The 130,391-nt window shown below is 36.8% G+C and overlaps 4 protein-coding genes and 1 non-coding gene across 5 annotated transcripts; 1 reads left to right on the plus strand and 4 right to left on the minus strand.

The window, feature by feature from the left end:
• The first annotated feature begins 3,088 nt into the window (after nt 1-3,088).
• On the plus strand, nt 3,089-6,935 carry LOC145780621 (uncharacterized). The gene is made up of 2 exons (XM_082592249.1): nt 3,089-3,865; nt 4,946-6,935. Exons 1-2 carry the CDS (start codon nt 3,144-3,146, stop codon nt 5,997-5,999), a joined length of 1,776 nt encoding a protein of 591 aa, XP_082448375.1. The 5' UTR covers nt 3,089-3,143; the 3' UTR covers nt 6,000-6,935.
• A 26,175-nt stretch (nt 6,936-33,110) lies between these two features.
• Nucleotides 33,111-33,184, minus strand: Trnan-guu (transfer RNA asparagine (anticodon GUU)). The gene has a single exon. It is a non-coding gene; the product is annotated as a tRNA-Asn (tRNA).
• A 13,556-nt stretch (nt 33,185-46,740) lies between these two features.
• On the minus strand, nt 46,741-50,877 carry LOC145778330 (uncharacterized). The gene is made up of 2 exons (XM_082589802.1): nt 50,820-50,877; nt 46,741-49,193 (listed from the first exon to the last, which is right to left on the minus strand). Exon 2 carries the CDS (start codon nt 49,178-49,180, stop codon nt 48,683-48,685), a length of 498 nt encoding a protein of 165 aa, XP_082445928.1. The 5' UTR covers nt 49,181-49,193; nt 50,820-50,877; the 3' UTR covers nt 46,741-48,682.
• Nucleotides 50,878-54,763: 3,886 nt separating this feature from the next.
• Nucleotides 54,764-91,264, minus strand: LOC145769926 (electroneutral sodium bicarbonate exchanger 1-like). The gene is made up of 27 exons (XM_082581478.1): nt 91,189-91,264; nt 89,086-89,158; nt 87,436-87,552; nt 86,704-86,872; nt 86,318-86,478; nt 85,730-85,918; nt 84,965-85,098; nt 84,332-84,455; nt 83,774-83,892; nt 82,768-82,917; nt 81,333-81,439; nt 80,764-80,938; nt 79,807-79,940; nt 79,445-79,518; nt 75,991-76,091; nt 73,899-73,969; nt 73,198-73,325; nt 72,423-72,529; nt 70,743-70,895; nt 67,976-68,089; nt 67,542-67,703; nt 66,774-67,086; nt 65,690-65,874; nt 63,612-63,767; nt 61,037-61,122; nt 60,069-60,167; nt 54,764-59,920 (listed from the first exon to the last, which is right to left on the minus strand). The coding sequence occupies exons 1-27, from the start codon at nt 91,219-91,221 to the stop codon at nt 59,842-59,844; spliced, it is 3,513 nt and encodes a 1,170-aa protein (XP_082437604.1). The 5' UTR covers nt 91,222-91,264; the 3' UTR covers nt 54,764-59,841.
• A 16,273-nt stretch (nt 91,265-107,537) lies between these two features.
• LOC145775875 (adhesion G-protein coupled receptor D1-like) lies at nt 107,538-120,565 on the minus strand. The gene is made up of 11 exons (XM_082587302.1): nt 120,479-120,565; nt 119,296-119,508; nt 118,731-118,900; nt 118,204-118,474; nt 117,185-117,349; nt 115,879-115,998; nt 113,645-113,731; nt 112,416-112,554; nt 111,515-111,660; nt 109,607-109,819; nt 107,538-108,017 (listed from the first exon to the last, which is right to left on the minus strand). Exons 1-11 carry the CDS (start codon nt 120,563-120,565, stop codon nt 107,820-107,822), a joined length of 1,809 nt encoding a protein of 602 aa, XP_082443428.1. The 3' UTR covers nt 107,538-107,819.
• Between the last annotated feature and the right edge of the window lie 9,826 nt (nt 120,566-130,391).

Here is a 130,391-nt window from a genome sequence, read left to right on the forward strand (position 1 = left end):
CAATATTTTTCTGGCATTCGGTGCAGTGCTTATTCAACGAATTTGAAAGTAAAAGCCGAAAAACAATTAGGTAATTAATTTTTATTTCTTTACTCTTGCCCGTAAAACTTATTGCATAAACACAAACAGCCTAAAAGCAATACAGCTTAAAAGCATTAGAAAAAGGGTCGGCAGGAAAAGACCTTTTAGTGGCCGTACATTATACTTTGATCGAAATATAATTCCATAAAACAAGAACGGTGTGCAAAACATTTTGTTATTTATTCTTCTTGAACTGAAGCACCTTGTAAAGTGTTATCAATCAGCATAGTGAGATAAATATTAGGCTACTTCATTCAGGTTTCAATTTGTCTTCAAAAGTTAGTACTCAGGTTATGGATCTTCATCAGCATGTTTCAGTGTATATTATGTAGAGAGCTTTATTTTTACTTTTTATGGTGTTTATGCGTCGGCTGCATTGTCAAGTGGTGAAAGCCCTTGGAACGATACTCGAAAGGACGCCGGTTCGATACCGCTCAAGATCATGTGGCTCTGTCTTTGGCAGGACAATCAAAGGCATGCCTGAAGGTGGACACGAAGATTGGCTTCTTTGCATTCCCGTCCACTTAATCTAAATCTTCAATCACCAGGTGTAAGCCTGGATAAGACTAACTATGGTTTTTATAAAAGAAAAGTCTCGTCTGTAGGCATCCAAACTTTTAAAAAGGCTGTTTGTCAAAAGATTTGCGAGATCATGTTAATGTTACGAAATCGATCAGTTTTTTGAGTGTAACCTGAGGACTGCTTAGTGCTTGTACTATAATTAAGTTCGAGCTGAAAATCCTCTGGTGGGTTCTTGTATCAAATTCACATGAGAAATGATGAGATGCCAGAATTTATTGAAACTTTTTGAAGTTCTACAATTTTGTTGAGTATGTTTTCTGAATACTTCCTTGTTCACTAAAAATGTTGTGATAGGCCATCAATGTCCTGCACGTGGCAATGTCATGCTCTTGATATTCAAAACTGACTGACTTGAGTTACGCTTCTGCCGGAAATGGGTAACTGTAACCTTAAATGCAATCACAGAGCTAGAATTCGTGTGACAGGTTGATGAGCTGATACGAGTAAGCTGGTAAATAATTTAGGAAAAGTAGACATAGACTTATGGCCATGCATTTTTCTAAGCTGTGCATTCTTGATATACTCCGTTTCCACTTTCTTTCATAAGTTGTATAGTTTGCGATGCGGAGAAAGTGTATGAGATAATTTACAGTACGTGTAAATACGTTGATTTATTTTATAGCATGAAGAATGCATGAGTCAATGCACGTCACACAGTAGGCTTCATGCCAATACTGAAAATTTACATTTTATTCTGCAGCATAGCATGCAGTCAGCATTGCAAATAATTTAATGTTGACATTCAACTGAAAGTGACTTACTATTGAATTATTATATTATGGCATGTTTGAATGAAGATGTTCTGCCAGTCGCAGACTACGTTTACCAGACAGCAAAACAACCATTTTTTGTTTTTTATGCAACGTCTGCAGACGTTGAATCAATGTAAAAAAATGACTGATTTGCTGTCTGATAAATGTAGTGTGTAGTTCGGAAAATAGTTCACTAATAGTGAAGACGTGAAAGGTTCAGTTTTCAAAAGTACAGCAGGCTACTTTACTCAGGAGATATTGAAATAAGACTTTGCAGGTGTTAAATACTTCCACAATGTTACAAGTGAACTTAATTATTTCAGGAAGGAACATATCAAATGCAAAACTATCAAATCGTCCAGAACAAACTCAGCCTTTTCATTTAATGAAGTCTTGCTGCAAATGAGTAAATGACATCACCCTATATCTCGGGCAAGGGCTATCAAACACAGACGTAAACTCATGCAAGTTTTAGCCTCGAGGCTAAGCAATGATGCATATCATTTATGACTTTTTCAAATGTTGTTTTTTGATAGAGCTTTGATCTTGTTGTTGTTGTTGTTGTGATAGAGACATCTTGTCCTTATATGACCACCACCGTTAACGAGCAAGGTGGAACGCTCTGTTACGAAATGCAGAGACAGGATATTAAAAAAGCAAAAAAAAAAAATATCAAAACTTTATTCTAGCAATCAACAACAAAGGACGACCAGAAAATACGTTAATAAACATGAAAATTTTTCGATCATTCCAGAAGTAAATAGTTCAGACATTAAACACGCAATTAATTAGATAAAGCAACCGGCGAAGACAATTTCACCCATGATATAATTGAAGATGCAAAAGAAATAATTTCACCACCTTATGCCCGCTTGTTCACTGAATGCAAACAAGTTAAATTCCTTCCAGCTGACAAAATGCTGTCATCATACGTCTACACTCTACTTCTACATAGAAGAGATTAGAACCACTTAGAAAATTATCGTCCAATTAGCCGATAGTCTAAAAACGCTTGATTAACATCCGGGTAAGTTTATAAACTGCACGTTGAGTGCAGTTGAGTTTATACAGCATCACTCAGCATGACGTAACAGCTTATTTCAAGTAGAAACAATTCACTCAATAGGAACTTGACATAAAGTAGGCCAATTTGTCTAATCATACCTTTTTTCAGTGTTCGAAAAATGAGAAAAGTTGTCTATGTGCAACATAAATATTTTAAACTATTTCCTTCATGTGATAGTTTGTGTGCGCTGGCACATGGTCAGAGACAGAGAGCGTAAATTGGCTCACGAAACATTGGCTCTTCTTATTCTTCCTCTTCTTCTTCTTCTTTCTTGTTTTTTTTTCTTTTTTCTTCTTCTTTTTTCTTCTTCTTTTTCTTTCTTTCTTTCTTCTGCTTTTTTTTTTCTTTTTCTTTCACATTGATTCAACGTCTGCAGACGTTGAAGCAATGTAAAAATTACGTGTTTTGCTGTCTGGCAATTGGGCTGCTGGTAAAGACGCGCGTTAAACAAGAAGTGACTTGGAGGTTGTAGTTGAATTGTCCAGCGCAGCTGGGCATGAGCTAGGTCTACGTGACTAGAATAGCACTTAACAAAGCTGAGATGAACATAGCTTGTAAAATATTACATACAGGAAGCACTGAGCTATCGAGCATACTGTATACCAGTGCTGCAGTTTTCACATGTTTTACATATTTTCTTTCTTCTACAGGCAATTTATAAAATGTCAGATTTAACATTAATGTTTTTGTTATGTTCGCTGTTGATCATTTCTGAAGTAGCAACAATCAGCAGCAATGAAACAGCATTTTTGAATTCAAGTGAAGAAAACTCTACCAGAAAGCCACTGAGTTGTTTATATAGGCCAGGCTTGACTGTTGGTGACAAAGCACATGAATTAAGATGCTGTGGTTTACTTCAAAGCCGTTATGAATTTGCTTGGTCGATATTTAGCAGACCGCTAAGTCGATATTTGGAAACACTGAAAAGTTGGGATTGTCCTCAATTTGAAAACGAATGTGAAAGAAGATTATTTGCAACCACTCCGTTCACAAGTTTGCTGTATGATTACTTCTGCAACTACACCACGTTTGTGAGCCAATGTTATGAAACTCTAAACAAAACCATTGGGGTTGTTCATGAGCGACACAATATGCTTTTCATAATGAACAACGCATCCAATGAAGAAGTTTCAAGTAATTCTAGCTTCCTTACAACTGAATGGCGAAGCTTGCTATTTCTCATCAACACATCTCAGCTGACGATCGAAGAACTGTTGCGACCTTGTTTGCAAGTAGCCCAATATGATATGGAAGAAATGCATCGTGGGGATTTTCAAGAGTTGAATAGTATAGAAGTCCCTTCATGCGAACAAGTGTGGTGTGGATTTAGTGGAGACGTCTTGAGTGAACGAGAAATTTCTTTATGGACTTGCATGTCATCCAGGTAACACACTGAAACTTGGTTCTAGTTTTTATTGTTGCTCAAAACAACTTTTAACCGTTGAGAAAAACTTTTCTCGAATCAACTTCTGATTAAAACTTACCTGTTATTTACATGTTGATTTCCTTGCCTACACTATGTGACACAGTAGTTTAGGACTTCAAAATTTAGAAAAGCAAAAAGAAAAAAAGAGCAAGTAAAAATATATAATTAGGCTATATGAAGTATAAAATTAAATAATTAATAAATTATATAGTTACATAATTATAGAAATTTATGTCGCGTTAAGCAAATTTTAACCCTAAAAATACCAATGACGGTCAAAAGTATGGCTACAGTATAGCCTCCCCTTGAAGACTTTAACCGCTTTCTCAGTGTTAAAACCATTCTCAATAAATTCTTCTACATCAAATTTTTTTATTTAGTCCTAATTCTAATCGCATGATCACGCAGTGCTGGTTCGACTTCCTGAGTGTGCGCTTGATGAACGCATTTTAAAGACAATTCTTCATTGAGTGGCACCGAGTAGATGAAATAAATGACAGCCAACAACAATCGAAAACTTCACTCTGTCAAAACCGGTGACCGGGCCTGAGTCAATGGTTCAAAGCCTCTATATTACAAGTAGGCCTTTGCAAAACTACCTGGAATAACCTATCAAAAGCTTTCCTAGTCCGAAGATAAAGATTCAAACACAACCAACCGGTGTTGCCAGACGTCCACATGTGAATGTTCTTAGCACACTTCTAAGCCTCCCGCAAAGGATTGCCAATTACCTGAACCAAAGCTGCCTATCACTACGTCTACAAAAAAATTTTTTCAGAGAGGTAAATTAACGTTCTTCTCCCTGTTTCACAAATAAAAATTACCAAATTGTGCATAGAAAGTTATTAATCACTAAAATCTGCAACACAGGACTTCTCCCAGTGCCACCAAAAATTATTGGTTGTAATTAATTACTGCAAAGTACTTTAATTTTTCAAACTCTAAAATCGTAAATTTCTCTTCCGGTAACTCTGTTTACTTGATCAAAAACAATTTCGTTTGACAAGACTACACAACAACGACTGGTTTATTTTTCAGCTGTCAAGCCAAAATTATTACGATGATGGCTGTTTGTGGAATAATGGCAGTTATAATCACCATTGCCAATGTAATCGTCATCATCATCATGGCAACAGAACCGAAATTCAAACACAGTCAGTCGATTTACAAAATAGCCTTGGCTGGAGCGGATTTGTTGGTGGGGGTTATTGTACTTCCTACATGTATTTGCAATTTAGCTACACTCGTTTGGACCAGACATGTCCAAGAAGGTCTTGTTGACATTCAAGGATACGAAAAACTGAATGGTAGTTTAACTGAAAATGTCACTTCTGTCAGTGTTCGATTGTTATCTGGAAGATTCTTGACACAATTTCCACTCAGTTACCGCAACTCCATTGGACTTCTCACATCTATTACCATTTTTTACTCTGTTTATATTTTAGCCGGGGCAGGTTTTGACAGATTGATGGCTATTATGAAGCCTCTGGTGTATCGCAGATACAATATGAAGAAAATAGCCAAATGGGTTTGTGGAGTAGCTATGATATTAGCTGTATTATTTTCTAGTTTACCTTTTTTTATCAACACTTTGTCGTACAGCTTAATTCTTTCCATTTTGATAACTATTGCAGGCCAAAATGGAGTGTATTTGTATTTAGTTGGATTTTTGATTCCTCTTGTATCAGTTTGGATAGCTAACATATTGCTTTATTTCGCAACAAAGAGACATTCCAAGTTTAGACAGAAAAATGCCATTGAAGCACAAATTAAATCACAACAAGAAAGCACGCTTGCTCGTACTTTAGGCATTATGGTGGGTGTGTTTACTATTAACACTTTGCCAATGATTATTTTGCTGATTTGTGCTATTTTTATTCCAACTCTTCTCCCACAGCGACCTGTCAGATTGAATTTAACAGCGCATTATTATTTTATAACTCATCAATATGTTGCTACGATGCTTTTGCTAAGTAACAGTTTTTGGAATTTTCTCATTTACAACTTTAGGAATGCTGATTTTCGTCAGTCTGTAAAGAAGCAATTTCGAAGATCGTTGAAAAGCGTTAGTACAGTGTCTCGCCGATCGTAATTGCGGGGAAACGTTTCAAAGACTAGACATTAAAACAGAGATGGATCTAAAGACAAAATTACCAATTTAAGCGCACTGCAATTTTTTGTAAGAAAAAAATTAAAAAAAATGATTTTTTGATAAAAACGAGATTCTTCCGAAAGAAGATAATTCAAAGCTAAGCGAAGACAACTGCTTTTGTTTTGAAACGAAAGAAAATGTATAGATTTGATAATGCTACACACCGGCAAGTTTGAACGCTTGGAAAACCACACGGTTTTGAACTTACATCAAAATTGGTGTTTTATAAACAAAACCAAATCAAAAGGCTTTGTGTTCTAAATTTACATTGATTTATTTGCCAAACAGCCCAACTCGACCATGGGCAGGTTAAACGAAATGAAGTTTCCTACCAAAATGTAAAACAAAATAATTAATTTGATTTATTTCTTGTGAATTATAATCGTTTATTACACCAGCGATGAACTTTACAGCAGAGCCAAATTTCTTGCATGAAAAGTAACTCAAGCTCTTATAATGCGTTACTACAGCGCACACCCCGAGCGTCGAACCAGCCCCGCTTGATTTTGAAACTGCTTTGTCCACGAAGTCACACGCTAACCAACTGAGCTATCGGAGCGGATGTTATGAATGTTCACTGCTGAACCTTTCTTGTCTATTCTTTTCTTGTTATTTTATGATCTTGGTATTTATGTTGTTGTAGCCTACTCTTTTTATTTACGCTTCAATTTTCCGACATGATCAAAAACTGTTGTTGTTTTCTTTGTTATATATTTACCCCAACTGTTCTTTTATTTGTACATCGCATGCTATTTTATGAAAAGTCTTGCCTTTGACTCAGCAACTCGCATTTTTAAATGCTTCTGTTTTTGAAAGATGCGTAACAATGAATTTCACCTAGAACGTGTTTGCTGTAACGATTTCGAAATGGAAGTAAACGAGTGAAATCATTCGGTGTCAAACTCATTTTGACGTCACAAAGTGCTTCTCTGTGTCAGTTTCAGTTAAGAAGTAGCGGTAGCGTGTAGCGCGCTGCTTTTGAAGTAGCTGATGCCCACCTCTGGCTACCCGACCATGGCGCCTACAACGCCCGTACTATTGTGAGATTGACTGGAAACTATTTCAATTGTTTGATTATGTTTGAAGTCATCTTTATGCTTCGTCACACGAACACTATGGCAAATCAAGTGTTGGACTTTATGGTCCAAAGTGGCGGATCCAGAAGGGGGTGATTGAGGCAATTGCCCCCTTCCTAAATTACAAAAAAGTAATCGTAATTCACGGTGTGTTTGCAAGGTTCGATTAATGCAGACCTAGCCTTCACAACATTCTCTTTGTTGAAATCCCCCCTTTAAGGCCATCCAATAGACCCGCTCCTGATTGCAAGGGATAGTGTAACTAAACTAATTAGTTGATCAAACAAACTTTTTAAGGATAGGCTATGTTTTGACCATTAGACTGTAGGCTTAGAGTTTTAGAATTAACTTAAAACGTCAACATTACGACAAGTAGTTCTTAAACTCAAGTATTCAGTTACTATACTTACTGTAAACTACAAAAACAATTAAAAGTAGTTTCTCCCTATTCATCTCTAACTATAAGCTAAAACATATACAACCAAGCAACCACACGGCATTAAACATAATCCATTAAAGTTGAACATAAACTATAAGCTACAAACGTTTTCGGCCATACACACGTTAGCCCTTATCAAGTAACAAATAATAAGGGCTAACGTGTGTATGGCCGAAAACTTTTGTATAGCTTATAGTTTATGTTCAATTTTAATGGATTATGTTAAATGCCGTGTGGTTGCTTGGTTGTATATGTCTGTGGTTGAAGAAAGTGACCTCTTTACCAAAATTGTATTACAAGCTGAAAGTAGCCTAGTACCTCACGTACTTTTGTAGGCCCTTGGGCTGCAAAGCCGAGTGGTGAGAGCCTTGGAACCGCAATCGAAAATGCGCCGGTTCGACACCGCTCAAGAGCATGCGGTTGTGCCTATGGCAGGACTCTTAAAAGCACGCCTTAAGGTGGACACAAAGACTGACTTCCTTGCCTTCCCGTCCACCTAATCTAAATCTTCAGCCACCAGGTGTATGCCTGAATACGACAAACAAAAACATGTAGGCTAATCTAAACCAGCACAGCCATGAAATCTATCCCTCTCTTTTTGAGGTAAACAACGTTTCATTATACTGTCATCTGACTCATTAATCCTTCATGAGGCGCTCTGTTAGATGATACACTTTGGACTATCAAAAGTAGGCTAGAACTAAAATACGATTATACATAGAAATAAATGCTTTGCTTTGAGCTTTTTCTAAAGCAATGTTTTGTTCAACCAAAACATATCGCCTATTGACTAAAATTTGCGTTTGTGTTTTTATATTACAGTGCCGGTAGGCAGGCGCGAATCTAAGAGTTTTTTTCGGGGGGGGCCAGAAAATTTAAAAATCAATTAAAAAGAAAGAAAAAGCTAAACAGATATGAACAATGATACTACGACTCTACGACATATGCGATATGCTAGAAAATAGACATTAAAACAACCATTTTCATCAATTGTGATGCCGAGGGACTAATATCAGCTGTTTAGAAGCATATCAAACCATTTAATGCGGAAACATACAATTTTTCACAAAATTTCGGGGGGGCCCGGGCCCCCTGGGCCCCCCCCATAAATCCGCGCCTGCCGGTAGGCTAAATATGCCCGTGCGAGAAGAGAAATATTTGATGAGGAATTTTGCAGCTCAAGTTGATGCAATTGTTTAGTTTATTGAGTCATTGAGTCGCATAATTCTACCAATCTTTCACTATCTCATTGCTGAATAGCCTGTGCCTATACCATACTTTGCGTTAATTCTACCAAACCTAAGTCCTGCCCAAACTTGTTCCATTAAATTTCGTAAGTTTAACTGGGAAAAGATTGTCAAAAAATAACAACAACAGTTGCAAGCGTTTGATACTTACAAAGTTAATCAAAACTGGTTGCAAGGCGAGCCTGCACGGTACTAAAATCAACCCCGTCGGTTTAGGAACGGATCCAGCAAATAACAATCGGAATGGATCCAACAAATAACAATTGGAACGGATCCAGCAAATAACAATCGGAACGGATCCAGCAAATAACAATCGGAACGGATCCAGCAAATAACAATCGGAACGGATCCAGCAAATAACAATCGGAACGGATCCAGCAAATAACAATCGGAACGGATCCAGCAAATAACAATCGGAACAGATCCAGCAAATAACAATCGGAACGTATCCAACAAATAACAATCAGAACGGATCCAACAAATAACAATCGGAACGGATCCAGCAAATAACATTTTTTGAGGGAGAGGTAGCGTTCGTTCCAATTGCCTTCCTCCCACTTCTTGAATCTGCCACTGCGTCGGTTCCATTGCATTTGCCAGAGCAGGAAAATAATTTCTCGTGTCGTGGCTTAGACTCCGCCCGATGCTTGATGAATATTAGATTCAGCAGACCAGAAGGCAAGGAAGCTTTGTGTTCTTCTTGAAGTATGCCAGTAGCCTAAGTATTCTACAAAAGAGACAGCCGAATGTTTTGATCGGAGTTGAACCATTAATTCACTAAAAAAAATTTTTAAAGGTGCTCACCCACTCAATGTAACTTTTCAACTTCGAAGGAATTGTGACCATCAACCATATATTAATCTACTGGCCTTAGTCTACTCATTACGTCCATGCTATTTCATTTAAAATTGGCAGATTTTTGCACAAACATAATGATTAACGATTTGTGGGATGGTTGTTTGGTTTTGAATCTTTATCCTCAGACTGACAAAGCCTTGATAGGTTATTCTTGGTCATTTTGCATACTTGTAGACTGTAGAGGCTCTTGACGCAGGGCCGCTTACCGAGATTGACAGAGTGAACTTTCCGATTGTCGAAGTGTTGTTTCTGGAAAATTATTCCATTCACCAGGTACCGCTGAATGGAGAGCACTCCTGAAATGCCTTGCTCAAGCGCACACCCCCGGGAGTCGAACTTGCGCCGCGTGACCTTGAGCTAGGCGCGGAACCACTGAGCTAATGGGACGGATGATGGAATATTAGCTTAATAGGCAAGCAGTGAGATATAACCAGGGTCCAAGGAGACATCTGTATCCAGTAGCTTATCAGGAAACCGAACTCAGTGTTACAAAAATTCAAATTTTTAGTTGGTTAATGCTTTCTATGGTTCACATGCGTCACCAGGAGAAAGAAAAGCTGATACTCAAGGTAGGCAACAACAGATTTCTTTCACAGATAGGCCACAAATTTTGGTTTTAAGCAGTTCAGTTTTATATGTTATACTTCGTGGTCGTCTACGTTAGACCTACCAACTTCTGGCGCAAAGGCCTGTATAGCGCATCCGCTTCGCTCCCCCACCTGACACTATGCCGGAACTTTTCCCTACTATTTAATCGCATCCAGGCAAGACTTCGCTCAGTCCTGCTGATACTGACAGCTTGCCTGATCTAGATGTGCTGTTTCTTCCTCGTCTGTCTTCGGCCGGAACTGGGTCGGAAAGTCTTCCGACTCGTCTGACTCGTCGAACAGCAAATCTCTTTCTTCTTCCTCCACTTCTTCGCCTGATAGCCCAACCACGGACGGTTACGGCCCTACTGTCAGTGCGAATTATTTTCTGTATGTACTTCTGCGCAAGCCGACCTCCACCGGAGCCGTGGCAGTGAACTCGCTCGGTTTATCCAAGCCGGCTTCGCGCCTCTGCCTCTGACGGCTAACACCGGAGCTGAAGCTGAGGACTCGATCAACTCTTCCAAGCCGCCCATGCAGACCCCTTCTTCCAAGTTTTCTCAACGCTATCCATCTCACTCCTCTCTACCCTTTAATCCTGTTTTCATCTGTCCCATACAACTTTGTATCTCTACGCTTGCTGTCTGCTGAAGCCCAACCCTTTATACCACCTACCCAAACCACCCACTCGGAATTTCTGTCGACCATATCTTCCCAAACCTTGAATCGACCCAGAAACAACATCATGGCATGCAATCAAGCCATGCATGACTCCGGACTCCTGATGGTGGCTTTAAATTGGCCTCGGGGAGCTTCACAATCACTCCTCCCCTAAGAAAAAAAGTGGTGCCGACCCTCCATCAACACAATGACTTGTGGTGGAGGAGACAGTGGGGATCCAAACCTGACCAAGGCAAGACAGTCAGTGCCCACTTCCTGTCCGGATTCTCAAATTCCTGGACCGGCGTCCGGAGCTTCTGGATCACGCAAACCGCGTATTTGCTTACAAAGCCAGATTGAACCTCTTACCGCTGAAATCTAAACCAAGCCATGACCGCCCTTACCTACCTGCCATGTGTCGTGCGTGTGGGAAAGTGGAATAGACTCTCCCCCACAAATTTACCCTCCGGGTGCATCGCCACCCCTAAATCACGTCGCTTCCCTCGCCGCCGCGGAGTGTGGCAGGCTGGTTTTTTAAAGTCTTCGACCTAGCTATGTTTATTGTGTTCTTCTCGCCGTGTCAATTATTTTGTACTCGTGCGCTGTTGATCAAAATAAAACAGTTCATCATCATTGTTGATTCAAATGCCAAGTTCAAACTGTAGGCTACAATTATGTACAAAAATTTCCCTTAAAAAAAATCCCCTGTAGAATTTTGATCAAGCCGGAAAATGACTGGAAAAACGTCACATCCTGCTCTCTAGCGGTGTTTAGGGTTCTCGCAATCCTCTCCCACTCTTTATGTGTTTGCCTTTAGAGGAAAGTAGAGGGAAAGTTCGTATTGCCCAGTGCAAAACCTATCAGCAGGCTTATTAATTGCCAACTAGACCATGAAAAAATGTTTTGCAACAGTCAAGAAAAACGATTTCTCCCTCAGAGTCCGTTTTGCCCTATCTTCCCCTAAAGGTTCTTGTAATCAAACAATTATTTGTTTGTACAGTTCTGAAACCTGTATGAAGAAATAAAGCGTCATTTCAAATAAAAAGAATAGTTTAAATGATTTGCTACTCACGAAATGTCAAATTTGAAATTGTCCTGTTTCACCCTTTACTCAGGACAGAGGAAATTACTGTTTACAGCAATCGGAAATTACTGTCGTGGTTTAAAAAAGCTGAGCAAAAAACTAAAATAGCTTCTGTTCCTGCTATGAAGCAATGTTTAACTTCAGTACTGTTTGAAAAATGATGCAAATACATGCAATGACTCAAGCCCGATACTCGTTAAAAAAAAACAAAAAACGATTGAGACACAATACTTATCCAGAAAACGTCATGTCATAAACCCCACGTCAGATCAGTTCAACAAAAATATGGCTTTTAACGGTACGCTCATCTACGCATTGTGGCAGTTGTATTGGTGGGTGTTGGAAAGAAAGTAGTTTGCGGTGGCTTTGGGAGGAGAGATGATAGCCTCCAACAGTCTTGAATAACTACAATAGGCTACTTTATTTTTAGCTTTTTTAAATTAGATTGCAATTTTAATTTAAGCTATACAGGTTCTCACAAATTAGATTAAAATTTTAACTAGATTAAAATTATGGCAAAACGTAGTTGTCACATATCTTGTTTTACAGTATTTCAATAACACATTAGGGCTGAGCTATTACCCGAGCTATTACCCTAGCACATAATCATGTAAATTGGCATGAAAGGGGAAGGCTTACGCTCTGCAGTGGGCTCTCACAGGCTGAAAATGATGATTACCCAAGGCATTCTTACACAGATCTACAGTGTCCTTTAGCGATGACTGAATTAGGACTTCAAGAAAAATAATCTCAAACATTCATAGCCAGCCAATTGCTCAACGCAGGCCTACTAAAAACAACGCCAAACCAGAATTTTTGGCAAAACCGGAAATTAAAACTACAATTAAAGTGAGCAAGCTTTTTCAAAATTAGATTAGAATCAAAATCAGGCTACCGACATTTCGCTCTAATTCATCAAATAAGACAATTAGTTGTCCAAGTCTGGCCTACAGTAGCACTTATTGTTCATTGAAAATCAATTAGTTCCAACACTGTATTTTTATTAATTTAAGTAGCCTACAGTGTCAAGCAAAAAATAAATATAGCCTAGTATAGCTGCTGTTGTGTAGCCTACTCCAGCAGCAGGTGATTTTGCATGCTGACGTATAAGTTTTAATGTTTGATTGCTGAAAGCTTGATAACTTACGTTTCTTTTCACCAGTGTCGTAGAAACCATGTGTTCAAAGTGTTCAATGAACATTTGCAGAAATAAAGTTAATAATTATTTTTCTCATTTACTTCATGATTGCTTGACTTACACTTTTAATTTTATTAAACCAGGGGTTCTCAACCTGGGGGCTATGGCCCCCTAGTGGGCCATGAGCCTTTTTCATTGGGGCCATGAAAAATATTGAAATATAATAATTTTTTTAATTTATCCTTTCTAAGTCCACTCCAACACTATACCGTATAACAAAAAAATAAATTAAAATTTAATAAAAAATGTACTATTGTGCGCGAAACGGTCTAATTGTTCACTTTTCTTTCTTCGGTCTCAGTTTTCAACGACTTGCAAAATGAAGAGAAACAATAATTGTGCACTTTTGTTTTATTAATTCAGTTTCTTCTCTCTCGTGATAAGCAAAAAAAATGAATAACCGTCCTGTAACTCAACCAACTTAAAACTGATGCATTTTTCTCAACCTAGTCAAAAAATGAAACGTGTAACTTACAAAAAAATGTGAGATCATCTGAAGGCAAGCGCGAGACTAATTTAGTTTCTCGCGCGGGCTTGCGGTGATCGAAGCCAAACGTCACACCAGCCCTCCCCCAGATGAACCATGTGATGTTCCAAACAAAAATGGTGAATCGACAAAACATATGTGATGTACACAAAAAAATAATGCAATATATAAGAAATCGACAATAACATAACTGAGGATCACCTAAACGATGTTTAAAGTTGGATTTTGTATTGAGAAGAAACAGCTTCTTATTCTACATGGCTGAAGAAAAAAAATCAACTGTTAAGTTTTTCTATTAAGCAAAAAGTAACAGAGTATGCAAAACAAGACAACGAAATAATATACAGAAAAAAATCACGATAAAACATTACAAGTTTGATTAAAAAGCTTAAAGAGAATTCGCAAGAACTGGTGCCAGCAATCGGAGGTCGAAATCAAATCCAACATAGTGCGAAAGCGTGCAGGGGTGGATCCAGCAAGTAGTTTCAGGAGAGGAGGCGATTTCGACAAGACGCAGTGATGGGTTACGTCTAGATCAAGGGTTCTTAACCAGGGGTGCACGCACCTACGGGTCCCTCGGATGCTTTTATTTGTCAGCGCAGATCTCATCGGCCACAAATCCATTCTTTCTGGATGTGCCACAGCGATCTCGAATTATAAATCTGACTGGAACGTCGGGATCACCAATGTGGGCGACGGGCTTGTTCTTCTCTCTTTTCTTTCTTCTAAGTTTTGACGCTATGCAACTAAAAAGAAACTATCGTGCAACTTTTGTTTTATTTCTTCCTTATTTTTGAACTTTTGTGACAAACAAAGAAAACGACCAACTTTATCTCGACCAAACTAAAAACTGATGCATTTTTCTCAACCTAGTCAAAAAATGAAACGTGTAACTTACAAAAAAATGTGAGATCATCTGAAGGCAAGCGCGAGACTAATTTAGTTTCTCGCGCGGGCTTGCGGTGATCGAAGCCAAACGTCACACTATCATGTATATTGTGTGTTGTATTTATATCATTTTATCATTCTAACTACCGGTTACTGATTAAACAAGTTTTTTAATTATAATGACGTTTCTTAATTTTTTCAAAAGGGTGAAAAAAATAGGGGGGCCATTGATTTTTCAAAATTTTCAAAGGAGGTCACAGTGTAAAAAAGGTTAAGAACCCCTATGTTAAACTAATGCAACTTTTATCTTCGGTACAGTAAATGTCAAATGTCATTGCATAGGCGCTCAATATTTTTGATTTGACAGCGCTCAGTAGCTTTCATTCCGTGGAACTTCAATTTTATCAGACAATTTGAACATCTTAGCGTCTTTACCGCCATTTTATGTGTGAAATCTAGCTACAGCTGGTTTGCCATCTATTCCGGGACAAATAAGTGCGTGACTTCAGCAACGAAGAAGCTTCAAGATCAAGCGGTGGTTCGACTCTCGAGGTGTGCGCCTGAGCAACAGCCTGAGAGCTCAACACCTTGCTCTCCTGAGCGAAATCTAAGCGGGCTTTTGCCTGAGGATGGGTTTCTTTTATGTCCGGTTTTCATTCTCCGTCTTATTATTATTATGATGACTGCTCATCCACATCAATATTGGAGCTGGCATATTCAATTCACAACACTTTTCATTAGGCTGTCATTTATTACTACATGTGTGCTTCTCTTTGCTTTTGTTTTATTTTAGCTGTTTGTTTTTTGGGTTTTGTAGCCGTGCTAACTACAGACATATAGCCTTCTATATGATCCTACTATTCAGGTACGTTTTAAACCTTTCAAGGTTTTGCCACCTTTTCCCGTTCATTGACGTGCTGGTGGGCCTATATCGATCATTGCACGTAGTATAGTATCAGTATCTTTTTTGTTCCGGACGCGTTAATGTCGAAAAATAAGATGATATGATATGAACAAAAATGTCTTTGTTTTTAGCACATCACGTTTTTGAGATATTTACATTTTTTGTTTTTAAAGCTTGATCTATATAAGCTTGGGTTAGGATTGAGGTTAGGCCTACACCAAATCTCTTCTTGGGCTCTTCCAAAAGAAGCCTCAAACTTGTTCTTTTCTACAATGCTTATATAAAATTTATTAACTTATTAAGCTAGGTAATGACTGAAAATAATTCATTGAGCAGTTTAGGCATTTATAAATTTGAGAGCCGTCTACAAACACGCTTAACTTTTCGCTTCTTTCATATTCATGCAGCCTAAAAGCATAAGTAGGTTGTTGAAATTTCTAAAAATTCCTCTTTTCATTGAAAAGGATATCAAATGCTGTCAAAGCTGCTGTTTTCTCTAGTAGTATGCCTGCTGTTGAGAAATGTTGAATTGAACACTACTGATAAACCTATAAGCACCCGAGCACCATTTCAAACAGAGACAACTTCAAATACAAGTTTGACTGAAGAATACTTCACAACAAATCCACAGAATTGTCAGTACGCACCAGGCCTGCATGTTGGTGATAGACAACATGAATTAAGATGTTGTGGTTTACTTCAAAGCCGTTATGAATTTGCTTGGTCGATATTTAGCAGACCGCTAAGTCAATATTTGGAAACACTGAAAAGCTGGGATTGTCCTCAATTTCAAGACGAATGTGAAAGAAGATTATTTGCGACCACTCCGTTCACAAGTTTGCTGTATGATTACTTCTGCAACTACACCACGTTTGTGAGCCAATGTTATGAAACTCTAAACAAAACCATTGGGGTTGTTCATGAGCGACACAATATGCTTTTCATAATGAACAACACATCCACTGAAGAAGTTTCAAGTAATTCTAGCTTCCTTACAACTGAATGGCGAAGCTTGCTATTCCTCATCAACACATCTCAGCTGACAATTGAAGAACTGTTACAGCCTTGCTTGCAAGTAGCCCAATATGATATGGAAGATATACACCGGGGGGATTTTCAAGAGTTGAATAGTATAGAAGTCCCTTCATGCGAACAAGTGTGGTGTGGATTTAGTGGAGACGTCTTGAATGAACGAGAAATTTCTTTATGGACTTGCATGTCATCCAGGTAATACACTGAAAATTGGTTCTAGTTTTTATTGTTACTCAAAACAACTTTTGACCGTTGTGGGAGAGCTTTTCTCAAGTCAACTTCTGATTGAAGCTTACATCGGTATTCTGTGTATAATTTCTAAAAGTTTTGATATTACGTCATCAGACTTTTGGAACCCAATCAACTTCAGAAAGCTGAAAATATTCAATGGAACCTGAATTTTAATATAGGCCTAAGATATATATTGAAGTGAAAACATGTTCAGGCTACTGGTTGTTCAACCAGCATGTTAAACATACAGCCTTGTGTTAAAACACTTAGATTGCTGCTTGCTTTTTCATTTTAAAACTTCTTTGTTTATGCTGTGCTATCACTAGTGAATTAACAGAATACTCAGATAAAGACGTAATATGAGACAAAAATGTTAAAGTTGAGATAAAGAAATTCACTTTGAAATGAAAGCTTATAAGAACACCCCACGTCAGTCAACAATAAGAAACAACTTTGTTGAAGATTTTGAAAAACGCAACAAAAGCTAGCCTAAAAAGCTAGACAAGAGATCGTAAAATAAAACGAAATATTGCCCCGGTTTTTCCCAGTATTTGGTAAACAAGGAATATAAGTTATAGGCTATTTAGAATATACTGTAGATTACTGCTAAACGTATATTAACAATACTTTGCTTGTTTTTCAGTTGTCATACCAAAATTATCATAATCATGGCTGTTTGTGGAATAATGGCAGTTATAATCACCATTGCCAATGTAATCGTCATCATCATCATGGCAACAGAACCGAAATTCAAACACAGTCAGTCGATTTACAAAATAGCCTTGGCTGGAGCGGATTTGTTGGTGGGGGTTATTGTACTTCCTACATGTATTTGCAATTTAGCTACACTAGTTTGGACCAGACATGTCCAAGAAGGTCTTGTTGACATTCAAGGATACGAAAAACTGAATGGAAGTTTAACTGAAAATGTCACTTCTGTCAGTGTTCGATTGTTATCTGGAAGATTCTCGGCACAATTTCCAGCCAGTTACCGCAACTCTATTGGGTTTTTCACATCCATGACCATTTTTTACTCTGTTTATATTTTAGCCGGGGCAGGTTTTGACAGGTTGTTAGCTGTTGCTCAACCACTGCAATATCGTAGACATGAAGTCAAGAAAATAGCCAAATGGGTTTGTGGTGTCGCTATGGTATTAGCTGTACTTTTTTCTAGTTTTCCATTTTTCATAAACACTTTGTCGTATAGCCTCATCCTTTCCATTTTAATAACTATTGCAGGTCAAAATGGAGTGTATTTATATTTAGCTGGATTTATTATTCCCTTTGTTTTAGTTTGGATAGCAAACATACTTTTGTATAAAGCCAGTAGACAGCTTTCAAAATTCAGACAAGACCACACTACTGAAGCTAACAGAAAGACTCAAGAGCGAGAAAACCGACTTGCTCGAACCTTAAGCATTATGATTGGTGTTTTTACTGTTAACACATTGCCAATGATTATTTTACTCATTTGTGCTATTTTTGTTCCCGGTCTTCTTCCACAAAGACCTCTCCGTTTAAACTTAGAAGCGTTTTATTATTTTCTTGCGTTTCAGTACGTTGCCACTATGTTGTTGCTGGGAAACAGCCTTTGGAATTTTTTCATTTACAGCTTTAGAAATGCCGATTTTCGCAATTCTGTCAAACAACTTTTTGGAAACGCGTTAGAGAAAATAGGCTTCAATACGTCTTGGAGCTCTTCGGTACAAAAATTGTATGGAAAGTCAACCTATGACGTCACACGTGCCTCCACCCGTCACAATGCATCAAAACACGGTAGAAACAAACAAAAAAGGCGGCTTTCATCTATGGCAACGAGACCTACAACTTGTGGTGCCGTCTTTAACTTCGAAAATCAAAAAACCAGTGACACTTCTGAAATCCTACATTCCGCTTCTGACCCAGGCAAAAATGCCAAACCTGTTTCAGCCGACAAAATGGAATGTCAGAGCGTCTGAGACTTTTCTTTCTACTGTGTAACCCTAACCCTGGCTTCAACGTGAATCAAATAATATATTATGCTTTTTAGTATTGTAGCCTACATTGAAATGAATATGGCGCTGGAATGGAAATAAATTTTATTGATTGATTGTCCACTATATCATTAGTCCAAATTCTTGGTGGTCTGCCCATATTTCGTTTGTCGTCCATTTTTCCTTCTAGTAGCTGTCTTTGATTGATTGATTGACATTTATTTTGTTGCGAGTATAAATACACATATTCAGCAAAGTCAGATAAAACAAACGATAACGTAGAATGTATGGATACTGCAACGGGTGGCTGCGAAGTGACCTGAAAGGTCTTCTAGTCGAGCAGCCACCTCAACAAAAGAAAAGGTAACAAATTAAACATAAAAGAAGCAGACAAATTTGAATAGAATTATTGCGAATCATGTGGGCAAAATATTTCAATTTTCTTGATTTAATTGTTTGTAGAATTTCCATGTTGGTTTGTATTCTAGATAGTACATCTTTGTTTGTGATTTTATCCTTCCATGACATTTTAAGCATTCTTCTATAAATCCACATTTCAAATGCCTCAAGTCGTTTAACCATTTGTGATAGCCTAATAGTGTCCATGTTTCTGCATTGTAAAGTAACGTAGTCCATATAGCATTTCATAATTCGTTTTCGAGTGTTGATGTTAATTTTGCGTGTTGTTCATGTCTTTTCCATTTTTACGAAGTTGTTTCTTGCTATTTCTATTCGTCTCAATATTTTCGTATCGCTTCTGCCATTTTCAATTATTGTGTGTCCCAGATAGGTAAAGCTTGTGAGTTGCTCATTGACTAACCATTCTAAGGTGGGTAAAAAATTAAAAAAAACTTTACGTATTCTTTAGACATAGTGCGTTTTCTTGGTAGTGTATTGATTTGGGACCTAAAGATCTCCTTGGTAGGTCTACTGAGTACTGAGCCCACATTATCCTCTCAACGTACCTGATATAGCGTATAGCATGTACGAAATGCTTCATTTCTTTAGGGGTGCAAAATGGTAACATCAAGACGTGAGGTAAAAACACAAATATAGCACTCCGAGACTGTTTTTGTACTTGTTGAAACGCCATTTAAAAAATCGTTTTAACCAATTACATGATTACACACTGCCTAACAAGCTCACACAAAGAACGGTAGCCTGGATCAGTGCTCTTCAACAGTTGTTCGTAGTACATGTAGTGGAATTTCGTGAGTTTTAAAAGGTTTTCTGAAGGTTTCTTGTTGTTTAGGGGAATTGAATTCTTGCTTCAGTATAATTATTGAAGTCACATTCTGAATTTTTAGATTATCGTGCCGCGTTCACACTCTAAGTAGGCCAGTTAAAACAAGAGGTTGCGTGCTGTCAATAATCGAAAAAGAAACATTGATGATTGTTGCGTCACTTGATCATTGTTATGTTATCAAGAACGTAATTGCTTTAATCTAAATATTTGTTGGGAGAAGTGTCCATGACAAGCGCGAAAGTAAATCAGGGATTTCGCGATGACAAAAAGGTTAACAGCCTGCTAGATGGTTTTCCACAGCCTTTGAAAATCGCTTGCTGATATTTTTTTAGCTTGCGATCATCGTAAATGCATTAGTGCCGGCACTGTGCCCTAAATAGACGATCGAACAAATATCATATGCGGTCAGTTCTTCCCCTCATTTAATTTTTTCTTATCATCCTGACGAGGCCAAATATGCTATGACGTTTTTTTTTTCAGCATAAGTGACATAACCCCTATTTGGGGAAATTCCATCCCAATTTTTGATACTTTAACACTTGTATTTAGCCTGCTTGTATTGTTTACAGTTATTTGCTTGTGATTGTCGATTTATTCTTATCCGCTAGACCAGTTTTTGACATGTTTTTTTAGAATTATGTCAAAGCGTGAGTGAGCATCACTGCATGCTTTGCTTATAAATTTCTGCTGGTTGTTATTCATAAAATATCTGACCTGGTTCAAAATGTCAAAACAGTTTTTCCCAACCTTTTTCGAGCTGTTACTCTGGTCAACGTAGGGGTATGACGTATTACTCTTACCATTTTACTTCATAAAAGTGCCCAACTATTATACATATTATTAAAAGTTTCTCATTGACATGACTGAGGGTCATGTCGACTCAAAGACCGTCATGGTCTTTTCGCAGCTTCCTGTTGTAGTTTACTTGAAGCATTTGCTTGATTGAACGATGCAGTGTACATTTGCTATTTTCTGTTGTTAGTGATGACCGTTATGCTGTGTCATTCAATGTTTAGCTGTTTTGATATTGCACAAGAAAATAAACCAATCAATCTATTTGAAGACATAAAAAACGAATACAGTACGAAAAATAGCTTGCGGCACGCCAGAGTAGCCTATTGTAAAGGCACCCCGGATGGAAACCGCTGGTAGCTTGTAGGCAGACCAACAGAGGTGTTCATAATATCATTGTAAATTAGCAAGATCAGGCCTGGATTTTGATTTTCGCAGAAAAGCAGAATCATGACAAGATTTAAAAGTTTTGTAGTAGTTTTTGCAGCTTATGCAAGAACTACTACAAAGAGTAGTGTAACTGACAACCACTTAAGTAGCCTACCTACCTTACAACACATTAAACTGCAAAGTTGAATAACAACATTGAAATAAATGTCAAATAAAGTGCAACCTCGCCCCCCAAACTATTCAATTAATCACAAATTTGGCAAAATTTGAGCAAGAACTTTCAGCATGTTTCAATAATTTCATTAAGATTGAACTTATTTTTGATTAAATAATCAAATTTATGCCGCACTATTGGGAGCAGTGTAGAATTTTTAATTAGGCCTAGGACCTAGGTGGTCTATCAATCAATCAAGCAATCAATGGTTTATTTGCCAGAAAAAGGAACAGTAGGCTACATGGTCAAAACATGCAAGTTGTATAGCCAGTACACTGTAAAAGTGGCACAAAGTTCCCATACTTACAGAGAAAACGAAACGACCATACGGTCTACTAGTCAATTGCCACCTTACAGAAATGATAATTTTGTTTCTTCAGATACAAAAAAGATGTAACAAAAAATACAATGTTCCCGCGCTTTAAAATACACACCAAAAGGAAAACAAACAGTCATTTATTTTAGATAAACTTTACACAAAATTACAAGAAAAAGCAAAGATTAGACTTCCATGACATAGGTTACAATTTACGATTCTCCATAGCGTTGTAAAATTAGGGCTTTCATCTCTTTTTTAAAACAATGAAATGATAAGTTTTTCAAAAAAAGCATCTAAATAAGTTTTAATTTGTGCTCAAATTATAATTAGCCTACACTGTTTACACATATGCGATGTTTTACATTCTCTGGCAGGAAGTTTCTGTCAATCAAACACTTTACTGTAGTTTAGCTGTTGCAGGGAAAACAAGTGGTTAAATATAGTTAACACAATTTGTTTCATCGAAAAAATTGCTTTACGAGTTTTCGGGAATACACGCGATACGAACAAGCATGGGCTCGTGCCAGGCGCGGATCTAGGAGTTTTTTTCAGGAGGGGGGGGGGCCAGAAAATTTGAAAATCAATTAAAAAGAAAGAAAAGGATAAAACAGATATGAACAATGATATTACGACATACACGATATGCTATAAAATAGACATTAAAACAGTCATTTTCATCAATTGTGAATGTTTAAAAAATAAATTTTGCTTGAATAAAAATTGCTAAGCATGCAAAGTAAACTTGAAATCTGGTTTAAAACCCTGTATGCAGTGTCCATGACCAATTGGATATTTTTTATGTTTGTAGGCATATACGGTAATTGATTGAAATTATAATGAGGACTAAAAACTATAAAACAGCCATTCAAGGTTTCAGATTGTTTCAACTGACGTCATTTGGTTCAGCGTTGGTTTCAGCTGAGTCAGCTCCAACAAACATTACTATTGAAATGTATTTGAAGTTGTATGAAAGAAAACAACGGTGTCTGAGATCGATGGATAATTTGAAAAACCTACTGACCCACTGTGTCATCTGGGGAAAACAGTAAAGAGAGCGTAAAAACATAATTTTTAGAAAAATTTATTTAAACATTCGCTCAAAGTTGGCAAAATCTGGAAATTTCTGCAAAATGTGACAAATCAGGCCGTAGGCTATCTTAAGGTAGCCATGGTGGGACTAATACCAGCTGTTTAGAACCACTTAGTATCAAACCATTTGATGCGGAAACAATACAATTTTAACAATTCCTCACAGACTTTCGGGGGGGCCCGGGCTCCCTGGGCCCCCCATAAATCCGCGCCTGGCTCGTGCAAACCTAAAATCCGTAGCCTACCATAGTAAAAGATATATTAAAATTAAAACTCTTCGCATTACGCATAAAATGTAAATTCATCTCTCCAGTAGCAATGAAAGATAAATACATAGGGGAATTAGGCAAAAAAATGATCTAACAAATAAAAAGTAGCCTAACCTAAAAACACAAAAAGTGATTTTTGGTAACTTTATAACTTCTTAACCTTTTGCGGTCCAAGTAGATCCCTGGGATGCAAAATAAAATTATGTGATATTGTGGTAATATTTATATAGGCCTATTTTATTTAAGGTCTAATGTTTGTTCATATTTGAATTAATATTAAGGCTGTCTGACTACCTGATAAATATTCTATCTAACTTATCTAATTTAGCTATCTGACTCCATTAACTATTTCCACACAATTGTTACTCGAATTATAATTTTTAGTTATCAGAAGGTGTTCATATAATATTGTATGTTAATAGCAAACATGAATTTAAACATTGTAGAATGACGAAACAAAGGTTACAAATTTTCACATTTTAACTGTCGTCTAAATTGTTACATACCACACAATCGATTTAATCTTTTCGGAACTGAGCTCAGCTTGAGCTGGTCTGATTGAGCTGAATAGATCTGAGCTCTCGCAAAATGCGAACAATTCATTTTATTTTCTATTCCCTTCTTTCTATTTAGGGGAAGGTCGGGTTAGTTGAGCCACTTTTTGCATTTTCGCAATTTTTTTTATATGAGTTGCTTTTATTTCTTCATTCACAGTGCTCTACCTTCTGCGTATATTAAACAATATTTGTAGGAAGTACAAGCCTTATCGAAGGACGACAACGGGTCCACAGGTGTTTAAAAACTAGTACTCAAATGGCTCAACTAACACCGCGATAAGGGTTAGTTGAGCCACAGACTGGGGTTAGTTGAGCTTGAGCCTCATTTATTATTTTTGAAAACACAAATTTAACCAAGTTACTTTTCCAAGCCTTAGTTTATATTTAAAGTAATAATATCAATATATGAAAACAGGTTAAAAATTGTTCCAAGAGTCGCTCGTAACTCAATGTACACGTAAAATAATGAAGGAATTGCTACGGCATCCAAATAACACCACTTCATTAAAGCTTGACCAAGTTTATGTGCCTTTGTTGAGTTTTATGTAGTTCAAAGAGATTTATTGGACCGTAAACAGACCCAACGGCTGCAATCTATGTAAGGTGGGTGGAGGTATCGTAAGCATTATAATGCTAGTCCTGTAGAATTTGGTCTAAAAATGGGTCAACCTAGAAAAAATTCTTATAAAGACGTATGACATACTGTTGGAAAGATAATTTTATCAGCTTTTCAATGATTGGTTTTGTCATTTTTTTTAACTTGGGGAAAAAAGTTACGACCAAAAACGTGCCGGGTGGGTAAAAATTGAAATTAGGAAAAAAAATTTAACATAAGAATATTTATTTTCTTATCCTTCCTGTATAATGGGTAAACAAAAGGTTAGAAACTAATAAATTGTCAACATAAAAGCAGGATATAGATGCAAAAGGTATAAATGAAAATAGAAATAGAATTATTATATCTGCTTCAGGGGTAAAAGTGAGCAAGACGGGGGGCACCCGTAAAGCTGTCGTTGTTCATTATAACTTTATTATGTTATAGTTTACTTACTACGGTTAGTGTGATACATTGCAGATAGATTCCAGTCAAGAAGAAACAGCAATTTGTGTTTCAAGTGTAGACAGGCTATAGGACTGGTGATTCACTGTGACATGTTAGAGCTTATTTCTGCGAGAGTGATAGTACCACACACTCTTTGGACACTATTTATTATTAGTATTTATTTACGTCAGACAAAGTTGTCCATATCCAAAACAAAAACAACGAAATAATATGGTTGGTCATGCTTTGAAAATGAATTGTGAAACGCTGGTCGCAACTCTGCAGAAAAATTGAGAAAATGGACATATTACGTAGCCTACATCCATGCATCATGCCGTAATTTCTTGAGAAACCAGATCCAAGAAACGTCCAGCCTCAAGCAATGAACAATCCTGTAACAAGACAGTATCGACCAGGTCAGATCAACAGTCGTTCGAGTTTAAAAAGCAGTGGTTTTACTGTGGATATACAGTAGTTGTATGTTTGATGAACGGCACCCTGATCCAAATAAATTTGAGGAGGTGCGGACAAAATCGTCAGGAATATATTACGTAACACTTGCCTAATGCCAAAGTAGAGACGATGAACTTGCTAAAACTGTTAAGAAACGACTGCTTAGTGCACACGATCTGGTGGTTGCTCAAGCCAGATACCATGTAGGCCTACCATGCAGAACAAGGTTTGAAAATCCTGCTCAGTATTCAAGACCTGGTCGTCCAACATCCACTGAAAAAATGACATTGTTTAATAGTGCATGTAAAAAAATGTAAGATAATATGGACTTGTAGGCTACACCGTTGTCAGTATAGGATTGGAATCATGGTTTGATTACAGAATGCCACACAAACCGTATTGTTTTTCATATTTACTTTCATGAGGACCTTCACAATCACTTTATTGATCTTCTCAGGAGCGCATCCTACATCTTCAAGAAGTCACCACCCAGTTGGTCTGGATACATGAGTGCTAAAACAACCAGGCCCGGAATTAGGGGGGGGGGGGCAGAGGGGGCAGTTGCCCCGGGCCCCCGACTTTTGAAGGGCCCCCTTATGTGGAAAAAAATGTGATGTTTTTCTTTTTGGCCGTTAAAGTTTCTGCATAATGCTGTGCAGTACTGGACTAATGCTACTGTAGACGTAGAGATGGTTTTTCGCATGGGTGCCCCCCGATCTAAAAGTGCCCCGGGCCCCCCATCAGCTAAATCTGGCCCTGAAAACAACATCGCAATCTAAGCCAAAGTCTGTTGTTACCATGTCGCCGGTGATCGACATACACGCCACAGATTTAACAGCTTAACACTCGTTTCTATCGTTTGTGGCATAACAGTGCCAAAAACTGAATGTCCGAATGGCACGTAAGCCTAACCTTCGACCAACAGCTTCATATAAAAGCATACGACATAGAATTATCAAAGAACATGAGCGTATTTGTTCGATTGGGCGGCTTTCACCAGCTTATGAGTTTTCTGGGATCAATTGGTTCCTTTATGGAAGGAAGTAGCTTGAGAAGTGCTCTTGAGACAGCATACGCTCCTGTAACTGTAGGGCACATGTTTAGTGGGAAGGCAGTTTCCCGCGCTGTTCGAGGGCATCTGTTATGCGCAACAGCTATTCTGTCCCTTATGTTGGAAGAATTTTGGAGTGAGTTGACGCCCGGAGAGCAGAGTGCCTTGGAGAAATTGTATGACTCAGACAGTCCTTCTGATCATAATAATGATAACATTGGGCATAAGATGATGGAATTTTTCACCGATGAAAAGGAGCAGCTCACATGAGAACCACGTACATCAGCTCTGTGGTTGAGCTATGTTAATTACGTTTCGGTTGTGCAGGAGTTTATTCGAGCAAAGAGAACAAACAAACGACTGGTTACTACACATTTCTGCATCAAAAAGCATGCTGAAGCTATTTGCTGCCACAGGTCACAACAATTATGCAAAAACATGTCGCCTGTATCTTTAAACAGTTGCAAAATTGGAAACAATTCGCCCAGATGTCTACCAGCAATTTATGTACGGTAATCACACCGTCTGGCGTTCTAACAAACAATGGGTAGAATTCTGAACTGATTTGTCTATTGAACAGATTCTCATGAACTCTTTAAAAGGAAAAGGCGGAGTCATCGGCAGGGCACTACCGATAATGTATTAAGGGTGTGGACTAAAACCATGCACATGTGTGCAGAAGCGACAGTTGCACTCAGTACAGTCTCATCATTGTCAAATTCTGATGATAAACACAAAGAGGCATTTGCTGGAAGAATCAAACGTGATAATGATGATTTAAAAAAAAGTACAAACCTGGTTTAGTTCACTTAATCCATTTGAAGTTGGAGTTCAGCTTATGGCTCTAGATTCAGGGTTGATTGATGACAACAACAATGTGACTTGTGACCAATCTGAGGAGATAGGGGGGTTTATCCAAACTGAACGTGATGATAAAACCTTTACTAATTGTTCCTTCAAGAGGAAGAAGCAAATAAGCGCTATACAGAGCCTTTATGCCAGTCTAAAAATTGGTCATGATACTATCACCATTGATCCATTAATACACTTTTTGAGATTGGTTGTTGTCATAGAGAGAAAGCCAGAAAACGAAATTGCAGACTACCGGTAGGCTACTTCTTCTACGAGTTATCACCGTATCCAATGTCACTGTTCAAAGATGGAGTTTTACGAACTGCGCAAAAATCAAAACTGAAGTCATACATCTTGCACAAAGTTGAAATGACAAAAGACCCTGGACTCCATTAAAATTAGATGGCGGTGCCTTGTTGTGACTGAAAGAAGAATGAGAAGTTCCATGATTTCTTCAAAAAGTAGGCCTACATCAGTTTTCTTCAGCACTTGCGCGCCAACGTTATTGTTTTTGATGGCTACAGGGTTGGTTTTGAATCTTTATCCTCGGACTGACAAAGCCTTGATAGGTTATTCCTGATAGTTTCGCATACTTGTAGACGTAGAGGCTTTTGACGCAGAACCGGTTACCGAGATTAACAGAGTGAAGTTTCCGATTGTTGAAATGTTATTGCCTGGAAATTATTCCAACCATTAGGTCCCGCTGAATGGTGAGCAGTCCTTAGAATGCGTTGCTCAAGCGCACACCCCGAGAGTCGAACCAGCGCAGCTTGATGAAGCTTCTTCGTTCACGAAGTCACGCTCTAACCAACTAAGCTATCGGGGTGAACTCACATGGGAAACGACCACAGAAGTGCGAGGAAATGGTCATGTCTAATCGTTCTTAAGTTGATCCGGCTCTCCTTCCACCATCACCACGAGCTGCATACCATCACGGCCTCAGAGTATATCACCAGCTGAAAGTTTGGAGAACTTCAAGCAACTCAGATTTGAAACCATTGTCATGGGGTCGGCAGAAGAAAGATGACATGTTTTCTCTAGTCATGACGGATGTAGCTGCTGCACCAGAAGATGTCTTGAAAATCTTTCGATGTAGCTGCAAGGGATCATGTGACAGACGCTGCTCTTGTCCGAAAGCGGGCTTAACATGCACATCGTCATGCAAGGAATCGCACGGTGTCAACCAAAGATTCGACCCATCAAAAACGCTCTGGTACGACGTCTCAAACTGTTCAATTGAATGCTCAAAATTCTTGCCCAACTGAAAGGAACATCTTTTTCTCAAATTATACAAACAAACAAAGATTTGTGGTGGCTTTAACGAAACAACTGGAGTTGAATGATTTCAAAGTTCATTTGTGCCCTAGTGTTGCAGATACAACTATCGTTCAAGTTGCTTTGATTCGGTAGGTAGGACACCTGTAACTGTGTACTCCGACGATGCTGGTGTCCTTTGCTTACTAGTGCATCATCATGCTATCATCCGTGACCGTGACAGCATCATGCTATGTACCGTGACTATTCTGATATCTTCTTGCCAAACATTAGGCTACAAGAGGGAAAAACTACCAGCAAAGACAGTACTACAGAGTTAGAGATGTTATTGCGAAGGTAGACGTTCTTGTTTTGGAGTGGCTGCGATACAACTTCAGCAGTTCATAAATTCGGCAAGATGTCTATTTGAGAAGTTGAAATCAAGCAGTTTGCGAAATGTTGCCGCTGTTTTCTACGAAGACGACGTGTCTCCACACCAAGTTGACAGGGCTTCGATACGGTTCTTCGAACTTTTAAACTCGTCTACATATACTTTACCACAAATCACTAAACAGAAGTACGAGGAAATGGTCATGTCTAATCGTTCTTACGTTGATCCGGTTCTCCTTCCACCATCACTTCGAGCTGCATACTACCACGGCCTCAGAGTATATCACCAGACATGCACAAATATTGCAGTCGTGTTTGATCTTGATGACGAATTGGGAGAAGAGAGACATTTTATGGATGCGTTTGCATCACTTTGATTGAAATGTGTATACATTTTATTAGAACTTGAAACTGTAAATGTCGTTTTTACATCTTTACAGCTGGTTTAACCCTAGAAAGACCGGGCTTTTTTGGCACTCCAGGACTAGGGGGACACAGTGTTTTTGTAACAAAATATCCTATGAATAGCATTTTAACTAAAAACTTCTTCACTACGTCTTAGATAGCTTTTACGTTACATATCCTTGCTTATAAAAGAAAAATCTTTTATTTCAGTGAAATCTCTCCTATTATCTCCATTTCGGTCAACTTTTACCTCCTTAAACGTGTGATAAATACCTCCTAATTAGATTATGTTTTATATTTTTGCTTTCCGATTGTTAGTTTGCTTTGCTGACAGTAATATTCCAATTTATGGTGTTGTATTATGTTACAAAGGTAACGTATTTTAGCTTATAATTGTATTATAATATTGGGCAAATTAGTGTTTTACCCACCCGGCACGTTTTTGGTCGTAACTTTTTTTCCCCAAGGTAAAAAAATGACAAAACCCATCATTGAAAAGCTGATAAAATTATCTTTCCAACGGTATATAATTCGTCTTTATAAGAATTTTTTCTAGGTTGACCAAAAATTCTACAGGACTATGCCCTTTTTACACTGGCTCAACTGACACCGAAGGCAGTGGCTCAACTAACACCTTAACTATACCGCCATGAAAATGTTAAAACTACAGCAAAACTTCATGGCACACTATACCGCTTTTTATTCACAACGTAGCTTGTTTGGTAAGCTACCAAACAAACTAAATGAAACTGTCTCAGTAACCAAGATATAAGAAAACATTATTGGACATACCTCTATTTTCAAAATCTACTTTCCATGGTCAAAACACAACATTTTAGCATTCAACATTCAGCACCACATGTAAAATCAATCGCCAACTCAAACCAGACGCGAGACCACGTGATGAGAAACTTTAAGATCACGTGGTGATATAATGTGGTTTCCTCACCACATTTAAGAATTAAAAGGGGTGGATCAACTAACCCAGTGACTCAACTCACCCAGTGACTCAACTAACCCGACCTTCCCCTACTTCGGGAGCAGTTTACATCAGGGTTGTTGGTATTTTATCCGACCCAAAAAAACCCGGGTGGGTTTTTTCAATAAAACCCACTTAAAAAACCCCAAAAAAACCATAAAAAAACCCAGAGCATCATATTTGTCCAGTTTTTATAAGAAAATTAAAAAAATGAACAAAAACACTACAAAGCACTTAAAACAAACTTTAAATTAGGACTTAAGGATGTGATTGTGAAGTAAATTTCCAAGAATAAACTGAAAACGCAGTGGATATTGTACAGTACACAAAAATCAAGTAATGTCACTTTGTGTATACTACACTAAAACTCAGCACAATGGTGTGATTAAGGGAAAACAAACATGACTATGACATCATAAAGGAGTATTGAACCTCTTCAGCGAAAATAAAAAAAACATCAAAATGTTTCTATCTTTCACTACATTTAAATGTGATTTGGGCTAAAAGTTGGGACTTTAGCACTACACTGCCTTTGCCAAACTTTTCATAAATCTTTCCTCTACCCAATTAATTTTTTTTTAAATTTACGCATCATGGTTTTATTGGTGCGTAACGACAAGAGGTTAATTTCTTATTATCTCAAAAGTAGTATCCAAAACTTGTTTTAATGTTCATAAACAGATAGCCCACCCCAGAAAACATGGGGGTAGAGCTAAAAATTATCTAAATATGTTGAGCGGTTCTTGATATATTGCCGTTTTTCTATTGCTCCTTATCTATAAAGCCACCTAGTGGCTAAGGTTATTTCACATATAACTCGAGAACCGCTTGTGTGATTTTCATCAAGTTTGCACCAAATACACATCAACTGGAACAATTTTTTGACGTTGTACTGGAAAAGGTGTGGTGTGCTGCTGAAAAGGGCCTTTGTGAAGTAGAGAAACAGGACCCTGACCACCTGGTCCTAACGTAACATGCCCATTAACCAAAATCCCAGGTGGCTTCAAAACTGTACACGAGTGTGGTACTGCATTTAACAACTGGCTGGATCAAATTACAGACAATACTTAAGATGTGCCAACCATGGAACACTGTTACTTACTATTTAAGACGATGAGAAATCTTTATGGCTCGTGTGTTGAGACTTGAGAGACATATTGTCTCATTTGAAATAAGTTATACGAGTTATGAGACTGTTTTTTTGTTGAAAGAGACGCTATTGCAATGAGTTTACCCTAATTGCTGCATATTGTGACATTTAATGTCAAAATAGGTAAAAAAAACAAAAAAACAAAAAAAACGAATAAAAAACAAAAAAAACGATAAAAAACAAAAAAAACGAGCTCGTTTTTTTTAAAAACAAAAAAAAACGTTTATTTACATCTCTAGTTGCAATAGTATCTCAGCAACCTTTTGAACAGAGTTTGCGGTTTTTCCACTTACAACATCGCTGAGCAAAGTAAGTTCCGTTTTTAGGTGATATTTTCTGATGGCATTGGGTAAGCTGATCTCAGTATCAGATCTTTCCTCACCGTTTGCACAGATCAAAAGGACCTTCTCTCTGTTGGCTGTAAGCAGATCCGCCTGGTCGAATCTTCGATCAAGCTCAGCTTGAACCAAATCAAGGGCTTCGATGTATTGCCGTTTCTACGCTCCTTCTCCCGCAGACGACAAAGCATCCGATTCCTCTGTGTTTCGAAGTCTTGCTGGAGTTTTTCTCACTCGGGGATCCTTTGGCGTCTTTAGGTTATTGACAGACGCAAAGACGTTCGCTACTTCTATAAGCTTGGAAACGGATTCATCTTTTCTGAGATTTTTGATCCGTTCGCGGAGAGTGGTGATTGATTCCAAAGCTGAAGAAGCAAAGATCTTGTTTTGGAGCTGTCTTGCAACGGCTTCTGCAGGCTGAAAAACTTCCCCGCTGCAGGTAATCGCAAAATAAAGCCGCATCGTGCGTGCTTGTTTTACCAAGCCGAATATGTTTGCACGTGCGTCTCCTCTCATTGCACTACGGTATCTTCTGTCATGTCGGTCAGACTTGACAAAGCAATATCATGTATTATTGTAATGTTCAGAAGTAGCCTACGCATGAAATGTAAATATTACAAAACGATGTCCAATAAACGATGTACCGCCGTGTTAGTAGGGAAGGTGGCTAGCACCGCCACTGAGAGGTAGCCTATAGCTCCCTGTGATTGACGACTCTTTATAGCAAATGATGAGCGCGACACGTAACAGGAACTCCATTCATCATAGCAATTAGTGTTCGAAAAAATTTCTGAAATTATGTTATGTAGGCCTACCTTAAATTGTCAGAATTTTCTAGGGGGGGGGCTCAAGCAATTATTAAAAATTCCAGGGAGTCTGCATTTTTTCTAGGGGGGGCTGCAGCCCCTTGAGCACCCCTACTTCCCGCGCCCTTGACGCTAAGTGATCATTTTACCATTGTTGCAAGTTTAATTCCATTTACTTGTGCTATCGTTACTTTTATTTTGGCCTCCAAGCACGCAGATTTGGCCGCCGAGAAGGAACTCCCGGTAGGCCACGATGGCTGCCGAAAAAAAAAAAAAGTTTTAAGGCCTGTAGCCTACTATGTTGCAAAATTTTGTGCCGTAAATATTATTTTAAGGCAAAAATAAAAGATTATAATTAGGTTAAAAGCAAATAGCAGAAACTGTTATATTACAAAATGTGCAGTAGCTTACATGACTTTAAAAGGGCACCATTGCCCTCCATGCCCCTCCATCTGCAGAAAAATTGAGGGCAGGGGGGGCATCCACCCCCCAGCCCCCCGATTCCGGCGCCCCTGGCCCTATCTATATGTTGGCCAATGACGAATATTACTAGTTTTAATAAAATAACCTAATGTCAATGTTGTCATAATTCCATCAGATTTTTTATACGTCTATGGGATGGCTAGGCCTATCCGAGTAGGCTATTTTCATGACAAAGTTAATACTTTATTTGTCCAAATAAAATAATAGTGTATTGAAATATAAAAATTGGTTTCCCTCCACAAAAATAAATGTTGCAGGAATGTTGAAACATTTACGGCTACGCATTATTAAAAAAGATGAAAATAGCACGTCCCTGGGTGGGCTCGAACCACCAACCTTTCGGTTAACAGCCGAACGCGCTAACCGATTGCGCCACAGAGACACGGAAGTACTGTCGCCAAAACAGCGTACAGATTCATACAGACGTGACTAAAACTGGTGTTTGTCAGAGAGAATTGCTTTTTATAGCATCTTCAGCTTATTCAATAGACAGAGAAAAGACTTTTTTTCGTTTGTTTCGAGAAAGTACGGTACAATTATACACAATACGAATAAAATAGCACCATTCGACTGTCGCCATTTTACTACGATGCTAAACAAAAAGTCAGAAAGTTTTTTTTAGTTTGCAAAAACGTTAGCGTTCGTACCGTACACAAACGACATAACGCTCCAGTCCACCAGGCCTCGAAAAAAGTGCGAAGTTATTGAGCGATGCCCCCTTTTGGCGTTCTTGAAGGGTACATACAGAATCAGCTACAAAAACTGGCACATATGAATGTATAATGTAACAAGAAACATACCCAGATCACTGGCGTAACCAGATCAATTTTATATGAGGGCAAAGAAGGGGCAAGGTTTTTTTCCCTGGAGGGCAACATTATCAGTGACGTCATAAACGAAGGCGATATATAGCCTACAATACCTACATTGCTTTAAAATTGAGGTTAACGTTATATTTTACTTGACGATGAAAGCTTAACTTTGGAAAGCCTTTTTGGACTGGTAATGCTCAGGTTAACTAGCAGAGAGTCTAATTGTGAGGAGCAAATTAGTAGCCACAAGGGGGGTCTAGTGAGGTCCTCAAGAACTTTAAAATAATCGTATACCTTAAAATTGCACATTTTGAGAGTATTTTTATTCTGAATCAATAGAAAACTGTGTCAAATGAAGCCGTAACAGAGGGTGAAATATTTATTCAAGTTACATAATTAGTCACTATAGGCTAGCAGTGATTCTCAAACTGTGTGCCGCGGCACACTAGTGTGCCGCCACAGATTCTCAAGTGTGCCGCGAATCTTTTTGAAATTTTGGAAAAAAACTGTATAAATATTTAAAATAAGCCATTCAGATAAGCATGCGAGTTAAAAGCGCTTTAACTCCTTCAATAGATGATAAATAAGCACATGTGACGATGAAACCAATTATGGCATTGCCGATACAGCAGGGTAATTGCCACGTCACTATTGGGCTGCTATGTTAGCTATTGCTAACATTACTTCCCACCATTTGGAAGCAATGAATCAAGCAATCTTTCTGCAGAAGAAGAACAGCTCATTGATTTACGAAACGATCCATTTTTTCAAACGCTGTTTCCACAAAAAAACTTGGATGCGTTTTGGCTGTCTGCTTCCAAATTCTATTTCATGATCAGTGCAAAAGCAATCAAAATTATATTGCCATTTGCATCTTCATGGCTACTGTATGTGAACATGGCTTTTCTGTTTTGACTGAAATTAAAAGCTGTAAACGAGAGAGACGGCTTGGAATTGACGATGAAATTCGGGTAGGCCTATATGTTTGTCAACAGTGCAACCTCGTTTCAGTCGAAGCTTATATTGGTATAAACAAGCACATCCATCGCATTGACACGTGAAAATAATTTTTTTTAAAGTGCAACTTTTCTTCTTTGGTAAGTGTGCCGCGTGCGTTTTATATTTTTTCTAATGTGCCACAAGCTGAAAAAGTTTGAGAACCACTGGGCTAGAGCCTACCTGTAGTCACTACCTGTCTGTAGCCTATAGCCCCGGCCTATAGCCTAGTTAAATTCAATAAAATTTAATTTGACTACAGTAAGTTAATAATTTATAATTAATCAGTAATTAAATTAAGTTTTATCAAAGAAATGCATCTTCTTAAACTAACATTTCTACAGCTTTTCAATAGCTTACAAACTTGTTGGTCGGTTGCAGATGCATATAGGCTACAGCCCTACAGGTGTGGTAAAAAAACTATCCTTACACGTAAAATACTATTTAGCCTACCGCACAGGCTACAAAAATATTTAGGAAGAGCAATGTCAATTATCCACTACGCCACTGATTGTAGGTATTGCGCTTGCACATTCTGGTTTGGTTATAAAAACGACATAAATGACAGTTTCTAAACAACGAACATGCTGGATTAAGATAACACGTCATCAATTGTGACATATATAGCCTAGACTAGAGATGTACCGATACCAATATTTTGGCCGATACCGATCCCGATACCGATATCACTTTTTTAGGCCGATACCGATACTGATACCGATATTTTGGCCGATACTTTGGTGTTACAAAAAGAAGCAATTTTGGTATTTGCAAGGAATTATATCAAATGCTAAGTTTTACCTTACTTGCATAAAACTATTAAAAAAAGCTTTCAATTGGCATAATTCATTAAAGATTTAAGAATCCAATCTCAACCGCATTGTTGTGTCATAATAGTAGGTTTTAGTAATGAAAGGCCACCATAATTGAGGATTGGGGTATAAGGGAAGAAACATTACATCATAATTGGGGTTTCTGAAAAAAAAGTGTTTGCGCAAACTCTCCAAATAGGCTAATCATAATTGATAATAAGATGTAAAATGTAAACCAAGTGATTTGTGTAGTCGTACAAAAACTATTCGACAAGTAATGTGCAACTTAAGGGCTCTTGTCGTTTGGTTGAAAAACTTTTGCCAGGCCAAGACTACCCAGGTAGCAAAAACACACAATTCTGCATCGCTCTCACCCCGCCAAACACTCAAAAAACCCGTGCAACTCGGCTGCCCCTAGCAAGCCGGCTCCACCAGTCGGCGATTCAACTTCCACCCTTAGCCGCAACAAACTCACCAGCCCAAACAATGTCGTGGCAGAATAAGTAGGCCCAAAAAGAAAACAATGGGACCACAAATCTTTTAGGCGGAGCAAGTCTTTTAGGCGCAGACAGTTAGGCGCCGGTCAAATAGGTGCGCACACTGTGGCATCTAGATATTTAGGTGCGGAGCACTGTGGCGCCCGTTCATTTAGGTGCTATTCCTAGTAAAGTCTGCAGATTGTATCAGCTTGGCAGGTAAGGCAATGCTTTTCACACAAAATGTTACCACAGAGTGCGCGCCTATCTGCCCGGCGCCTAACTGTCTGCACCTAAAAGACGTGGACCCAAGATAACAACCTCATTGCGAAGAAAGGAGCGTCCCCCCGGCCACCAGCACAAGGCTGAGCAGTGAGCACTCACCAGCACAGCGAGCTGCCGCGACCCGCCAACCACAACGGTGCAGCTTCCACACTAGCCATTTCAATTCTTGTCGATGTCAATTATTGCTACAAAACGGCTGCCGAGAAACATATAGTTGATTGGATGGTCTAAATGGCTAGCATGGAAGCTACACCGTTATGGCCAGCGAATCGCAACAGCCCGTCGCACCAGTGAGCGCCCAGCCCTGTGCCGACAGCGGGGAAGGACACTCCCCCCCACAATGAGGCCGCCATCCCAGGCGCAACAAGACCACTTATTGATTAGATCAGTGAAGATTCGCAGTCCCACCGACCCCACCCACTCCGCCACGACATTGTTCAAGCCTGGTGAGTCCACCACAACGAAAGGCGGAAACCAAACCATAAACTGACAGAACCAGCCCACCAAAACAACCAAGCCACACTGGTCCATCAAACGTCCAGCAACGCAAAAACGATGCAAAACTACACATCCCGCCACCTGGGTAGTCTTGGCCTGGTTTTATCCTCTGCTGAAAGTAAAAAAGAAACACAAATGATAAATATTGGAGAAATCGAGTCTCCTTCACAACTTAAGAATCAAACAACGCAAAACTGCTGAAGCAAAACGTTTTGTTTGAATGAAAGAATCACTGTAAGCAAACAATGCTTGAAGTCATGGGAGTGTGAGGTATCAAAAATTTGAACAGGTTGTTATTTTTCTACTTCAATGTGACGTTAGTTACTACTTTAAAAAATCTATTATATATCTTTGCTTCTGCAGAAAATCCGCAGCAAACGCCTTTTTTTTACATGTTTAGTATCGGCCACAGTATCGGCCAAATTTTGCCGATACCGATGCCGATACCGATACTCAAAAAATGGCCGATATCACCGATACCGATGCCGATACCGATATATCGGTACATCTCTAGCCTAGACCATAGACCAGTGCTTCTCAACCTTTATTTGTGGCGATCCAAAAATTAAGGTTAAATTAATAGCGAAGATTTGGCGACCCTATTTCCAAAACTACGTTTCGCATAGCGTTTTGTAAGTATGAAAAAATGAGCCACACCAGGCCCGCAACCAACAAATATTTTCGGGGGGGGCATTTAATTTTTATCAAAGAACAAACATTAAAATGATGCATTGTGACATTTTTATGTTAATGTCCACGCCCATTGATAAGGGACAAGAGTGTGTGATACCAGTGGCATAGCCAGAAAAAAAATTTGGAGGGGCCAAATATTTGATGAATTGAAGAGAACAACAAAGTGTTTGATTTAAAACATTGTCACCTGATGTGCAGTGACGTATCCTGGTGGGGCAAGGGAAGCAATAAAGCTGGTGAGGGGTTAGAGCGTGCCGAAGGCATGCTTATTCTATGGGGGTCCGGGGGCATGCTCCCGCGGAAAATTTTTGCAAAATTACACTCAAATAATGGATTATAGCGCTTTCTGGAAACACTTTCAGGGTAATATTTGTATCCAATTTATTAGCAGATAAACAGCTATTAATTTATTAAAGGTAGCTGTTACACACGAACGGGCAAAAACTGCGGCTAAAATTAGAGAACACAAAAAACTCAGCTACACAAAAACCCAACAGAGTAGCCTAAGCGATTCTGAAATTGCTTCAACAGATTAGTTAAAAGAAGCGTAAATCGCGTAAATTTTGCGCGATTTACGATTTACAAAATTTATTAGTGTCTTTCTGTGTGCCTAAAACAAGTCCTGGGGAGTGTTAATAGCCAGATGTCTTGAAAAACGATATAAATTTCTACAAATTATATTATATATTTCAACAAAGGGTTCAACTTCGAAACTTAAACTTTGAAAATTGGGGGGGGGGGCATGGCTCCTTTCGCTCCCCCCCCCCCGGCTACGCCTATGTGTGACACTACCATGTTACGGTTCAATGGTCATAACTTATGTCAATCACGTTTTTGTTTAGTACAGCATTAAAGGAAACTAGCCTTTGTAACCTTTTCTCATTTAGCTATGACTACCCGAGGAAGAAAATTACGATAATACAGTAATGTGTTCAGTCGATTACAAATAAAATACAACATCTGTAGGCTACGAACTGCATTGGCACGACTGGAGTCATAAATTAATCAATAACATATATTTACATCAACATAAACAAACAGATACATATGAATAAACTCAACACGGTAATTCCAAATTACAATCCTGAAACATTTTGTTGGCTCAACAAGTTTTTATGTTTGTAGGCCCAAAGAAGTTGACTTTGCAAATGCAAAATGACATTTTAATTTAGAGCATAATGTCTAACTTTCTACTTGATTTGGCAATTTTGTTTAACACCAATTCCGCGCTTGGAATTTGAGTAACAGATAATGAGGATGCCAGCTTAGTTTATCGAACAAAATCGTTAGCATGGCTTCCAACCAGCGTAGCCTACTTTCGGTTTCGATAGTATGGCTTTACGTGTACGACGTACTATTCATAGTACATTTCATACTGCATAGAACGCTTAAAATTTTTTCAAAAAATTTCGGGGGGGGGCAAATGCCCCCAATGCCCCCCCCTGGTTGCGGGCCTGAGCCACACCCTGGCCTACTAGAAAACACGGCCGGATATTGTGCCGCAAAGAGAAAAAAATAGAGGGGCAACTTTTCTGCACAAAGTAGCATATAGTAACAGCTTTACAATGGTTAGCAGATAAAATATTTTACATCACTGAACAATTTATGGACATACTGATGCGTTAATAGGCATTCAACCTAAAATTGTAATCATACGTTGATACGCTTGGTTCAATTGCCGATCTGGTCAGCCAAAAACTTGAAAATTCGATGTGGCAAAGCATCACAGCTACCCGGCCTTTGGATAATATTAGAGAAGGACTATAAGTTCGTTTGCTGTGCTGTTGTTAACGGAACACCTCTATCTTAAAGTGGCATGTAGGTTGTAGGTGGTAGGCCTGGAAATCTACGTCATCGTAACCCAGTCTGACGAGAGATTGGAAACAGAATTTACGTGGGTTTAGAATAATGGTAAAAAGATAAAACATAAAGATCCTGCCATAAGTTGTACGAGGCTTTCAATAAAGTTTTGATTGCTAAAATTCGCTCTGACATAGCGACCTCACGAAGTCTAACAAGAAATCGTCTCCAACTCATTTGACGATATTTGGAAAAACGAAGTTGGAGTGGGTCAGTTTGCAGTCATGTGCTGAGTTGTAGGAGACTCGTTCACAATAGCCTACGGTAGGCTTACACTATAGGCTACTTTAAAAAGAATTGAAATTTCTAAATATTTTTGAAACATTTTTATTTTGCAGTTTCGAAAAAACTTTGTTTCATTTCTTTTTGCCTCCAACTTATTTGTCTTGATTTCGTATCGAATTAATTTTTTTATGAACACCTCTAATCTTAATATCATTTGGATGGTACTTTTTTGCTAAATTCTACGTAATGAAACAAATAGCAATGACTCCTGGCCTCTTCAGAGGTTATTCGGACGTCGGAATTTCCAGATTTCCATTCCATATTTTTCTTTTCGCTCATTCTTATCGGAACTTAACAAATTCCCTGGTTACAATTTTTTCCCAACGAGTAAGCGCTGGTGAAATAAGATAATTTTTAAGCGGCAGTGGGAAGTTCATTTCGCAACCCTAGCTGATGCAAATAGTAAACGTTGTCATGTAGGGCTTAAAACTAAATTTGTTGTCATTATAATTATATAACAAAACTTTTTATGCAGAAATGTTTTTCTTTTGCTGAAATGTTTTTCTCAAATATTATTTCCTCAGATAATATACCTCCGATGTTCTGACAATATGTGCACTAACATTAAAACCTTTTATTTCTGAGAAAATAAATTCACTATGAAGAATGGCAAAAGTAACATTAAAAAACAGTAAAAATGCCATTCACCTATCGTCCTTGTCACCAGCACAGTATATCAATGACGCGTTAAAAGAAATAAAAGTGATAATCACATCAGAAAACTGGTTAATGATTGTTCACTGTAAAATGCAGTCATTATTTACCCAGCCTAGTTTCTTGCATCGACTAAACTTGTGTAGACGTTGCATTAATGGAAAAAAAGGCCTGATTTGCTGCCCGAGTGTGTGCCTTTATTTATTTGCAAAAATGCCGAAAATTTTGAAGGGAAATTCCCTACCAAGAAACAACAGATCCGCTAGCAGTTGGTATGTTGGTGAAACTGAAAGTTAGCTTCGTGACCAGGCCATACAAACAGACAAACATTTTGAAAGATTAAAGCTATTTGAAAGTAGTTAGACATGTTATGTAAACACATGTCACTTCAATTACGTAATTACAGTTGCCATGTTGGGCATAAATATGGCATGCAAACATTAATTTTTAAACATTAACCCAGCGCTCCCTGGTGCGCCATGGAACGTCGCCAGGTGCGCCGCAGGGAAATCGAAAAAAATATTTCAAACAAATCTGTACTATTTCGAGTAATAGAAACTATGTGTTCTCTGAATCTGAGACAATGAAATGGGTAGTTCAGTTTAATGAAATGGTGCGGCCAGAGTCATTTTTTTCAACCAAATCTTGTTCTGTGTTTTTTCATAATTTGAAATTTTCACAGTGTATTTAAAGCAGTGGTTCCCAACCTTTTTTGGTGTCGGAGCCGAATTTGAAACTTCAGAGTACATATGGAGCCGCATGAAAACATTCAAGTAATTATAACGAAAATTTTAAAGCATGAAAGCTACCAACGAATAGCAACAATAACAAGAAAAATAACACAAATCAATTTAATGTCCAACTTGGGTTTGAGCCAAGTTTGTCAAAGCGAGGCGCAAATGCAGAGGATGCAGTAGCTGCTTGAGGTGGTCATCGGTCAACCGATTGCGATATTTATTTTTGATTCTGATCATTTTCCTGAAAAGTGCTTCACATACGTAAGTTGATGCAAATACAGAGGCGTTTTTCTGGGCATTGGTTTTCAAGTTGGGATACTTTCCCTCTGGAACTCGATCGACTCCAAAATGCAAGTACGTCTTCACTTTGAAATAATTGTTTGAGCTCGATATCTGACTGCATGTCCAGCAACTCCAATTGAAAATTATCAGAAGCAGTGGCCACATTAACTACAATAGGATTTGCAAACATGTTCACCATTGGCAAAAATAAATTCATTCCGTTAATGCGGCGGTTGAACTCATCAATCAAGTTACTGGTAAGTCTGCTGTAGCCTGTATGCTTCAAATGATCCATTGGTTCGATGGTCAGATAGCGTTGGGAAATGTGTTGTAACACCACCTGCAAGCTGCGTTTTCTTTCAGATTTATTACTAACCTTGAACATATTTGTTTGCTTATTCCGTGCCGACTTAAGAGATTCCAACTTTCTTTTCCTTGATTCTCCTTGGTATCAATCATATTTTGTAGAATGAGTTTTGTATTGCCTCTCAATGTTAAAAGATTTTACACTACTTATCACCACAGGACATAGAAGGCAATGCGCTTTGTTGTCTACCTCAATTTGAAAATACTTTTCTTCCCAAGCGCTTTGAAGGAGCCGATTCTCCTGCTGAAGAGTAGGCTACGTGCTTTTTTTGAAGACTGATCTGACATAATTTTTGGTTGAATATACTAAAACTTAAGCGAATTGCTGATTATCCTACCACAGTTTTATAGCGGCAATAACTTACTGCTTTTCTCAGTCTGTTTTAAAGGACCTACCAGAAATTTTACACGTTTTGAGGTGTGTTGAGCACATCAACCTAATTATTTCACTTAATGGTTTATGATTCACAATAAGCCGACAATGGGCCATTCACAACAGTAGGCCTATAAAGTAGGCTACAAGGTGTAAGATGAAAAGTTCACTGACAGTGCAGCCTCTACGACACCACGACAATGCAGTTTGTTAACAATTTTGACTTAGTAAATAATTTTGACAAATCAAAAAGTAATCGCCCTAATTATTACAATTAGATTTTTTATATTTTTTGTGGGATTTTCAGGGGTCAATGAGAGCCGCAAGAAGGCTAGCTTGGAGCCGCATGCGGCTCTAAGAGCCGCGGTTGGGAATCACTGATTTAAAGGCTTTATCTCTTATATTTTTTTTGCTTTCTCTTTCGGCTTATCTCATTGAAGACACAGTACTATGTCCAAAAACATCTCACCCTTGCTTCGGTACGCCGCCATATTTTAAAAGGTCTGCAGGTGCACCTTGAAGTGAAAAATGTTAAAAAGCACTAACCTAACGTTCCTAACGTAAAATATAGAAAAAACAATGGTGATGCTGTAGACGCGGTAATATTTATGCTGTTAATAAGTTATTTTCAGCAAAACTATCATCCTGTAAAAAGTGAAAAGATTTTTGTCGAAACATTTTAGGGAAATTTGCTGGTACTAATTGGAAAAAAAGTAGAATCGATGTTGGGAAAATTTTCGTTTGTTGTCTGACAATGTTTTGTAGATTGAAAGTTAAAGCCCTTGTGTATTGTTTTTCTTTTCCGATACAAGGGTCGAATTGAAGACCTGAGTCAAAAAACTACTTATAGTCTAAAATAATATCTTTTGAGGAAAAGCAAGTTAAAGTTTTTTCAAACTTGTTAAATCGATTATTTCTATACAAACACTAGCGTGTTACAGCAAAATTTAAGTCGCTTTTAAAATCAAACTTTTTGCGGAGACAGATATATTGACCAATACACAACATTTTTTGGTGACAACTCAACTTCCACATTAAGTAGTTTTTAAACTCAGGTCTTCAATTATGAGCAGGGGCGCCGGAACGATTTTTGACTGGGGAGGCAGGATTATGAAAAAAGGGCACTTTTTTTAAGTTTTAAGATAAGATATAGCGATAATGCTGGGCAGTTCGTTGATTGTTTTTCCCCCATTAGCCATATAAATAGAAATGTGAGACAGATGAAGATAAATCAATAAAACATATTGAAATAGGTTGAACAAGAAGAAACGAAAGATAAATTTCTCGTTCACAATCTGCTGCAAAGTATAAAATGTGTCCACGGGATATTTTGTGTAGACAAATATCAAACCAATCCAAAGTACATTTTACGCGCGCCTGTGCTCGAATGAACTCATTTGCAACAGCATCTAAGTCAATGGTGTCCATCACCTGTTTGTGAATAGTCGCAAACAGTCGGTTGTTTAAACTTTTGTCTGTCATTGTGGTACGAAGCCACATTTTTACACGCCTCATGGCTCTAAAACTGCCTTCAGGATTCACCTTTTCTAATTTGACGCTATATCATAACGGCTTACTTACACTTTTCCTTCTAAAAATTTTCAACTTCCAGGTTCTCACACTCTTTGCTATGCCAAGACCATAGGTTACCATTCCTTAACTTTCCTACTATTCTATATCACTCAGATCTTTTTTCTAACTAAAACCCAGACCACGAGGAATATTTTTTTCTCATAAGTCAGCCACCAACAATATCCGGCCATCCAGCCCTATACCTTTGGTCCTATGCAATGCAAAACGGTCCTTAGTGGTGCCTCGAATCATTGGCGTTTGAATTTTACAGCTGGTGGTAGCACCAAACATAGTTGTGACAAAACCGTCTTTGAAGAAGCATAAGAGTGGTAGAATTGCAATAAATTATGTTTGTGACCTACACAATAGATCATTATCGAGTATGATACAAGAACTACATACCGGTGTACAAAGACCAATGGCACGGAAGGGCATCATGTTACTGTGATACAGAATTTTGTGTGTGAATATTATTTTGAGGCAAAAATGAAAGATTGTAATTTGGCTAAAAGCGAATAACAGAAATTGTTATTATCGAAACATGTGCAGTAGCTCACATAACCTTAAAAGCGCACCATTGCCCCCCCATCCAGAAAAAATTTTAGAGCAGGGGGCGATCGCCCCCCTGCCCCCCGCTTCCGGCGCCCCTGATTATGAGCAGCGAGCATCACCTTTATCAGCAGCATTTACTCCAAGTTATAGTCTTTTTCTAACTACTGTAGATGATCCAGTAAATGCTTTTACCATTCGCAAATGCGCAGCATATTAAGCGCATATTATGCGCAGTGCTCAAGTTGTTTAGGGCTAACCTTGTTGAAAGAACCTTGGCTAAAGAAACCATAGTGAAGCAATAGGTCTTCTTCTTTCGTGTTGTCGCTTTATATCAGGGCACCAGTCGGTTAGCCACTGCCTGGTGGCATCGTCATAGGAAACTAGTCTTTTCATACCATGAGGTGGTTTGTACAGCCGGCAATCCTTGATTATGTGGACTGCCGTCTGCCTTTCACCACACTCACAAGTAGCAGTCTCTGCCAAGTCCCAACGCAGCATGTCCAGGGATGGAGGAACCATTTTAAAAGTAGGTGGGCCCAAAGGCGTAGCATTCAAAGTTAATCAAACTTCTGGGGGGCTTCGCCCTCCAGACCCCCCATAACATTGCTGCATTTCTAATAATTCAATTCGTTTATACATTGTCTTTTCATGATTGCCTTTTGTGCCATCCAGCAAAAAATTTCCGTTTTTATGCCCGATTTGGCCAAACAAATTACAAAATTGTTAAATTGCTCTATAGCGCTGTACAAAATATGGCGATGTACACACAAATAAAAAGGCAAAATACACACACAGTTATAATACCAACCTGGGAGAAACAATCTGCAGCATTATACAGTAGGCCTACATGCATGCACTGCATGCTATGTAATGTTATTAGTGTTTTAACCTTAGAGAACAATTAGATTGATTGATAGATTACTCCACCAATCACACGCAACCACACCCACATGTGCTGCCCATCAACAGTTGGGGTCAACAGAAAAGTTTAAAGATTAAATTTCATCATTCACAGGCCAACAAAATTTTTTTTTTAGAAGGCACGGCATGTGAGAGTCATTTTAGGGTATTTCGAGGCCCCTGATTCCGAAAATGCACTTACTTTTTTCTAATTGGCTTTAGTTTTTGAGATAGCTTACAGCAAAAACATTTTTTTTGCAATTTTGAGCCCCTATAGATTTAACGTCGTGTCGTTTATTACATAGACAAAACTGAAAGTAATCTCAGGCGCATTTCTGAGTTTTATAAACGCTATTTGGAACCAATCACGTTGATTACAACCCAAACAAACGGCTATTTAACGTTTACTGGCCTAGTAACAATCAAAATACGACGTGAAGCAAGCCTTAGGATACAATTAAGATGTAGAATATATAACTTGTGCTTTGCGTTAATATATTTGTTGACTTCAACAGTATCAGACTTATTAACTAAGCTACCAAGTACAAACAACAAAATGCATACATTGTTTTGCTTAACAAACTAGACGAATAAGCAAAACAAAGCCATCGATGAACAAACGCAATTCTTTATTATGGTAGGCCTTTTATACTGAGCAACACCCATCAAGGTACGAAGGCCATTTATATAATTATAGAATACAAAGTTGTGTTCTTCAATGAAGTAGCTGCTTAAAATTTTATCCTTGTTACGGAAGAACGTAATCTTGGTTCGAAATTCAATTCTTGGTAGCTTCGAAAATTCGAAAAAACTAAGTGCATGTTTGGAATCAGGGGCCCTAAAATACTCTACATTGACTCTCACCATTTGTGCCAAAATTTGTTGTTGGCCTGTGTAATCAAACTAGTGTGTATCAAATGAGTGAAGAGCTTTTTTTTGGAACTCCTTCTCTAATTTGCCGTTTTCGCTACCTTTTCAAAGAAATTTGGCTTTTAAAAGTGGGTGGGCCAGGCCCACCCAGAAAATAAAGTAGGTGGGCCCAGGCCCACGAGGCTCACGTGTTTCCTCCATCCCTGAACATGTCTGCACCATAACGTCTAACACCAGTAAGCAAACAGTTATAGGCAAAGCAATAGGTAATAAAAACACAAGTAACAAATTTTAGCATATTTTGTTAAAACTACAGCATAAGTAATTTTCTAATCTTCATGAATGTAAAGTTTCTGTTTTACCACTGTGTGAAATTTTAGACTAAACTTGCATTAGCCTACTTCGCTTGAAACCAGCTCAATTAACTTCAAAATGATGTTGACTTTCTTGACAGCAGTATCATGCGTAAACAAGGCCTGTCTCTTAGTGGTATATGAATTAAACTGCGACGCCATCTTTGAAAAATCTAGCAAGAAAGCAGCTGCGTTGAAGATAAGCTGAAGTAGGTTACGGAACTAAGTTGTTTTGAGTAGGCTAATGTCCACCACCTTCCAACGTAACCTCACCCGCCCCGACAGCTCATCCGATTGATGAAAGCCAAGATCACGAAACGGCGTTTCATCTCTTGAGGTGAGAACTTGAGCAGCACCTTTTATTGACTGCCATCCATTCTGCTGTACCTAGTGAATGGAATAATTCACAGACAACTATACTTCATTAAGTGGAAATTTGACTCCGTCAATCTCGGTGACCGGCACTGCGCCAGCGGTTCAAAGCCCCTACAAATATGCAAAACTGACAGTGGTAAGCTTTCACAGACGATTTCTATGTTCGATGATATAAACCCCAATAACCATAATTAGACGAGTTTATTCTCTTGTAAAATGTATAAATATCGTGTGGGCTTTTACTACTGTAAAATAGGCCTATTGAAAATATGATACTCGATGCCTGCCTAAGTTACTTTGGTCTCGAATAGAACACATTAATGATTTAAAATTACATGTACTGCAATTACAATAAAGCAAAAATATTTTCGTTTCAAATGCGCCATAGAACAATAATTCTTGAAAGCAAAGATAACAGGGTCTTTTACTGTTTCATTCATGCACTTCTCCGTAAATATATTGAAAAGAGAAGAGTTATGAAGAAGAACAATCAGCAGAAAATAAATATTGTATGGAAAAATACTAACTTCACATCGCAATACGCTGAAACTACGCAAAAATACAAAAAGTGTTATTGCATAAGACAAAAGTAAGCCTACCATTACATACTGTAAGTATTGCAATTTGCAATGAGCTACAGAAAATCCAATAAATATAATGAACCAATATTGCATGACAACCGTACACTATGGTGGGAATAGTTTTATAGATCTCTGGGTAAGAAATAAAACTAGTGGTTGAAAATCTTCTGTTGTGAAGAAGGGAGCGTTCTTGCTGGCTATACTCACTAATACAGCGAGCAATTGCGATTTGAAATTGCTAATTGTGTGATACTGATGAGCCCAGCCTCATGGGCGAAACACGGTGTCTATCGTTGTCAATTTTTGCTACAATCGGCTGCTGAGAAACATATAGTTTCTTCTGTATTGCGTTAAATTTCTTGGAAAACTCTAAACTTGTTAAAACGATACAAAATCTGTTCTCAATACATTACTACAGCGGTTTGCCTACAAAACAAGGTTTGCAACTAAAACAAGTCCTCTCGTTGATGAAGGAAGCTTGAATTTTACATTTTCCTCATCACAGAAAACAACAAACAACAGAATAAAATATTATAACTTTTAAATATAACATCTTTAACACTATATCGTAAATGGCAAATAAATTAATCTGATCTATTTGCATTAAATGATCTACTTGAACAAATTAAACCGGACATATCCCTAGAAGCTAGAATCGTCAGGCAGAAACTTTCATATTTTGGCCACATAATGAGAAGCAAATCAATGGAAAAAGACATCATGCTTGGTTTGGTCAGCGGAGGAAGAGGAAGGGGGCGCCAAAAAACAAGATGGCTTGGCACAATCGTAAATGACAGTGGTATGGGAGTGCATGAATTGAAGGAGGCTGGGTGGGATCGAGAGATGTGGAGAAAGATGACATATAGAGTGACCGAGAATCGTAAACAACTGAACGGATGAAGAAGAAGAAGACTTGCATTAAATATTCAAATAAGTCTAGGAGATCAAAAGTAAAATTTGCATAAACAAAAAGTATAAAATATTGCTCAACCGTAGAAAAATGATGTTTGGTATGTTGACTACTGAATGTGGACAACCAAAAGAAAAATCAGAAAATTTAGAATATTTTTCCTAGCTGGATTGGATTCGGCATGGAAAAGGTTTTCAACTGGCAATGCCTGGTGACGTGAAAACAATGTTGAAATAGAAAAAACAAATTTTCAATTGGAGTGTTATATTGACAATATTGTGTAGTTGGTCGGAAAATAAATCAATAAATACTTTTTTTTAAATAATTTTCTACAAATTCTTTTATAATAGCATTCACAATACAATACATATATACTTTATAAGTTTAAATTTTGAAAACTTTCTTTCATCAGATTCGTCATCAAGCCGAAGGTTCAAAGTTCAACGACCGAAGACTTGCATCCACCTGCTTTGGGCGTATGTCTTTTCTTTGATGACCGTTTGACGAAATCAATATCGAAGCGTAACTTTTTGTGTGGGGAAAACAAGCGATTGGTGTGTGAGTAAGCGTGCAATGTGAGACGCAAAGATGGCACATAATCCACAGAGCATCAAGTTACTTTCATAAACTGTATATAGTCAGATAATTTTCCAAGCGTCTAATAGTCCTTCGTCTTTGTGGCATGCAATTACTTCGTTAGTTTGTGCATTCAATTTGGCATAAAGATTTGTGTTACATTTTGGAACTAAGTAGAATGCACCGTCGTGTGGTTCTAAGTAAAAGAGCCTGTTGTCTATGGAGTTCTCGTCGATTTCAGTGAGACGTGTTTTTGCCGCAACAAACTGAAAAGGTTCTCCTTCCTTTTGAAACGTCACATATTTTGTAACTTCTTCTTTTTCATCGTAAACCCCAAACACGTGACATTCCTTTGGCTGGAAGGGCAAGCGCCAATATCTCATGGTGAAGTTTCCTTTCTCGGCTGTTAAATTGTACCTTGAAATCTCGTTCGTCCATTGATAATCATTGATTGAGTGAGCAATTGTCTTGCTTGTTGAGATATCAAATGGATCAACATTTAAAAATTTTGTCTGAACAGGTGAAAGCGGTTCTCTTCTATTTTGCCTTCTTGGTTCCATATTCTTTAGTTCACTGCAAATAACAGGATATTAGTTTAGGCCAGCTGATGTAAAAACAAAATAGGGTATTTCATTCGATGTCGTTTCATTTCGAAAAAAGTGCTCGTGTGTATAATATAGTTTAGCTTCGAAAAGAAACAATTATCCAATTATTTAGGTATACGAGAGTTCTACACAAAAACAATGCCTTTTCACTTTGATAAAAAACTTCACATTTTGCTTTTTTGTGAATGATTTTTGTTTGTGGAGGACTTCATTTCGCTTCGGCCAAAACGATCCGTTCCTTGTATTGACTTTACCATTCCGACTGTGATCTCATCTCGTGATTTTATTACGTCATGTTTTATCAGGCTACCACATTTTCGATACACTGATGGCAATTAAACCGTGTTGCTACCATTGCAACAAAGTCATGAATTGTCGTTTGAACTTTTATTGCGAAAGCTTTTGACTAGTTAAAGATTAAATAGAAAAAAATTAAGAACAACAGTTGGATGTAGAAGCATGGCTTCAACAAACTTTGACATGTTCATGCTTGCATGTTACAATTTGCAAACTACAGTAGGCTATGTCTAGATTTTGAAATGTAAAGCTAACGAAAATGTACATGAGGAAGACATCTGCATAGTCTTTAACATTGCTTTTTGATTATTTTTAGTGCAGTATCTTTTCTATGATAAAGCTTTGGTAGAGAGTTTGCTTTTTTGAATCATAGACAAGCAAAACAAAGTAACCTTAGCGGGTTTTACATTATGTATTACACACAAAACAAAATATATGTTATGTTCAAAAATATATGATCTGTTTCCCACCGCATAGTTTACTCGTAATCATTCTTGTATCATTTGTTCAGTTTGTGCTCTTTAGTCCAGAGTGTTGTTACAGTTACAGTTCAAAGTCAAATTTATCTTACAATTTTTATTTTATATATATAGCAGATTTAATTCCTGATGAGGACACACGTACGTGTCAAAAACGTTTGAGTTATTATGTTATATATTTTGTTTTGTGTGTAATACATTATGTTAAACCCGCTAAGATTTCTTTGTTTTGCTTGTCTATCTTTACTATGGAAAAGAACTGCCATTCTAAGTTTATAGATAAAAATACGTTTTTGTCAAGCATAGAAGCAGAAATAATTGGACAAATTTTTTTTTAAACAACATTGAGCTTTTATCTCACCCAACATTATTGAGCCAATTAACTACCTATCTAAATGAGACTATGTTCAAACAAAGTAGGGGCAGGGAGCTTGGGGGCTCGTCCCCAAACACTTTTGTGCTCCACCCCAAAAAGTATATTTTAATTATACTGCAACGTTTTAATAACATTGTAATTCATGTTGAATAACATTTGCCTCTCCAGCAATTGCTGTTACCCTGCAAATTTATTTTTAGCCATGTCACTGAAGCAACGCGGTCTTGCTTATAAAGCTCAATAATTAAAAAAAGCTAATCAGTAAGAACTCGTTTCTCTTCAGATGTAGATGCAAACTTATATCCAATTGCTTTGTTATTGCCAAATAACTTACAGCTGAGCAAACCGCATTTTTAAAGCCATTCTAAATATTCAAATAAGCTTTTACATGGTCGCTTAAGGCTCGGTTGCTGAAGTAAAGTAAAAGTGCATTTGCGCTTACCTGCTTTTTGATTCACTTAAAAACTCCAACACGCAAGGACACTTTGTTGTTACTTTCATCAGACTTATCACAGAATGCAGACTGATACTCTTATCTGCTGTTTATATTGCCGAAGCAGAAGTCAGTGTAAATAAAACAGTCTCGTAACAACCATCGAGGGAGTTTTTGAAGCCAATCGCCTCTGTAATTGTGTAAATATTAATAAAAGTTAATATTACCTAGTACATGCTGGTAATCGTGGCCGGTAATCGTTTCGTTAAGATGGAAGAAACGACCACTGGTAAACATGCACAAAGAACTATTAACCTTTATTAATATTTACACAATTACAGCTTGTCCAGTCGTCAATTTCATCTATCTTGGTCTTTCCTTTTATAATAATTAAGCCACATTTTTTTAGATCACATTCACTTTTGCATTCTTGTCTGCACAATTGGTGAAAATAGAATCTGAAGTAGGGTCAGGCACATAGAACATAGGCTATATTTAAGAAGGGTCAACCACGTAGGACCATGCGCGCACAGAAAATGTATTGATATTCTGGCGTAAATAGCTCCCGGGATGTATGTGGGGAAGTTCAAATCTAATTTGAGTATGATATGTCAGAATTGTCTAATCACTTTTATTGTCTTTTTTTTCAGAAATCGTGTTCTATTTTGATCTGTAGCTTACGTTTGCTTGCTGAAAAAAAAGCTATTTTCTGCTTAACTCTAAATTAGGGCATGAAAAACGTACTTTTCCGTGTGCAAACGTGTTTGACGTAAAAGAAATTATAAGATAAAAAACCGTGATTTTCAGTAATTTTTATTTCGAGTGTTACTCGCTTTTGATCTTTTCTAAAGTATCAAATTTTGAGGAGTTTTAGATTTTACCCTATCGAAAATAATCAGGTACTAACATAACACGGTATAAAACACACTACCGTATAATATACGTATTACAAGCATGCCGTATCCGACCCAGCTTTCCTACGACCTTACATTGTCGTTAGCCTGATAGGCTAGCTTACGTTGTTACTTTCTGGGTTCCTGCACTTGTTCGTTGAATTCTGCATACCAAATTATCGGGTTATGTCTCCTGTAAGTCGGTTAAATGCTTGTGTCAATATTTTTTCAACCATATTCTACTTGTGTTGTCACGTCAGTTTCTAGAACATCCAGTGTGTGATTACCCAGACAACAAAAAAGTCGTGTTTGACATTCTTCTTCGTCGTCGTGTGAGCCTCTGGGGTCGAAGGTCTATCCTTTCACCAACCCAGATTCACGATACTCCCGACTACACTGAAAGGCCATTAGAAAGCAGCCAGTCATTGGTTTCATCATCCAAGACACACAGACCTTCCACTCCATTAGACAGAGTTGAAGATGTTGCAGCCATTGATGATCTGTTCCTAGGCACTACATTCACAGGAAGAGACCATTTCCTATTGGTGCATGGAAGCGGAAAATTCCGACGCCCGTGCAAAGACGGTTGAAGTGCACCCACGTCTGTCTTTGTAGTGTCAGACCAATGGGGCGCGTGTTAGCGTCAGAAATGAACGAATGGAGTTTGGTGGTACGGTACTTGACTTCCATTCAGTATTTCATTTATGGTCCGCCCAATTAGCCGTATAGATTCAACGTCTGCAGGCAATAATTTCTACTCATATTTGAAATGTTTCAGCTAGATTTTCAACAAAATTAAGCTTTACTGGTACTCACTTTAATCAGGCGCAATCAACCGTTCACATGGATGTTTTGTTTTCGGCTAGACATGTCATCCTAGACACGTTTTTCTGCTAGGAGTATTTTTATGAAATCAAAGAGTCAGAAAAAAGTTTAGAAAAAACAACTATGTATAAGAGGTCCAGCTGTTTGGAGTGTAATTCCAAACCATCTAAAAGCTTAATTTGTTATTTGTCTCAAACCATGAATGAAAAAAAGGTTTATGTTGCATATCGCAGCTTGTACTGACGCTACTTTACACACTTCGCATTATTGAGAAGAGAATTCTCAGAAGTACAAGCTTCTAGTCAGGAACTTTTTTTTAATGTTTTGATGATGCCATTGCGACGAAAAAGAAACTTTGAACTGTCGAGTTGTTGGTACCATGGAAAATTTACCGTAGAAGAAAATAACTAGACACATTTTAATTGTTGTTTTTGCTTACAAGATAATTATTCCAGGAACTGACAAATTTTTGTAAGATTTTAACTCTGTAAATATTTACATTGTTATCACAGGCATACCTGTAGCTACGTAACTCTGCGTAGCCACAGGTTTGTATAGCTAGGAAACTCAAGAGTTAATGTTACTACGTACACTGTGGTAGGTTACTGGACCTACCTCAATTGGTTATCGCGACTTTGCGTTCGGACTAAGAAGGTTTCCTGTGCAGATTGCAACCGGTGCTTTCCCGTAGGCTACGTGTGGTTTGCTTCAACTAATCGCAACTTTTGGTTTAAAGATTCTCAAAGCAGTTTCTCTATTTGTTGATGAGCTGACGTGTTTGGTCAATTTATAGCCTAATTCTTAGAAAAAATTAAATATTTTACGATTAGGCCATGCGTTATTTTTTAACGTTTAATTTAACTGCCACGCTTTTTTAATGCACTTCTCAAAATTTAGCTTGAGCAAGGCTTTGTGAGAACGGTAACTGCTAGAAAAAAATCAAAACATGAAAGTTGTTGCATTTTCAACAGTCTTTTACAGAATGTTTACAGATTTTGTGTATTTTTTTTTTAAAAATGCCATAAATGACTAAAATTTCTGACAAACTACAAAAATTCTGTGGTTTTTTTGATTTTTTTTTTCCGTTTAGATATCTGAAAAAAAAATCTTCAAACTGCGCCAAACTTCACCGGTAGATGTCAGGCAAGTGTTATTCTTTCCATAGAAAGGTTGTCACGGAGTACAGAGATATTTATGCGTTATGCGAAGAAAGAACTTCACTTTGCGCAAAAAAATAGAAATTCTCTGTAAATCATTGAAAATTGCAGAAAAAGTTTGCAGAAAAAAATTGCAGAAATACAAACCTAGTAATTTTATTCAAATTTTAGACAATACAAGTCTTCCTCTTTCTAAAAAAGTCAGACTCATGCAGTTTGGCAAACAAGTGTGTATTTTTTAGGGCTTGTGCTCAAGATGTCCAGAGGTTGGCAGTGAAAGTGTGACATATTTGTTTGGTCATTGGCATGTCATCTATTGGTATGATAAAAATTACGTCGTTTAAGCATGATGTAAAAGTTACATCACAAGGAAAACAGTAACAAGATTCGTTAAACTTGATATCAACAAAAGTACCGCTCATCAGCTTAAATTGAAAGCAAACATTAGTTTTCCAATTCAAACTGTAAACCGCCAACAACTTTTACCAAAATGAAAAGATTTTATATCAGAATATTCAGGTCTAAATTTGTATGATAAACTGTGAATCATCAATTGGTTCGTAAGCAATCGATTCCACTCAGTAAAAAAATATCTTATTGTCATGTAAAGACGTAACTCGCCTTAATGTTTTTTTTAAATCTCAAGCTACTTTAGAATCTATGGCTTACTTTTTTATACGCAGGTGTTTGATATTAATATTACCAAAGCAACGATAGAACTACATGCTAACAGGGGTCGGCAACCTACGGCCCGCGGGCCAGGTCCGGCCCGCCAGGCGCTTCGTTCCGGCCCGCGAGCAGTTCCAAGCAAAAGCACGCAATTCGGCCCGCGACGATAAATAAGTTGTTTTTCGCATGCTAAAATCATAGTGCAACAAAACCACGAATACTACCTCGTGCTACAAGTTATATGCTTCATTGCACACGTTTCATTTTTGTGCAAAAGTTTAACTAGACTGATTCAATAAGATGATGCAATCTTGAACAAGCCAGATGACATCTATCACAATGCTGGAAATCAAGAAAAAGGAAATTTTTGCTGGAAATCAAAAAAAAGAAAAAGGGAATCACACGACTGTGATTGCAACTAGTTGATATATTTCAAAATTTAGATTCCAACAGTTGGTAGGAGTAACGATGGCAAAACGCAGAAAAGTGGATTTGGAAAAACGAAGTTTTCAGCAAGAGTGGACTGAGAAATACTTTTTTATCGAGCATTATGGCAAAGCAGTTTGTTTGATATGTCATACAAATTTCTTGTTCCCATATCAAAACTGACTTTGGCAATTTGGCAAAAAAATGCAAACAACATCAACATTCACATTAAATTGTTACACACATTTGTTCTTTTAATAATCGGTTTCAAAGTAATAAATTCCTTTTATCATATCAATGAACATATTATATAAGCATGAATAGGAGTGTAAAACGCCGTGCAATTTATGGGTAAGATATTCGCGTTTCAGAAAAGCTGTCCCGGCAGTTACGGCCCGCCAGTATATTTTATTTTATCAAATTGGCCCACGGCTCAAAAAGGTTGCCGACCCCTGTGCTAGACCTTGGATTGTGCAATGAAAGTGTACATTGATTTTTGGTGACGTGAAAGTGCAAATAACATGCTGTGTAAAAGACCACATGAAGGCAGTACCACAAACAAACACTTTGCACTAGCGGCATCAGCGAGCAATACGGTGAACAAGTCCACAGAATTAACAAAAAATAAATTTTAATTTGTTGGTTTTGAAACCCAAACATTTTTCCTTTGCAACTCATGCTTCTGGTTATTCCTTGTTAATTCTATGGCCATGTGTAATGTTTTACCGCGGCAAACGGCAGTTGCCATTCGGTAAATTTGGAACGGCTGTCAGCATTCAGATTACAGGTTCGAATCCACGTGAACACTATGTTTTTATCTTCAATGTAATTTTCACGTTTTACTGTGGGCAACCAAAAATACAACATTTCGGTTTAATGGGAAATAACATAAGCAGCAATGGATAGTCCCACCATACTACTCATAGACGAAGAAGATAACAGTTTTAGTTTTGGAAAGGTTTTCTACACATGAATTTATAATCGATGTTTTAGACTATTTTGACAAAGAATAAATATTTTTTCAAAAGATACAAAGCAAAAATAGTCATTTAATGATAATTATTTGTTATAATTATGTCCATTCGTTAACTTGAAATATGAAACTGATTAATGACCTTGCTTTGACATTTACTTAGTTTTAGCAGGACATCAGTTTGTTGAAAATTTTCACTTATTGTTTGATCATGATACACAACTTCTGCAGATTAGATCATAATGAAACGTGAAAAAGCGAAACGTAAAAATTTTAACATTATTTTTTTAACAAATAACTTCTGGTGTGTTGGAGATAACTGTCTCGATTGAAGAATGGACCACGTGATTTCAAAGTCACATGACAAAAAAGTTTTAAAAAAGTTCAAACATTTCGTTATCAAGATTGTTACGTCATGGATTTCTATTACGTCATCTGCATTGATGTCATCACTTTCAAGTAAACTATATGACCATCACCAACAAGGTAGATATAACACTCTCAAAGATTCAACTTGAAAACTTGATTTTTTTTCCACGTAAAGAGTTTAAGATACCACCTACTTTTTCATCCTTTATAAATAGAAAATTGAAAGTTCAAAGTATAATCAGTAAGCTAATGCATCAGAAAACAGCGTTAACTAATGTGGAATTAACGTTAAGTTACGTAAGACTATCAGATGAATTTGGCACATGCGGCTTTCACATTTCAAAGTGTATTCTTAACCAACTATAAGCGCAAGTTGCAGCTACAAAGGTGGTAAAGATTAAATAAGGCTGTTCACGAGGCATTTAGTTAAAAAACATGATATACGTTCTTCTGGTGCAAACTAAGCTAAACTATCACAAGCTGTATGAGGAGTAAAAGCAAATTACCACCTCATACATCTTGTGATAGTTCAGCTTAGTTTGCACCAGCAGAACGTACATTATGTTATGTATACAAAAGTGGGTTACATTTTGGAATGCGGCAAAGCTGCGAAAAGTATTTGGAAAAAACACAACTTTGTCGAAATAACGGACTTCTGAAAATAACAATCAAAACATTGTCAGATCTATGTGTGAGATAAAGCTGCTATCGATGTTTGTTTGCCTGACCACCTGACAACAAATCTCTGAAGCATTCAATATGGGGATTCCGTGTAGTTTCAGAAAACTGTATGTTTCTTGGCAGTCGAATGTAGCAAGAATTTACAGCGATATGCAACGTGTTTCGCTCGTTGGTAGGGCTCATCAGTATCGCATCACTAATTCATGGTGCAGAATATCGATCACTGCCTTTACCAGTCAGTTCAGTTCAGTTTGTTTTTATTTCTGTCAATACGTATAGTTATTTTTTCCAAGTAAAAAAAAAAACTGATCAAAGCCTTTTCGACATCTTTGCTAGGACGTGATGTGTATCTAAACCACTTCTAGACAACCTATGTGTACAATAGTAGGTTACAAAACTTATCAAACATGTCAGGGCGATTGACAATTTAATGATTTGTTGTTGCTTAACATAAGGCAGTAAACCTTGGTATCATTAATTATCTGACAATAACTCAGGGACGTATAGCCACAAGGAGGGAGGGGGTTAGGGGAGAAATCGCCTTCCAAAATTGTGTCTTTCCTACCTTAAAATGGGGGTGTCCGAAGTTTTCTTGGTAAACAGTTGTTCGTAAAACAATTGTTCGTAAAATTAATTCTTTGTAAACACAATTCTTCGTAAGGTATTTCTTCGGGCATGCAATTGACCGAAATACTAATTGTTCGTCAACAAATGTTCATTAAAGTTAGGCTACAGTTTTTTTTAAATAGTTACAATTATGTATGAACAATTAATTAGGGTAGCTTATATGCTAGAGAAGTGCTAATTCTGCTTAAAGGCGTGCTGTACCTGTAGAGTGTAGACGAGCAGACAGAGTATAGAGTCCCTGATTCAGAATGGCATTACAGTTTGTGAGCAGCGAAAAAGGAAAGCCAAAACTTTTGTATAGTGGCTAGCTTTATTACAAAGATTATAGTGCACTTAACGCACAAGGGCAAGAAACTACTTATTGGAAATGTGAGCATTTTCTTAAGAAATGTCCTGCACGAGTAACAACTGCTATGGCAGCCATTGTACAATCCAGAGGTGAGCACAATCATGCTGGAGATGCTGGTCATGTCGAAGCAGCAAAGGTCATGGAAAATATTCGTTGTACAGCAAAAAACAGTCGTGATGCACCAAGTTACCTAGTCTCAGCAGAAACTATTGGACTCAGTCAAGCCACGGCAGCAAAACTGCCAAGTGTGCGGAGCATGAAAAGAACAATCACCAAAGTGCGGTTGAAGGAAAATGCAGGCCCACGAATCCCATTTTCTTTCCGTTACATAGTGCTTCCAGTAGAGTACAAGCAAACGTTTGATGGTATAACATTTTTGGCCTATGATTCTGGGCCTGCAGATAACCGTATGGTCCTCTTTGCCACTGAAAGAAATCTGCAGCTCCTTGCCCGTTCAAAGCACTGGTATGCTGATGGCACCTTCAAGACAGTGCTTTCACTGTTTGAACAGCTTTACACAATGCACGGACTGAAGGAAAACACTTCAGTGCCTCTGGTGTAAGCCCTGCTGGGTGACAAAAGGAGAGGAACATACATTCATCTGCTGCAAAAGATCAAGGAGTTGTTACCTGCTATTGCTGTTCCAGAGACAATCATGACTGACTTTGAGATGGCCATGGTCAATGCAGTAAGCAAAGAGTACCACTTTCAACTCACCGTGGCTGTTTCTTCCATTTGTGCCAGTGCATTTGGAGAAAGACGCAATCAAGTGGCCTGAAGGAGCAGTACGAGACAAGTGCAGAGTTTGCTCTGAGGCTGCTCATGGGGAACTAATGTTATTGATGCACCTCCGAAGCTTTGCTATTGGTTAAAAATCACGTTGCCTTTGCTCACTATATGATATAAACATGCCAACATACAGTCAAACGAATACCAATAAAGTACAGTAGAATCAGAAAGTCAATTCCCAATATAAACAATGAATATCACCGAGACAAAAAAGCTATGCACAAAGTAGAAAAGCTTTCAAACAAAACTTTAGACATGATAGCAGCCTCTAGAACCGAGTTAGCTGCTACTGTGATACAAATACGCTATTGCAATACTAGATTGAAACCGGTAAATAATTAAGTACGATGGATGAGATCGATTTGAAAACGACTGAACAAGTGAAAACCCGAGCTTTAAAACTACTTAACTCATATTTTGTACAAATTGAGTCATCCTCAAAAATAGGTTGTACAGTATGATGGTCAATGCCGGTGTTGGCGCAAAATTTGATTTAAAAAACTGCTCAATTTCGCTATAACACCCAGATTGCATAGAATAAAAGACAAAATACTGTAACGTTGAAAAAACTGTCTTCAACTTCATTTATCTCAAAAGCCATATTTTGGAGTTAAGTAGCTTTTCAACTCAGGTCTTCTTACTCTTCATATGCTAATGTGCTACTGAAATAGAAATCAGTAACTAATTGCGCAAAATCGATGAGAACAATTTGAAAACAGAAGAACAAGTACTGAAAAAAATAGCACATAAGGTACCATTTACATCTTACAGTTTACTTCAAATATACAATGGAAAGTAAACAATGGAATATGGCACAATGGAATAAGAAAAGGCAGTGTAAAAGATGACATAAGTGATAAACTAATATTAGTTTCTTAAACATATTTAATGAAATATTAATAAACAAATTGAAAAATCTAATAATTGATTAAATAAGTAGCCTATTTTATAAATTTAATTGATTCAATGTGACACAATTTTCGTAATAACTTCCATTACTATTCAGTTAACAAAACTAAAACCAGGTCATGGTTTAGAGCAGCCAAATCGATTCAAACTCTCCATACAATCTGCATAGCCAGAGGTTTAAAATATTAAACAAGGTTTGTTGGTGTTTAACTTTAAAAACAGTTTAACGTTCAGGGTACCTTAAACTAAACACATTTAAGTTTAAAAAACGTTTAAAATGTTCAACTTAAAAAAACTTTTGGATTTGTGCCGGTATAATGCTAGGTGATGGTTGTAAGCTGTTTGGTGCAGATGTGGTTGTAGATTAGAAAGGATGGTTATTATTGGAACCATTTTGTTCGGCGAAATGGTTGTCGTTTGATGGTTCGCCTGATTTCAAAGACCTAAAGTGACAAAAATAGACTTAGTTTAAAAAGTAACAGAAAATGAAGTCCAGATGCTTTAAAAAACGTAAAATCAGCAAAATAAGATAGCACAATTTTTTTTACTTTCTTTTGCATGTACATAAACTTTAATATGTAGCCTACTGACCGATTCCGCAACTCAGATGGACTTTCAGAGTCTCCGTTCAAGGGTTTGTCCACATCTGTTGTCTGTCCTGCGTCATCAATGTCATTTCTGCTGGTTGACCTGCAAAGTATTATGACCTCATTGTGGTGTCGTCCAAATTTATCTTTTGATGCTGTTTCAGTAAACGCAGACAGAGAAGTCTCTCAAACCGGTATGGACGTTAGCTGTTAACGTTCTAGCAAAACCTAAGGCGGAATGTTGAGTTGATACTGGTATCCCCATACAGATGCAGATGTCCTCATCATGTGCCTGCGGGGGGATCTATAGTAGTATTAGTAGTATTTATCTTTTTACTCGTTGATTTGCTTCTGCATCTTTGCAATTTGATGTAACTTCATTACTACCCTTCTTCATTATCAAACTCTACCAATTTTCTTCTACGCAGATTTGAAATTGGAACTTCAATCAACCTACATCAACTGTTCATCATTTACTCACGGTAGTGCATACCTGGGCTATTCTTTGAGTTCTTTTCAAGCATAGCCAATGTTTATTGTACTAGAGATATTACAGTACAAGACGAGCAGTTCTGCATTTCCGGCCACAATACAAGAGTCAATCGCCAATTTAACAGCTTTTTACGCCTTGTCACTAACTTGCTTTCAACAAAAACCTTATTTGACTGTAAAGCCAACTTCACTTTTCTGATATAACCCATAAATGGTAGGCTACAATATTATCTAAATCAGAAGAAAAAAAAACGTAACCAGTTTATCTAGAGCTGATATCTAGAGTTGTATCTAGAGTTTATCTAGAGTTGCGGATAAACCAACAGCGGATGTAGTTACGCATCTCTATGATCAAAAATCCCTACACTGCAGTTATCCCACAAAGCCAGAAGTTGGTGTATCGTTTTATGGTGAACTTCGTTTATAGCATACCCGGAACTAGAAGTATTCATTCATTCTTGCTTGACTTAATATACTCACTTGTAATTGAGATCAGTCATGGGAAACTTGAGCATCTTTTCCCCATTAGTTGAAGCGTCCATAGCCGCGCTTCCATTGGTTTCTTTCTGCGTGCACAAAAGAGGATTCTATGAACAACGTTCTACAACTGATAATGACATCATGGTGACGTCACATATGTGTTCCATAATCTTTCCTTCACATTTCCTTCAGCCATTTTCTGGCTAAAATATTACAACTCCTCAGTATCCATATACTTTCAGTATAGTTTAAAAACGTGTTGCCATTAATAAAATTAGATGAGATAGGATGGCTTTATTGCCACTCTACAACTACCGGTGCTAAGATTCATAGCGACTGCAGATTTCATAATTTTGCAATAAACCTGCGATGTAAATAACTTATTACTCTGCAGATCTATATTCTTATAACGCAATAAGTAAGATAATTGCTTTCTGGAATCACACCTTGACTCATCAGCAGCAAAACAGTCAGCTGGTTCACGACAGGCATCCAATGTTTTATACACGTAATTTCCTATTAGAGATCTGTGTGAGACGTTTGGTAAACGTGTTTGTAATTAGCCGTTTTTTCACTTTGTTAATATGATTATTGTTAACTGACGATTTTTAAAGTCCTTGGTACAATTCTACCTCGAATCGAACCTGGCCTTGTATAACTAGAGGGTAGCCACCAACCACAATCAGTCAATCACACTACCACTAAGCTGATTCGTAAAACAAATTATTTTGTTTTAAAAATCGTATCAAACTAAAAGCTGGGGCATGGTATTTTCAAGAGTATGAAAATGAAAGAAAGTTGCTCACAAAAACAAAACATGCGGTATCTGGTTCTGGGTGATATGTGTTAGATCAGCGACCAACAAAAAATAAGGAATGAAAAAGGAAAAATTAAAGAAAAGATATCTTCACCAAATGGCGTCAAAATATCTACAAAAAATGACCCTTATTAGACGGGAAATGTTCTTATCATGTACAAAACATCTTTACCATTGTAATAATTGAGTTTCGCTTTTAGTAGCATGATCGTTACTTATTTCATAAGTCTAGATCAGAGGTCGGCAACCTGCGGCTCCGGAGCCACATGCGGCTCTTTCAGCCCTCTGCTCTGGCTCCAGTGACTTTAAACACTGCGAGCTTGGGCAATACAAAAAAAAATTGTTGTAAATTAATAACTGCTCTAGGCATTTTAAAAATCAAAGGGCTCTCTTTTCCTGAATTGGATCAGCCACATTGGTTAGAAAAGTTGCATTTCATGGTGGATATGACATCGCACCTCAACACGTTGAACAAAAGCTTGCAAGGAAAAGGTAGCACAACCCTGCAGATGCTGGAGGAGGTTTTGGCTTTTGCGCGCAAGATGACAGTGTTTGCCAGAGATTTACAAAGAGGTACACTACTTCACTTTCCCTTTCTAAAAGAGTTCAAAGAAGCACACAACCAGTTAAATTTTGTTTACTTTCAGCAAGCTATCATCGATATGCAAACTGTGTTTCAACAACGATTCTGTGATTTTAGGAAGGAAAAAGACACGTTATCCTTCCCTATTACCCCTCTGGAAATCGATCCATTACTGCTGAATATGACTGCATTCACAGCTGTAAGTCAATCTAGTCTTGAACTTGAACTGGCCGACATAGCTGACAAGGATGTGTGGGTATCTAAGTTCCGAAGCTTGAGAGCTGACCTTGAAGATCTTGCTCGCCAGAAGGCCACGCTTCGTCACAACCACAAATGGAGTGACCTTGAAAAGCTTCAAAAACCAGACAAGCTCGTGTTCGATACGTGGAATGCCATACCTGACTCTTACATGAACATGAAAAAATATGCATTTGGAGTTCTGTCGATATTTGGATCAACATATTTATGCGAGCAAAGTTTTTCGGTCATGAATTACTTAAAAAATGAACAACGCTCACGCCTAACAGATGAGAGCTTGCAGTCCCAGATGAAACTCAAAGTGTCATCTTATCAAGCTAATGTAGATGTGCTGTGCAGTGAAATTCAGGAGCAAATATCGCATTAGCTGGGTGATATAAATGATTATTTGAAAATGTATGTTTTTACCCAATTGTGCCCATAGGTAGCCTACTAAAAAGTGTTGTGTTTAATAGTCAGGCTTTGTTTGTTGAAATTCTAGAATATTCGCATGTACAAAGCAAAAATTGAAAGAAATTCTACATGAAGTGTAGGCTATAATTACCTTTGGTTTTAGTGGCCAACTCGACAGTTACATGTTATGGCTCCGAATATGTCTTAATTTGAAGAAACTTGGGGACATTGGCTCTTTTAATGCTAAAGGTTGCCGACCTCTGGTCTAGATAGAACGATGTGTTTTAGCATAAGGATGAACCCGATCGTTTTATCTACAGTTCTACACTTGTAAACTCCATACGTCCGCGTTTTGTCGTTTCTATCTGTTACTAGACCTCTGCTATGTTTGTCGTATATTGTTTTTTTTTTTCGTTGTGATGGTCAGATATAAAAACAAACTGAACTGAACTGAATACCATAGTTCATTGTCCACCTTTTATTCCATTTTAGATAATAATCGCACTGTTCGTTGTAAAGCGCACCTGGTACTTTGATGTCTTCTTTTCATTCTTTCTCTTTTTGGCGTCTTCTTTCTTCTTTTTTGTAAACTCCGGTATAATGTCATCCAGCCACATTAATTCTTGTTGAGAGAAGAAGAAGTAGTCAAAGACCTTTCGAATACCAACAAGGGCTGCCACCTAAATAATGGAGAATTAAGTTTCTGTCACCTTCTCGACAAGGAATATTTTATGAAAATAAAAACAAACCCAGTAAACATTTTTCCTTGGCCCAACGTTGGCTGACGGTTGTTCTGGTTGGCTGAGGGTAGTGTAGTTTTGCCAATTTTTGAAATATTTTAATTGAAGATACCTTCGAAGAATTGTTTAAGTTTGCTTCATGGTATTACTTTTACAAATGTAGCCTAATGGGACAATGAAAATGCAAAGAAGTTAGAATTAGGAAGTCGTTCTTGCCAATGTTGGTGTGCAGTTGTACAGAACGTTGGGCCAACGTCATTATTTGCGGCGAACTACGGTAACCCCTCAACTTTTTTACGTTGGCCTAAAGATTTTACAATAAGTTGGCCCATGGCCACCTGGAGATGCGGCCTGATTTGTCACATTTTGCAGATTTTGATTACAGCTACTGCTAGTGCTTGACTGACATTTTTTGAGATGTTTTTACTTTTTGCGGTTTCCTATGGACATAAAACTTTTTTGTTGCTTTGGGGAAGCAGTAGCAAATGAGAAAAAGTAAGTTGAAAATCGCAAAATCAGACTGTTATAGAAAAATTAACAGTCTGACTAAAATCTTGGAAGTCAAATTTTCTTTGTTTTTCAACATGTGAGGATGTTAAAACCTATTGTGTCATCTGCGGAAAAGAGTAAAGAAAGCGTAAAAATCTAATTTTTAGAAAAATTTATTTAAATGTTTGCCCAAAGTTGGAAAAACCTGAAAATTTCTGCAAAATGTGACAAATCAGGCCGTATCTTTAGGTGGCCATGGTTGGCCCAACTGCCACGAATGGTGCAAGATACATTGGGTCAACGGCGGAGCACTATTTTACCAACTGTCACATTAGCCTACGTTCGGCCGAGCTACAATGTTTGCTGGGAACCTACTTTGAGACAAAACTAGCCATTTCAAAAATAAAAACAAACTACGGTACTTTAATATATTTGTTATTGATGTAAGTCCTTTGAGATGAAAAAATCCAATTGATATCAAGAAAAATTAATCTGTGCTGAATGTACTGTAAATAGGTTGCAGGTTATGAACAGTTGTACACTGTACAAGGTCGGTAAAACCACCTTTTGTGACCTAAAATAGTTTCGTTAAATTCAAAAAAGAGTTCCTTGTTTACCTGGTTGTTTAACTCAATGAAGCGCAGCAACGTAGCACTTCTAGAATCGCTTGTGAATGGAAACGTAAACAAGGTTAAGTACAAGCTGCACAAACGTGAGCCAGTTTGTTTGTTTGTTTTTCATATCTTTACCCTGCATTGCGAGAAAGCGGACTTGAGCGCTATGCATCGGTGTACGCCTTCCGACGTACACCTGCCCACGCTGCAGCCGACTGCAATGTCTGTTTCCGGTTGTCTACTCTATTTATGACTTGTTTTTATGACATGATATTTATGACTCTATTTATATCTTGTTCAAAATATATTCTTATTTCAAGGAAAGAAAAGGCAAAAACACACAACAGAGTTGAGCATTATAAAAAGTTTTCCCACATGCATGGTTACAAAAATTTTGAGGAATCAAACGTTTTCGGATTCACCTAAACCTTCATCAAGGGTTTAAAAATATTTTTATCAAATGTAATAAACTTAATCTTCTAATAATACTCAATCCTTTTATGTCGGTATTCTTTGCCTGTTTGTGGTACAAAAATGCAAACTCTCTCCCGAAAGTATAATATCTTTATTTAAATAGGTTGAATTTTGCTTAGAGCTCCATGATCGTTGATTATTTCACAAGTGCAGGTACAAACAACTAGGAAATTGTGTTCCAAAAGCACGTGACAAACTTCTTCTAACACAGTGAACACGTAACATCAGCTTAAAACAGGTCGTTTGTATCTACATTGTGAAATAATATTATTTTTTAACTGGTACCATCATTGGGAAAATAATAGAAACAGGTGGAGAAGACTTGATGATCCATAAGACAGCTAATCCCAAAGCTTGGAAGAAAGTGAAAAGATACACTTTGGGAAGAGGAACGTGTCTCAGGTAAATGAAGTCCGGTTGGTGCTTTGGAGGCATGAAGAAAAGTTTTAGTCTGTCAAAAAACTGAACACCTGAAAATACATGAAATATTTCTTTAGCAGATATAATTACGGTTATCAAAAAGCCCTAGCACTCTGCTTTTCCTTTAGTAGCATTTTCAAATTTTTTTTATTCAAATAGAATAAGAAACTTAACAAATTAATATAATTATAATATATCAATTTATTAAATCAATGTAAATAATAATAATAAATACTGTACATATCTCATAATTCTGCTTGAATAAGAACGTACTCAGAGTAAAACAACTTGTTCTTTGGAGATGAGAAACTATGTTGGCTACATTTTGCTTAAAATGATTTTTTTTCCTTTTGAATACTTCTCTGTATTGTTGGTAATATTATTGGGGAATTATACCTTATAACTGTATAAAAGATATAGCCTAAACTATAAACTGTATAAGAAATGTTGAATCCTAATGTGAGTATATTTTATAATTGGGGAAGTTGGGTTAAAGTATAATAATTGAAGCCTTTTTTGAAATTGGCAATAAATTACCGTTACTTAAATAATTACTTGATAGGTATTGTTTTAAAATTTCGCTTTAAAGTAATATTACTGTTGAATTCAGTTGTTGGAGCTAAATTTTGCAAAACAACCCGTACTTTTGAAGTTAAATCACGACCAGGTAGTCATTTGGTCAAGGCCTTTCGTTGTTAATAAGTTTGCAAAAATGCTGCTTTTATTTGAAGTAATTGTTGAATGTTCAGAAAAACATTCAGTGTTGGTAAAATTCTGTTTGAAACTAAACATTTTTGCCTAAACGACACATCAACAATAATACATTTTTACAAACAAACTTAGTGTCACTTTATCCAATTATTTTGTTACCAAAAACCTCTCCAGAGATTATTTACACTGTTTGCATTGCTGCATTAACCCAATAAAAGTATTAAGCGTTACTCATTACCTTGCAAAGATGACACTCCCATGTAAAGGAACACTCCATAGAGAACCGGCATTGGAATATGAGCTAAAACGGGAGTCAAAAATATGGAGACTCCAATCATTAAGAAAATCATGATCCCGGTGACTCTTTGCTCTCTAATTCCCAGGAACTTTGCCGTTTCTCCTGGAGCAGAGGTCTCTGACTCCATTCGTAGGGAGTTTACATGAGTGATGCTTAGCACGGTGGCCGCAACAAACCAAGGAAGACCCAGTATGGAGCAAATTATAAGCATGATGGCAACAACGAAAAGATCCAAGTGGTATCCACAGCCTTTCTATAGAACAACAGCAGAAAACCTTGTATTGTAAGTGAAAAATGTAACTTTTGCTTGACTGCAGCAAAAAGTTACACTGATTAGCCAATGCTTTATAACTTTCATGAAAAAGGCTGAAACATATAGATTTATTTGATTATAGAGGCCCCATTAGCCATCACTGGGCGTTCAACAATTAATTTAGACCTATAGTTTTGAAAAATACAGTAATAAAGAAGAGGACATCTTGTGATGTTGAAAACGTTCTAATTTGTTGCGTAGTTTTTTGTTTCTCTAAATATAGTAAACTTGAATATGTTAAACTTGATACCGTTGCTCAGCTTCGTATGCCTATGGTTCAACAAGACAAAGTCTCTACCGAAGCTCTAAATAAAAAAGACGTAAGGGAATCTACTGTACTGTAGTTTTACAGTTGAAATGATTCTTTGTTTTTTCAAAATAATAAATGTTTTAACCTTCAGTTTATTCTCCTTGCGGTTAACGATCACCGCGGTTATCTGCTGATCCATGAAGATCAGGATGGTAGCTAGTAGAGCAGGAACAATAGCTGCAATGCAGGACCACCAAGGACCACTTTCAAAAGGATCAATGAGCCATTTTCTGTCGTCTCTTGTTGGCTGAAAAATGACATAAGTACTCATGTTGAACGCAATAAACAAATATTTACAACAAAAGTGTGTCCATTTGTGATAAATACAAACAAAACTGATAAAAACAAAAGGTATTATGACGGAATAAAGAAAGGTATTATGACTGAAAACATACGAGTCTTTTGGCCACGCATGACTTTTTACCACTTGCTGCATTTGCAATGCAAATTTATTTGTAACTTTAAAAAAAAATGTCTAATGAACTTTGAAACAACGTGAAGTAATGAACACACTCTCACTCGAAATGACGGTGGTACACTCAACTTCGAAGTATTAATGTCCATGACAAGATCGAGAACTACCATCAGAGCTATTCCAATTGTGACCGCAAAGTCGCTGATAATGGAACGGACCTGAGTAACAGCAATAATAATAATAAATGAAATTTCATTGAACAATTTATCACTTAATTTCAGATGCAAGTTTAATTCATTTAAGTTATTTTGGCAGCCGATTGTAGCATCGAATAGACAGCGATAGACACGTGTTTCGCCCATGAGGCTGGGCTCATCAGTATCGCACCGTATTCTTGCCACTTGAGTAATCGACCGCCGCTTTACCAGTCAGTTTAACTCTTATCTTTGTGGAAAGAAAGAGCCAACAAAACCAGCAGGTGCCAGGGGTAGGTCAATGTGAAGACCTACCCCTGGCACCTGCTGGTTTTGTTGGCTCTTTCTTTCCACAAAGATAAGAGTTAAACTGACTGGTAAAGCGGCGGTCGATTACTCAAGTGGCAAGAATACGGTGCGATACTGATGAGCCCAGCCTCATGGGCGAAACACGTGTCTATCGCTGTCTATTCGATGCTACAATCGGCTGCCAAAATAACTTAAACGTTTAATTGGAGGTCTCAATGGCTGGCGTGGAAGCTACACCGTTCTGGTTAGCGAAGCGTCACTGCAGCTCGCTGTGCTAGTGAGTAATCAGCCTTGTGCTGATAGCCGGGAAGAACGCCTTTCTTCACTTTAATTCATTTGTTGAATCCTCCAGACAACAAAATCCGTCGCAGACGTTGAATCAATGTAAAAATAACGGATTCTATTGTCTGAGTTTCTTCTGTTACAATCTAATTTCTACAGTCATACAAATGCTTAAATGTAGCAATGCCTTTGTTGTGTTTTTTGTATGTTTTTTTTTTTTTATCTTATCAAATGTAAAAAGAGAATAACATCCAGAAGAAGCTTGACAATGAAAGAATTGACCCCCCTACGCCTACATTAAATTACGGGATAACAAAATATGCAGCAGAAAAAGGTTATATCTTTGGTTAGGTTACATACGTTCATCGTGAAACGACCTTGACCTTGGGCATCAAAAAGATAAACAACGAGTTAAGTTATTACCGGTTGTACGGTTTTGTGCTATTTGCTGAGACATCAAAAAACCTTAAGAATTCGTTGACGCAAATAGACAGGCATAATTTTTTGTTAATTAAACGTATTTTTTCGGTTAAATTAATTTAAAAGTTAGTGATCACATAATCTCTTTGTGGTAATGAGAATTAATGTCAAGGTCGTCGCATGTTTTGATCATAACATTTCAAATTTTATGTTCCAGGAAAGATTAAAATCAAGATTATCACAAGTCAAGACCTCACAAGTGGGACTGATTGCTGCAAAACCTAGGCAATGTATGCTTCAGCTTACTGACGGAAGTACTGCAAAGATCAATACTGCAAAGAGCAAAGATCAATACTTATTATACATTTATTTGAAATTTGAAACAAAACTTAAGAAAATGAAAAACATAAAAATGAGAAAGTATTAAATATTTGATTTTGCTCGATGTAAACAAAGTTTTGAACCTAAATGAAACGAACTAGAAATTGAAACTAGTACTAGAAATTAGAAACGAGCTAGCAATCCAATTATTTAAAAAAATAAAAGAACTATTACCTGACCGTACACAAATAGAAATGGTAATAGAGTTTAGTGCGACACATTTTTTAACAAACTAAAAAGTGTCATTGTGATCAAACTAACAACCATGTCATCCTCATATGCCTGACATAGGCCTAACCATGGCCACCTAAAGATACGGCCTGATTTGTCACATTTTGCAGAAATTTCCAGGTTTTTCTAACTTTGAGCAAACGTTTAAATAATTTTTTCTAAAAATTAGATTTTTACGTTTTTTTTATTCATTTCCCCAGATGACACAATAGGTTTTAACATCCTCACATGTTGGAAAACAAAGAAAATTTGATTTCGAAGATTTTAGTCAGACTGTTAATTTTCAATAACAGTCTGATTCAGCGTTTTTCAACTTACTTTTTCTCATTTGCTACTGCTTCCCCAAGGCAACAAAAAAGTTTTATGTCATTAGGAAACCGCAAAAAGTAAAAACATCTCAAAAAATGTCAGTCAAGCACTAGCAGTAGCTGTAATTAAAATCTGCAAAATGTGACAAATCAGGCCGCATCTCCAGGTGGCCATGGCCTAACCATGGCCACCTAAAGATACGGCCTGATTTGTCACATTTTGCAGAAATTTCCAGGTTTTTCTAACTTTGGGCGAACGTTTAAATAAATTTTTCTAAAAATTATATTTTTACGCTTTCTTTATTCTTTTCCCCAGATGACACAATGGGTTTTAACATTCTCACATGTTGAAAAACAAAGAAAATTCGATTTCGAAGATTTTAGTCAGACTGTTAATTTTCAATAACAGTCTGATTTTGCGTTTTTCAACTTACTTTTTCTCATTTGCTACTGCTTCCCCAAGGCAACAAAAAGTTTTATGTCATTAGGAAACCGCAAAAAGTAAAAATATCTCAAAAAATGTCAGTCAAGCACTAGCAGTAGCTGTAATCAAAATCTGCAAAATGTGACAAATCAGGCCGCATCTCCAGGTGGCCATGGCCTAACTTAGTACAAAGAACTAAATGGGCTTGAAGACATGGTATAGCGTTGATTTATGCCATCCTGGTCTGGCGTTCCAACACCTTTCATAAACTTTTATGATCTTTTTAAACAAAGAAAGAAATTAAAATAAATCAACTCTGTACCTTGGTTGGAAAGTACCGGGAGGTCTTCATTCCTTTGAGAAACATTGATATGGCGAAAGTTCCAAAGAAGAGCACGATAGACATGAGAATGGCGTCCGGGGTGTACTCACAAGACTCACCAATAAGTTTTCCACAATTGTACCCTATGCATTCCTAGAAAATTTGGGCATATGAATAATTTATTGTAAAGTACACGACATGAACTGAATCTTGAAGCAATTGAGAAAAATACTTGTCTATCTTTTATAACTTTAGAGAAATAAAACATAGTAACTTTAGCGGGTTTAGCATACTTTATTTCACACAAAATATAACATAATTAAATAAAATAAACTCAAACGTTTTCGACACGTACGTGTGTCCTCATCAGGAATTAAATCTGCAATACATAAAATGAAAAATCGTAAGATAAATTTGACTATGCACTGTAACTGTAACGACACTCTGGACTGAAAGCACAAACTGAACAAATGATACGAGAATGATTGCGAGTAAATTATGCGGTGGGAAACAGATCACGTGAGGTGTAACACCTTCATGGCTGATGAACCAAAAGACACGCCTGAAGAAGTAGATTTTAGTTATTTCATTAATATACCCTACCTAAGAAAAGATTCAACAATTTTTGCGAAAAACCTAGCTAAACTTATAAAAAAGAAATTTTCATGTGACATTCATCCTGTGTATAAAACATTTAAAGTGCACCAATATTTTCAATTGAAGTCGCCTACCCCCTTTGCTCTTTCTTCAAATGTTGTGTATAAATTTAGTTGTTTGCGTGACGCAAACCAGACATACATTGGTATGTCAACCAGACATTTGTTGACAAGGGCCGGGGAGCACTTAAACCCAAACCTAACAACTAAAAGTGCAATTAAAGAGCACATCGCCTCTTGTGAAACGTGCACTGACAATGTCTCGATCGACCAATTTAAAATCATCTCTCGAGGCAGATCTGATTTTCAGACTAAGATCATGGAAGCCTTAAGAATCAAACGTAACAATCCATCTCTCAACCGGCAGTTATTCGCCTGTGGCTCATCGTTCCTTTTGTGTGTGTTCTAATTGTTTTGTCCAATGCCTGTAGTCTACACCTCACGTGATCTGTTTCCCACCGCATAATTTACTCGCAATCATTCTCGTATCATTTGTTCAGTTTGTGCTTTCAGTCCAGAGTGTCGTTACAGTTACAGTGCATAGTCAAATTTATCTTACGATTTTTCATTTTATGTATTGCAGATTTAATTCCTGATGAGGACACACGTACGTGTCGAAAACGTTTGAGTTTATTTTATTTAATTATGTTATATTTTGTGTGAAATAAAGTATGCTAAACCCGCTAAAGTTACTATGTTTTATTTCTCTATGGTTCAACAAAGCAAACTCTCTACCAAAGTTTTATGACTTTACTTAAAATAACACACCCATACATAGATATAAACACAATTGAATAGCTATTTTTAGATTGAAAAAGATAAGTATAAAAACTGAATTGTTACTCTTTTAATTAACGGTTCTTCAGGCAAAAATTCAGAAAAGTATACTTTTGTTTTTCTAAAAGACAAAAACAAGATTTTTTAAACTCCTTATTTAAATGCAACATAATCTCATTTAAAAGTATATTGTTGTGATAGTATCACTTGGAATTTATCAAATTTGAGTTAAGGTGATCATTCATACCGTTCTAGTAAAGTTTTCCCAAGGAATCGAGTTGATATTTGAGATGTTAGTCACATTGTCCTGGTAAGCACAGAGGAAACTATCCTCATCGGTTCGGAAAAGTAAACCTAAATGGGGAAATAAATGTCATCAGTCGTTCATTAGTTTGAGAAAAAAAACAAGTAGACCTAATAGACGAAAGCAATTTCAACTACGATTACTGTTGTAGTTGTTGTTAGTTGTTGTGATGCTTGTTGTTGTTGATTATTATTATACTGTACTATGTTCTTGTAATCATTAAGTGCATGCATGTGACTGTCACTTTGTTGCATGTACTGAATGTAGAGTTGCACTGTTTGTGGTGATGATGATGATGATGATGATGAGGAGGAATGCTATTTCACAATAAATCGGCTAAAATAGGTCGTTTGCATCTACAAGTTTGAAGCATTATTGTCAAGTTTACCAAAACCTCAACACTTCGCCAGTCATACTCATACCCCATCTGAGTACATTGTAGCCTACTCTAGGTGATAGCCTATTTCAGCATGAAAAAAAAGTCTAAAAAAACTTTTAGTTAAAACATTGTAATAAATGTAGCAAAGGTGTTAAATTTCAACCAACAAAATACTGTATAAACAAGAAGCCTATGGCATCTAAAATAGGCTTAATATCTTGGAAATCCCAACAATAGTCAAGACTTTTAAAAGTAAAAAAAAAAACGACTTGAAATAGATAGATTCATTTTTGGAGTTACAAACAATAAAATTAATGTTGGTTTTAGGAAAAATCCCACCTTGATGCAAGTTAGAATGAGAAGTGGCAATCTTTTCCTTGGAAAGCTGCTTCATTTTGGCCATCGTCAAATTGGTGGTGATGTTCATATTGTTCAATGACGTCATGTTTGGAGAGTAGCAATTGCATCTACATTGGTGCAAATTAAAGTTGTTCTTTTAAGTGCAACAGCATATATGATACAAATGTCTATAAATTATCATGAGATGGTAAGTGAGGTAATGGTACTATAGAATGGCTTGAAAGGCTAGTGGATGAGACAAATTACACTGCCATTCTAATATAACCACTAGATAGCATATGAAAGTAGGTCTTCATCAAAACCGATTGAAAATCATAAGCAAAAGAACAACAGATAACAAAGCAATGAAACAAACAATAACAAATATTTATGATATTGTGAGGGATAGTAAAGATTTTTTTGTTTTTATGTTTGACGATAGAAAATGATAACACTCCAGCAGCAAGAAAGTATTAAGGATAATGTCTTATAAAAACTTTTAAATTTCACTTATTTTAAATATTTATATTCACTTCGATTTACTTTGAAATAAAACACAGTTTGTACTTATTTTATTTTTATATCTGAACTCTGCCTGAAGTTAAACAGAATACTTTCTTTGAACTTTACTGTTTTTCATTAGATTGAAAAAAAGTTTACATATTTCGCATACTTCACACTAAGCTACAAAATTAGCTTACTCATAGAGAGTGACTTTTTCAGGGTTCCATCCGTACCAGATGTGAAGCTGGTCTTCCTCGTGCATCAGTTTCTACGGAAAAAATATTAAGTTGAAAATTCAACATTGTAGTCAACTTTGCTTGTCTTCAATTGCTTCATTTCACTGTTAGGTTAGGTCTTAACCGAACATCGATGGTCTCTCATAAGAGCACAGTTTGTAGACCAAGTTTGTTTATTGTATGATTTGTATTGATTTGTTTTAAATATTTTCAATGTTACTATTATTTTTTAATATTAAATTTAACGTATTTTTTATAGAAAATATTTTTCAATATTCAATGTTACTACAGGTCTATTAAGTTTAATCTAATTTATTCCATATCATGCGCAATTGCGCATTCATAATGAGACAACTGTTTGAAAGAATTGTAGCCAAATCAGAATTACGTATCCAAAGAAGTTGGAAACCTCAAAAGTCGGTTTGAGACCAGTCAGACGATATTGTTATGGGATCAATAGTATTGTTTATTTTTGATTAAATGATTATGACGTCACACAAGTCCCAATGACAGGACTTAGAGTTCGCTACTTCTTCTAACCAGTGACGATCGGTGAGGGAAAGCAAGGAAAGCAGTGCTTACGTTAGCAAAAACTATGCAAAATATAATGACTGAATTCTAGGTTTAACTTATTATTATTTCTATCACGTCTATTTTAACTTGAAAATTACTGTGTTCGTGACTAGAATTACTTGTAACGCTTGTGAGTAGTCTAAGTCCTCACCAAACCGCATGTCTTGCCTATAAATGCCAATTAACGCAAACGCTTCTGTCAAAAACAATCACTGAGGCTCCAGGTAAGCAACTATCAAACTTGCTTTCCCAGATTCAAAAATGTCAAAAAACGCCTTCGCTTTAACCAATCCTCACCCGTTTTGCAAAACGTCACCAGCTGCTTAGCCAATCAGATGTGTTATGGTTATGGTAGGTTAGTTGTGCTTTCCCAGTGACGTCAATGCGTACATTCGCTAAAGCGACTAGACTTACTCGTCAGAATGGTATCTCGTCACGGTACACAGCACAGCATCATAATGCCAAAAAGCTTGTTGCTGTTTTTTGATCTCCTCGCCATGTACTTTAGCCTACTGTACTAGCTTTCATAGTCATGCCTTTGCCCTTTTTTCAGCGTTGATATAACGTTACTTCGCCAATGAACGTTCAGGTGCGGGTGCAATATTTAGTTTGTTAAGCTTCTATACGCAGGAGGCAAACTTATCCAGCTTTTTGTACAAATTGCTTGCGGTTGTAATGTTTAGGCCTAAGTGTTAGTTTTTGTAGTGTAGGCCTAACTGAATATCTGAGAATGACGAATTAAATATTTAGACAACTATTATTCCATGTCTAACACAGGATTTTGGTCCTGCAACGTTAAAATTAAGATTGTTCATGACTTCTAAACATTAAATGAATGTATGATCACGACATAGGCGCAGCACAATTTGACAGACTTTTATTTTTGATTTGTTTTGGAAATGCTCTCAGAGCGCACCAAATTGGAAGTGTTTTTCAACAATTTCTGGGGAAGACCCCCCAGACCCCCCGCTGGAAGTGTTGCCTTCGGGCTTCGCCCGACGGTTACGCCCTTCGTGCCTACTACCTTGCTGCAGCATATTTCCAAGTTGCTTTCCCAACGGTTTAAGCCACCGAACGTCACTGATTCTAACTATCATGACTAGGCAGCCAAGAGAGCATCAAACTGTACCTTATCAGGACATTTTTAACTCTTTCAAGTCATAGCATTAATGCTTTTAAAAAAATACTTGCACTGTAAACCTGCAACTTCTTGTTTGCGGTTTCCCGTCACATTTCGCTGATAAAATCAGAGTTTTTTATCTTTAGATTGCTTTTGGAATTGAACTTTCTACGTTGTTTTTGTAATTAGAGTAAACAACTGGAAGAAATCACGAACCAAATCATCAACGTGACAGATGTAGCAGATTATGACTATACAATGTTTTAAAACACAGTGACAATGCTTTCTTAAACTTCATTAACCTTTTGGTACAAAAAGAAGCCGCTCATAAGATGACGTCATGATGACCTAACGCTTTACCTTGAACGCTTCGTAAATGAAGATGAGAGATATGAGAGCCGAGAAAGATTCCTCCGTGTAGCGCGTCACGTATGAGATCAGGCTGCTTGCATCAAAAGCAACTGCAAAACAAAGTAAGTCACTAATTGGAAAAACAGAAAAGATTTCGAAGTAATTGCGACAAACAGAATCATGTAAGTGTGATTACGTAATGAATCAAATCCTTTTGGTACGCGCTGAAATTGTTTGTCTTGCTTCCCATGTCATGTCATAACAGATTATGGTTACATTGCAAAAGAAACTTACCTAACACACAAATTCACTGCACGAGAAAATTTTATTGGAGTTACCAATAAAAGAATACCCTTTCTGTATATAATGTTGTATTTTTTTCATCACAACTGTCACAAAATTAAGTTTGGCATTGTAGCTCACATTGAGTTGGATAGATTCAATGCGTTACATGCATGACGTACTCAACAGAGGCCATGTCATCGTGCGTGCTGGAGTCTAAACTGGAGGCGAACATGTTTTCATGACTTTGACATACCATATTGAAAAAATATGTATAAAAAGTTGAAGTGAACGTTTTTCACCTTAAATATTTATCTTATATGAAAAAGTTTGCTAGAAAATCAATTTTTAATTGTATATTCATTCGCCATTTGCGCAAGTATACTAAAACGATGCAGAGTTGCCAGGTGTGAAAACCCCAACAGATATCTGTGTGCTTTAATCGGTACTGTCCCGTTGTTCTGTTATTGAATTTGCACAATTGTTTTAACATACCCTTCTTTGAACAGGAAAAATCTACAAGAACTATCTTTACTTTTCAAAAACGCAGAAAAGTCTTAGTTTTTAAAATACTTTTTTTTTCTTTCAATTTTAATATAATTCCTATGTGATGAAACTTTACTAAACATTTCATTTAGCAGCTTTATCTGCGGTTTTAATAGTTTATATATTGAACTATTTTTTTAATTTTACTCAGCTTTGTTTTGAAAATTGCACTCCTTTTCATGGCATTCCCTTTAAAAAGTTAATTGTTTTAAACTTCTGGCAACACTGATATTGTGTTCAATAATTGAATTAGGTTTGCGGTAGTTTTTAAGGTGCTTGCTGTTGAAATGTTATTTAGGGTAGAATATTTGGATAAATGAAATGTTGATTTATTGAAATACTGGCCATGCAAACAAATATTGAGTACCGAGGCTGAAGGCTAGCTAGCGAATGCCGGTAGCCACGTCGGTTTTGGTAAAATAATGTTGGGCTACTTGAGGGCACACCCAGAAGTGTTATGAAATTGTGTGAAAAGTAACTTACTGTACGGTACCTTTGAGAATGATGGGAATTGTTGAGGCTAGCTTTGTTTTTTTTCCAAATTGGTGTAGTTGTTTTTATCTTTATTACCGTAGAGGTGTAGTATATTAAACGCATGATAGCAGGGTCAGCCTTCAGCTCTTGAGCCTAAAATTGCTTGCATGGTCAGTATTTCAAGGTCGCCATGGCTCAGACAAATCTAGAAATCCTATGCAGCATTTTGAAATTCTACTTTAGAAAAATAATTGCTTAGTCTAGCTAGACTTGTGCAGGCTAATACTTTGCTACACTGTAGAACAGTACAGCAAAAATGTGGCATGAAGGCACCCAGGAATTAAGAGACACTCTCATTTTCAAACCTGGTTTTAAAATTTTGTTGCAGTCTAAAATACCCGATTGTTCTATACTGTGCATGTAGTATAAATAGGAATAGTCTAATGTGGTATAAGAAGGAATAGTCTAACAAACGCTTTTAAGTTTGTGTGCATTAATAAAAATTTAGTCTCCAATTTTGAGACCAGCAAAGTTTTAAAAAAAAAAGCAAAACGTTAACATGTTTAGATTGTTCTTATAAAAACTGTGCATTTAAATTGTGCTGCTTAAAGTTTGATAAGTTGAATTTGGTCAGTTTATGCGGTCTCAAAGCATCATTTGTGACCTTAATTTTGTCAAACTTGTGCCATTGCAAAGTGTAGCCTATAGTTAGTGCAGGCATAGTTTTCATTACATCTTCATTTTCATGTATATTTCAAAGTATGTTAAGAGGTTATTTGATGTTTAATTAAGATGGGTAGAAAATGTTGTGTGACTAATTGCCATGGAAATTATGATGAGGCAAACAAAGAAACAACTTTTCGTTTACCTCGAAATCCTGAAGAGAAATATACCATATATATGCATACACCAGGTGACACAGTTTGCCAATGGGTACTTTATGGTTATATCATGTTTCATGAAGTTGTTAACCACTGTTGCAGAACCTTGTTATGTCGTGTTTTTCACTCTATATCAGATCAATACCAGTTATCTGTAAACAAAAAGTATGCAGCTACATTGGCCAATATTAAAGTTTAAAAATTATTGTTGTCTATTTTCATCTGTATCAGAAAGGAAGTAAAACAAAAGATTTTAAAACTTATGCATTAAAAACTTGTTTTTTGTTTGTTTTTCTTTATTGTTGAGACTTCTGTAAGGACTGTTATAGAACTTCTTTAAATGTCAATTTTCATTCCTGAGAAGTCCTTGCACTGATATTATTTAAAGTTGTCATAACAGATAATTTTTTCGTTCATTATCTGAACTAAAGTAGCACCACATTAGTTGCGCAACCAGGGGGGCTTGGTTTAGCCCCCCCCTCCACTTTACTAAAATCCTGGTTGCGCTACTGGCCACAGTCCTTTCATGTAGTAGTTTTGACCATGTAGGTACATTGTATTTTTGTGAATCAGCTCTATACAAAATAATAACTACAAAGTTAAAACCTTACACATCTACTGTAATTGTTTTTATTATTGTAACACACACGGGAACAACTATTCATTGGAATAGACTATGTCAAGCATATGAAATGCCATGGATGAAAATGTATTTTACATTTTGAAATTTGAAAGCAAAATTTTCATTATGATCGTTTTAGGTTTAAATATACTGTGTTTGCAATGCAATATGTCAATGAAAATGTTCGCCTCCAGTTTAGACTCCAGCACGCACGTTGGTTTGGCCTCTGTTAAGTACGCCATGGTTACATGCTTCAATATAAAACGTTTATTGTTTGAATACCAAGGAAAAATGAAAATGTAAACCAATTCATGCCTTATTATCTGTCGGGTGAAGATTCATGAAATGGAAAATTTATTTTAATAAGTCAAAAATGGTATGCAACACCCAGCAGTGCTAACGTTTTCAAGTTAGACTGAGTAGTTTAATTGTTTGTAGAAAAAGAATTTTTTGTCCTTGGACAAAGCTTGCTTTTTCCCCTGAAGTTAAACACTTAAAAGTATGACTTGAAAGTCATTTTCAATAGCTGACGCACACGTCATATCGATTGCAGATTGACGTCGTGTCACTACTGCTCTGTGTCCTTCAAACAGAAAGAAAAATAACATATTTTTAAACTTATTGTAGAATACATGCTTTAATATTGCTTTGTACTTACCAAACAATAGACAAATGAATCCAGTCCATACGCCTACCCACACCCGGAATGCTATGTATTTGAAGCCTAAAGCTCTGCGATAATAAATGGCAAATATTATCTCAAAGTTGCACAAAACTCTTTGCGTTGTCACAGCCACCAGTTCAGTCATATTTACATTGATTTAACGTCCGCAGGCTGATTTGCTGAGTTAATACCGTATGTTTTAAGCTTTGTTATAAATACACCAACTTCTGGTGATAAGGATTTCTATTTCATTGTGAAAGCATTGTTATCTGTCGTTAGACTTCAAAAAGAGATAAATTCCTATGTATGGTGTAAAGATCGAAGTGAAAACGAACAGTAGTTTAAAATTCACTTACTCGCACAATTCAAACATGATTTTCTCAAATACAAGTATTGGGCCTGTGCTTCCTATGATTGTCAATGGCTGCCCGGAACACATGTGGTAAACCACACCCGACATAGCTCCTCCAAAAATTGACTCCATCGTTCCCTGTTGGAATATGAATGAAGTGAAATGTTACGTATGTAGCCTATATCATTATCTATGAAAAACTGTAAAAGCTGTTTTTCAACTCAGCAAATCTAAATCGCATCTACATCGAATTACAAAAATTACAAACTAAGAATAAAGCTTGGTATTTTAACGTGAAAATAGTAAACTTTACAGTATATAAAAGTATTCAATAAAGCAGGTTTTATATATCTAAGCATAATCAAGTTGTGCATGCAGACCAAAAGACTACGTTAGTGGTGCCAAAACATTTAAAGTGCTAAGCAGGCACTTTGAGTTTTCTGTTGCAACTGAATCGATTAAAATCCTTTTCTATGAACAAAGAAACAGATCAACAAACCACCTATGTCCAGAAAAAAAGCAATATACAAGAGCACTCGATCCTGCTCTATGTTGGTGAGCCTGATAATAGAGAACTACCGTTTCTAGCACTATTGAGTGGCAACGTTCATCTGATTAAAGTGAAAGTAAATGCAATAACAAACAGGTTGATTTATTGTTTCTCTGACGTTTCAACGTTCAATAAATCAACCTGTTTGTTGTTGCTTTTACTTTCACTTTTATCAGATGAATGTTGCAACTAGTGCAAGAAACTATAATTGTCCTGATGAACACCCAAGTTTTTCAGAATTCATTGAGAACTACTGTAGTCAAAAGAGTTACGCCCCTACAGAGAGGTTACGGAAAGTGCACAGATTTTTTAGAATGCATTCTCACAACATTGTGCAGACTTAGTGACTTAACATTATTACAAATACTTCATCATAAAGAACCACGAAGAAAAAAAAAATGATTGACTTACAAGATAATTGTGAGTAGCGTCTCCTAGAAGACCACCAAACGTGACAATTGGTGTTAGGATGGCAAAGTAAAGAAATATGAAAGAAGCAAGACATTGGATGCTTAGACAATCCGTGAAATCCGACTTGTAGTGTGGCGCTCTTCTTTTTATGTCGTCGATCAAACCACCAAATAATCTGTAAATATACAAAATCAAACAAAAGTAAAGCGTGCACCTGGTGAATATTGAAAAACCGGTTCGAAACAATTTTACGAAAAGGCAGAAAATGTCATCTATAAATTGTATAAAACGAAAACTTAGTCAATTTATTTGCATGTCAAAACCTGGTAGGCTACAGGTGGACAAATTGAGCAGATACTTTTTCAAAAATTTAAAACAAGGTTTTGATTTTGTAAAAGCTTTAAAATATATCGTTGTTGTATTGAAGCTTTGAAATATATCAAGCATTGTTGTGGATTGAACATCTGTCAGAAGATAATTTATTTTATTGATATTTATTCTTTTTCTGCTTCAGCAGAAATTAGCATAACAGGTCTATCGTCACAAGAAGAAGAATCATAAAGTTTTACCTTCCAGTCCTCTGCAGGCCTGGGTTAACTTCATGAACAACCAATTCTTCCTTAGTGTCACTTGGACTTGATATTGATGCGCTTGTTTTCGAAACGAGTCGCTTTTTCTGTCACATAAATGCACAATGTGAAGAAGAAGCGTTCTTCCCGGCCGTCAGCACAAGGCTGAGCACTCACTAGTACAGCGAGCAGCAGTTGCGATTCGCTAACCATAACGGTGTAGCTTCCACGCTAGCCATCCGCTGCCCAGAAACTTCTAAATGAACAATCTTACATTTGAGTTAACTCAATTAGCCTACGTATTTATCGGCTGTCGAGTGTAGCAAGAATTGACAGCGATAGACACGTGTTTCGCCCTTGAGGCTGGGCTCATTAGTATCGCACCACTAATTCATGCCACATAGTTCTTAACCGCTGCTGTTGTCAGTCAATTAAATCCTTACTTTTGTGAAAAGAAACAACTAAATTAACTGTCGCCAAGGATATGCACTGTTGGGAAGGAAGGATCTTCCTAGCGTCAGCACTACCTACTGTAACTATACTCACTATAGAACAGCGAGCATCGTGTTTCGCTATAACCATACCGGTGTAGCCTCCACACTAGCCATCAAGACTTTTTCCCAAAAACATGTGTTTCCGGGCAGTTGAGAGTAGAAAGAGTTGACAGCGATAGACGACCAGCTTCATAGACGAAACACGTGTTTTTCGCAATAATTTTTGCTACACTCGACTGCCGAGAAACACAATGAAGTATACTGTTGAGGTGGCTGGCGAAGTCAATTGGCTTCCAAATACCATTAGAATTGTCATGTAAACAAAATCTACAGTATGTTACAAACAAGAATTGTAAACAAAAGATTATGCTAATGAATTTGCTAATTAAAGTTGTGTTTAACTCGTTCGGGTGATCCTATCAGCAAATTCTTCAGCTTGCACATAAGAGTAGACAAACGCCTTAAGCGATATTCTGTTGCTCAGGTTTTAGATTTCCTGCACCAAAAAATCGTTACGTTGAATGACTATTTCCAACGTTAGATACTTTTATAAGTTAGATGAATACAAGGTAAAATGATAATAAAAAGCCAGTTTCTTTACAAAGAAACTAATTTAAAACGAAATCTCAACAAAGGATCTGTTTTTTTTTTCCAGAAACATTGAAATAAGGTTGCTGTGAACGCCTCTTACTCACAATTCGAAAATAAGTATTGATCCCAATAATATATTGTAACGGAATCAATTGAAAAACCATACTGTTTCTTCTGTGTCCACTTTAACGTGCGTTTTGCTTTTGTTTTGAAAGAATCCAGAACTTTATACAAAGAAAATATATTCAGTATACTACACAGTATCTTTTAACAGATGAAATCAAGATTTCCAGCAGTGACATGGTGAGAAAACAAAGATACGCACAGAAGCAGTTAAGTTTTGTATTGACCTGGTTGCCTGGAAGATCTTTAGGAGGTTCAATGCGTGTGGTGGCATTCCAACCTCCGGGAGGAAGAAGAGTCACATGTTGGAGGAATTCATCTATTCCAGATAAAAGATCTTTCCTCGTTTTAGCTTTGTACGCTACTTCGTGGAAAATCTGAAGATAAAGTCATTGATAAGAATGAATGCATCAACGCCTACACAACTTCACCTTTAAAAAAATAGGTACATGTAGCCTACATATGCTAGTAAGTTGCATAGCGAAATTCTGACATATGTCGACACTCAAGCAATGTAAAACTGTTAGTATAAAGCTTTTGCAAGGATGACAGAAAACCAGGAACTATAACAACACAATAATTAGCAACTGTAGAAGCACGAGCCAGGTTTATGATATAAACAAAGCCTTTTATCGTTATCTGTTTGATCGGCAACACGATTTTATGTAAAAATAATCAAGGGAAATTTTCTGTTTTTCACTCTAAAATATCATATAACTAGCATTCTCTGCAAAGTTCAAATTATGTATTTACTATCCACACTTGATGTAGATTATATTGCTAATTATTTCAGGCATTATCGTAAACGCCATACTGTTGGCTATTGCCGTCATACAAGCGTAAGCATACATATCTGTTCAATCTGCTGAATCTGCATCGCGAATCACTAAAGTTTATAATATGAGTTGAGTTTGCAAACCATGCCCTTAGAAGGGCCGTAGGCATTTCTCTCTAGAACAGCGTACTGTTCATTAAAATGAGATAAATTAAGGGCTATAGTCGAAAAGATGCCACACCGCAATCGACGGCACACCTTTAAGTGTCTTTTCAAAGACACGGCCACATGCTCTTGAACGGTGTCAAACTGGCTGCCTATTGAACGTCCAACCAAGCCTCTCACCACTCGGCTATGTATCCAAGTGGTGAGAGTCTTCAGGTGAGAACCACAATTATATGTTTCTTATTGATTCAGGTACTCTGTTATGTCATATCAACATAACAATACACGTTTACCTCGTCAACCATGAGAGTTGCTATCGAACGACCAATTTCATGACTTTGCTTGTAACTTCCAGGTGGGCCAAGAAGAAGAAAAATAAATCGCGATGGAATCGGTACCTCCACTAAGCGACCTATAGCGTAGTCACACATAACGAAATGATTAGTATAAATGTCAACAGTGCAATTTGCAATCTTGTTTTTTATATGTACACAGTACAGTATGGTAGTTACATAAATAGGCCCCAACCAAAACAATAATATGTTTATAACAAAAATAACATAGGCTAATAAGTATCTCAAATATTTGAATACTATGGTTTCATACCATTTGACAATCATTTTAGTTCTAGTAACATCAGGTGGAAAAAATATGATTTGTTTATACATCTGCTGCTTTTGAAAATTCTGCTCTGCCAACAGCAATAGATAAATAGCTATCAATCACTTGTGTTTCCGAAAAATTGGTTTACATTAAAAAGTGCACAATTAAATTTGTGTTGTTTGTTAGTTTATCTTACAGCGAATGACAAATGAAAAGTTAAATACAAAAGCAAAGCTGCCTGAGTGTACCTAAATATGTACTGTCGTGTAGACGTACGAACGCTACCACTTGCTCTTCCAGGAAGTCAACTTCTCCCACCATGACATTGAAGGCTTCTGCACCTTGAGGGATCTTCTTCATCAAATACGGAACCTGGAGCACAGAGGATGCAAGAAAAAGTGAAAATACAGTATCAGAGGTCGAGTTAAAAAAAAGGATTATTGCTTCACTAAAAATATATCTAGCACATTAAAGTGAAATTGAAAAAAAAAAGTGAAAAGTAACAAAGTAACGGGGAAACATGTACAATTGTACATAGATGTACATTTTACATAGTAATTTTTTCTATTGAATACAATAACTTCTTAGAACACCAGCAGGAAAAATGATAAAGAAGCCAAAGTTACAGAAGATATCTGGCTGAAATATCATAATAAAGAAGTGAAACATCAACAAGATGATGTCAATTTGATGATTTGATAATTTGATGATGTCAAAGCAACAGATAAAAAAAGTAACAAAGTGTTGGCTGAAACTTAACAAACGAAAACCAATAAACAATTAAAAATTTGATGATTATTATTATGGAAAAGAATGCTTTAAGAAATGCTTAAAACTAGATTGACAGTAATTGGTATTTTTGTACAGTGAAACAAACCAACCTTGGTTTTCTTGTCGCTTTCGGTGAACACTTGGTTATCTCCATTTTCAAGACCACTGAGCAAGTCATTTCCTTCTGCTATCGAAGACTTGTGACGATGCAGTGCAGAAGACTCAGAGCGATGCTGATTCAGTGCTGAAAGTTAAAGATGATTGTGATATGATATGATGACCCTGATATGAAGACATTACTCTGGTTACAACAATTGGGAGATGTTGCCTGAATTGTTGCCTCATAAGCAAGAAGAAGAAGATGATTGTTATCATTGTTTATATCCCGAGTTTAATTTCAAATCGAAACATATAAGAATTTAAAAAATTAAAATTCATTTTGTGCTTCCTTGCATAAAGTGCACTAAAAGGCATATTGCGGCAGAATTGCCGTGATTGAACGCAGCTGATCCAATGACTCCATGACCCTTATCTGCTTTTAGTCGTATGTTGTGTTTAATATGTGATTAGCAATATATAGGCTATACTTTGTGCGTGTTGTCGCAAAAGTCGATAACTCGATTATTACTATTTTAATTACTGTTATTATAAACATTTTTTATGTCCACAGATATTATGAAACGTTAAAAACGCATTGTCCCGCAAACTTTAGCTAAAGCTACTATTTTTTTCCGTTTTTTAGTAAACATAAGAGCGTTTATTGTACAGTAAATGGTCAAATAAGGACTTCAATGCAGAACTTTTTATATTATCACAAGTAACAACAACATCAGCATACGCAAAAACAAATAAAAAATGAAGTTGTGTTGACTTACCAAGTGCTTTAAATTGAGATTCTGAATCTCGTCTGGCAACGAAATCAGTGACAGACTTGATTGCTGTAACCCCTTTCTTCCTCTCCCCTTGGTGTTCGAAACCACATAAAAGCAACGTTCTAAGTCTTGCAATGACGTAGTCATCGTGTGGAAGATAGTTACTCGACACCATTTGTTCAATGACAAGATCTATATGCATTAGAGGTACAGTATAGGTAAAGCTATATTTGATCAAGGCATTGAGGATGAGAAGATTCTCATAATACTAAGTCAACGGCACTAACCAGAGTAGGGTGCCCAGTTCCTTTCTCTCGGCCGCCTTTCCTTCAGCAACTATGCCCACTAAATTTATTAGGCCTACACCCTGGGTAGAGGTGAGCGGTGTTTATCAACAACCAGCTTAAGCCAGGAGTCGAACCAGGATTGAATGATTAAAAAGCGGGCGCATCCTTTAGGCCATCTCACCACTAGAGGTACAGCAGACCTAGCGGTAAGATGGCGCAGCGGATCATCGGATCATCAAGTCATGTCGTGATCTCACGTGCTATAGATCTAAATACGTGACGTTAAATGTAGATACCCACAAACCTGCAATTTGTGCAAATTCATTGGCCTCCATGTCTAACTGGACCACTCCTTTGATAAGGCAGGAACGAAGCTCGTGCACACTTTGAAGGCTGAGAGTTGACACATGAGGCTTACTCCACCTATCCCCACCTTCTTCAACACATTCTTCAAATTTTATCCATCTATAAAAATAAACTAACAGTTTACTGCTTCTGAAGCTTCAGAAACAAGTCATATTAGTGAACATTTCAGCTTAGTAAAACATTCAGCAAGCAAAATTGTTCATTAGAGTAATCTGTAGAGCCACAACAAATGCAAAGGTAAAAATATTACTCAAGAGCATAATTTCTAGCATAGTTGTGGCGCTAGTATAAATACAACTATCATCATCATTATCATCATCTCACCTAGCGGACTCTCTCCAAAGAGTATCTCCACCTTCTTCAATTTTCAGTTGTTGCATCTCAATAAAGAGACAGGGAGCGCCACACCAGCGAAGAATTTTGTTCTCATCAACCTCACCATCCTGCTTTTCTCCTCCCAGGATGAATTGAACTTGCTGACTAGGTGGTAGAGCTACAAATAATATATACGGTTGTATGTAATGCTTCACTCTCGATAAGCTATATCTATGTTAATAAATATAATTAACTTACCTAACCTGCAGTAGAAAGTAGAATTAAATGCACATGAAACAGTTTATTTTAATTCTTGTACAGTTTTGTTTCCTTCTATTGCATTGACTTTGTTTTTTGTCGTTAGGTTTCTTTTGTGGTATTTTTATTGTTAAGTTTAAATTTTGAAGTTTGTGCCAATCCTCAATGAGCATCTCTATCACACTGGGAAAATTTTCGGGTGTGAATTCTAGAAATTGAATTGTCGCACAAACCAAATGGTTCCTTTGTGTATTTTTTGGCTACGTTTCTGTTGGTGTTTTGTCAAACATTGTCAAGTCATTGTCAATGTTCATTGTATTGTCAAGTCATTGTCAAGTCAAGTCAGTGTATTGTCAAGCAGTAATAAAATGTGATGCATTTGTAAGCCACCAGCAGTAACACCAAACATTAAATCTGGAAACTTTTAATGTCCTCCACCGATAAATCACCATAATTTATTTTCACTTTTAAATGGAATCTCACCAGGTTTTTCTTGTTCAGAAGATTTATCAAAACCTTTAAATTTTCTTTTTTGGTGTTTGTGGTGCTTTTGTTTGTCATAAGAAGCAGGTAATCCCACGTAGACATTACGATGTTGCTCTGAACAGAAGGATTGTGTTAATTTATTTAAGTTTTGCGGAAACACTGTGCTACAAAGTGGATCAGAAACTGTAGTTTTCAACCAAACTTATAAATCATTTTAATCTTGTATACAAAAAGTTGAAAGAAAATATACGAAAGATTAATTAATTGCTTTTACTTCTACGTTGCTTTAACGCTAGTTTGCAATGAAATTACGTTTACGAAACAAAGAGGGACATAACTTAAATTTGGAGAAGTTTAATGGAATTTGCAGAACATAAGCATATCCTCTTGCAGCTGTTTATTTTGTGTGCATAAATTCAAAGTCACCTTGGTGAGATTTCTGCCGTAAAATTTCGATTTACCGTAAACTAGCATTTGCATTACGTCAGACAAAAAATAGTTCTGTTTTTGGGTAAGTTTTCACCTAAGCATAGTCAGCACGACTCTGAGATTATTGTGATAAGACTAAGATTTACTCTACGCCTACTATGCAAAAATCGCTCTTTTTATGAATTAAAAAAAAGTGGTAAGAACCCACAAACCATAAAAAGTTCATCAGGTAATTTGTACGAAGTACCCGCGTCTGAAAAAGTATCCATAACCTGGCTTAAAATCAGAAAGGTTTCAAATGAAGAGATAGGCCTTTGACTTTGTATTGTCTTTTACGCTAACATTAAATTGAAACTCGGATACATCTGTGATCAGTTTTGTTTAGGCCTTTTGTGCCACAACACTGGAATAAAACCTTAGTCACGCATTTTGCTAAGATGTGGAAACAGCAAAACTTGTTTTCTTCAACAGATACAAACATTACATCAACATAAAAGAAACAAATTTATTTTCTAGCTAAGAAAACTTGGCAAAAACCCAAAAAACAAGTCTGTTAAACGTAGAAGAGTTCAATCCGAAGTGATTTGGTTTATTGCATATTTTTTGTTCATTCGTTTGAATCTGTAATATAGCTGCATATTTTCCAAATTTTGAAGGACAATTCAGTAAGTTTTCTCTTTCTTCGTTTGAGCCTTTCATGATGAGGAAGCAATTTAGTGGGCTGCTCGACACCTGCCCATACATCTAGTCGCCGCCACTGCCCAAGGGTGGTAAAAGGCAAAGCCCCTCGATCCCTGGAGTGGCGAAGAAAGTTCAAACGAAGAACAAGAAGTGCATTTTGAATACATATGTCTAGAAAAGCTGAAAATTCTCTTACTAAAATGCATGTCAAAATAGATTTATGATACTCAAACTAAAATTTCAAAACAAAAACAATGATAAACAAAATATGCTAAAAATGTACAAAGCACAACATAAATTGAACAAATGAAATTGAAACCAATAAAAATTACAGAAAATATATCTGTGGCCTTAGGATTAGCATGCGTCAGAAAACAAAGGTTATGGATTATATTCCAAACATAACTTATAACTTGCACTTAAAAAAATAACGTATCCTGATATTGTGCCGCCTTTGAGATCTATGTAGGTTAAGAAATAATTTGTCAAGCTATCCTCCTCTTCATTTAGGCTGGAATATATGTGCCAGTCACTCACCTATAGCATAATCAATATCGGACTGTGAGGTTTGTCCCTGGTCGAGTATGGGCTGTGTCTCCAGGTCCATTGCCTGTCAAATAAGACATAAATGTATGCACTGATTTCGTCCTGATTTCATTATCATAAACAACTTGGATAAATTTATTGACACATTAATCTCAATTGCAATTTGTTGCAAATGCACCACTTTCATTAAGTTACTGTCCATGGCATTTTTACAAGCAATTTTGAAAATATGAAATTGCAGACATACGGCAATAATTTGATTGGAGTTAACTCACAAATCAATCTTTTCATGTAGCCTCACTTTATTGTTGTTTATATTATTATTTGCCATTATCCGATATTAAACAAATTTTTTCGTGTTATTATAATGTTTTGTTCTGTATGATATCCGTAATAAAATGCTTTTGGTTGGGCTTGTACGGCTTAGATAATATCTAAGTTATACTGTTGCCTAACTGTTCAGCAACACAGCTGGTTTGCATAAATCAATCTACTTCACGAAACTTCAACTGTACATGGTATGTACATTGTACAACGCACAGTTTGTCACAGTCAATTTTCATAATTATTGCAAGAATACTTTTTTAAGCTTTTGATTTTTTGTAAACGTGGTTTCGAACCGCCTTACTACGTTTTTCTAAAATTACAATAAAGATTAAGTTGTGAAAGAAATATTTGTCTGAATGTATTGTGGGGTATTCTTTTGTAATTCCATATGATTTGAGCATAATTCAGGATCTGCAACAATGAAATCCGTTGGACCGTAAAAGCAAGACACCTCTAGAAACAAAAAGTAGAAAAGCAACTTGTACGAAAAGAAAACAAGCTGCTGTACATCAAAAAACTAGAAAATACAAAGATACTTATAAAATCATTAAGGAAAGGTAGTTGTTCTATAAAAAAAGCAGGAATTGTCTCTAAAAGAAATGAAATGGATGCAAATGCACTGCAGCAAATACGCGGGGTTTTCTCCAAACGTTTGGACCTCATTGAAAGATTTCGGGCCCTAACGTCACTTCGGGCCGAGGTCTAAAGTCTCCCCGTCCACTTTGCTGTATGTTACACGCGCAAATTCGTTTGTGAATTCTTTTGCATTGTATTGTTGTTTATGATAGACCAAAGAAAATACTTCTAATCTAAGTCTTTGTTTTCAAGCAGTGTTTTTTGTTAGACAAAACAATGGAGAATCAATGAACACTTGTTGCACTCGATCAAAATCAAAAAAATTCAGTCTTTTACAAAAGTAAACATAGTTGTTCTATATAAGCTGCCCAGACAGCAAATCAACCATTTTTTACATTGATTCAACGTCTGCCGGCGTATGGACTGACAATCCTCTACCATCCATCTTAGGAAAGTCACTTTGTTTGTGCAGAATTAATTCTATTTTAATTAAATTTAGAAATACTGCTCCATAAACGAGATTACCTACTGCTTATGTTTCCTTCTCTACTACAATATCATTAAACGTTTGAAGTATGTAAACAGTGATGATTTTGAATTTTCTGTGTTTCTTTGACAATGCAAAGTTTTCCTTCTCTCTCTACTCTTAATTATTAGGAAGGTGGAAGGATTAAGTTTCCAGGAGGCTCTAAATTACATAAACAGTAGAAACAACTTCATCAACGCGTCTTACAACATTTTGAAATATATACTGTGAAACTGTTCGCCGGGAGATGGTGTTTCTATGGATGCATGCTGCGCTAAAAAAGTTAAAAAAAAAACGATTAAACTTGTGATTATTTGAGAATGAAGTATTTTCTATTTTTTATTTAACAATAGCTTGATTGGGAGTGTGGATGAACATTTTTTAAAATTACTAAATGAATAAATCTACAGGGAATTAAAAAAGTATTACGCTTACAATCACCTACATCACACATATTTAAGTGTTTTGACTTTTTTGCACAAAGAGTAAAGCAGCTTTAATTACAATAGAGTACAGTACACTTTGGCAATTAGATTGAGGAAAAAAAAAACAAAACGACATTAATAGTGTTACAGTAGGCTACACCAAGATTGCTGTTTTTCTTAGTTTTAAAGTTGTAATAATTCACTCAATTGCAAAAACTGTACTTTAAAGTACTAACTTACCTCGCCAAACATATCATTGCGGTTAGTAAACATATCAATGTCTAATAACCCCCTCCTAATGAACAACAAAAACGACCAAGCTGCAAAGTAAAATTACCTATATTTGAGTCAAAGGCTTTACTGAGCACCTGATGCAATTTACTTATTTTTGAAGTAATCGTTTAATTAATGTTTTTTTACCGTTAAGGAGAGTCTACAAAATTATTGACCATAAGAAAAGGAATATGCGTAACATAATCATATCACGAACCAAGCGTCGTGAGTGGTATAAATACATTCTCTTATACCTTAATGTTACTACACTGAAACACTGAGAGCACTGAATAGTGAATACCCGTGAAACAACCTACACAAAGCTACACCAACAAGATTTTTTGACAATAACGTTTAGGTCGATCTTTCAACTTTTTGATTATTTGTATCTTTTTATGTTAGTAGAATTTCTTACTGCTTGTATGCTTTCCGTTGTCTAAAACGTTGGTTTAATGAAAAGCTCATACTGTAAATGTCTTAGTTAAATTTCAAATTCACTGTATTGCACACTAACTGTCACATTACACTCGTTTAACACATTACAAGCGACTTAAATGAAATGACCTTTTACACACGTATAAGTTCACAGAATAATACAAAATATTTCTGAAAAATGACTCTCATCTTGTTAATCTTTCAGGAGCAAAATTGTAGCCATATGGCCTCAGCAGCGTTAATTGCAACATTATTGAACTGAACAGATGTCACGCTCATTTATATTTGCGCTTAAAATATCGTATCAATATTGCCACCTAGCGATGCAGTGTAAAAAAATGCTGGGAATATTGTTTTTTAAAATTAATTCAAATGTGGTTGATTTACTTATTGGTTGGTTGCATCAAGTGTAATTATTTTACTTAGATATGATTGTTTAGATTTTTGTTATTTTATTTTCTTAATTTGTTCGATATATCCACAAATCAATTACATTGCTAATACACTAAATGTAGCTATAATGTCTGCTAATAAAAACAAAAAGGATTCTGCTCTTTAACTCACCACGGTGCCTATATTCTTAACAAGATGACATTTAAAACAAGTTTTAAACAATGAAAACTATTAATACTACAAAAATTGCTCAATGCCAAGCAAAAAGCAAAGCAGAGTGAATTAAATCAAATATAGTTATTAGGCTTACTATCTAAATCCTTGACAGCCTGTTTCACCTAAAAGAAGATCATCAGAAGGTCCTTATTCAAATAGAAACTGATAGATCTAAACCGTTGTGTAACAAAGACAGTGGTACTAAAATTGCATGACAAACATCCTAATCGAAACAGCAGCAACAAAATATTTACTAAGTGGAAAGTAGATACGAAGCAACAATCAGTTCCACTGCGTGCTAGCAAACACGAACTTTACGACTTCTATTCAATTTTTGTTTTAACTGATAACAAGCAAAAAAATCACTTAGCCTACGTTTAAAAACAAAAAAGTAATGTTAGTTTCAAGCAATTTTTTTTTACTCAATTTTAAATATTTTAATCTCTTTCACGCCTGTCATATATCTTGTAATCTAAATTAATGATTTTTAATTAGTTAGCATGGCTGAGCATCAATAAAAAGAATCGTTGCTGACGTAAAACGATAATCCCTAAAACAATTCAACAAAGGTTTTGTAGGTTTGTTTGCAGCATTCGCTAAACCGGAAGGTGAAAGCCGCAAGCTTTGAAAGACTGCTACACTTTGTTTAAAGCACTTTTAAACATAAAAGGAAACATTTCGTACGAAAGCCTCTATGGCAGCGTTTCTCAACCTGGGAGTCGCGACCCCCAAAGGGGTCGCGAAGGTCATTTCAAGGGGGTCGCAAAGATATTCATAAAAAATTTTCTAAATCGCAAAAATTTCCGGAAAAATGAAAAATCTTTGCAGCAATCACTTTGTATACAGTAATGTCGTAGCAAGTGACTAATTGGTTGCACTGTTACGAAAGAGAACGCGTAGCTCGGTTGTAGGTCAATTTATCATCGTTTGTTCAAGTAGAACGATATTTCTAGGGATGCGAAACTTCATCCGCTTTTGGCTTATCCGCAATACTAGAAGGGTTACGTTTTTTTGGTAATTTACAAAATATTTTACTTTTTATGGGATATATAAGAAGAGTGAAGTTGGTTTTAAAGTAATTTAAGGTTTTTAGTTGAAAGCAAGCCAGCAGTAAAGCGTAAAAACAATGTTAAATTGGCAATTGACCCTTCTAATGTTGAAGGAACAACGGAGCTGCGTGTTCCGTAATGTACCGTCCCTAGATATTTCTATGAGCTCAAAGAAAGAGATGCCGCATTTGTACAAAATTCGTTCTCTACTGCTTCGGATGTTGCTGACATTTCAGATAAATTACAAGACCAATTTTATGATCTTGAAAATGATTCTTCGGCAGGTGACGTTTTTAATGAAATGCCAGTCTCTCAGTTCTGGTGTGCTATGCGTAAATCACACCCACAACTATCTGAACTACCTTTTCGAATATTATTTCCATTTACCGCAACATAGGCTACCTCTGCTGAAGTGGTTTTTCGGCTCTTGTCCATATCATATCAAGCACTCAAACACTAATTTCGAAGTTGGCCAAGCAGTTACAGAGTCAGCCGTCGCATTAAAAGTGGTGACATTCACCAGTTCTTTGAAATTAAATGATATTGAAATGTATTTTTGTGCTAATTTATTTATCTATAGAAAATATAGCAGGAAGGGGGTCGCAGGCTGTATTAAACACCTAAAAAGGGGTCATGAACCACAAAAGGTTGAGAAACACTGCTCTATGGTCTTCGTATTGTCTCCTTAGGTGCAGTTTTTCAATATTTAAAAAAATTTAAACGTTTTGATCGGAGTGACTTTTATGCTGTAGTCAGAAAAGTTGTAAAAATTTTAAATATGTAAAAGCAACGTCGTAATATTGCTTACTTGTTGCCTCTATAGACAGATCAAAGTTATAGGGTACGGTGTGAACAAAGAAATAATTTCTTGAACTTTTTCGTGGTAGTGTTTGAATAATGTAAAAATTCTACAGATGAAAGCTGGAATCGTGTTGACATCAGGATTTGATATAAATGCGTAATTGTCCTGATTTGCGGCTTAGTGGTTTGTGAGCCCCCTTTTGAAGGCCCCCCCCCGACGTGGAAAAAATGCGATTTTGTGTTTTTTTTTCTTTCAGCCTTTCAAGTTTCTGCAAAGTGCTGTGCAGTGCAGTGCTGGATTAATGCTACTGTAGACGTAGGCTAAAGGTGGTTTTTCACGCCATCGGCACGAAAATATTTTTTGCACGAGGCCCCCCGATCTAAAAGTGCCCCGGGCCTCCATCAGCTAAATCCGGCCATGTGTAACGCGCTGAATCAGTAGGCATGGATTCGATGCCTTGTCTGGTCAAACCGAAAACATTCTGAGGAAGACAACGTTAGGAATTGAACCAAATTCGAAGTTGTCTTGCTATCAGTAGGCTACAGATGTAAAAAGTTATCTGGATAAACTTTTATTTAAATTTTGTTTCCCAGGAGAGTTAAATTTTCCTTAAATAGCTCTGCTTCTCTTTCTCGTGGGAGACCTAAAGTTTATCCGCTTTGCATAAGGCGGACCGGCTATGGGAGCCAAACGTACCTGTGTTACGGTCACGTGATGGAGACGTGGGCGCAGGCCGGCTAGCAAATTGCGGTCGGTATACCAGCCACTCCATATGACGGGCCGCCAGAGCTGTCGTAGGCTGACCTTTTTGCATCGTGAAAAGCTACTCCTGTCTCCCTGACCCGCTTCGCCATTAGAAGCCTGGCCCCGGCGATCCATGCTGGTGGACCTCCCTCTCAGTGCATCGACACCTCAAAGTCAATAGTGTAATTAGATTAAAAAGCTTTTATTGGTTACTCGCAACTGTAATGCACCCAGCATGGGACTAAGGGAGCTCAAGCCCCCCCCCAAACCCGTAACCAAAAATGAAGTTTTTGTATGTTCCCCATTTATACCTTTTGCTTACAGGTTAGATCAGAGACTTAGATATGAATAAGACACAACAATACAACAGTCGAATTAACAGTCGAAAATTTAACAGTCGAACCGTTTCGGCTTAACTTAAGCCCTCATCAAGAACCTGAAAATATTTATAAAAATGCAATAAATTTCAACTTCTTGAAAGTAAAATTACATTAGGAAAAGGAAACTACATAAATAAATACAAAAAAATTGCACCACAGGAAACGTGATATAGCCTACATCACGTAAATGTTGAGGAGAATGGACGCGCCTCCAGCAAATAATTGTTTGTTTAAATTTGGGTTGTAGCATTTGATTAACAGTGCTTCCTGAATTTTGGTGTCAAATTGGGATTTGCCTTTGCGTAAAATTTTTAATGAGTTAGCAGAGAATTTTTGATCTGTGCAAAAATAACTCTCCATGATGGTCTTTGATGGCACTTCTTTAATTCCCTAAAATTCAGATGCTCCCGTACTCTCGTGGTCAAATGTCTGGTGGATGTACCGAACGTCAATGCCGAACCACACGGACATGTAAAACTGTATACGACATTTGAGCAGAGAAACCAAGGCGTCTGGGACTTTAGTTGAAAATGCGAACTAATTTTGAATGTTTTGTAAGTAGGAATAACGCCCACATCGAATTTACTGTTTACAAAATTAGTTTAACTGTTGTCGTGCTAGTTGTTGTTTTTGCACTTAGTTGTGGTGGCAAACAGAAAGCTAATTATAGTTTGTCATAGGCTACATGACGAAAAGTGGAGATCTATAAAAGATTGCGAGAGTGGACGTACGGATGAGGATGCTGATGGTGCTAGTAGCATGGGGTTCACTAGGTCAACTTTTATTCTGATTGAGAGAACGAATCTTGATATAGCCTACGGCAACTGGTGGGTTGTGGGCCGTGAGTGCCTTTAAATATTAATCAAAGGGATGGGCATTGGCTTATTGTCACTGTCACTATTGTCGCATATCACTCGGCCGACATTTCTAAACTAGCAACCCCCTAATTTTTTTCTGCATGCGCTACTGATTCGCAATGACTTCCGTATTCAACAGCATAACATCAAGATGCAAAACGACAATATCGATTAAAAAATCAAAACTTTCGGTTAAAAAATAAGAACTTTTGATTTAAAATATAAGTTATTATCAGAAACTTAAAATTCAGGTTTGAAAATCAAAATTATCGGTTAGAAAATCTAAATCCGCTCCAGCATTGGCTACTCTGTGAACATGCAAAACAAACCCAAACTAACATAGGTGAAGCGTGTGAGAAGATAAAATATAATAGATAAAACATCAATTTTCTAAGGTAGGTAGCAAAGCAGATTATGATCTTTGCTTAAAAAAGTATAGAGCAATAGAGTGTACTTTTTTTTTCTCAACAGCTTTACAATGTAGGCTACTACATACAACTAGTTGAAAAATTTAGAATACAAACATTTAAGACTGGCACTTGCGGAGGATTTTGGAAAAAAACTTTCTATTTTATATACTTTATTATTTACCGAAAAAAAGAATTACCACCTCAAAATATCACACAAGTCTGTTTCATTCTTGTTTGTTTCATTTGCAAGCTCTTATTGAAATTCATAACTTAAAAGGCTATCCAGGAGTATTCTCCCACGAAGCAAATTGTTGAGGGATTTTAGGAAAGTAGCAACAGGGTTGGAAGTCGTTAGTCTAAAAGCAATGACTATTTCACTATTCGACAGTGCCCAAAAAAGCAATGACTTTCCGCTATCGATGCTTAAAAAAGGCAATGAATAGCAATTACTAAAAATTGACTGGCCACAAACAAGCCCAAAAACAAACAACCCGCAAACTAAAAAAACCCGCAAAAACTCGACAAAAAACAAGCCCAAACTTGCTGGAAAACCGCAAAGTTAGCAACACTGTTAACGACTCTCACTGGCATGGTTTTTCTGAACTGTTTTGCCGCAAAATGTTCCTTAATCCTTTAAAGTTCGAAAACCGTAAGGGGATTAGTTCGGATAGTAATCCTAAAACTAAATCTCGTAATTTCGTTTTGACGACAAAGTAAGTGAACAACAAAAAATGATTTAGCAGTTCTCCTAAATATCGATTAGTGAGAAACGAATAATGATTATGCAGGGGTTTTCGGTTTTATTAAATTTAAATGTCTATTAATCCCCTGGAGGTCAGCAGATACGCTGCTGGCGTAACAAAGCTTCGATGACACAGAGGTATCGCAATGAGTCTCAAGGAATCGTTTTATTCGCGAGTTCGCATTGCAGAATTTAGAACACCAATATTTGAACTAGCGTTTTTTAGAATGAATAGAGTTTTTGAATTTGTAAGTAAGAATTGTCGTAGGCTAATGCTTATGTTATATGTAAAACTTGTTTGTGCCGAGGTATATAAAGCACTTTCAAAATAAAAGAAAAAGCAAGCAATTACGTAATTTAAAATTGGCAAATTACAACAATGTGTTTGCGATTGTGGAACAGCAAAGGTGAAATCATGTTAAGATCTCATCATGGAGGTGAATTGCGGAGATATTGAATAAGCTTAGTTGTTATTTCACAGCAACACTTGAAACTGAAGCTATTTCTTTAAAAGTTATTGTGGATGAAATCACACGAATTGACGTCATAATGCAACGTTTTGCTACCACGGAAAAAATTGAGCCATCAATCGCCATTGAACAGGATCACTGGTGAAAGTTGTGGTTGGGTTGTTGCGTAGAAAACGATTTGTTAATTATATATGTCTTTGTTCACAACTAGTGAGTTTTTTAAGAAACATAAATATAACGCAGGCCAAAGAAAAAGATAAAAAAAATGTGTCTGCAATCAGTGCCGGTCTTAGGGTATTTCGGGCCCTGTGCGGAATATGCTTTGCGGGCCCCAATGACAATAATCCAATTCAGTAGCGTAGCTAGGTACTTTGAAAGGTGGTGGTGGCGGCGTGATCGCCGAAGGCGACAACCAGCGGCGGGGGGTCTGGGAGCCTCCCCCAGAAAATTTTGAAAAATTACTTTGAATTTGGGGCATTCTGAGAGCATGTTCAACAAAAATTTAGGTATGAATATTACTGTAAAATGGTGCTGTCCGGTGGCATAGCAAAAGGATAAGATCATGCTTTCTTTGGCATTTTTCGGAAATAAAGCTATGTCTCTATGTTGAGTCTGGATGCAACCTATTTCGTTCCCTGAAAAATTCGTACCCTGAAATCGTGTAACAAAATTAAATTTCGACTTATTTCGTCTCCTGAAAAGATCGAGAAATTTTGAAAAGTTTGCGGCAACTCCGAATAGCGACTTCGGCTATGTCGTTTTTTTTTCTCGATCTTTTCAGGGTACGAAATGTTCAGGTGACGAAATAGGTTGAATTCATTGAGTCTCTATGTTTTCTTGTTGCTAATTCCTTTGTTGAATTCACTTGTTGAATTTTTCCATTGAAAATGACAAAATTACTGCATTTTCTGAGTAAATTGCGGGCCCCCTAATTTGCGGGCCCTGTGCGATCGCACGGTTTGCACATCCCAAAGACCGGCACTGCTGCAATGTAAGATGTGATTTGGGGTATATTGAGGCTGCTGATTTCAAAAATCACATTAGATTTTACCCATCACATCAGGCTTTTGAGATTTTGCATGATATTTTTTCTGATAATATTGACTTTTTAGCCGAATTTTCTCTTACTGTTACCGTTTTATAAAGACCTTATGAGCCAAAAGTGTTTTAAAATTTGTCGTAATCATGGAAATGATTTTATGTTGTAACATTCGGAGATGTATTATGACACCATAACCATTGGAGTGACCGACTTATCTTCAGAAGGTACTCTAGTCAGAAGGCCCCCTAGCTGGATGGGCAACTGGTCAAAAAGGTCACCTAGAGTCCTAGACCATCTGGCTATAGTGGACCATCTGTCTATGCTAGACCATCCAACTTATGTACCTTCTGAGAACTGTCCATAAACCACCCCTTACAAACAGGGTTACATTTACTTTCGCCTGAATGTTTAGTACCACTCCACTCTTTGATATATAACATCGGTTTTATCTGTTTCGTTTTGTGAAGAGTTCACTTAGCTACTGCTGAACGTGGAGATTTAAGCTTATTTGAAACTTGTCTATAACTCATTCTTATTTGAATTTTTATATATTCAGATTTTTTCATATTAGCAAGGTGTTAATTCTGTTTGTGGTGTGAATAAGTAGAAGGATGGCATCTTCAAGGAGAAAATGTGAAAATGACCCTGATGTTTTTGTTACATATGTGGATGTTATATTGTTCCAAATCAAAGGCAAACCATAACAAATTTTGTGAAACAAGCATATCTTGCATACTTCAAAATTCGCCTAGGTGATCAGGACAAATCATGGGCTCCACATACTGCATGTAAAGCTTGTGAGGAAACCTAAGACGATAGATCAATGAAAATCCTAAATCCACACAACATTCACGAATATTATGCAAGCGAAAGTTTGTCCCAGAGTAACGTTTCCCAAATGTGCATGTAGATTTCCCTTTTTCTGTAGAATTGAACATATTTTTATGTGTCTATTCTATTCAGTTTCTTCAATTTTATTTTTCTTTGCTGGCGCAAACATATAGCGAATGACATTACAAACACACAACTGTAGCACCAACAAAAGGAAAAGATGGCAAAACCAAAAGGTTTAAAATATGCATTGGAGATTTGCACAATGCACAGTCACCAAATCTACTTTTGAACTCAAAAAAATAACAATGTACTCTTGTAAAAAAAGGACGTTGAACGTTTAGTGTTAGCAGATAAACTTTGAAGAATTGGGTTCAAGTTACAAGACTTCAATAAAATAAAAAAATAAAAAAAGATAAAACAGGTCTTGAAATACCTCAATGTTTTCATTAATATTATGTTTGTATCTCTTGTTTAGACTTTATCGCAAACCTTGTTGACAAGAAGGGTTCAAATTCCCTGAAACGCCATAGTCTACCAATATAGATCAGGAGTCGATTTTACCAATTTTGCATTCAGATATCATAAAATCCTGTTGTGATACAAAAATCTGATGTGATTTTTGAATTCAGCACCCATAATATACCCTAGAATGACAATTCCTATGCTGACACAAAAAGTGTGTTGGCTTGTGTAATGGGAGAATTACATTTTGAAGAAAGCTAAAAACAATGGAAATTCATCACAGGTCCCTACAATTTCGTTGCTTGCATAAAAAAGCAGTGAATAAAGGGCATTCGATATTTATTTTTAAAAGGAATGGGTGTAAGCATTCGATACTCAGAAAGCAACGAATAACGCTATCGAATAGTGACGTATATTTTTACTGTCTTTCCCTAGTGACAAGTTGGATTGCAACATCACCAGCCTTTGAAAGACAAAGACAAATTGATTCAGAAAATTTCAGCCAGACTGTTAATCACTTAATTGCAAACAGTCAGATTAATCGTTTTTTAACTTATTTTTTCTCATTTTTGCGGCTTCCCCAAGGCAACAAAATCTGCAAAATGTGACACATCAGGCCTCACCTCCAGGTAGCAATGTCCACAACAAAGACAACCAACATGCCCATAAATAAATCGTAAATGTACAAACTGCTGCCATACTGTATATTCAATCGTTGTGAGAAAAGAGAAACAGTTTTTAATTTGGAGCTACTGTTTGCTCGTTTCACCAATAGGCTATAAGTTTCAATAAATTACTAAACCAAACGTTTTCAATATTTGTGGTTGTAACATCATTTCTGTTTGATTTCATGCATCACTGAGTTCTGGCCATTTTCATGAACCTTTGCGAGATTCTAAGCTGGAAATACAGTATGATCAATTTTCGTTCAACTTTGAGTGGATACTGCACAAAGTGTTTGTTTGCCGGTGCTAACGTGTATAGGCTAAGTTTCTTTTTAGTTTGATGAATTTTCAGCAATTTGTAACTTTCGTTTTAAGACAATAAGTTTCCAGATCAGTCTTGAAAGTTTGTACATTGGCACACACACACAACACGATTTTTGTCAGATTTACAGACACGACACTAGGTAGGTTACAATTCAATAACACGACAACTTCTTCTTGTGTAAACTAAGCTAAACTACCACAAGGTGTTTCAGGTGATAATCTGTGTTTATTCCTTGTTATTGTTTGGTACAGTTTACATCAGAAAAACTTGTGCCATTTATAGAACCAAATGCCTGGTGACCAACTTCATTTAATTTTTAACTGTATGTAGGCTACAGTTATACACAATATGTAGGAAAGCAAAAAGAGACATAACTTACTGTAAATCGTTTAGCTTTTGTCTTTTCTTCACGTTTGCATTATTTTTGGCTTTTTTGTGATTATAAAAGCAGGAGGCTAAACACAGCACTAAAATGATCTACTATTGTTACCTTTCGAAATCTTCTAAAATTTGGACTGTTGGTGAAATCCTCTCTGTAGCTTTTGTTAAAATATCCATACGTATTATCCTTTAGATCTTTCACATTCAGAGTTAGCTTTGAACTTGTCGTTCCTGTGCCATTAGGCGCTTCCTTTCGCATTTCTTTGATCCTCTTGTGAGACAATACAATTCCGCCATCCATGTCATCAGGTATGTAATGTACTGGAGTGTCATCGTAAGAATGAGTAGAATCCATTGCTGTTTCGATCTCCGCACAAGGTTTTCGATTACAGTTGCTTGAAATGGAATAATGTTTTGCTTTCATGATGAAATGCACATGCGATTTGGGTTCGCTACGACACATCCAGTAGAAAATATCACAACAGACATATCGTACCGTTACTATATGATTCCAACAAAACACTCCACCCTAGAATAACTTCCTGCTTATGATCCACTGCAAATACGTTCACAATTGGTACTTGAAGGTTAACACTGCATTTGTCAACGCTATCGCGGTATGTTCTCCATCTGTTTTATTATGATAAAGCTTTGCCTATGCATTGCGATAACACAGTAATCTCTGTTATAATTACATGCATACATCATCATCAAGGGCTGCTTACTATTCATACATACAAATGTATGAATTTGGCGTTCCGAGTTGAACATTTGCTCTGAAATTTTCGTTCAAAAACCTCTTCTAGAATTATCAGTGAGTGCTTTAATCAAATTAGTTATATGGTGTGTGGTTTCGTTTAAATGGGTCCATCAAATATTTTTTAACATTCAACTAAAAAGCTGTAGCTTACTAAAATTGAGGCGTTAATACAATATCAAGTGCAATTCGACGCAGTAAGGTTAGTGGCTAACTCAGTAATACTGCAATTGCCACGAGATGACGCGAAAGTAGTTTACAATAACACGCACGGTACGAAAGGACAAAAGTACTAAAGGACGGATCCAACAAGTAACTTTAGAGAAGATTTGGAAAAAATGTGCATGTCCAAAACAAGAGAAATTCAACTTATTTTGTTTAAACCAATGTTTATTCAATCTTGCATAAATTTAACACCTTTGAACATCGATTTGGCTCAGGGGCGGATCCAGAGGGGGGCGATTGGGGCGATCGCCCCCCCTAAAACCCAAGAAAGTAGCTTTATTCTTCATTTATATGTATACGATTTGGAAAACAACATATCGAAAGCAATGCTGAATAAGTCTTTCGCCATGTTCAAAGATTAGGTTAGGCTAGGCTATAATAATAACATAGTAGGCCTATAAGGCTATTATTTCGTCGCAGAGTCTAATTACCGAACGAAATTACTAAAATTTAAAAAGTTTCTAAACTTTTTGCCGGCACTGTAGAGCATAGCGATAAATCCCTTAGCCTAGATAAGTTGGTTGGACAGAGCAGGTTATTGGCAACTTTAACAGTCAGACGTGGAACTAAAACCATTGAAATTCTACCTTGAAATTGCATCTAGCATCATTGCTACCACGAAATTGCTCAAGTACCGACCCGATAGCATTGACAAGGGTCATTTGCAATGCCTACAACGGCTTGTTACGTCATGTATATAGTGTGGAATCTGTTCTAGGTTCAGAGATCCAACTATGGAAGGAGAAGTGGGAAAATAAAACTGTTCCGGCGACTGCTGCAGTTTTACCGATGACGACTGCTGCAGTCTTACCGAAGAAGCTTTACAACCGTGTGATGAAAATGTGTACACAATCGTAGACTCTCTTCTAAAAATACTATTAATCTTGCCAGTCAGCGTAGCATCAGCCGAACGAAGCTTTTCGTCTCTTCGGTCGTTGAAAACCTGGCTGAGGAACAGCATCGGCGAGGAAAGACTGAATGGATTGGCCTTACGATACCAGCATTGGGACATTTTAATTGACACAGACTCCGTGATAAATCGATTTGCCAACAGTAGAAACCGTAAACTTAACTTAGTGTTGTAGTCAAAGGTACGACACCTGTTAGTATTACCCGTACCGGCAAAGTAGCTTTTTATTTTCGATTTATTTGTGAAGTCCACAGAAATAGTTGTTTCTGTTATTGTTAGTTTCTTTATTTGTCTGGTGCAGCGACCGTGCATGACACGTTTTAAGAAGGACTATATCTTTTGGTCGTCATTTAACTATGTTTAACTGCCATTCTATTGCACAAATTGTAGTGTTTCGCTCGTCCAAAATAAAAATTTACAATCTATACTTAGCCTATAGTGGTGATTTTACGGGGGGTGGAGCATAACCCAGTGTTTTGACCTGGCTCCCACTTTTGTTGCTCATTATGTTGAATGTATGCATAACCTTTCCTCATTGCTCTTTGTAACAATTCAAAACTTGTTAGAGGAATAAAACCTCGAAGTTATACAGTAAGTCTATAACCTCAATGTTTGCATCAATAATGGGAAGACAAAATTACCTGTTATTATCTTTCCGAGGTCAATTTTTAAATTGCCGTGAAACAATCAAGAGTGAAACCTTCAGTCTCAACCATAAATGCGGCAAGGTTGCTCAGGCTTCAACTTGACATGGCAAAAGCATATCAGCTCTTCATCCCTCCCTTTGTTAAACAACAGCATTGTTGAAGGTTTTTTAAGTTATAGAATGTCAATTTCTCATTATTTGTGTTCGAAATGCTCTCAACGCATCAAACTCGATCTAAATTTTCTAGGGGAGACCCCCGTCGTTATTTGTGCCTGGCTGATCACTTGCCTGAAAGTCAATGACATCGCCCCCCCCCCCCCCCTAACCTGAATACCTGGATCCGCCCCTGATTTGGCTCGAAGGATATCCTTTTTGCTCTCTTGTATAATTTACAAGACTCCCTCCCTATCATCACGTTACGTTGTTTCTGCACATATTGTGAACTTATTGTTCATTTACTTTAGTTAATTATAGTTTCCGTGGGGAGGCAATGTTTCATTGTTACCATGCAGATTATAACTTGCAGAGTTTGAAGAGTTAAGCATTTTTCACAAATGACATTCAAGGCTGAAGAAGCTTTGCAATGAAAATGAAACTTCCCCTTTAAATAATGAAAGGAGGTACACTGATGTTGATATAATAAGCAAAGCTCTACGAGCCTACATTCTAGAATCTAGAGCAGTGGTTCCCAACCTGGGGTTCGCGGACCCTTTGGGGGTCCGTGAGAAAGCATTTGGTGGTCCGTGATTACCGTGATGAATTTTGGAAAAAAAGATTGTTCTATATGCACGGATAGAGCACCAGCTATGCTCGGGAACAAATCCGGATTTGCTGCTTTAGTAAAAAACGAAGCTCCTCGCGTGGTTGTTACCCATCGCTTCTTGCACAGGTACTCCTTAGCAGCAAAAACTTTCCCAGCAAGTCTCTAAGAAATTCTGACGATTTGCGTGAAAGTTGTTGATTTCATCAAAAGCAGAGCTGTAAACCACCGTACTTTTAAAGCGCTCTGTCAAGAAGTAAGGTCAGATTACGAAGTACTTTTGTATCATTCTGAGGTACGTTGGTTATCTAGAGGAGAAGTTTTAAAACGACTGCAGCAGCTAAAAAATGAGGTATTCAACTCTTTTGAAAGCAAAAGGAAGTCCCCTCTCAAAATTGTTTGAGAGTAAAAGTTTTCTATACGGCATGGCCTAGTTAGCCGATATTTTCGGTCATATTAACAATGTTAATTGTGGCATTCAAGGACCAGGTGTGACAATAATTGATGCAGCTGAAAAACTGATAGCGTTTTTAGCCAAGTTGCCGGTTTGGAAACGCAGATTGGAAGCAGGTAATTACGCTAACTTTCCAATGTTAGAAGATCTTATCTTGATGGATGAAACTCAAAGAGAATGTAGTATTTTGATCTCTATGAGAGAAAAATTTTGCGCACACTTGGAAATGGAAACCCTACAAATCTCATTTCAACGTTATTTTAATTTAGAACACCTGCCGCACGAAGTTGAAATATGAATTCGAAATCCTTTTCTTTTTTACTTGAGCAACATTAGCTATGACGATCTCAGTAAAGATGACCTAATTGATTTGAGATCAAAAGAGTTATTACGCATTGAATTTCATTCAAAAACTGTGGAAGAATTTTGGTGCTCACAACTGCAAACCTACCCATTCTTGGCAAAGCAAGCGCTTATTGTTTTGATACCATACATAACCACTTACCTAAATTGCGAGGCAGGATTCTCAGCTCTTGTTGCAATAAAAACTAAACATCAAAATCGCATGGACGTTGAAGATGACGTGCGTGTTGCATTGTCAAAAACTCAAGCACAGTTCAGTCGTTTAGTTCAGGAAAGGCAACAACAGCCCTCTCATTAAATTTGCTTACGTTGAAAAAAGTTTCGGCATGGCATTTTGGGTCACCTTAATATTCAAATACTGCTGACATTTCTTGAACAATTCATTCATTTTCTTATTTGAGCAACTGTTTAACCTGATATTTGCCGCAGGAGTCATAGCGGCAATGCAATATGACACAGTACACTGAGTACAGTAGTTGAGTAGCATAATTATTACAATAGTCAATAGTATGTTAATTGAGTTTCAGGCAAAGTTTAGGTAGGGGTCCGCAGAATTAATAATTTGTCTAAAGGGGTCCGTGACAACAAAAAGATTGGGAACCACTGATCTAGAGTGATAAAACGATGGGACGAAACAATAACTGACAAAAAGACTATGGCTCCCTTGATAAAATTACTTTTCTACGTTTTAGGTTGGCCGATCGCTCTAATAGCCACCCTACTCCTGGATCGATCACTGGTACACAACGCCTGGTTAGGCATTTTCTCAACTCCAAGAGAAAATTGGCGGAAAGCTAACGTTTGGAACCAGTAGGCTACGTCTTGAGAACTGTCTTTTTTCATTTTCACCTATTGTTATGAGTATTATTCTGAGTATTATGTATTATTATGAGTATTCACTTATAAGTACCGTTGTATTATTAACGACCCTTCTCTTGCATTGATTGCAGATCAATCTGATAAATATCCATTTCCTCATCTTCTTACAGTTTTAAAACCATTTGACTACAATACGTATTTTTATTGTCACAATAGGCTACTAACAATAATATTAGCATGGAGCATTGACAAAAATATAATGCTATTAATAATAATGCATTAGTTTATGAATGTTTAACAACTACTGTTTTAACGACAGTACTTTCAAGGCTATTACAACACAAGAAGTGGGTGTGTTTTTGACTACGACAAATGAAACAAAAGTTACTCTCAGAAGCAAAACTACTCAACTACAAAAATAGCTAGTTTATTACAATCGTGCGCTATATACACCAGGTTAAGTTATACTTCAGTATGTATAATTATCTTTTCATAAAACGCAATTGCGTAAATCTTCAATCTTCTTGCGTAACGCGTCAATCAATTGCGTAAAGCGTCAAATCATAATAAACGTAATAAGCGTAATAAACGCAATTGCGTAAAGCGTCAATCTTTCAAAATCAATGTTCTGTCCGTGATTAGTTTTATCAATGTTTTAATGAATTTAATGAAAACTCAAAATTGTCTCAGATGTACTCCTCCACATCGATTAAATACAACCCAACAAGAAATTTGTTTTGCTAAACCACTACCACCTAGACGGCAAATCAATCATTTTCATACATTGATACAACGTGTGGAGACGAAAACAAATAACTGTAATTTAGTTCAGTCAATTATCATTACCGTTATTTACAGTTAATTGTTATTTGTTTTAATATATTTGGTAGGCTATTTCCTGACGAAGGCAAGGAATTGGTTGGTTTGGAATGTTTTGAATTGGTTTTGAAGTTGTATCCTCGGACTGAAAAGGCCTTGATAGGTTATTCCTGGTAGTTTTGCATACTTGTAGAGGCTCTTGACATAGAGCCAGTTACCGAGATTGGCAGAGTGAAGTTTTCCGATTGTTGTTGCCAGAAAATTATTCCATCCATTAGGTGCCGCTGAATGGAGAGCAGTTCTTGGAATGCGTTGCTCAAGTGCACACCTCAAGAGTCGAACTTGCGCCGCGTGATTTTGAAGCGTCTTCGTTCACGAAGTCACGCGCTAACCAACTGAGCTATCGGGGCGGACTATCGAAGCTATTGGAGTTCTTGTCGGAAACGTTTGAATTTATTTTCTTGTTAATCTGTTAGTGTATTGTATATGTTTTGAATAATGTTATTCAATCATATTGAGTAAAACAGTTAAATCAAACATATTTAACATAAACTAGTAAATTATTGATTGAAAAATACAGTATTTTCTATATTGCAAGGCTTTATATATTATTTTCAATTCGTGATTTGGCGAGATGATTACTTCCACGCCTTGTGAGACGTGCTTGGTGTTGACATAGACCCTGATGTGCTGTTGAGAGATGTCATTCCTGATGACGTGGGCGTGATGCTTGTGAAGAAAGGGAGATTGTTTTGAATGTTTCTTCTGTATTTCTTCAAAAACGCTTTTCTGACGTCATAATTGTGCAAGCAGTGAAGAAAAAAGATGGCGACCCCCTGAAAACACCATGAAGAATGAAGTTGTTTCTTTGAACGAATATTATTGCAGCAAATTGGTTTCAACTGTAAGCAATTCAAGTTGAGTAATATATTGAGTGTCACTTTTGACAGCATGATCATTACTTGTTTCACAAGTGTAGATTCAAACGACCTGCTTTTGCCTGATGCTGCAGGTTCGCTGTGGCAACAACGGTTTATCACGGATTTAGAAACACAGTTCCCTAGCCTGGTAAGTGCGTATGGCAACAATTATCGTCTGAGTCGGTCGCTCTTGCTGTGCGCAAGACAACTATTGTTGCTTTTGCAATCGCAGCTATTCATAGCACTTTTAATTTCTCTTTCCTCTATTTGTTTAAAGGCGCTTTGAAGAAACCGAGGAACACTGTTTCCAATGACAATTGCAGCCTGACTCGATAATGCGATTACATCAGAAAACAATAATCCAATATCGACTTCTCCGGAAAGGTCAAAACAACTGAATGAAGGAAAAAGTACAAAAGAAAATTAAAACAAAAGTATGTTGCGCTGTGGGCTGGGGACTCCCCAATTCACTACACAGTAATAATGCGACAAAAAATGCTGAGAGTCGCTACAGTGCCGGTCTTAGGGTTTTTCGGGCCCTGTGCGGAATATGCTTTTGCGGGTCCCAATGACAATAATCCAATTCAGTGGCGTAGCTAGGTACTTTGAAAGGGGAGGGGCGGCGTGATCGCCAAAGACGACAACCAGCGGCGGGGGGTCTGGGGGGCCTCCCCCAGAAAATTTTGAAAAATTACTTTGAATTTGGGACATTCTGAGAGCATGTTCAACAAAAATTTAGGTATGAGTATTACTGTGAAATGGTGCTGTCCGGTGGCATAGCAAAAGGATAAGATCATGCTTTCTTTGGCATTTTTCGGAAATAAAGCTATGTCTCTACAGTATGTTGAGTCTGGATGCAACCTATTTCGTCCCCTGAAATCGTGTAACAAAATTAAATTTCGACTTATTTCGTCCCCTGAAAAGATCGAGAAATTTTGAAATGTTTGCGGCAACTCCGATCAGCGATTTCGGCTCTGTCGTTTTTTTTTCTCGATCTTTTCAGGGTGCGAAATATTCAGGCGACGAAATAGGTTGAATTCGTTGAGTCTCTATGTTTTCTTGTTGCGAATTCCTTTGCTGAATTCACTTTAATTTTTCCTTTGAAAATGACAAAATTACTGCATTTTCTGAGTAAATTGCGGGCCCCCTAATTTGCGGGCCCTGTGCGATCGCACGGTTTGCACATCCCAAAGACCGGCACTGGTCGCTAAATTAAATGCGCACAGTAATTCGAGTAACAAAAAATTAATTACGAACTTAACGGGTTAGTCATGAGCAATGACGGGTGGTGTTGTAGTCAGAGTATGGTTGTCTCGTAAGGGCTAACTCTGACTCCAACATCACCCGTCATTGCGCATGATTAGGGCTATGTATACCCAAAGCTTGTGACAAACGGCTAGTACCACAACAAACCCTCAAGATTAGTCTAAAACAGGTCGTTTTTATCTATACTTGTGAAATCCAAGTTGAGGTGTAAGAATAAAACAACAATTTCATTTGCTGACCTGTATGGAATTGCAAATGCTAAAAAGATAAAGGAACCACTTGGTGGCGTCGTTGACTACCAAGGCTCCAAAGATCCAGGTGATTCCAAAAAGAGGAGTCAGGAGTGCAATTGCCCGGATGGTCCTCTTGGCTTTTTCCCATTCTCCTGTCTTAGCGTTCGACTTGAGCTTGAGGAATACTTGCACGATAGAGCCAAGTAAAAGTACGTTGATCTGAAGGGATTTACAAATGGAATTGACATGAAAACTTGAAACAGATTTGACGATTTTATTTAAAGTTTATTTTGTTTATCAAAGAATTTGTTTCTTAATAAACGTTAGCCTTTTCATGTATGAAATCATTTATTATACTTCACGCATTGTTCTACAAACAGATCTTACTGTAATAATGTGCATTTTTATATAGCGCTATATCCATCGTAGAACGCTTTGCTCCTCAGCGCTTTACAAAGCAGACAGTGTCAATGCAGCCGTATAGAGGCGCAACTGGGTAGCCTATATCATTACCCGACGAATCTGAACTCTATTGCTCAGTTCCAAGCAGGAATAAGATTGCCAAATATGTTACTATTTGAGAAAATGTCTAAGAGTCTTAATTGTTACAATCATAGCCATGACAAACATGTCATTTTCTCACGTACAGAAGTATGTAAAATAAGCAATATTTGCATCTAGACATATTTTTGGCTTGTTTTGGCAGAGATTAGATATGCACGTTAAGCACAATTTATGCAATAATAATGTAAAATATGTAAGACTTTCCAACTGCATCCTGGAGGTAGTCTTATCATACAGTCGTTAGGTTTTTTGTATAGCAGGATCTTTCGCCAAAAGACTTATTTTTTTTGCAAAATTAAACTTGGCGAAAAATAAAACAAACTAAAATTTAAATTGGCATTTAAAGGCATACTAAAGGAAAATTTCAAACCGGAATTAAGCATTAAAATGAGTAAACTGAACATTCAAGAATACATTTCAAAAACAATTACCCAAAAAAATTTGTTTTCAATGGCGCTGGCAAGGCCCAAAGTCCAGTGTTTCATTTATTTTCATTTTTTTCAAAATGACCAAAACGTGCAAACACAGCTCAAGAATACGTCATAAAGTCCAGCAATAACAAAAGCCACGTTACCAATCTGATGTTTTGAGCAAACTGTCTGCTGTTTTGATGTTAAAATGTGCTGTTTTGATGTAAATACATACATAGCCTACAGTCAAATCGCCCGCAGTAACAATTATTGCGTGATCGGTTGATTGCTAGACTTTATGACGTAGACTTTATGACGTTCTTTACAGTCGCACGCTTCGTTGCTCAGGCCAATCTCGTTTTGAAAGCTCTGACAAAAGCACGCGCACAATGGTGGTCAGACCGCAATGGGGCAAAATTTTATTGAAAATCGTTTTATGGTAGCATGTTAAACACAAAGAACGTAGAAAATCGCCAAGTCAGGTTTTTCCTTTAATACCCCTTTAAATCAAATGAACAGCTTACAACATAGAATTCATAAAAAATCCTTGATATTTTAAGTGGAAGATGCAATTGCACCAAACGATACTACCTCCAGGCCCAGGGTGCAGTTGGAAAGTCTTACATATTACATTACAATTGTGTAAACTGTGCTCAACGTACATACCTAATCTCCGATTAAACAAGCCAAACATATGTCTAGGTGAAAATATTGCTTATTTTACTTACTTCTGGAAATGGGAAGATGACAGGTTTGCCGTAGTTATGATTGTAACAATTCAGACTCTTAGAAATTTCTTCAAATAGCAACATATTTGGCCGTGTTCTAGTAGGTCATGACCTGACAAAATATCGAACCCATGCCTACCGATTCAGAGGCGTACACATTAACCACTAAGCCACCGAGCTGGTTACATTAAAGATTAGGTGTAATTTAATACCAAAATAAACCCAAGAGCGGGCCCGACAAATGCCCAGATCAAGCCATTGTTGATAGACAGCCAGCACCCTCTATCACTTCCGTATCCGTCATATCCGGCCGCCAGAGACGTTCCCACGATAACGAGGGGAAGCACCCAACCGAATACTAAAAGTACAAAAACTGTGTGTACCATACTGCTGTACTGCAGATTATGTGCGGCCACAGATTACAGGTACCCCTTGTACAAATAACAAAAAAAGTAATGAGAGTTTAAATAGTGTTGGACTCCGTTTATAAAACACGTATTTCAAAACTCATTCTAGATGAACCACCACTAGGTGCTGGTTCTGGTGATAAAGTGATAGCTTAGAAATGTTGTATAAATATTAACCTATTTGAATAAGTTTTGTGCCTAATAATTGTTATCTATTATTTATAGTAACAATCCATGAAACCTTAAGAAGCGCATAGCTTGCCCGTTTCAGTTTTTAGTGTAAATGAGTTTGCCTCTGCTTGCTGCTTTCAGCGCTTCATTTGCAACTGCTACATTTATCCCTGGAAAACTAACATGTCTATTAACATACGTAGGCTACATAATACCGGTACCGATGAAAGTTTGATAGCGTTTGGAGCAATTGATTAAGTAATCCAAATCCACATTCAACCAGCGATAAAATGGTACTTATGTTACATAATGCATATAGGCTACACTAACATGTCATCCGACATCAAATATAGTTATTAGTTTCTAAAACTTCTTCAGCCTGTTTCACCCTAAAAGGGGGATCATCAGAAGTTCCGTAATAAAGTTTGCTCTGCTTGGCTTTTTGCTTGGCATTGAGCACTTTTTGTAGTACGGTATTAATAGTGTTTATTGATTACACTAACATGTCTATATACGTACATCTCTAATAACGTACCCAGCATTAAATTGAAATTCACTTCTCCTTTGACGGCTCTTACAGATTGGAAGTAAAGAAGAATCCCTTCCATTAGCATCCACGAGAAAGATGCCATGAAGAAGAAATGAAGAAGAACAGCAATAACTTTGCATGGTGGCTGTTTGAAAGTATTCAATAAGAAACTAGCATTGTAAAAGGGCAGTAATTGAAAGGACAATTTAAAAATATTGCAAAAATCTTTAATGTATCATTTTGTAGGTTGATTCAACGTTTGCAGATATTAAATCAATGTAAAAATGACGGACTTTGCTGCCTGGTATTTGCCGGATGTTACTTTTAAAATCAATGCAGTTTGATAAACTCTCACATAGTAGCGAAGTCACTTAGGCCGATTTATATTCTTTGCATACATAAGCTAGCCAACTTACCTTGCTTTCTTAGTAAAAAATTACAGATGTCAAAGTGCTAAGAAATCATGATTAAATTTTGGTCATTGACCGTTAATCGGCTTCAAATGTTGTTGTATTTTACAGTAGTCTAATAGCACTGAGTTTGCTGGTTAGTGAGTTAGAACGAACTATGGCGACTAAAAACATTAAAGGGCATTGTGCCATGGCATTCGAAGGTTAATTCGTTGTACTGTAGCTCCAGGGCAAATTACAATGGCAGTGAAACAAGGCCCTGCACAGATCGGCAACAGGCAGCTGAGTGTGAACATGTTGTGATGTTAAACACTTTTGTAGGTTATTCAAAGATATGTCCATCAATGCCGCACAAAATTAGCAAATGTTGTTTACTGTATGGCCTGACTTGGTTTTGGTTCTGAATCTTTATCCTCGGACTGACAATGCCTTGATAGGTTTTCCTGGTAGTTTCGCATACTTGTAGAAACTTTTGACACAGGGCCGTTCACCGAGATTGACAGAGTGAAGTTTCAGATTGTGTAAGTGTTGTTGCCAGGGAATTATTCCATTCACCTAGATGCAGCTGAATAGAGAGCAGTCCTTAGAATGCGTTGCTCAAGCGCACACCCCAAGAGTCGAACCAGCGCCGCTTGATTTATAAGCTTTTTTCTTTCACAAAGTCACGCGCTAACCAACTCAGGTATCGATCTATTGAAAATAAACATACCAGGCTACATATTTTTTCGATTATACAATCACAATGTTTTTAAACTTAAAACAAACTAGACATTCATCATAGAATGACAAACAAACCAATCGGGTTGAACTTGAAACTTAACAAACCGTGTCTGTATCTGTGCTTGTCCCGATCAGCAGGATAATTTGAGCAAGACACAATGTGATGGCCAAGTTTAGATGCAAAACCACGCGCTGTAAGGAAGTGAGTATTTTGTTTGAACAAGCAAAATTGTTTTAAATAAATCTGATTAGTTTATTCAATCAATACACTTAAGATTTTTAGGCTATGTCAAACGATAAACACTAGAACATGACCATAGAATCGACAAGAAGAAAGTAAAGCATAAGCTGTGAAGAAAAACATGTGGTTACAAAAACTGAAAATTAAGGTTTCTTTCTTGTCGAATGTAGGGTCATGTTCAAGCGTTTACCAGATCAAACCCTTAGCGGCAGGATACATTGTTTTCAGGTTTTATTTTGTGTTGAAAAATGTTTTTAGCCTATAGAAAAAAAGTCGAAATAAACTCATTAGAGCAGTGCTTTTCAACCTTTTTGAGAACCATCCGCACATTTTTTTGCAAAAATTTCATCCGCACAAACCAACCGAGAATTATTACACAAAAAGAAAATGAAGAGACTCAACACTTTTTTATTCAAGTGTCTAACAAGTAGGTTACCGGTTATTCAATGACTCGGTTGCTGCTGAATATTTATGGCAATTTCAGACCAGTTAGGTACAACTTCTTGCTCCAACGCTCCCTCATTAGGCCATCAAGTGCCGCATCAAGAAGACAACTCCTTTTCCTCGTTTTGATGTCAACTAGTGCACTATTTTCGGCCCTTTTCGGCCAAATAAGTTGTGGGGTTTTGTACAAGAACTTTTAGTGCTTGGATGGCCAGGTCTTTATAAGAACTATCCAGAACTCCTATCCAAAATGCAGCGTGTTTTCCGCGATTGAAAAATGCTTGCTGGAAAAAATTGGTTTTGAAAGTATGACCCAAAGGTCCCGGAGGCTCCTGTTCACAGAAGGGGTTCAAAACCCACAGCTTTGTTTTTAATGCTTGTGCCTGATGGCTATGAAAATAAGATTCAAAACTATCAAGCAGAGTGGGCACATGAGAGCTCGTCACGTTCATGATCCGCTGCTCCAACTTGTGTTATTTTTTTTTTCTTTCTTTTCATTTACATGTAGACATGAAGGTCTGTAGCGTCTTCAAACTTTTAAGACTGTTACTGTAGATTTCTTCTTTCAAAATTTGAATTTTTTGCTTAAATGAAGTGATTTTTGAGTTCGCTTCGAATATTCAATTCCCTTTCCTTGTAGAGTGGCGTTGAACTCATAAGCATACCGAATATGTCAACAAGATAAGCTAACCTGGCAAGCCAGAATAAGTCTTGAATCAAATGAGCTTTATGATCATCTCGCTCATTAAACCACACAACAAGTTCCCCTTGTAATTTCCAAACCTTCTCCATTACTTTTCCACGAGAGAGCCACCTCACTTCGGAGTGATAAACAAGACGCTCACCATCTCCCATTTCTTTGACAAGTTCATGAAACGAACGATTTGACTTTGAGCTTTTCAGTATTTTAGTTACAATTTTAATGACGTCACAAACCACGTCAGCGAGTGGACAGTAAGTTGATTTCTTCAATGACATGTTTTTTGGCAATCAATGCTTCGCGGGGCAAAATGCAGTGAATACTTATAACCTCCGGTGAGATTTTCTTTATGAGGGCAATAACCCCGTTACGAACTCCGACCATAGCCCTGGCACCGTCAGTGGACACAATCTTACATTTCGACCACATCAATCCATGTTCTGAAAAGTTATTGTCCACTTTCGTAAATAGGCTATGCTCAATGCAGTGGTGTCTATGCCAATGGGAAGACAAAAAAGATAGTGAATTAGTGATTTGAATAGTGATTTCATGTTCAGATAGTTATTTGAATTATTCCACGTCAGAAAAAGTAAAAATATGCACAATTTTCATCCGCACTCATCCGCACCACGTTTGTCATCCGCACTGCAATTTTTTTCATCCGCACAAGTGCGTACCATCCCACAGGTTGAAAAGCACTGCATTAGAGAATGCTGGTATACAGCAGTTTCAAAGTACCGTAGGCTAATACGCATAATTTACTTGACAAATTAATTCATACAATTTACAGCATGTAAAGTAGCTTAAATCCTTTGGGAAATTTTACAACATCTTAGGAAAATTTCAAAAAGATTTCAATGTTTTTCCAAGCAGGTTATAAGCCTTCCAGCGCTTATCTTTTTTAAAATCTTTGTAAAATTTTGGACTGCTTTTAAAAACACCAAAGCACAACACCTTAATATGAGTGAGGCGGAGATAGAGAAAACTGAAAACAGTGAGCATGAGTGCTGTAATGGAAGTTCCACATCCTATGTAAGTGATCAGTTCAAAGTTCCTCTCTTCATTTGCGGTCAACTGGAAAATTGTTTACATTTTATTGAGGTTTCTTTACAGGTACTTATAACAGTTTTACCATTTTTTTTTAACAAACAGCATCAGACATTGAACAAGTTAAAGCATAGGCCTGTAGATCACTTTTTATTTAATTAAAATGGGAATAGAAACAAGTGTTGCTGAAAAAAATGCAAAACAACAAAAAATAAAAAATGCTCTTTAATTCAGCCAAATAAAGTCAAAACGTTTTAGTCAGCAGCTTAGCCGAGTGGTGAGAGCGTGTGCGCTAGATTATTGAAAAGTCCGACACTACTTCGCACGCCCCACTGTCCTTGCAAGACATTCAAAAGCATGTCTTAATAATTTGAGAGCAGCTGACTCGATGTCCCTCGCTGCTACAGTTCTTTATTCTGTTACATCTGTTATCGCGGTGTGTTGTATGGCGTTGCAATGGGCGTAAAATGCAACATGACAATAGCTTGGAAATTAATTTCGTTGGATTTTAAATTCACTTTTCAATTGTTGTTTTATGCTATAATTTTTGTTGTTGTTGTTTTATTAAGTGATTATTTTAATTGAATTAAAGATATATCTGTTTTTAATGTCAAAATGATTTGTAATTAAAGGCGCAGGATTTATTCAATTGCATAGGATTAGCTGGTGTAGAGTTCTTTATAAGCACAGAACAAGTACAGGCAACGCACCTAATGAAATAACACAAAAAACCTTTCGAAGGAGGAACCTGTGGCCGTTGTGTTTTTCCATATTGTATTATATTTATTATATTATTATTATATATACATAAAAATTTTGTTTAACTGCAGACAGTGCACACCGTTTCGACCTCCCGGTCTCATCAGTGCAGTAGTTTATATATTTATTTTTTAATTTTTTTAAAAAAGAAATAAAAAAATTTTGTTTATATATTTTGGATCGGTTGAACTATGTTTTCTCATAGATCAAGCTATTTGAAACATTTCTTGCCATCTTTGTTTTTATAATTTTCAGTATAAATCATTTCTTCTTTCTAGTTAAGCTTTATTTTGTTCTTGTCGTTGGTTTAATGTTTAGCTTGATTTTCTTTCATGATTTTTTCATTGATTTGATTTCATCTTGGAATCAAAGCGACTTAATACTTTGTCATCACAGATAAAAAATTATGTAATAACACAATATTGAAATCGTACACACAGTCTCTCTTTTATACCTGGACATCCGAATGCAGAAACAACAAAGCAAACGACGTGTTGTGATTGCACAAGCAGCTGACGTTTACAGCCGTTTCTGACGTCACATTGCACCCGGAATCCGACCAACCACCGCTAGGCTCCAGAATAAACGCGCAGATAGCTTTATTGTTGTCGAGATTTGGCTGCAGATACAATCTTTTGTCGAAAAATCACAATTGCTTTTAAACACAACGAGCATATGTGACCCTCCTTTCAAATATGTTTGTGATTAAAATCAACTGCAAAGTCGGTGTTGGACATAAGAGGAAGTAAGTAATCTTATTCATCAACTAACAAAAACATGACTACGATTTTTAAAACATATAAAAGATGTTTCTGATCTTTACAAAAAATAAGATTTATAAAACTTTTATTTGCTTTTCTTAAAACATTAAAAAGGAAAAACTTTCAATAATTTGAAGTTAGCATTATTTAAAATATGTACTGTGGCTTTGCATTACATTAAATTAACGACGTCAAACCGTATAGCTAAACAAAGCAATAGATTACCTGCTATAGTGACAAGAGCTTATTTTCGAATCAACGTCTATTCAGTTATTTTTAGAAGCTTTTATCTGAGACTACCAATGTAGCATGAATTAGTGGTGCGATACTGATGAGCTTAGCCTCATGGGCGAAACACAGTGTTTATCGCTGTCAATTCTTGCTACGATCGGCTGCCGAGAAACAAATCAACATTTTGTCGCCAAACTTTCAATAGTAAACAAAATGATCTTTTGAAATTGTTGTTTGAAATTCCAAAGCATTCTTTTAACACAAGGTTCAAAATGTACAGTAAGATTCAAATTCGAAATTTAATTCAAATGCAGAAATTGGTTGCCCAGGTGGAGGAGACATGAGTTTTGACTTTTCCATTTTCAGATGTTGATTAATAGCAACTACATTGTTTGAAACTTCATCTAAGGTAAGGATTAGATAAGTAGTCATGGATGTTTTCTGGCGTCAAACCTTAAACTTTTGATTAATTCCTACTCACCAGCTTCCGAAACGTCATCTCTACTGACGTGTTGGAGATGAAGCCCTCCTCATTATGTGACGTCACAGTAAACAAAGTGCTGCCCAGTCGAGCATGCAAGTTCCCAAAGTGATTACCAGAGAAAAGGTCAAAGTTCAAATTCGGGTTATAGGTCAGTGACGTCACGTAGGCGCGATCATCCGGAGTCAGAATTGAAGCGGTTACGTCATCATTGGCAACGTCACAGCCGGTTTCGTCTGCACTTTCTCGACATGACGTCACAATGACGTTTCTAAGATGGCATCATCATTGATGAAATTCTACAACTAATGATTTGTTTAAAAATTATTGCGGTGTAAAAATTTCTAAGAAATAAATCTCATGCATTTATAGTCTATAAAATTAATACTTGGTTGACTCTTATCAAAATGTGACACTGAACTATAATTCTGAATCAGCGAATTTGAATTTCAAGTTTGCTGATTATCAGGATTGTCTGGATGCGACTAAACAAGTTATGGCAAAAATAATATTCAAAAACATCTCACTGAAAGTTAAGCTGCTGAGTTTGTTCATCTTCAGACCTAAGCAGAGAGGTTGCCATAGCAACAGCGTATTCTTCTAGTTTGCTGATGATGACGTAAGGAACTACAAGCTCAGGTGCAGCAGGATTAGAAATCTTGCTGATTAAGATTGTGCTTGTGACATTTAAGAAAACCTGTGAGGTAAATTAAAAATAAATGTTTCAGTACTTTAATACAGTAAGTTGGAAATAGATCTGTTTTTCAACAAATATAATTCTCATAAAATCAATAATTAATTAAATTACCATTTTTAAACTAAGATTGTCTTGAGTTCAATGTTGTTTTTTTTACAGTGAATGCTTTAGAGAATATTTTGTTGTTTATGTAACTTTTATCTCAAATCTTTTTTAATTACTGTAACTCTTAGGTTGAGAAATATAAATCTCATTAACGGGAAAAAAAAATCATATTCTTTGTTTTAATAGAGATTTTATACACAAATTATATAACCTCTAAGTTGATCACACAAACGACAAAGTTAGCGAGTCTCCTACAAGTCAGAGCTGAAGTTCTCACTGAGTCAGCCTACCTTTGCATTCTCTTGTGTTTTCAAATCAGGAAACACCAAAATATTGTCAAAGAAGTTTATCCAAGAATTTGCATTTGGACTTTGAATGTCGTTGGATCTTGTACGGTAGACAGTTTCAGCAGCAGTGAGCAGTATTTGTATGACAATTTCTCGATTTTGGTTAGGGGCAGTTACGCTCAATGATAGTTCCGCTATTTCAGATAATTGATCCAACTGTTAAAAATTTTAAAAAATGTGAAGCTGCCAAGCCATCTTTGTAGCCTATAGCCTACACTCGACAAAACACATCTGTTATGTGTCATGCTAAGCTTTTCACACAAACCTCCCCGATAGGAAGACTGTTCAGTGTTCAGCTCTTGCCTTTATGAACAACAAAAAACACGAAATCAATTGCAGCTAGTTCGGCCCTCGGGGTGTGCGCTATAGCAATGCATTTCAAGCACTGCCCCCCATTTAGCAGCACCTGGTAAATGGAATAATTCATAGACAACAGCACAAGTGGATACTTAGTTCTGTTAATCTCTGTGACTGAACCTAAGTCAATGGTTCAAAACCTTTACAAGCAGGCCATACGAAACCGCGGGATCAAGATCTCACCAATCCTTTTCAGTCGGTGGATAAAGCTTCTCGAAAACAAAAATAATGTAATCTTATCTTTTTGAGAAAAAACAAAGAGTGATTTAAAACCAACAAAAAATAAGTTACTGGAAAATTATATTGGAAAACCAACGAAAAAACACATACACGATTCTTCATTATTGCTGCTTATTGTTTGGGGAGAGGGGGGATGTGGTCATTAACTCAATCAATTGTAATTGATATTCTGGTGTTAACTGTTTACTAGAACGAATGCAGATGATTTTAGTTGAGGCTTAAAAACGTTTAACTAAAGGATTAAGATTTTATTGTAGATTTATTGCAGTAGGCTATCATCAGCATATTTTTCTGTATCATCACGATTTTCAAGTAGACAAAAACTTAATAAAAAACTAAGTTTTGTATTTTTGTTTAACTGATTACAAAACAAAATTAGAGGAAACTAAGACAACCACTTTATCTAGATCTTCATCGGATCTCACCAGATTTACACCAGATCTCGACTAGATAAAGTGGCTGTCCGGGAATGTGATAATATGCCACTGATTGGTTCAGTAGGCTAATATTCCTGTTAACTATCACTGACTTCAATATTCATTGGATTTTCCAAAAGCTCCTCGATTCTTTGTATTGCTTCTTCTGGTGAAATGGTGACCATAGTCACGGTTGCCATTTCAGACGTGGTTCCTGAAAAAGACGTTCCTGAAAATCGTAACAAGAACTCATTCTATACTTATTCGGTTATTTGTTATTATCAGTTACACAACGACATTGTTTTCTAGTGTAGACTTTTGCACAAATTTTGAAGTAAGTTATAAGAAATGCTGTGAGTGTTTAATTTGAAATCTGGTTTTGGTTGGTTGGTTTTGAATCTTTATCCTCGGACTGACAAAGCCTTGATACTTGATAGGAGATTTCTGGTAGTTTCGCATACTTGTAGGGGCTTTTGACTCACGGCCGGTTACAGAGATTGACAGAGTGAAATTTCCGATTGTTGAAATCTTGTTGCCGGAGAATTATTCCATCCATTAGTTGCCGCTGAATGGAGAGCAGTCTTTTGGATGCGTTGCTCAAGCGCTCAACCCGAGAGTCAAACCAGCGCCGCTTGATCTTGAAGCTTCTTCGTTCACGAAGTCGCGTGCTAACCAACTGAGCTATCGGGGCGGAGCTAGGAGCAACTGAGTTACGCTTAAATAAGCATTTTTCTGGATAATTAGCCCGAGAGATAGAGAAGTCTAAAAACACTCATTTTGAGCCAAATATTCCAGTTTTGATGAACATTTAATACCGGTACAATGGCTTATTTAAAGGTTACAAAGGGGTGTCTTGACTTTAGCAGCAGGAGGATCTTCTGCCTGGCAAGCCAGATATGATAGTAGTTAGATAAGCTGCATTCCAATCAACTAATGCGAGTAAAATCATTGACATTTATTGCAATGTGAGCAGTGAAGGAAGGACGGTAACCACTGTCCTTGCAATTCGCATTGCAAATTGAAATTTTTGCTATAGCCTACTGTTGACTAGCCTAACTGGTTTAGACATTTTTGGAGGGACCTCCTTTGTTTCAAACATCTTATGATCAAGCGATTTACACAGTTAACACAGTTAATTTACACAGTTAACACAGTTAATTTACACAGTTAACACAGTTAATTTACACAGTTAACACAGTTAATTTACACAGTTAACACAGTTAATTTACACAGTTAACACAGTTAATTTACACAGTTAACACAGTTAATTTACACAGTTAACACAGTTAATTTACACAGTTAACACAGTTAATTTACACAGTTAACACAGTTAATTTACACAGTTAACACAGTTAATTTACACAGTTAACACAGTTAATTTACACAGTTAACTAATAACGAGATTAAGATAAATTTGTATAATAATTGTAATTATAGACCTATAGGCCTACTGTGTAGGCAAATTATTTTATTTTTTTAAAAACGTAGAAACTTACACCACCACTAGCTGCTAAATGGGATTCAAAGCTTTGGGCTCCTACTTGACTATCTTACCATAGCCTGGAAAGAAGCAATTTGGGACATTAATCCAAGTAGTGTTCCAGCAACACCCTGCGTCCTGACAAGAAGATTTACTGCTGAAAATAGCATCGCTCGACGGGCAACCCTCGCGTTCAAAAGGATCTACGTTGGTGCAATCTGAAACACGATTGCCTGAAGAATTTAGTAAACTACATAAGACAAGAATTTAGCAAAAACACATCGATAAAGATTTAGCAGGCTAAAATTACAAGTAGATTACATCATACTAAGATCAGGTATTATTTTGCATATTTCGATACAGTAGGCCTACACTGTACATAGCCTACAGTATTACAGGTAAAAATTATCGATAACACAAAAACTATATATCAAAATAGTATTTGCTATTGTAAGATACCGTAGTTATTGATTAACATTGAGGAAAACTTTATTTTTGGACTGCGATAGCTTCTTTGAGATATTAATCCTGGCTGTTTTGCTTGTAGGCTAAAGGATTATTACATAGGCTGCTTATTAAATTTATTATCGTAGGCTACTTACTGTTGCTTTGTGCTGGCAGAAAATACGACAAAACGTAAACCGAGAGAAAAATTTGTTTCAATATCATTTCTGCTGCACCTCCTTAAACTTCCTTGTGTGCTAAACATGTGCTTCAATGATATGAAAACTGCAAGATCATTTCGTATTTCATCAAAGAATGTCCTTCCTTTTGAGTGAAGACTAAAATTATGATAAAAAATGTTTTCGGAATGTCACTAAATGTTGGCAGAAACGTTAAAGCGCTTTTTACACTTTTTCCGGAAAGGTCCTTACAGTTTCATTTATGCGAATGGATAGAAGGTAAAGGTTAAAACATAAAGGTAAAGCTTTTCAATTTAATAAAAGTACAAATATGCCTTCAGTGTCGAATACCAGATGCATTCTAAATCAACTTGTTGACACGAAACAGTCGACAAATTGTTATTTTTTGACTGAAAATCGATTAATAGGACTATGGTTTCAGCTGCTGAAATATACTTTGCTAAAATAACAATCTATAGGCTACTTCAAAAGTGTAAAGAAAAGTGGTGTAATTGGGACCACTGTGTCATTTGGACCAACACTTCTTTCCATACTATAGGAATAGTGTTTTTGAGTCATGGGTTGTAAACAAATTGAATCAAGAGTTGAAATAATCCAAATCACCAAAATCCCTGTCCATTTGATTGAGAAACGTATGCCTACTGGTAGATGTGCTCGAATTTGTGCTATCTTTCAAATTGATCAACTGTTAGTTTTGTGATGGTCTGACATATAAGCGCCTGTATGGAAGACAATCAATAAAGTCTTATGTGTATTGGTAGCCTACATTGCTTAGTGACTAAGGTTGAAGTGCAGCAAATATTGTTGAAGTGCACGGTGTAGGCCTAAAGTAACTTAGACAATCTTTGAGTAATAAACGTAGGGGAGACTCAGGTAAGTTGGCCCAGTAGGCAAGTTGGCCCACTCTAAATAATTTTTTAACTAAAATAGTTATTGTTACGTATCGTACGCATACTGAGAAAGTGCTGTTGAAACTATCTTATCACCAGGTTGGGAGGCTCTAGCAAGCAGTATAAACATGTGAGCACGATTTTTGTATGAAAAATTATGATTTTTGAAATTTTTGGATTTTAGAATTTTTTAGATGTCGAGTGATTTTTTTCTTACTATATAAGAAAGGTTATTATTTAGTGAGTGCAGCGCTAGAGTGGTTATTAAGGCTCACTTTGACTGTGAAACCGTTGTTAGAAGCTCGATAGTTTGACATAAATTTTAGTTTTTGCAATGTGGTTGCCATGCAGGGAAGTTGGCCCATTTCGTGGGTGGGTACGTTGGCCACCATGGCCAACTTGCCTTCATGAGGTATTACATAGAATGATAATAATTGACTAATTAATACGATGACTTATTTTTGCAAGATTGAAGTAGCCTATCATCAAGTATCCAAAGTAAGTAAATCGCGGCTTTACATCAGCATTAAGCGATCAATAACAATAATACACTTCCTAACATCGTTTTTATGCCACAAATTATTCCTAACCCATATGGTAATAATAGTAGGCTAAGTAGCCTAATCAAGAAAACCAATCGCGGAAATGTGTATCAACCACTTCTCAAGCGACGGTCTAAAACGTACCTCGTTTCGGAGATACATTAAAAAATGTTCCGATATTGGTACCCATGCAAAAATGGGGTTTGTAGCCTATTGCAAACAAGGTCCCACCTATCAGTATCGTTAAGGTGACCAGATCGTTAGGAATAAAGGCATGCCGTTCCAACTACATGATGTTTGATACAACCTTTGTTATTTTCGAAAGCTTATTTGGTGTAGGCTACTCATGTAAAAAAAGTTTACTGAGGTAAAATACAGCATTATAGCCTAATAGTAGATTTTATTATAAACCATACATGAATGCATACATAGAATAATTTATGTACGGTATGTATGCCTCTATAAAACCAAGAAATAATTAGAAAGAAAATCAAATTGGGGAGAAAGAGAACTTTTCCACTGTTTAATATACCGTAGATGGACATGTTTCCCACGTGGCCAACTTACCTTCCATGGTGGGCCAAATTACCCGCACATGAAGGCAAGATGGTCCATTTTATTTTTTTCGGAAAACTTGAAAAATTATATACCTAAGAATGTTGGTTTGATGCAAGAATATGTCCACTTTTAGAGTGATGAATTCTCTACTCTTCAATAGCATTCGCTTTAACATATGTTTTGTTATCAGCTCACAAATTCAAATTTTCATTTTGCTGGGCCAACTTACCCGAGTCTCCCCTATAATATTATCGTCAAATAAATAAATATTTAGGAAAAACAACTTTTACTTAATGGGTCCGCCATTTGCGTCGATGACAAGTCGGAGACGCTTCGAAAAGGACCTGCAAGAGTCATGAATAACTTTTTGAGGTACAGTATTTTGGTACATTCATTTTTAAGATTAGCCTTCAGGACTTCTAAACTTTGGTGGTGTTTAGTCGAAACCTTGCTTTCCAGGTAAGACCAGATGCCAAAGTCTGGAGCAGTGGCTCTTAATCTTTTTTGTATGTTTTACCCTTTTAACAAAGATGAATATCAGATTTACCCCCAATAAATAAAATGATGCTCATTTATTAAAAAATGAAAGTAACAAATTTCATCAGTTATATTCAATCCGACGGCTGCCCTTGCTTTTTGGCAACGAGTTGTTCAATGTCTGGTAAAGTAGGAGATCATGTAAGCCTACAACAAATATAGGAATCAGCATGAAGTTGGTTTCGTGGTTTAGATTTGATAGTAAGCAATGCAGAGAAGCCGCATTCGCATAGATAAGTTGAAGAAAACGTAACCAGAATATTTAGAGCTTGAATACCTATCATTGGATAGCAATGTTATATTTTAACCGAAAACTTTTCTTGGTTGCAAGAGTGAAACTCATCTTTTGCAAAAGAATCGTTTGTTAATTCTATAAATTTTTCTTGGATTGCTTCAGGAACATTTTTCACTTTAGGCTACATACAAAAGGATTTCTCGCTACTATCATCAAAATGCTGCCAGTATCAATCTCGGGAAAATATCGTTCTACCTCCTCCTGCAAGTTTTGAAGATAGCTGATGACTGAGCTGAGTGAGTGATGGCTTAGTGACTACCCGGGGTTCCACGTCACCATCTCTTGACCAAATACGACCATTCTGACGGTTACAATGATGCTGGACATCAAATTTCTTCTCATCGCTGAACAAGAGGTTTTGCCTTGTGCCTCCTCCTTCAATGCGTGAGAGCAGAATTCTGGCTCTGGAGACGTTTCTTAATGGTATTGGTTATTTAGTAACTGTTTCTTTATGTGTTTGAATGGGCTCATCTTCAAAACTGTAAACGTGGTTCTATAGGCCAAGTTCCCCTCCTTTTGGATGAAAATTTTTCCGGTTGCTTTTATCAATTTTGAAGTTCTGGCACTTTGAGGGCGACCTCGGCTAGGTTGATTTTTAACTTCTTTATTCATTTTGAGAGTTCTCCAAACCAACATCGTGTTAATTTTTATGTCCTTGCAAAGATCACTCCTTGACTTTCCCGATTTGAAGAGCTCTACAATAGGGTGGGTCAAAAAAAACTTTTTTTTCCAAAACATGGCGGTGTAGCGGACGCTGCTTTCAGCATATCCACCCATACACAGCCATCAGTGGGATGGCAACATTCCTGGGCAAAGTCGGCAAGGAATGATAGGACACGAGGTCGATTACGCTGCTGTATTGTTTACTAACTCAACTCAGAAGATCAATGCTTGCTCACAACGTAATTGTTTATAGTTTTAATCTTCGATCCAGCAACACAGAAAGTAAAGGAAAACACCGGAATATTAAAGCTCCACCACCAACAACTGGATACGAAATGTCGTCGCTGCTACATTAACAATAAACTGATCCAAACGTCATCCTGGCAGTGCCAAAAATAGAAAACGGTAGCAACAACGAAACTGATATATTGCTTTAGAATTACCAAGACTGATTTCTTGATACCGGTTTTAAGTTCTGACTTTTGATATTGCATTCAACTGATTTCCATATTGAAAGAACCGACTTTTCATATTGAACAAAAACTCAACAAACTATTGATTTTCACATAGCAAAAACTTAACACGCTCTGATTTTTACATGTTGTAGAACTCTACAAAAGACTAAATTTCACATAGCAAACGACTGATTTTACATATTGCAAAAACTGATTGATTTTCACATAGCAAACGACTGATTGATTTTCACATAGCAAACGACTGATTGATTTAAAATCATGAGCTTAACTTCTTTAAGAAGGTACTGGTGTGAGATTGCGAGTTTTACATATGATCACACAACGCAACACGACTGCAATTCTACATAACGATGAACCAAGGTAGGAATTCGGCATAGTGACGTTGATTACAGAAGTTGAATTCCCGATTACTGAATTGAATTCCCGAGACGTGCAGTTATGCGCTCAAGGAGGAGCTTTCTGGAAGATTCTAGTGACGTGTACGTGTGACGTCAGAGACGACAGAGCTCTCTGGCGCTACAGCGGCAACCCCTTTAGATTATGAGGTTGGTCCTAGAAACTCCCCCAAAAAAATTTGAGCAGGTTTGTTCAAGTATTCGCCAAGCAATGGCCCTTTGAAATTTTCAGTATGGGCCATATGGGAAAACGTATGGTAAAAAAAAATTTTTTTAGGGGGGGTTTTTAAGTAATTTTTTTATCTCTATGCCATTGCTAACATCTAAAATAATCATTTCTGACTGAAATCACCACATATCTATTATCAATCGATGTTTAAAAGATACAAGAAAAGTTTAATTTGATCAAAAATAGTAGCAATATTATGCCTATTTTTGTAAGGGCAATCTTAGTTGAAAGCCTTAACACTGCGTCAAGGTGTCGCCCATCATCCAGGTTTCTCTTATTTGCTGTTAGATCAGGCAAACGAAACTGAACTAAACTCCCAATACGTCAATAATTACATCTTGGTGGATGACAATGTGGCTTATTTGAACTCTGGATAATCCCGCCTTGCCCTTTCTACACAATGAAGAATTACATTTCTTTCTTCTGCATCATGGGTTAAAATCCCTGTGTACTCTTCCTTAATTTTCACTTCTCGCCCTGCCACATCGTTTACAACTTTGATAATCTTTATCACTTTTTCCAATCTTTTATAATTCTGAAACTCCGGCCATCTTTCTACTGCATGCTTCAAGAAACCAATGTCTCCCATACTGAATTGCAGCCTATGAAACAATAAAGAAGATCTTGCACCCACAAATTCATGCAATTTTGTGTCAGCAGAAACCGAAGAAAACACTGGCTTTTGTGGAGCCAAATGAACACCATGATTTTTTTGTTAGTTGTGATACAGCTTGTAAGCATTAAGCAAGTATTTCTTTATCTTCTGTGGAAAGCTGATGTGAGCATAAAGCGAATGTCAAAAGCTCTCCTGTCAAATACCACATGTGGCCCGTGAAGGCTTGTACGGCGACATTTGCAGTTCCTGAAAATTCAGTTACAAAGGTATACTCCCTCATTTTCTAATAAAAAGGTAAATCATTGACAGCCGCTTCAGAAGCAATGGGACACTGGAATCAATAAGGACCATAAAAAATAGCAACAAATTTTCCGAATTGTTGAAGACCTTGCAAAATGTGTGGCTCCAAGTCTAGTTGGTTTCGCAACAACAGCGCATCTTCAATGCGTAAATAGGTGTGGACATCCACACAACTAACAAAAAAATCATGGTGTTCATTTGGTGCAAGATCTTCTTTATTGTTTCATAGGCTGCAATTCAGTATGGGAGACATTGGTTTCTTGAAGTATGCAGTAGAAAGATGGCCGGAGTTTTAGAATTATAAAATATTGGAAAAAGTGATAAAGAGCATCAAAGTTGTAAACGATGTGGCAGACCGAGAAGTGAGAATTATGGAAGAGTACAAGGGGATTTTAACCCATGATGCAGAAGAAAGAAATGTAATTCTTCATTGTGTAGAAAGGGCAAGGCGGGATTATCCAGATTTCAAAAAAGCTACATTGTCATCCACCAAGATGTAATTATTGACGTATTGGGAGTTTAGTTCAGTTTCGTTTGCCTGATCTAACAGCAAATAAGAGAAACCTGGATGATGGGCGACACCTTGACGCAGTGTTAAGGCTTTCAACTAAGATTGCCCTTACAAAAATAGGCATAATATTGCTACTATTTTTGATCAAATTAAACTTTTCTTGTATCTTTTAAACATCGATCGATACCAGATATGTGGTGATTTCAATCAGAAATGAATTATTTTAGATGTTAGCAATGGCATAGAGATAAAAAAATTACTTAAAAACCCCCCCCAAAAAAAATTTTTTTTTTACTATACGTTTTCCAATAGGGGAGAGTGGGGTTAGTTGGAAGGCGGGGTTAGTTGAAAAGTGGTCATTTTTTTAACTCTCGATAACTTTTTTAAATATTTACTGCCAACATGTGAAGTAGTTTATAAAAACACACAATCCATGTTAGTTTCGATTTGTTGAGTCAAGGTATACCTGTTTGGCTGACAATTTTGTATTTTCTTACTTTCAAAGTAAAATTTTTGGCGTATTGAAAAACATCTTATGCGTCGATATCGTTAAAGATAGGCAGAAGTTTTTTGGTGTGTGTCAGCTGTAGGTGTTCTACAACACTAAGAAATAAACAAATTTTAGTCCAACGCACCATGCTTCAATATTTTAAGAAAATAGTTTGTCATATGCTAATGGGGCTAGTTGGAAAATAGTGGGTGGGGTTAGTTGGAAAACGTTTTGATAACGGTATGACTATGTAGTATGATACGAGTATATCATCGTGGTATGATAATAAGTAGTATAAGCTCCAATGTACTTGTTTTAAGCAGACATGCATTGTAAAATTTTAATTTGAATAACTTGGAAAGTGCTATATATGCGGCATCACAAGTTTTAACAATGCGTTTATTAAAAAATGTTTTTACGATGATTTGATGTAGAATTTATTGCATTTTGATTTTAAAGCAAGTTAACATATTTGCTTACAACCCCATGTAAATGTTTATTGGTTGAAAAAATAGTATCCAGTTCATTGGTGGGCATCAAACTGACGCTTTTCAACTAACCCCAGGCATGGGGTTAGTTGAAAAATCAATTGTATGTTTGTTTATTTTAAATTTTTATTAAAAGCTTAATTGACTCAATACTTATTTTTGGTTGTATGATAGAGGACACCATAGGTGATAATTTAAGCCGCTTCAAGTTGTCAGGTTATGCACCAATTGTTTTAAATTTTACTTTAAAAAAAAATCTTTCCGACTAGCCCCACTCTCCCCTATGGCCCATACTGAAAATTTCAAAGGGTCATTGCTTGGCGAATACTTGAACAAACCTGCTCAAATTTTTTTTGGGGAGTTTCTAGGACCAACCTCATAATCTGAAGGGGTTGCCGCCATGTTTTGGAAGAAAAAGTTTTTTTGACCCACCCTACTCTACAATAACTATTCTTTTATTCAAATTTTCATTCAATACCTATAAAAGTTAGGCCTAAAAATATAAAATCGAGAAATATTCAATTTATTAACATTGTAACGCTAAATTTTGATACAGCTGTTTGAAGTTGTAACGTTAATTATTGATGACCCTGTATACGGGCTACTGACCATGTCCACTTTGTTTGTAAAGCGCTGAAGAGCAACGCATTCTGCGATGAATACAGCGCTATATAAAAACAAGCATTATTATGCCAGTTTTCTTAAAAAAAAAAACACAATCTCCAACTCTTATTGATGTGAAAAGATGAGAATAAGATAAAGTCACATGACAAAAAGAAAGGGATTGTTTCTTCTTCCCTATAAGAGACAAACCCGACCATCGGCACTCTTGATAACGTACCATAGCCGATCTTCATAGCAAGTGTCTATTTACACAAATCTTGAAAATATCAGCTAAAGCTAGGCTATATG

This window comes from Aplidium turbinatum, chromosome 1, assembly GCF_918807975.1.
Source record: "Aplidium turbinatum chromosome 1, kaAplTurb1.1, whole genome shotgun sequence".
Classification (NCBI taxonomy): Eukaryota; Metazoa; Chordata; class Ascidiacea; order Aplousobranchia; family Polyclinidae; genus Aplidium; species Aplidium turbinatum.

Excerpts from the sequence above, each read along its gene's own strand:
- LOC145780621 (XM_082592249.1), top strand. The coding sequence starts at position 3,144 with ATGTCAGATTTAACATTAATGTTTTTGTTATGTTCGCTGTTGATCATT. Across the intron at positions 3,866-4,945 it reads TGGACTTGCATGTCATCCAG|CTGTCAAGCCAAAATTATTA; the intron begins GTAACACACTGA and ends TTTATTTTTCAG.
- LOC145778330 (XM_082589802.1), bottom strand. The coding sequence starts at position 49,180 with ATGGAACCAAGAAGGCAAAATAGAAGAGAACCGCTTTCACCTGTTCAG.
- LOC145769926 (XM_082581478.1), bottom strand. The coding sequence starts at position 91,221 with ATGTTTACTAACCGCAATGATATGTTTGGCGAG. Across the intron at positions 81,440-82,767 it reads AAGATCTTCCAGGCAACCAG|AAAAAGCGACTCGTTTCGAA; the intron begins GTCAATACAAAA and ends TTTATGTGACAG. Across the intron at positions 60,168-61,036 it reads ATGACTGATCTCAATTACAA|GTCAACCAGCAGAAATGACA; the intron begins GTGAGTATATTA and ends AATACTTTGCAG.
- LOC145775875 (XM_082587302.1), bottom strand. The coding sequence starts at position 120,565 with ATGGCAACCGTGACTATGGTCACCATTTCACCAGAAGAAGCAATACAA. Across the intron at positions 115,999-117,184 it reads TTCTGCATTCGGATGTCCAG|TTGACCGCAAATGAAGAGAG; the intron begins GTATAAAAGAGA and ends ACAATTTTCCAG. Across the intron at positions 109,820-111,514 it reads CCGCTCTTGGGTTTATTTTG|ATCAACGTACTTTTACTTGG; the intron begins GTATTAAATTAC and ends AAATCCCTTCAG.